Source organism: Neovison vison, chromosome 9, assembly GCF_020171115.1.
Source record: "Neovison vison isolate M4711 chromosome 9, ASM_NN_V1, whole genome shotgun sequence".
NCBI classification, from domain to species: Eukaryota; Metazoa; Chordata; class Mammalia; order Carnivora; family Mustelidae; genus Neogale; species Neogale vison.
The window spans coordinates 9,642,235-9,764,130 of record NC_058099.1 but is presented as its reverse complement, the minus strand read 5'-3'; the positions used below and the strand labels follow the sequence as shown (position 1 = coordinate 9,764,130).

Here is a 121,896-nt window from a genome sequence, read left to right as displayed (position 1 = left end):
TTCAGAGGAACTATGTTATAGAGACCAGAGGTAAAGCAAATGAGCAGACAGGACTGGTGTCTAAACTTCATTTATAGCTAAGAATAGCATTACACTTGGGACACCTGGGTGGCTCAGTGGGTTAAAGCCTCTGCCTTTGGCTCAGGTCATGATCCCAGGGTCCTGGGATTGAGCCCCGCTTGGGGCTCTCTGCTCAGTGGGGAGCCTGCTTCCCCTTTTCTCTGTCTCTGCCTGCCTCTCTGCCTACTTGTGATCTCTGTCAAGTAAATAAATAAAATCTAAAAAAAAAAAAAAAAGGCATTACATTCTACAGAAGACCAACTCTGTGCCGGCAACTGGGCACCGAGCCCTTTGTATTCATTAGCTCATGTATTCTGCTCCATAACCTTGTGACAGAAATCTTAATATCTCCATCTTCCCAGATGGGTGGCACTGAGGCCCAGAGAAAAGTAACTTCCCCAAGAATACTCTCATTGATGAACTTTGTATTCCTTGCACTTTTTTTTTTTTAAAGATTTTATTTATTTATTTGACAGAGAGAAATCACAAGTAGGCGGAGAGGCAGGCAGAGAGAGAGAGAGGGAAGCAGGCTCCCTGCTGAGCAGAGAGCCCGATGCGGGACTCGATCCCAGGACTCTGAGATCATGACCTGAGCCGAAGGCAGCGGCTCAACCCACTGAGCCACCCAGGCGCCCTCCTTGCACTTTTTGCACATGTAACTAGTTACCTGTTTTTCTGTCTCTCTGTTAGTTTGTAAACTCCAGGAGTCCAGAGGCCACATTTGGTTCGGCATAGTGCCTACCTTAGTCACTAACGCTAATTATGGAGTCGGCTGTTTAAGGCACCAAAGGTCGAAGTGGCCTAAGGACCACGCAGGGAGATTTCACACCTAGAAAAGCATCTTTAACTCTCCCTTTCAAAAACCGTTTCCAGCAGCCGCTGTAACTTAAAACATCCTAGCCCTGCTGTCACAGGAATTTGGGTCGTCCAAGTGGATGCCCAGCCCCGCCCCCCTCCCCCCCACGGCAGTTCGCTTGTAAATCGTTTCCAAGTAGCCCTGGCTTATTTACACTGCCGGGGAGGAACGGCCCCAGGGACGGCCAGCCAGTTCAGATCCTGAGACTCGCTCGGCCTGGTCGACACTCGGGGAGGGCGAGGAGGAGCTCTCCTGGTACCGTTCACAAGGGCGCGCCCTGGAGGCCCGGTCCTGGGAGCGGAGAGCTGGAGAGCGGTTGGCCGCTGGGCTCTTCCGGGTCTGGGGGAGGGGCGAAGTTGGAATCCCCGCCCACGTTGAGGGCGGAGCCACAACCGGGACGGTCCTTAGCTGCCGCAGGTAATGCGGTCGGGGTCTGGGATTCTCCGGGCGGTGGGTCTCAAGCTATCCTGGGCGGGGGCGGTCCCATCCTTTAGGGTAGTGGGCCGGGGCCGGGTGGAGAGCCCTGGGGAGGGTGCGATCGGACTCCGGCCCGGCGACAATGACGGAAAGAAACCAGCCTGCGCTCTCTCGATCCAGACTCCTGTCCTCTATCGCAGCCACGCGGGGATGGGACTGGGGGATGGGACTGGCAGGGGTGGCTGTAGGAAGTCCCCGCCCATTCGAAGTTTTCCCCACTGGGTCTTAAGGACCGTGGCCAGGGGCTTAGGCCAAAGGTTGAATTTATTCATTTATCTCCCAGGAATCTCATCCATTTTCTTTCTTCACTCATCCCTCAGTTCTACTCTAAGCCGAGCCCATTGGTAGGTTCTCTGGTTGAATCTGAGAGGCCCAGTTCTGTTGGAATTCAGTGCAGAATCTAAACTAGAGAACTTTAAATAGATAATTACCTTCAGGGTGATCCCTGCAATGATGGTGGCTGGATAACCTTGCAGAGGGAGAAGGAAGTAACTTGAGGATGTAAATGGAAAGCAACAAATCAGGGAAGGTTACACTGAGAAGGGGGGGGGGTACGTTTGAACTGAGCTTTGGAGGTTCATTGGGATTTTCCTAGTTGACAAGATGGGAAGAGACATTTCAGGTAGGGGAGGTAGCACAAGATACAAGATATGGGGGCGCCTGGGTGGCTCAGTGGGTTAAACCTCTGCCTTCTGCTCAGGTCATGATCTCAGGGTCCTGGGATCCAGCCCCGCATTCCACCCCCCCCCAAATCCGGCTGTCTGCTCAGCAGGGAGCCTGCTTCCCCCTCTTTCTTTCTGCCTGCCTCTCTGCCTACTTGTGATCTCTCTCCCTGTCAAATAAATAAATAAAATCTTTTAAAAAATGATACAAGATATGAAAGGACCTGCCATGTTAGAAACAACAAATACAACAAGAATAGCTCACCTATAGCAAGAAGTGTGGAGCTGGGTTCCTGAGAAGAAGGTTGAGTCCAGAAGGCTTTGAAATCCATGCTGAGGCCCGGATTTATCCCAGAGTTCAGTATTTCCCAGGCTTTTAAAATATTTTTTTGGGGGTGTCTGGGTGGTATAGTCCATTAAGCCTCCAACTCTTGGTTTCCAGCTGGGGTAGTGATCTCTGGAGTGATGGGATCCAGCCCCCCACCTTCAGGTTACACACTGAGTTGGCTTGGGACTTCTCCCTCTTCCTCTGCTCCCCTCCCCAAATAAATAATTCTTTAAAATATAAATAAAATAAAATAAAATATTTTATCTTTTGGAGTGCCTCGCTGGCGCAGTTGGAAGAACACATGACTCTTGATCTCCGGATTGTGAGTTTGAGTCCCGTGTATGGTGTTGAGATTATTAAAAGAAATAAACCTTAAAAAAAATAAAACAAAATATTTTATCTTTTGATGAGTGTGAATATTTTATGGGCCCTGAAAAAAAATTTTCTAAGATTTTACTTACTTGACAGAGAGTGAATACACCAGTAGGGGGACCAGCAGAAAGAGGGAGAAGCACACAAGGAGGGGGAACAGTAGGTAAAGGGAGAAGCAGGTTCCCCACTAAGCAGAGAGCCCAATGCAGGGCTCAATCCCATGACCCTGGGATCATGACCTGAGCTGAAGGCAGACACTTAACCAACTGACCCACAAGTGTCCCCCTGAAAATTTTGTATATGCCCCTTCTCCATGAAAATTACAGGTACACAGAAAACTTTAACCAAAAACCTTGTATAATTGTGTTAATAAAGTTGTATTATATTTGCCTCCCAAATATAACTTTATATCAAAGGGTTGGTAATGTTTATTCAAATTAATCAGGCCCTAGGAATTGGCACATCAAAAGGAAAGTTTTTTTGTTTGGTTTTTTTTTTTTTTTAAGATTTTATTTGTTTATTTGACAGAGAGATCACACGTAGGGAAAGAGGCAGGCAGAGAGAGAGGAGGATGCAGGATCCCCGCTGAGCAGAGAGCCCCATGTGGGGCTCGATCCCAGGACCCTCAGATCATGATCTGAGCTGAAGGCAGAGGCTTAACCCACTGAGCCACCCAGGTGCCCAAAAGGAAAGTTTGTTTGTTTGTTTGTTTAAGATTATTTATTTATTTATTTGACAGACAGAAATCACAAGTAGGCAGAGAGGCGGGGGTGGGGTTGGGGGTGGGGAGGCAGGCTCCCTGCTGAGCAGAGAGCCTGATGTGGGGCTTGATCCCAGGATCCTGAAATCATGACCGAGCTGAAGGCAGAGGCTTAAACCACTGAGCAACCCAGGCACCCCGAAAGGAAAGTTTTTAAGGAAGAAACTCACCTGATTTTTTCTGTGTTTCAGGTGGAAGATAATTTAAAATGTCTAAAAAGTGCCTTTCTTTCTTATGCAGAGGATACCATGAAGCTGCTGCCAGTCTTGGAGCCTGGAGACAAGCCCAGGAAAGCAACATGGTCTGTAAGGAAGGATTCAGACAGAGAAAAACAAGAATTTTTGTTTCATTTTAAGTTGTTTACTTTCATATTTGATCATCTATGAAAAAGGGGAGAGAGAAACTGTCTGTAGTTGCTGGTAATTAGACCCAAACTGTCTGGAAAGGTCTTCAGAGGAAAGAGTGGGGCAATAATTATTGCAGAGCAGATGTTGATTTTATTAAAATCCATTTTCTAGGAAGAGTAAGGCACTGACCATCTGGCAGCCTCAGCTCCAACACCGTGTCTTGCCTCAAGCTGTGACTCACTTTTCAGATTTTCAGGGAAGTGGATTTGGATTAAACTGGCCTTACTGTTTCTCTGCTGCTGGTTCAACCAACCCTTTATACAGCTAACACTGGCCCGACAGGGGCAGCTGCCGTGTAGGTGCTGAAGGTACAGAGGCGAATAGTCTCCGCATTGTAGGGGCTGCCCTGAGCAGGTGATGGTGAGGAAATGTGGTCAGCACTGAAGCAGGGCTCACAGAAGGCTGTAGGGGGGAGGCAGTGCTTTGTAGGACCTTGCTTCTGGTTTGGCTTACCAGTGTCCACTCTTACTCCCAAAACAACATACATCTGATCCTGGCATTCCCTGGTTTAAAACCCTTCATGTCTCTCTCTGATCTCTCCCTTTTTTTTTTTTTTTTAAAGAATTTTATTCATTGGGGCGCCTGGGTGGCTCAGTGGGTTAAAGCCTCTGCCTTCAGCTCAGGTCATGATCCTAGGGTCCTAGGATCGAGTCCCGCATCGGGCTCTCTGCTCAGCAGGAAGCCTGCTTCCCTTCCTGTCTCTGCCTGCCTCTCTGCCTACTAGTGGTCTCTGTCTGTCAAATAAATGAATAAAATCTTAAAAAAAAAAAAAAGTTAAAGTTTAAAAAAATAAAAGAATTTTATTCATTCATTAGAGAGAGACAAGAGTGTGAATGCACCAGCAGGGAGGGACAGAAGAAGAAGCAGACTCCCTACTGAGCGGGGAGCCCAAGGCAGGGCTCAACTCCAGGATCCTGAGATCATGACCCAGGTCAAAGGCAGTTGCTTAACCCACTGAGCCACCCAGGCACCCCTTGTGCCTCTTTGATCTTAAGATAAAAACCAGAGTCCTTCAAATGGCCCATTGGACCTTGCATGATCTGTCCCTGCCTGTCTTTCCAATCTCAAGTACCCTAACTCATCTTTGTTCTCTTTCTCTTCTTTAACATGCCTCGCACTGCAAACTCTGATACTGGTCTCTACCTGGGTCACTCTTTCCCTCCATCTTTCATCCCTCTCTTTGTCCAGCTAACTTCTACTCATTTCTCAGTTCAAGTAGTGCTTCTTCAGGAGGCCTTCTCCGACCACCTCCTTCTCCCACCTCTCCTTATACAGATTAAGGCCCTCTTATGACGTGTTGTCATACAATATATCCCTTGTACTCTTTTATAGCACAATTAAAATAAAATGGATATTTGTGAAATTATCCATTTAATGTTTCTCTTCCCAACTAATCCATAAGGGCTCTGAAGACAGAATTTTTTTGTCTTATTCACCAGGCATCTGGGTGGCTGTGTACTCTTGGATAAGTTATTTAATCTTTCAATGTCTTGGACCCTCAGCTGTAAAAGGCAGATGATGATAATTGTACTGTCCTCCACCATGGTTGCCTCAGCCGGTTAAGCCGCTGCCTTCTGCTCAGGTCATGATCCCAGGGTTCTGGGATCGAGTCCCACATCGGGCTCTTAGCTCAGCAGGAAGCCTGTTTCTCTCTCTGCCTCTGCCTGCCCCTTTGCCTGCTTGTTCTCTCTCTCTTTGACAAATAAATAAATAAATAAAATCTTAAAAAAAAAAATAGTACTGTCCTCAAAGGGGTTTTGTGCAGATGAAGGGAAACCAGGGCTGTCAGGAAGTTAGCTGAGGGCATGATACATTGTTGGGAATCATTCAGGTAATAATAGGAGGTGTGAGTCTGGTTATCAGAAGAGAGATCTGGAAAAGAAATGGAGACTTGGAAATCACTGATGAATATATAGGTTGGTGGTAACTGAGACCATCAGTGCCGATGAACTTGATAAGGGTAGCAAATGGAGATTGAGAAGCGAAGAGAATCCGGGGTACTAAGCCTCAGGAGACAGCTGATGGGGAAGGATTCAGAGCACAAAAACAAAAGAGCAGTCAGAAAGATGGGTAGAGAACAAAAAGAAGAGATGAGGAGAACCAGGTAAGGAGAAAGGTACGAGAAGGAGGGAAGAATCAGGACCATCAGATGCCAGAGAGGTCAAATGAGACAGGGCCTGAGAAACAGCTGCAGAATTTTCTTTTCCAACCAGGAAGATTGAAGTATGTTTTTACAGTCATGTTCAGAATAACTTTAGAGAATGAGATGGATGGGTCCCGTATTTTATTTTTTTGAGAGTCCTAGCTCTGGCTTCTGTCAGGTCAAGCTTTATGAACAGTCTGGGAAAGCTCTTAAAATCAGCACGTTCTGGAGGATATTACTTGACAATACATTGAGGGCTTGTGGCTAAAGAGCTAGGGCTGTAGGTTCCTATGTGAATGCCCCAGAAGCTCTGGCCAGCATTCATTGAGACTCTCCCTATACTGGCTACAAGACCTTATCTTACCCTTCCCAGGTAAGAACTATTGCCATCCTCATTTTACAAATGAGGAAACTAAGGAGGGTTTAGAAAGGTTAAACGACTTCCGAAGGGTCACACTTCTCAAAAGCATCTGACCTGGGGCTTGAACCCAGTCTGCCTGAATTCACAAATTATGCTCACGACTCCCATCTCATGCCTGGACACACCACTGAACTTTTCTGGCTGTCAGTTTCCCTGTCTACCCAGTGGGGACAGTTACTAGTCCAGGGCATCCCCATTAGGCTAACGTGAGATGAAGTAGTGACAAAACTGAAAAGCGAAATGTTATGTGCAAATGCAAGGTACTATGATTAATCAGGGAAATACCGCTTTGCTGGATACAACTTAAAGTGTGTGTGTGTGTGTGTGTGTGTGTGTGTGTAAGAGCCCTCATCCTGGGGGAGTATTTCATTGGAGTGGAAAAAACACGCTGCTTCCCAGGTCTCCTGAATACATCCTCCCTTTGGCAGGTACACCTTGACCCCGCCTGGAGAGAGCCCCTGTGCTCGGGTTGGCCACAGCTGTTCTTATTTACCTCCAGTTGGTGACGCCAAGAGTGGGAAGGTCTTCATTGTTGGGGGAGCAGATCCACACAGGAGCTTCTCAGATGTGCACATCTTGGACCTGGGTAAGACCAGCACCTGTGGGGCAGGTGTCCTGTAGCCAAAGAGCAGAGCTTGTGCTACACTGGCCATGACCAGGTCAGGACACCAGTTCCAACTAGAGAGCAGGGTTGTCCTCTAAGGAAATGAACATCCCTGAGAACTCCCTAAGGTCTCAGCAGATCTCTGGAACACATCCACCCAAGCAGTAGCTTCTTTTTTTGGGGGGGGGGGTACACAGTGTCTGTTTAGAGCCCTGAACATGAGCCCTGAACATTCAACCATTCCTTCACCAAACAAATAGTCCTCTGCGAGACATAGATGGATCTACCTCGTCTTCCATCCACATATGCAATTAATCACCAAGTCTCAAGTGTCTCTATCTTCATCCGTGTCTGTCCATCTCCCATACTACTACTGCAGTCCGAGCATTATTATTTCTCCACTAAACATTCCAACAGCCTCTTCTCTAGTCTCCCTGCTTCCAAGTTTACCCCTTTACAGTGCATTTTCTATACCTAGCCAGAGAGTACTGTCTAAAATACAAATCTGACCATGTCCCTCCCATGTTTCAAGCTTTTCCCAGCTCATTTCTTGGCTCTCCCAAACCCGCATTTGCTACACTGAGTATCCTCTAGTTCCTTGGATGTGTCTAAATCTCTGGTCTCCAAGGCTTTGCACATATTGTTTCCTCTGCTTGGAAGGCTCTTCCATTTCCCTATCATGTAGCAACTCTTCATCTTTAAGATCTCAGATTAACTATCACTTCCATCAGGAAGATTTCCCTGCTGCTTCTGGACTAGTGTAGGCATTGCTACTTGTATCTCTCCTCTTAACACTAGTTTCAGTTCCTCATTGCTGGGCCCCCAAATATCTGGGGATCCTCCCCCACATGAAGCAATTCTGCAACACCTAGTGAGTATCCCACAACTCGGTTCAGTTCTGACACGATCCACCTGGACTTAACTTCAGATCCCACAGGTGAAGGGCCCAGTCCTATATGACTCTCTCACCCCTTCCCCACTCCAGATACTAACTGTAAGTTCATGTTGCTGCCTGTGCTTCTGACCTACCAACTTTAAATCAGAGATTCCCATGATCCCCTCCTCAGGCTCCATTAATTTGCTGGAGTGTCTCACAGAACTTGGGAAAATCGTTTGCTTACTGGATCACTGGTTTATTATAAAATGATATAATTCAGCAGCAGCCAGATGGAAGAGATGCGTAGGGCAAGTAACGGGGGAAGGGCACGGAGCTTCCAGATGCTCTACAGGTGCACGGTCTCCCAGCAACTCCTTGTGTTTACCAACCTGGATGCTCTCCAAACCCCTTCTTCCAGGTTTTTCTGGAGGCTTCTTTACACAGGCATGATTGATTCAATTACTGGCCACTGGTGATTGATTCAACCTCTATCCCCTCTACCATTCCTAGAGGTGGGGGTGGGAGGCTGGGGCTGAAAGTTCCAAACTTCTTTTTTTTTTTTAAAGATTTTATTTATTTATTTGTCAGAGAGAGAGGAGCGAGAGTGAGCACGGGCAGACAGAGTGGCAGGCAGAGGCATAGGGAGAAGCAGCCTCCCTGCCAAGCAAGGAGCCTGATGTGGGTGGGACTCAATCCCAGGACGCTGGGATCATGACCTGAGCTGAAGGCAGCTGCTTAACCAACTGAGCCACCCAGGCGTCCCGAAAGTTCCAAACTTCTAATCATATGGTTAGTTCCCTTGACAACCAGCCCCCATCGTTAGCTTTCCAGAAGTCACCTCATAAACGTAAACCCAGGCACTTGTTTTTTGTTTGTTTGTTTGTTTGTTTTTTTAAAGATTTTATTTATTTATTTGATAGACAAAGATCACAAGTAGGCAGAGATTTTTTAAAGATTTTGTTTATTTGACAGACAGAGATCACAAGTAGGCAGAGAGGCAGGCAGAGACAGAGAGAAGGGGAAGCAGGCTCCCCGCTGAGCAGAGAGCCCCAAGCGGGGCTCAATCCCAGGACCCTGGGATCATGACCTGAGCCAAAGGCAGAGGCTTTAACCCACTGAGCCACCCAGGTGCACCAAACCCAGGCACTTATGTAAGACACCTTTTCAATCTTATAGTTTCAAAAATTCCAAGGGTCTTAAGAGCTCTTAAGAGCTCTGGAACTGACAAAGATCACATCTGTATTTCTTTCCTTTTTTTTTTTTTTAAAGATTTTATTTATTTATTTGACAGACAGAAATCACAAGTAGATGGAGAGGCAGGCAGAGAGAGAGAGGGAAGCAGGCTCCCTGCTGAGCAGAGAGCCCGATGTGGGACTCGATCCCAGGACCCTGAGATCATGACCTGAGCCAAAGGCAGCGGCTTAACCCACTGAGCCACCCAGGCGCCCACACATCTGTATTTCTTAATATAAATCACAGTGTGACAGCCCACCTTCTGTATGTCCATAGTATTCTGTGCTTTCCATTCTTCTCCCCCTTCACAGCTCTTATCCCATGTGATTGGTTTTTTGTCTGTCTTCCCCACAAGAGTATAAGTTCCTTGGAAACAAGGAACATAGTTATATTATCCATCATTGTGTCCCAAGCCACTGTCCTGGTGCCTGGCATAGAGTAGGTGCTTTTTTAAAAATTAATTTTTTGTTGTTATTGTTAGTGAGTAAGGGCACAAATGGGAGTGGGGTACAGAGAGAGAGGGACAGGGAGAGATTCTTTAAACAGGCTCCATGCTCTGAGCGCAGAACCCCACTTGGGGCTGGGTCTCCTGTCCCTGAGAGATCATGACCTGAGCCAAAATCAAGAGTCAGATACTTAACTGACTGAGCCACTCAGGCCCCCCAGAGTAGGTACTTTTTAAGTATTTGGGTGGATAGTTGAATGGATGGATGAATGAATGAATGAAGAAGGAATGAATGGTAGCCACTCTGGGCTACACGCAATAGGCAGAAGAAAACCAGTGGCCCACATACAAGTTTGTTAGGTCCATGTCACATGGCTCTTATTATTTTGATCTAAGTTGTTCACCAACCAAATGTGCAAAGGTCTACGTATAAAAATGGAAATGGTTTGGCTTCTGATAATTTTGGGAGATCTGACATCAGTAGCCCTACATGTCTACATGGCAGCAGTAGAGATGCCCCCTCTCAGAGGGGTTCTCATGCCCTAATGTGCCACCTTCCCTCCTACATAGACATCTGAATTACACCGGGCACTAGGAAATCAAAGGCAAGTGAAATCTCTTCCTGCCCTCAAGAAACTCACTGTTTAGATCACATACATTTTTGGTGGGACTTAGTACTAGCTTTGTGACCCTGGCTAAGCTGTCTAAACCATCTGGGCTTCAGTGCCCTGTAAAATGGGGACTCCCCTTGGCAGTTGTGAACTTGTTTTAGCCAGAAATCGTTTAGTTGAAGGTAACAGAAATTCTCGTAAACCGGCAGAAAAATAAGAAAGAATCTAAACATAGGAAATACAGCCCATCCTCAGGAGAGAGCAGAAAAAGGAATTGGAAAGCCATCAAAAACCATCTACTTTCTCCCTCACTCTCTCTGGGGGGATCTACTTTTTTTTTTTTTAAGATTTTATTTATTTATTTGACAGAGAGAGATCACAAGTAGGCAGAAAGGCAGGCAGAGAGAGAGAGAGGGAAGCAGGCTCCCCTCCCTCAGAGCAGAGAGCCCGATGTGGGACTCGATCCCAGGACCCTGAGTTCATGACTGGAGCCGAAGGCAGCGGCTCAACCCACTGAACTACCCAGGCGCCCGAGGGATCTACTTCTTTATGTTGATGTTTCTTTTCTCTTCTCTGGACTTTGACTTTAGCTCTTTCTCCACACATGATAGAAGAAATTCAGAAATCTGTTTGAATTCCTGCTTCTCTGGAGGGAGGTTCTGATTGACCCATTTTGGGTCAAGTGACTACCTTTGAACCAATCAGCTGAAGCCAGAAAGTCACGGTTTTGTAATACAAACAGGTCTTCTGGGATCTCCACCCTGATGGTTGGTAGAATGGGGACAGTTTCCCTAGAGAAGGGTTTCTGGAGTAGGCAGATTACCCCTGAAGTTTCTATTATAGGACTTTTTAGAATTTGACCGTATTCTCCTGCAAGTGACCTGATGATTGTTCACTTACACTTTTGACCATTTCCCCCTCTCTCAAGTCTGCCAATCAATAGAAGCAGTTGGCAGCTCCAATGCTGGGACTGAGTGAAATGTCTTCTAGGAACATACCGGTGGGATTTGGCCGCTGTGGAGGGCCTCTTGCCCCGTTACGAGCATGCTAGCTTCGTTCCCTCTTGTGCACCTCATACCATCTGGGTGTTTGGAGGTGCTGACCGGTCAGGAAATCGCAATTGCCTGCAAGTTCTGAATTCTGGTAAGTAGCCAAAAGTTATTTTTATTTACCTAAATAAAGAAGTCATTCCGATTCCATATCCTGGAGCAAAACTCATTTGGATTGTCCTGAGTAATTCATTTAACTTTGCTTACCTCTTAGAAAATAGGAATTTTCATTTTTTTATTTATTTTCTTAAAGATTTTACTTATTTATTTGAGAGAGAAAGTGAGAGCATCAGCGGGGGTGAGGGCCAGAGAGAGAGGGAGAAACAGACTCCCCGCTGAGCAGGGAGCCTGATGCAGAGCTCAATCCCAGGACCCTGGGACCATGACCTAGCTGAACGCAGACACTTAACTGGCTGAGCCACCCAGGTGGCTGAAAATAGGAATTTTAATATCTAGCAGAATCTGAAAATAACAGAATTACATCCTCCCCACCCCGCCTCGTACCATGTACAACCATCAACTTCTTAAAAGCCAAAACTGGAAGAAACTTCCAAGAACAGCTTTGCCAAGGGGGAAACCAGGTCAAGGGGAAGTGAGTTTCCTACAGTCACCAGGGAGTCAGTGACTGAGCCAGCCTTGAACCTGTCACCTAGATCAGGGGGTCTCAAATGGGGGTGACTATGTCCCCCAGGGAACACTTGGCCAAGTCTGGACACATTTTTGGTGATCAAGCTAGCGGTGTGGGGGGTTGCTACTGGCATCTAGTGGGCAAAGCCAGAGATGCTGCTATCCATCCTGTAATCCACAGGACAGCATCCCGTTATGGCAAGTTATCTAGACTCAAATGCCAATAGTGCCAATGTTAAGAAACCCTGACCTAGATCCTCCTTTTATGTTTCTTTTTTTTTTTTTTTTCCTTTTATGTTTCTTTTAGCCAAATAGTGCAAAGTTCCTGCCCAGCCTCACTGGCAGTTTTATCACAGACAAAACAGTTAAGGTACATCTCTTCTGAGAGAATATTCCTGAACTTCCCAGGGGAAGTGGACTTGTCTTTTTGTTAAAAATTGTAGTTTAGGGGCACCCAGGGTCCTGGGATCAAGCCCCACATGGGGCTCTCTGCCCAGCAGGGAGCCTGCTTCCCCCCCACCCCGCCTCTGCCTACTTGTGATCTCTGTCTGTCAAATAAATAAATAAAATCTTAAAAAAAAAATTGTAGTTTAAAAAAAATTGTAGTTAAAAATTTTGGGTTGTTTTCATAAACATAATTCATTGTAAAATATTTGAAAAAAGTATAAAGTGGACAGAAGACATCCACGATCCTATGACATTCAGGGTACTGATAACCTCTCTGTGTGCTTCCTTTCTTTTATTTCTCTGCATTTTTGTAAGCCTGAGTTCATACTATTTCAATTCTACACTAGTACTGGGTACCTTTTTCCTTTTCATTTCATAGTTACTGTAGAAATAATTTCCTATTAACTTTGTTTTAACATCACTTTTTTTTTTTTTTTTAAAGATTTTATTTATTTATTCGACAGAGAGAGATTACAAGTAGGCAGAGAGGCAGACAGAGAGAGAGGAGGAAGCAGGCTCCCTGCTGAGCAGAGAGCCGGATGCGGGACTCGATCCCAGGACCCTGAGATCACGACCTGAGCCGAAGGCAGCGGCTTAACCCACTGAGCCACCCAGGCGCCCCTAACATCACTTTTAATGACTGCATGATCCTCCATTTTGGGACAACACTATAATTTAGTTTGTTTTCAGATTTTTACCATTGTAAATAACAAGGTGTGAACATCTTTGTTCAGAAGTGATTGACAATTATTTGCTTAGAATTCATGCCCAGGGTGTACCTGGCTGGCTCAGTGGGTTAAAGCCTCTGCCTTCGGCTCAGGTCATGATCCCAGGGTTCTGGGATCGAACCCTGCATCGGGCTCTCTGCTCGGTGAAGAGCCTGCTTCCTCCTCTCTCTCTGCCTGCTTCTCTGCCTACTAGTGATCTCTGTCTGTCAAATAAATAAATAAAATCTTTAAAAAAAAAAAAAAGAATTCATGCCCAGAATAAAAAAGACAAAAGTAAAACACTGTGAACTTAAAGGCTTTTGATCCATGCTACTGACTTGATGTCCAGAGTTTTCCAACTGTTGCTCTCTCCAGCTCTGATTAATAGAGCATTTTCACTCCTGACTGGCATTGAAATTATCTTTTATTTTTAAGATTTTATTTATTTATTTTTCATGGGGCTTGAACTCACAACCTGGGCCTTGAACATGGGGATTAAACTCACATGGGCTTGAACTCACAGCCCTGAGGCTTAAACTCACAACCATGAGCTCAAGATCTGAGCTGAAATCAAGAGTTGGTTGCTTAACCAACTGAGCCATCCAGGTGCCCCAGGATTTTGTTTTTAAGTAATCTCTGTGCCTAGTGTGGGGCTTAAACTCATAATCCTGAGATCAAGAGTTGGACATTCTGCCAATGAGCCAGCCAGGTACCCCTGAATTTATCTTTTTATTTTAAAAAGATTTCATTTATTTATTTGACAGATGGAGATCACAAGTAGGCAGAGAGGCAGGCAGGGGGGTGGGGGAAGCAGGCTCCCTGCCGAGCAGAGAGTCCAATGAGGGGCTCGATTCCAGGACCCTGAGATCATGACCCGAGTTGGAGGCAGAGGCCAGCCCACCGAGCCACCCAGGCGCTCTTGAATTTATCATTTTTAAACACTGCTGATTCAATAGGCAACAGACTTTTATCTAATTATTTAAATATGCGTTTTGCTAACAATGAGCAACCTGGACATTTTTCACACGACAGTCCACTCTTGCCCAGTGCTCTCAATAAGATGCTTGTTTGCAAACAGATGGTCTTCTCTTCCATTGGGATAGTCATAGTTCTTACCTTGTTAAGTTTGGCCAGGATAAATTCACTCGGTATCTGGCACACAATTAATGCTGGGTAATTGTTTTGATTGATGGTTTAGCAGATGGAATCTGGATCCCTGGCCTTTTGATTTTCTTTCTTTTTTTTTTTTTTTAAGAAACTTTTTTTTAAGATGTTATTTATTTATTTGACAGAGAGAGATCACAAGTAGGCAGAGAGGCAGGCAGAGAGAGAGGAAAGGAAGCAGGCTCCCTGCTGAGCAGAGAGCCCAATGCGGGGCTCAATCCCAGGACCCTGGGATCATGACCCGAGCCGAAGGCAGTGGCCTAACCCACTGAGCCACCCAGGTGCCCCTGGCCTTTTGATTTTCAATGATGGCATCCATTTGAATAAAATAAGGAGAATTTAGAAAGCCTCTGTCAGAGGAGTTGATTTTCTACCAGATGCCTTTCCTCTTCTAGAAAGTATAAGTTGACACAAGGCCCCCAAAATATGAAAAATGTGAGTCATTAGCTATTTCGTTACTAAGTCCAGTCTGTTGAAAGGCTTAGGAGTCCTTTGTGGTTATTTGTGCTGGTGTTTTGATGTGGGAGCAACACAATCCCAGGATTTTCTGATCCCAGAGGATGTGTACCTTCTAACTCCCCCTAAGATCCAAAGGCTCTCCAAGATCCATAACTCTCGAGATAATTACATTTTGCTTTGGATAGAGGCTGAGACTTATTTCATCTCCAGGTTTGTGTTTGAGTTCCATACATATTACAGATGCTTCCTGTGGCACTCTGGATGCTGAATGAAGACCTTTCCAGGGGCACCTGGGTGTTTCTGTCAGTTGAGCATCTGTATTTGGCTCAGGTCATGATCTCAGGGTCCTGGGATCGAGCTCCATGTCAGGCTCCCTGCTCAGCGGGGAACCTGCTTCTCCTTCTCTCTCTCTGCCCCATCTCCCCACTGGTTCTCTCTCAAATAAAAATCTTTAAAAAACAACAAAAAGACCCTTACAAAAGGCATAGAATTTCCTAGGCAAGAAATCATTCCTGGGGCGTTGTGGTGGCACGAGCGTGGGACTTTTGACAGATCTGAGTTCAAACCTCTGCTCTGCTGCTCACAAGCGCTCTGACCTGGGGGGAAGGGTTTACATTTTCTGAGCTTCAGTTCCATTGTCTACAAAATGAGGCTGCTTTCCAGCCACCTTCTAGAACTGAGTGGGGATGACAGACAAAATGCTAAGGACAAGGTTTCTGCACAAGGAAGGTGCTCATTTAATGCATCTGTTTCTGTAAAACTCATGCTGCATTCTAAAAAGAGAGAGGCTTCTTTGGACCTCCCCCAGATGGTTTAATTTTATTCTCAAGTCAGAAGAGTGGAAAATACATTGATCTTGGTGGTACTGAATGGAATCTGAATCCTAACTAAGACATTTATTAGCTATGTCACTTTATTTTATTTTATTGTAGATTTTATTTTTTAAGTAAATCTCCACATCTAATGTGCGTCTCATATTCACAACCCCAAGATCAAGAGTTGCACACTCCACTGACTGAGGCAGCCAGGTGCCCCTAGCCATGCCTCTTTAAACAAATGACTTCATCTGTCTCTGCTTCAATTCCCTTATCTGTAAAATGGAGAAACCAATATTTACTTAGTACAGACTATTTAGAAGGAGCTATTATTATTACTACTGACACTGTGATTGCTTTATCTATTTTCTTTTAATGGCCACATAGTCTGGGAAATTTGGCACATTTAGTTCTAGCCACTAGTGGGGAGAGTTTTAGCAGGTGTTGGGCTGCTCTGAATGGGCCCAGGGTAGTCAGTAAAGGAGAAGAGCATTCAGAGAGGATGTTTGAAGGAAGATCTCCACAACCAAATTGACCTCATTCTTAATTTTCAGTCTTGGGGGATTTGACTCTATCTGAGAAAATTCTCCCTCCTTGATTTCCTTGGCACGAGAACCCTGCCTAGACTTCTGCTGTCCACCTTGGGGTTGGGGGTGTGGAAGGTAACTGTGCCTAGCCTCAGAGTCAAGATATGAGGTCCATCAGCCTGGATATTTTAGGTGCCTACCTTTTCTCTCCGGACCAGAAACGAGGACTTGGACCGTGCCCGAGCTGACCAGTCCTCCGCCCTCCCCAAGAACATTCCACACATCCTCTGCGGCCATTGGAAACCAGCTGTATGTCTTTGGGGGCGGAGAGAGAGGCGCTCAGCCCGTGCAGGATGTGAAGCTGCATGTGTTTGACGCAAGTATGGACTGGCGGGCCCCCTAGGGCTGCCACTTACCAGGTCAGAGCCACCCCAGCCTACAGCTTACCTGATGTAGGAGGCCGAGGTTAGAAAATGACACTTTGTCTGACGTCTCACTTCTAGATGTCTTTGACGTGTCCCTTACCTAATATCTTGCTCCCACAGCAACATGTGCATTTAAAAAGGTATAAATGGTCAATTTAAAATATTTAAACAGTGTAATTTATAAAGCAAAAAAAAGTGAAAGTTTCCTTTAGCCTTTTCCTTTCTACTCCCCAAACAGAGGGAAACACTCTTAGCCGTTCCTGATGTCTCCTCCTAGACTTGCCTATGCATTTATAAATCATATATATGTGGGTAAATGGACATTTATGACTCTTCTGCGAATACTGAAATGATACAGAAACCTTGGAACACATACATGGGATCAGGTTATAAATACATTTCTGCGGCTTACGTTTGCAGGGGTGAGGCTCAACCTCCATAAGTGAAAGCATGCGTTTTTGAGGCTGCTGAACCTGGACTCAGGACCAGACCTGACACACACTTCCTATATTACTTCGGACCAGTCAGTCTCTCTAGGTCTTAGTTTACTGATCTGTAAATAGAGATAGCAATAGGGCCTACTAAAAAGAGCTGGGAAGATTAAATGAGATAATGTGATATGGTGCATAACACAGTGGCTGGCGTACCTCAGGAAGCACCTCAGGAAGATGAACTGTGATCATCCCTTCATTTAATCACACACATGGATGTCTTCTAAGTCTATACCAGTTTCCTTGCAGAGCCTATCCTGTGGGTAGGCTCTGCATTCATTTTCCTACTGATTGACTTTTTGCTGACAGTGAGACAGCGAACATATACATTACCTTTTGTGTATGTTACCAACATTTAGTAGATGCTGAGGAGTGGAGTTCCTGGGTGAAAAAGATGTAAACATTTGGAATTATGAGACCTCTTGCCAGATTTTTGCATAAGGAGCATCTATTTACATTTCTTCCTCTTACTAGTAGGCATTGATGAATAACAATTTACAAATAACATGACCAAAATAATGTTCATGTGTGTTTTTCAAGAGAGACGCAGCCTTTTTTGAGAAGATGTAATAAGCAAAATTTCAAACTTCCAAAGTAAAATTGGAATAATGAAGACACATCACAGTATGACTTTTGTCTTTGCAAATCTTTTAAGGAAGTTTTTCAAGTTTTTAACTAATGTCGGGTTTTTTTTCTAAAGATTTTATTTATTTATTTGACAGACAGAGATGACAAGTGGGCAGAGAGGCAGGCAGAGAGAGAGGAGGAAGCAGGCTCCCTGCTGAGCAGAGAGCCTGATGCCGGGCTCGATCCCAGGACCCTGGGACCATGACCTGAGCCAAAGGCAGAGGCTTTAACTCACTGAGCCACCCAGGGGCCCCTAATGTTGGTTTTGAATACACAAAACTCTAAGGATTGAGGAAAAAATGTAAATATATATGTATGCTTTATATGTATTTGTATATATAAAATACTATCACTCCCAAATTATTCACTTCTCAGTGTGTTTACAGTCTTTTTTTTTTTTTTTTTTAAACAGCAGAGATGGGGCACCTGGCTGGCTTAGTCACTAGAGCATGGGACTGGTTGGGCGTAGAGTTTACTTAATAAAAATAAATAAAATTAAAAAATAGCAGAGATAATTCTACATGTAATATTTGTATCCTATATTTTTTATTTAAGTACTTTCCCTGTGATTGGGAGGTTTTTACCATTTTTATTTATTTGTTTCTTTTTAAGATTTTATTTATTTATTTGACAGAGAGAGATCACAAGTAGGCAGAGAGACAGGCAGAGAGAGAGGAGGAAGCAGGCATCCTGGGGCTCGATCCCAGGACCCAGGGATCATGACCTGAGCTGAAGGCAGAGGCTTTAACCCACTAAGCCACCCAGGCCTCCCCTTTTGTTTGTTTTAAGTAGGCTGCACACCCAGGGTCGGCCTTGAACTGATTCTGAGATTAAGAGTCTCGTGCTCTACTGACTGAGCCAGCCACGTGCCTTAGTCTTCAACATTTTTAATAAATACATACTGTTCTGTCATGACTGTGGTAATAACGGTTATTCACCTGTTGAGGCACTGAAGCTATTTTCAGTTCTCCCCTCTTACAAATAATGCTATGATGAATGTGTTTGTGCATAAACCTTTTTCAGGTTATTTCAAACTGTATTCCTTCAAACAGTGGGGCTCCATGCACAACCTTTAGACATGCCACCCATAGCAATTCTAACACAAACTCTCACGCACTGAGTACTTCCTCTGAGCCTATGCCTTATGTACATCATCTCATTTAATCCATACTTTAACCCTGAGAGCTAGGTAGTATGCTTACCCCCATTTTACAACCGTGAAAACTAGAGCTTAGGGAATTCGCTGGTAAAAGGCCACGGAGTTGTTCAATGAAATGAGCTAGTTTTAACTCCATACCTCGTGTTCTGACTCCTACTCTATACTGACACTTTAGCAGGCCCTGCTACATTTGAAAGTAGTCTTTTTTTACCCCCATGCTTCCAGCAAATCAGTCAAAGATATACTGTGAAGGCCTGTCGTGGAAGAAGCAGTCTCATTCTTTTGAACTCTGGAGCAGTTCCAGGCCAAAGCAAAGAATAGTTTCCCAATGCCCAGTAGAAGGGGCAGGCATGTTAGGTAGTGAATTCTCTAGCCCCGGAAGTGTTCAGGCAGAGGCTGTATGGGCTGTGGGAGGAGGGAGGAGGGATTTGGGTTGGCATGTTGGAGTGAATGACCCCAAGGTCACTTTGCTGGGAAGTGAAGCTGCTTCTTCCTAGCTTTTTCATCTGATGTCCGTGAATTTACTTTTCTAGACACTATGACCTGGTCACAGCCAGAAACACTTGGAAAACCTCCATCCCCCCGGCATGGTCATGTGATGGTGGCCGCAGGGACAAAGCTCTTCATCCATGGAGGCTTGGCAGGGGACAGATTCTATGATGATCTCCATTGCATTGATATAAGTAAGTAGAGTAGAGTGCATGGGGGTTTGTCTTCTTAAAATTAAATAAAATATGCTTTGATAGAATATAGCGCTGCCCTTAAGTGTGGGTAACTGGCCAGCTAGCAGAATCTTGGCTAAATTTCTGTCGATTGTGGCCTGAATAATAATAAATAATAAAACCAATGAAAGCAATCCCTTTCTGAGTACTTGCTATGTACCCTGACATTAATTATCTCTTATGCTTCCAACAACCCTGGTCCTTCATTAAAATTCATTATTCTTTGTATTCCCTGACTGGATTCCCTAGCTGGCATTTAACTATTAACCCTGTGCCCATGAGGGGCATGGACAACTTCAAGTGTGCCCATGCTAAATAGTTAAAAACACCAGGAAGAGGGGGCACCTAGGTGGCTCAGTCCATTAAGCATCTGCCTTTGGGTCAGGTCATGCATGATCTCTGGATCCTGGGATCGAGTCCCGTACTGGGCTCCCTGCTCAAGGAGGGAAGCCTGCTTCTCCCTCTGCACTCTCCCTCTCTCTCTCCTTCTTAAATAAATCTTAAACAGACACACACACACACACACACACACACACACACATGAGAAATAGAAGAAAGTTAAGGAGAACATGAGAATTGTCTCTAGGGGTCTGAAGGGCTGATGTGTCCTAGAGATCCTGGACTTATTCTGGGTCATTCTTTCAGACTATGAGCTTCTTTAGGGCAGGGGCTGTGTCTCTTTTTTTTCCCCAGTATATTTCCAGCACTTAACACAGTGTCTGGAAGATTGAGGGTGATGAGTGCATGCCTTGGATGGACAAACAAATGAACATCTTTTGTGTTACTGTAGAATACAAGAATTAGAACAGTGGGCAGAAGGCAGGAAAACTGCTATGCAGTGTTTTGGGCTATCTTTTTTTTTTTTTTTTTTAAAGATTTTATTTATCTATTTGATAGACAGAGATCACAAGTAGGCAGAGAGGCAGGCAGAGAGAGAGGGGGAAACAGGCTCCCTGCTGAGCAGAGAGCCCGATGTGGGGCTCGATCCTAGGACCTTGGGATCATGACCTGAGCTGAAGGCAGAGGCTTTAACCCACTGAGCCACCCAGGCGCCCCTTTTGGGCTATCTTGCCCAATAAAGGATTCTCTAGGTTGGTGACATCCGAGGCTGGGTGAAGCTAGTTGGGATTCTTGTTCTGGTTAGGCTGGGTGATTCTCCCTTCCAACTCTGAGATGCAGGGCCCCCGCCTTGAATTGACAGATGGAAAAATATCTTCACAGAGGTGTTCCTTGCAGCGGTCGACTGAGGCTTTATTTTTAAATTAGTTTTTTAAGACTTTATTTATTCGACAGAGAGAGAGAGAGAACGAGTGGGGGGAGAAGAGGACGGCAGACAGAGGGGGAGATACAGGCTCCCTGCCGAGTAGGGAACCAGACATGGGACTTGATTCCAGGTCCCTGGGATCATGACCTGAGCCAAAGGCGGATACTTAACTGACTGGGCCACCCGGGCACCCCTCAATGGGGGTTTTAATGTGTATTTTATTTTATTTTTAAAGATTTTATTTATTTATTTGACAGGCAGAGGTCACAAGTAGGCAGAGAAACAGGCAGAGAGAGAAGAGGAAGCAGGCTCCCTGCTCAGCAGAGAGCCCGATTCGGGGCCTAATCCCAGGACCCTGGGATCATGACCTGAGCTGAAGACAGAGGCTTTAATGCACTGAGCCACCCAGGTGCCCCTTAATGTGTATTTTAAAAAAGAAAGTCCTACTCCCTTGTGCTGAGGAACTGCTTCCTGGCTATTTCTCTTCCTTTCCTAGCATGGTAATTCTGTAAACCTAAAATGCAATAATATCGTGCCTTGTTTCAATGCCTGTTTGAAAAGATGCAAATATCCTTGCCAAAATAGGTTGGGAGCAGGTGCTTGAGGCAGCACGTTACAGTGTTGAGAACACAGGTTCTAGCATCAGGCCTGAGTAGACACACATTCTAGCTGTGCCTCTTGCTAGCTGTGAGGTCTTGGACAAGTGTCTCCATTTTTTATTCTGTTTTTTCACCAGTAAAAAGAGAGTAGGCAGTTTCAGAGGGCTGTTGTGAGCAAGCAAAATGTTTAAAGTGCCTAGCCAGCATTCCCAAATTTGCTTTCTAAGGAAGTGCTAGTATTTGAAACGTGTACACATGTAGAACTTGACTCCTTCTGGGCTCCAAATTAGTAAGTAGTGACACTCACCAAAGATAATATCCTGTTATTCGGTATGCTCCAAAGACCACTTATGTCAGAATCATCTGAGATACTTGCTAAAACTAGGGAGTACTGAGTTCCTCCTCCCTCCCTGGACACCCAAACAGAATTTGAAGCTCCCTCAAATAATTTCTGCGCCCATTAAACCTTGCTGTATTACCTCTCAGAGTGCTGAGTGGATCGGTTTGCACACTGCGGGAGTCTGACAGGTAAGGTGGAATCCATCGTCTAGGTCATGTTGTACCCACTTGCTTTCTCTTGGCAGGTGACATGCAGTGGCAGAAGCTAAGTCCCACTGGGGTACCTCCCACAGGCTGTGCTGCCCACTCAGCTGTGGCCGTGGGGAAACACCTGTATATCTTTGGAGGGATGACTCCCACAGGAGCGCTGGATACAATGTACCAGTATCACATAGGTGAGCAGGTGTTCACTGTGGGTCTTTAAACAAATGTTTAAGTAAATGTGACCATTCTTTGAAAGTATCAAGGTGCTTTGTTTTTTCCCTCCACATCTAAATCCAAAGGAACAAAGGCCAAACTTCAGGGAATGACATCATTAAAGCAGCAGCCATTAGTTTTTTGTTTTTTGTTTTAAGATTTATTTAGTTTAGAGAGAGAGACAGACAGCATGAAGGGGAGCGACAGAGGGAGAGGGATTATCGCAAGCCCACTCTACACTGAGCGCAGAGTTGGACATGGGGCTCAATCTCTAGGACCTGAGCCAAAACCAGGAGTCTAAGACACCTAACCAACTGCACCATCCAGGAGCCCTAGATTTTTCTTTCTTTCTTTCTTTTTTTTTTTTTTTTAAGATTTTATTTATTTATTTGAGAGAGAGAGCATGAGAGGAGAGAGGTCAGTGGGAGAAGCAGACTCCCTGCCGAGCAGGAAGCCTGATGTGGGACTCGATCCTATGACTCCAGGATCATGACCTGAGCCGAAGGCAGTCACTCAACCAACTGAGCCACCCAGGTGCCCCGCCCTAGATCTTTCTCTTGCTTCCTATTTCTGTTAGGGCTGATATAGCAAATCACTGAGCATTTCTGGAAATTTCTTAACAGAGCTTTTGTATGTTTGTCTTTTCTCTAACATAGAAAAGCAGCATTGGACCTTGCTTAAATTTGATACTTTTCTACCCCCTGGACGACTGGATCATTCCATGTGTGTCATTCCGTGGCCAGTGAGGTGTACTTCTGAGAAAGAAGATTCAAATTCTGTCACTCTAAACTGTGATACTGAGAAAGGGGATTCCACCGACAAAGGAGTGGCCGAAGGTGGTGACTCACATGAGGAAAGTCAGACTGACATACTGCTCTGTTTTGTGTTCGGCGGGATGAACACAGAAGGGGAAATCTATAATGACTGTATTGTGACTGTAGTTGACTAATACATGCCACATTTTTATTAAATGACAGACTTTCAGAGAAGTTAAATGAAACCTTCGCTGTTTTATACCTCCAAAATATTTTTTGCACACTATATCCCTCTTGCTCTCACCTACGCAGTAGGTGAGGAAATGGATAGCCCAAGTGCAAAAACCTCTATTAAAAGGGTTTTACCAGCAATATAGCTTAAGTAAATGTGATTGCTTTGGAGTATTGATCACAAAGGAGCACCCAGCTGGCTTAGTCAGTAGAACATGTGACGCTTGATCTCAGGGTTGTAAATTCATGCCCCGTGTTGTGTGTAGAGATTACATAAAAATAAAATCTTTAAAAAGAAAATTGACCACAAAGATGGTGAAGAATAAGGCTGTATAAATCAGGGAATAGACATTTACAGGTTGAAGTCTATCTTTTAGTATTTAGAGCTGCTCTCCAGAAAGAGGTGCAGCCTGTTGGTATTTGGTACTGAGAGCCACTGGGGTAAGGGACGAAGAATGGTCCTTGTCTTTCCCAACCGCGGCTAACACCACAGCACACAGCACTGCAGATCACTTTTTTTTTTTTTTTAAGATTTATTTATTTATTTGACAGAGATCACAAGTAGGCAGAGAGGCAGGCAGAGAGAGACGGGGGGGGGGGGGGGGGAAGCAGGATCCCCGCTGAGCAGAGACCGCTGTAGGGCCCAATCCCAGGACCCTGAGATCATGACAGGAGCTGAAGGCAGAGGCTTAACCCACTGAGCCACCCAGGCGCCCCCTGCAGATCACTTTTAAGGTTTGTGTGGAATTTGGCCTGAAGACCTTCCATATTACGCTCTAGGCTTGTCCAAATGCTTCCGGGGCACTGTAGCAGGGTCTGGGCCTCAGAATAAAATAATCACGCAAGCCCTCAGGTTTCATTTCTGCCACAGTTAGCCAATTAACCTTTCAGCTGGGTTGCCCACCTATAAAATACTTATCCTTGAGCAGTATTGGATTTCTTATTAGCACCAGAGAGCCTGCCCTTTATTGATCACACAAATTATTCATTTAGATCATTTGTTTCCTCAGGGAGCCAAAGTAATCTTGAACCTCTTTTGATACAAATGACTGCCTTTGATCCACAATTGTAGTAGGGCTTCAAATGGTTTCAGGATCACCATCCTAGATCCCATTCCAAACCACTAATGAGAAATTTTGGAGAGGGAGATTCTGACATAGCAGAGGTTTTAAAATACAGCTTTGTATCCTAAAGTTATGAACTGAGTCCAGGTGTGTAAAGTTAACATCCGTGATCCGTCACTCATACCAAGTCTTAGAATAGCAGCTGCAAAGCATTGGTAATAAAAAGCCACTAGAAAGTTTTAAAGGGGAAATCGGAAATTTCAACTACATTCAAGACAACTCCACCCTTGGGCACTATAAAATGACCCTTGCCTAGGTAAGAATGTTTACCTTTCCTGTCCCTTTTTAAAATTTTTGAAGATTTAGTCAACAGGGAGGGAGAGTGCTTATGTGAACACAAGCAAGGGGGAGGAGCAGAGGGAGGAGCAGAAGCAGACTCTGGTGGAGAGAGAGCCCGATCTGGGGTTTAATCCCAGGACCTCAGGATCATGACCTGAGGTGAAAGCAGAGCCCAACTGACTGAGCCACCCAGGCGCCCCTCTTTTTAAGATCTTATATTGTGGGAGTGGGGGCAGGAGGGGTCGTCTGGGGAAGGGGCAGATGGGCAGGAAGAGCTCAAGCAGTGTGCTGAGCTCGGAGCTGAAAGGGGGCTCAACCTCGTGAGCCTGAGATCATAGCCTGACCCAAAACCAAGAGTCAATTGCTTAGCTCAATGTACCACCCAGGTGTCCCTCCCTACTGCCCTCCCTTTTTTTTAAAGATCTGAGAAAGAGGGAAGGGGGGAAGAGGGGGAAAAGGTGGAGAAGCAGAGGGAGAGGGACAACCCAACCCCACAACACAGAAATCATGACCAGAGCAAAAGTCGAGTCAGACGCTCAACCGAGACACCCAGGTGTCCCCCACCCCTTTCTTAAACTAGGTCAACGTTAGGCAAATTCCCTGAAAGATTTAAGACCCCAACGCCCCTCCACACAAGCGAGAATTTAACCTTGAAGCAACTGACTTAATTAGAAGCTTATCACAAAAATTAGACCAGTGTAAATAACAAACATTTATTGGTGTCACTTATGGTAGAAAAAGTTCCTACACCAGATGCGCATGACCCAATTGTTAAATAGAACATTTCCAAGGTGAACACACGCCCTATCCCAGCTTTTTTACCCACGTTTTAAGATAGCCAATTCTTCCGTTCCCCCCACCCCAAGACATGTGAGCAACTGCTAATGAAAAGCAGTAAACAGCCACTTGGGCTATATCATTTTCAACTCCACTCCAAGGTGAAGATTCCAATTACATTCGAGACTTAAGTTCTCTCAATTTTCTCCTAACGAAAGTTCCTGAGTCCAGTATTTACAATATTTAAGCACTAGCAGAGAAGTGTCTACAACTCATCCTTGTCTGCTGGTTCCTCATCACCAGTTGGGGGAGGGCCTGCACTTCCATAGAGTTTGCTGATAATTGGCTGAACAATTTCTTCTAGTTCCTTCTTTTTAGCTTTGAAATCTTCAATGTCAGCATCTTGGTGACTTTCTAGCCATTCAATCTTTTCCTCTACGGCTTTTTCCATGGTCTCCTTATCTTCAGAGGAGAGTTTACCTCCCAGCTTTTCTTTATCTCCAATCTGATTCTTTAGAGAATAGGCATAGCTTTCCAATTCATTTCTGGTGTCAATGCGCTCCTTGAGCTTTTTGTCTTCCTCGGCAAACTTCTCAGCATCATTAACCATCCTTTCAATTTCTTCAGGTGTCAGGCGATTTTGGTCATTGGTAATTGTAATCTTGTTTTTGTTGCCTGTACCCTTGTCTTCAGCTGTCACTCGAAGAATGCCATTCACATCTATCTCAAAGGTAACTTCAATCTGTGGGACTCCACGGGGAGCAGGAGGAATTCCAGTCAGATCAAAAGTTCCCAGAAGGTGATTGTCTTTTGTAAGGGGTCGTTCACCTAGAAGTTACACCAAAAAAACCACAAAACTTGTTAGTTGTTACTGACAAACATTAGTGGATCTGGATCCTTATATATCAGTCTGGTAGAGCCTACAGTGGCAAGGGCATGCTTATCAAGCTAGAGGTGGGTCAGTATTGATCTATAAAGAGTAGCAAGTGGGACTATTAAGTCACTACTAACTTTTAACTGAATTTCATCTACAGTATTATCAACATTTCTAGAAGCCAGCTCAGAAGTTATTTTTAAAGGCAAAGAGTGCCAGATAGCAAGGTAAGAACTAGATTTTGGGGCTGACTCTACCAAACTCAACACTAGTCATATTAAGGACCCTGTCTGAAAATAGCAAATATTTCTTTCCTTTCTCATTTCAACAGAATATACTAAGAAAACATCCTTCTCAAAAACATAATATGTCATTCACAAATGTAGGGTATTACCTTCATAGACCTTGATTGTAACAGTTGGTTGGTTATCAGAAGCTGTAGAAAAGATCTGAGACTTCTTGGTGGGCACCACGGTGTTCCTTGGAATCAGTTTGGTCATGACGCCTCCCACAGTTTCAATACCAAGTGTAAGGGGACATACATCAAGCAGTACCAGATCACCTGCAAAGGTAAAGTTAACCAAAGTTAAATTCCAATTCAAGAGTCACAAGAGCACTACCAAGCAGTCTCCCCTGGAACTGTGTAACTATCTTCTCCATCTTGCCATTTAGTGTGAGGTTCTAATGCAAAATCATTTTAGAAGCACTGAATTCAATATAGCTGCTAATGATCTTGAAACTGAGCCAGGTCTTATCCTCACTCTACCCTTTACTAGCTGTGAGACCCTGTTGCTCATGTTCTATTACTTTGTAAAGCAAAAGACAGTTATACTCTTCCTATCAAGCTATTGAAGTACCTATCAAGCTACTGAAGTGAAAGTACTGTGGAAGATGCTGTGACAGGGACATACCTGTATCTTGATCACCAGAGAGTACACCAGCCTGGACAGCAGCACCATATGCTACAGCCTCATCTGGGTTGATGCCACGGGATGGCTCCTTGCCATTGAAGAACTCTTTAACCAGTTGTTGAATCTTTGGGATTCGAGTAGAGCCACCAACAAGAACAATTTCATCAATATCAGACTTCTTTAAGTCAGAATCCTCTAGCACCTTCTGGACAGGCTTCATGGTCGAACGGAACAGGTCCTAGAATAGAGAACACAATTACTGTGATGATGCCTATTGTACCTAGATATTGTCTACATACCTAAACACAGTACCCTAAACACAAAGTCTAACTAGATCCCATTAGCAAAGCAAAAAAACAAACGAACAAACAAAAAAACCCACCAAAAACAAAACAAAACCACCCCCAAGAACATACCATATTTAGCTCTTCAAATTTGGCCCGTGTCAGAGTCTCAGAGAAGTCTTCTCCTTCATAGAAAGACTCAATTTCAATTCTTGCTTGATGTTGAGAAGACAGGGCCCGTTTGGCCTTTTCTACCTCCCGCCGGAGTTTCTGCACAGCTCTGTTATCTTTTCTAACATCTTTGCCAGTCTTCTTTTTGTAGAGTTTGATAAAGTGTTCCATGACACGTTGGTCAAAGTCTTCTCCACCCAGATGAGTATCTCCATTAGTAGCTACGACTTCGAAGACACCATTGTCAATGGTGAGAAGAGACACATCGAAAGTTCCACCACCCAGGTCAAACACCAGGATATTCTTCTCCCCTTCCCTCTTATCCAAGCCATAAGCAATAGCAGCTGCTGTACTGTTAAGAGAAAGAGAAAGAAAAAGAAAAAAAAGTTTAGTTAAGTTTACATTCCCCTGATCTGGCAAATATGCCATGCTTTTGAATTAACACTCACGGCTCATTAATGATCCTCATGACATTCAATCCGGCAATAGTCCCAGCATCTTTGGTTGCCTGTCGTTGGGCATCATTGAAATAGGCTGGTACAGTAACAACTGCATGGGTAACCTTAAAGAATAACAAAAGGTAAGTTAGTGTATTTTATCACACAGTTTACCTCTTATGTAAGTTGCACTCAAAACATCACTTTAGAGGCGCCTGGATGGTCCTGCCTTCGGCTCAGGTCATAATCTCAGATCCTGGGATTGGGCCCCACATCAGCATCTCTGCTCACCCGCTCCCCCCCGCCTGCCCCTCTGCCTACTTGTAATCTCTTTCTGTCAAATAAATAAAATCTTAACAAAATAAAACCAAAGAACACCACTTTAGTTTCTAAGACAATTTGTTTGTTAGGTGTGTATAATAATATGTAATTTTATACCCACGGATTTGCGAGCATTACATGGTAATACATGAAAAGTCCTTAATACTTTGTTTGGCCCACAGTAAAACATGCAAGTAATTAAAACTGATATACATAGATGTCATTCAGATTCAAAATTATTAAAACAAGGAAGGCATCTACACAATAAATCAAGAACAGTAAAAATAGAATTACTTAACATCGTTCTAGAAATATTTACCTTCTTTCCCAAGTAAGCCTCTGCAGTTTCCTTCATTTTGGTGAGAACCATGGCAGAAATTTCTTCAGGAGCAAATGTCTTTGTTTGCCCACCTCCAATATCAACTTGAATGTATGGTTTAGTCTTCTTCTCAACCACCTATTTTACAGAACGATTATTACTTGCAGGCACAGAAGCAAGAACATTGAAAACTTAAAAAGAGGGCTGTCTGAGTCCCACTTCCTCCCCCATGGTTTGGTTTACTTTGGTCGCCTGGAACCGCATACTGACTAGAAATAGGTTAAGGAGTATGGGTGCCCCAGGAAGACAAGCCTCCTCAATTTTAATCAGGCTCTTAATCCTAAACGATGGAGACAGAACAGTTAACCTGTGAAATGTCTTTGCCGGCCAAGCTTTCCTCGAGCAAGTTTTGTAACATACCAAGATTACTCAATAAAAGTTGTTACAAACACTATGTCTGTGCCCCTCCTGTTGTCTCCACCATTTTCCAGCAACTTCTAAATCTTAAACTCTCCGACCACAGCCGCCCACCTCCGTTCGGGTGAGGAAAGCCCCATCGCACCTTGAACGGCAGGAACTTGATGTCCTGCTGCACGGACGGGTCGTTCCACGTGCGGCCGATGAGCCGCTTGGCGTCGAAGACCGTGTTCTCAGGGTTGGAGGTGAGCTGGTTCTTGGCCGCGTCGCCGATCAGACGCTCCCCTTCCGGAGTGAAGGCCACATAAGACGGCGTGATGCGGTTGCCCTGATCGTTGGCGATGATCTCCACGCGGCCGTTCTTGAACACCCCGACGCTGGCGGAGAAAAATCACCAAGAACGCCAAGAATCAGCACCGTGATTCTCACAGTGGCCCAGGAGGCCACGCCCCATTCCCCCCTTTCCAGAAACCCCACTCACCAGGAGTAGGTGGTCCCCAGGTCGATGCCCACCACCGTGCCCACGTCCTCCTTCTTGTCCTCCTCCTCGGCCCGCGCCGCGCCGAGCAGCAGCAGCACCGCAGCCACCAGGGACAGCTTCATGTTGCCGGCGCCGTAGGCCAGTCGGTCAGCAGGCTGGCAGGACGTCACAGGCAATCCAGCCACAGGCCACAGCACCCGAGCGCACGGAAGTTACTGATCTGAAGGTACAGGGCCCGGGGTCAGCAGGCAAAGCAGACAAGGCGAAGGGCAGGTCCGGAAAGACAGGCCGCGGGGCTTACCTCTCAGACTCACAAAAATCCCCGCAGTTGATGAGCCTGTGATGTCTCAGCCAGCGTCGAACGCGCCGTCGCCGAGGCCGCTTATATACCCTCCCCCCTAGCCCCGTCGTGGAGGCCACCGATTGGCGAAGGCCCTGCTCGTTGGAGGCCGCTGATTGGTCCAGGCCACCAAGCTGGCCGCCGCCGATTCGAAGCGGCCTCCTCCGCAACAGACGTCACCGCTACGCCCCCCCGGCGGACTCATTGGCTGCTGGCCGCACCCGACAGCCACCAATGGGAGGCAACATCCGCTCCAGGCGCAGGCCCCACTGGTTCAGCAGCTGCCTGTCCCTCATGCGACCTCTCACCCGGAGGCCGTTTCCGTAGGTAACGGCAGAAGTCCCGCCTTCCACGCTGGGCCCTGGGGGGCCGAGGCTAGTGTGCAGTGCGTGATTCCCTCGAGGCGGTGGAATTTGGGTCTTTTGCTTCTCGTTCTCTCCTGTCTGCTTGTCCCTCCTCCGTCCTTCAGCTTGGAGCGGGAAGCAGCTCTTCCTTTTCCCAGCTTCCAACCCGTCCCAGGCAGGCAGGTCTCAGCGTAGATGCTGTGATCACCTTAGAAGAAATTTCTTTGCCCTTTATAGCTGCTACGGTTCTGGGGTGCCCGAGCCTCAGGGCTTTTTGTTGTTCTCCAGCCCGCAGCCCTCGAGCTGGGTCCTGGCCGGAGCACCGCTCGGCCGCAGATCGTGGCTCCTAGCCATTCTGTCGGCCCTGCTCTCCCTAGCCACCTATCTTTATTTATACCAGGCTGCTCCACATTACCCTACCCCACGGTAAGTCACAGTCCTGGCCAAAGTAACTGCCTCCTCGCCCCGAGTCCCCACCCCGGTGTGGCAGCCCTCTCCTGAAGAGCTTACTAATGCCATCGCTCCCACCTTGGGATGTATCATTTTTCTAGCTCTCCTTCTCTGCTCGTCTTTTTTTTTTTTTTTCTTCTTTTTATTTTTTTCCTTTGTGGCCCCGGATTATCATTTGCAAGGTGTTCCCCGTCCTTTATTCTTGATACCTTTCTGACTTCACTCTTCCTGGAAAAGGTCAGAGTGTGCTTGAACCCATTTGATAGAGAAAGACTTTCTGAGATCGCCTTTACTCTTGTATAACAACCTGTAGCAAAAAATAATAGACGCTATTTACTGTAGACTTACTATGTGCCACCCATTGTTTGGTTTCCTATGTTGTTTGGTCCTTACAGTTTAATACTTGCATTTCCCATTTTGCAGATGAGAAAATTGGGACTGAAATATTTAAAAAGTAGCTTAAAGTCATAGAGCTGGTGAGTGATGCACTTAGAATTGATATCCAAGTCAGCTTGGCTTCATAGCCAATGCTCTCAGTTTTGTTCTTTTTTTTTTTTTTTTTTTTAAATTACTTAGTTCATTCAACAGATCTTTTTGGAGGAACTGCTATGGACTGATAACAAAATATTTTGAGATCTTACAAAAATGCATGGGACTTTATCATAGGAACTGATGACTCCAGTATTTTTCCACTAAATGTATTCTTGAGATTCATGGTATTCATCATACCTTGTCCAAATAGGACTGAAACATCTTACACAGGGTTTACTAAGATGTTCAGCTTAGGAGTCAGTACTCAAGAATTTTTCCTTTCTCCTTCACTGCTTCTCAAAGGTTATGCTGGTGACTCAGAATTGACTATTGAAGTTGCATCACCCATCTTAACAACAGGGCTTGTAATACTGCCGTAATACTGACCCTCTGTAGGTTGCATCAGTCCATTATTAAAATAGAAATTACCATCCAGCTACTTTACAGCTTCATATCATTTCAAACAAATTTTGTATATGTAACATCTATTTCCTTTAGAAGCGAAGCTCTCAGTTTCAGCCTTATCATTGATAGATGGAGTAATCTTTTGTAACTCTTTTTCCTAAGATTTAGATAAGTGATATCTGGCTAACTCCCAAAGGGAATGAGTATATTGGTGGTTGTAATATCTTTTTAAAACCAAGTTTATTAGGGATATGTTACTGTATAACCCGAAGTGTGATCTTCTATGGATTGAATAGAAAAATGCATAGGTAAATCGAGTTTCCTGAATGTTAAATGCCAATAATAGTATTGGTGCCAAATTATCAGTACTTAACTAAGCACTAGACACTTTGTTAAACACTTTATGTGCATTATCTCTCAATTTTTATGAAAGCATTTTTTTAAACCCTTATTTTAGAGCTAAGGAATGTGAAGAAGCCCCAAGAGGTGAAGAAACTTGCCCAGGAGATTACACAGCTTAAATAGAGAGCCAGGATTTGAGCCTTGGCAATTTGATTTTTAATTTCTGTGGTTTAGATTATCATCCTAAACTTTGGGTTTATAAGATTTATATCTCATTTAGGGTATAGAGTAGTTACATAGTTAACAAATATTTTGATGAGTGTATCCCATCAAAATCTACAATCTACAAAAATCTACAAATGTAGATTTTTATCCAGTAATTTAAACCAGCTCGTTTGACTTACCGCTGTTATGGGTAAGAAAATAGATTTCTATTTCCCATCTGATCTCAGCTAAACAGAGTTAGGATTGATCAGGATTGGATGTCATTTAGTTCTTAAATCTTCCTTTCTGAAAGGGAATTATAGGCATACAACAGGAAGAAAAAGGAAAAGACTTATGTAATTGACAAATTGAATGTTTAGCCCCTGATAACTGAGAATTTTCCACATCCTCTGTTGGGGAGAATATTCAACTAAAAGATAAGGTACATGACCTGGGGGAACAAACCTACCAGAGCCTCAGTATTTGTATCTGTTGTATGTCAGGGATTTCTGTCCTGTTGGCTTTAGCAGTTTGTTTCAAGGATCAGATAAGATACTGTATATAAAAGTCTGTGGGAAGTTGTAGGGTAATAGGAATGCTATTAATCATGTGACTATACTATGAGAAGAAATTTTAGAAGCTCTTCAAGAAACCCATCTCTTGAGAATGAATTTTCAAGATTTCTTTCAATGGGAAATAATGTGTGGTAATTATGTTGAATTTGACATTTTTGGAAATATTTTTTTAAGTGCTCTAATTACTTTCTTATATGGTTAGATAGATGTCTTTTTTATTAAGAGACTCAGCCCTTAGAACCCTGAACCTCCCTTTTTTTAGAGCATTTACTTCAAGAAAACTCTGATTGTAGGAGTGCCTGGCTGGTTCAGTCAGTAGAGCATGTAGTTCTTGATCTTGGGGTTGTAATGTGAGATCTTGGAGTACCACACTGGGTGTAGAGATTACTTTAAAAAAATAAAATCTAGGGGCACCTGGGTGGCCCAATGGGTTAAGGCCTCTGCCTTCGACTTGGGTAATGATCCCAGGGTCCTGGGATGGAGCCCCACGTCGGGCTCTCTGCTCAGCGGGGAGCCTGTTTCTCCCTCCCCATCTGCCTGCCTCTCTGCCTACTTGTGCTCTCTCTCTCTCTGTCAAATAAATAAATAAAATCTTAAAAAAAAAAAATAAAATCTTAAAAAAAAAAAAGAAAAAAGAGAGACTGGGCCTTAACTTTTATTAAACAAGTGAGGAGTAAAACAAAAGTATCTTCCTGACACCTGAGCCAGGAACAATACTAGGTATAAATCATGTTGCTTTTTTGTGTGTATGTGCGCTTTTGAAAGTGCAATGTGTTATGCAATTAGTTTTCTTTGTTTTGACTTTTTTTTTTTTTTAAAGAATTTTATTTATTTGACAGAGAAAGGGAGCACAAGCAGGGGGAGCTGCAGAGAGAGAGAGAGGGAGAAGCAGGCTCCCCACTGAGCAGAGAGCCGCCCAACGAGGGGCTCTTAGGAACCCAGGATCATGATCTGAGCTGAAGGCAGACGCTTAATCGACTGAGCCATACAGATGACCCTTGACTTTTTAAGAGAGAATTTTCTGGTTAATAGGGAACCCTCCCCACACACAAATGAGAAGCTACAAATAGTGCATCTTCTTTACTCCCCCGCTCCCCTGGTGGAAGACATTTAGGAAGGCATGCTGTGTCAGATAGTGTGATTGAGAGAAAAGCACATGAGGTTTGGAAGCATAAATACTAGTTATAGTTCTATCACCGAACGAGCTATGATTAGGGCAAGTCACTTAATCTCTCCAAGGCTCTGTTCAGTAGTGTGTAAAATGTATACAATTTTGCTTCCTCACAAGGCTGTTATGATAAAGGTATTTTATTGTTTTATTAAAAAATTTTTAATTGTTTTTTTTAAGATTTTTATTTGAGGGAAAGCAGGCCAAGCAGTGGGAGAGGCAGAGGGAGAAGCAGACTCCTCGGTGAGCAGGTAGCCATCCCAGGACCCTGGGACCATGAACTGAGCGGAAGGCAGATGCTTAACAAACTGAGCCACCCAGGCACGCCTGTATTTGATTGACTGAAGCCTTTTCATTTTCCAGAGAAAATATCTTAATTTTTCTTCTGTTTTAAATTTTCTGTTGAAGTAAAATAAGCTACTAAGTATAAAGAGCTACCTCTATAGAACCTGAATGATATTTGAGTGACAGTATGTATCCTAAATCTATAAATTTTTAAAATAGGGGTATCTGCCTGGCTCAGAGGAGTGTGCAACTTCAAGCCCCACGTTAGCTGTAACGATTACTTAAATAAATAAATGCTTAAAAATAAATTAAAATAGGAAATATATGTATGTGGTACAAAATCCAAAGGGTACAATGTATAATATACAATGAAAATAAGTCTGCCGGCCACTCCTCTACTGGTAAAGATAACCACCATCACCACTTTCTTGTGTAGCCTAGAGAGGTTTTATTCATATTCATATGCAGTGTGTGTGTGTGTATTTCTAATTTAAAAATAGTGATGGAGAATGCTACATACATGGTTCTGTTTTCATCCAGTTAAAAGATTGTCACAAATCCACTGCCTTCTTTTTTTTTTTTTTTTAAATGGCAATAGTAGCTACCCTTAATTGGATATTTACTATGTGCTGGATGTTTTACAGATCTTAACTTTTTATTACAAATTGCAATGTGAATACAGAAAAGTACATGAAATGCATATATACAGTTTAATGAATAGTCATTAATAATATTTGTTATTTAATAAGAATCTATAATTTTAAATATATGCTATAACATATATAATAACTGCTATAATTATAAACAAAATAACTTTATAATTTAATCAAGAAAATAAATCCCTAGGTATTCAGTATCCAAATTAAGAGAAAATGTTGTCAGCACCAGAAGTCCTCACTTTTCACCTCAGCTGATCCTAATTCCTCTTCCATAAAAAAGTTAACTTTTCTTTGTTGTTCCAGTCTTTAGAATTTTACCATTTATCATATTAGCTTCTGTCTTAATTACTATAGCTTGATAATCCAGTAGAACATGTCCTTCCACCTTAGGAGTGTCTTGCTTTTCTTGGTACTTGTATTTCCATATAAACTTTAGAATTAGCTTGTCAAGTTGGCAAAACAAACCTATTATATATTGTTAAGTAAGGAAAGTAAGTTATTTAACAGTATGATAATACTATGTCATTATTTTTAAATATGCTTTACAAGGTCTTAAATCTCAATTTCTATATTCTAGAATTTTTTTTTAAAATTGCATGAGTTTAGTATTTAATATTTATTGGAAATGAATAATTTTGTTTTGAAATGATAAATTATGTTACTTCAAGATGATGAAATGTGGCTATTAAAATTATTGATACCTATGATTTTCAGAGTAAATTGTAAGTATGTTACTTTTTTGTCTACATTTTCTTGTTATTTAAAAAAAAAATCCCTGTTTATCTATCAGGAATTTACTGAGCTTGAAAAACCTTTAAGAGCTAAAACTAAAAGTAATACAGAAGAGAACTGCCCTCAGTCCACGCACCAGCCAGCTCCGTTATGGCAACCCGAAGCCCCAGCATTGTGATTAGTGATGATGAACCAGGTTATGACCTAGATTTATTTTGTATACCTAATCATTACGCTCAGGATTTGGAAAAGGTGTTTATTCCTCATGGATTAATTATGGACAGGACGGAACGGCTTGCACGAGATGTGATGAAGGAGATGGGAAGCCATCACATCGTAGCCCTCTGTGTGCTCAAGGGGGGTTATAAATTCTTTGCTGACCTGCTGGATTACATTAAAGCACTGAACAGAAATAGTGAGAGATCCATTCCTATGACTGTAGACTTTATTAGACTGAAAAGCTACTGTAATGACCAGTCAACAAGGGACATAAAAGTAATTGGTGGAGATGATCTTTCAACTTTAACTGGAAAGAATGTCTTGATTGTTGAAGATATAATTGAAACAGGCAAAACAATGCAAACCTTGCTTTCCTTGGTCCAGCAGTATAATCCAACGATGGTCAAGGTTGCAAGTTTGCTGGTGAAAAGGACTCCTCACAGTATTGGATACAGACCAGACTTTGTTGGATTTGAAATTCCAGACAAGTTTGTTGTAGGATATGCCCTTGACTATAATGAATATTTCCGGGATTTGAATCATGTTTGTGTCATTAGTGAAAGTGGAAAAGCAAAATACAAAGCCCAAGATGAGAGTTCTGGAAACATTTAGAGTCCCATTTAAATCAATAGTAAAATGGTTAAATGTTCTAGTTCTGTGGCCAGCTGCTTAGAGGGGCTTCTTGTATGTATCTTCTGAGAATTTTATCTGTTTGGTATGTTTGTTAGAAATGTCTTTTGCTGCATTCCTAAAGTCTTTATTTGCATTATGAACCTCTAGAGTATTAGTTCTGTTTGGATGGATTGTTTAACTTACGAATGAAAAATCTCTTCAACCACACCACTGTTGGATGAAAGTATTGAAATTGTTTTTGTAGGAAACATTTAAAGAGAAGATACATTCATTTTTAATTGGCATTTTAATTTTTATGTATTCAGGAAAAAACCAGAAGTGATTGAATATTGTTGATTATGCCACTGTGTTTAAAGAAGCAGTCAGTTTTTGTATCAATGACAGCATTTAAGAGGTATTGTTTTCTTGGATAAAACCATGTGTCCTTGAATTATTTTAGTGTTTCAGTAGTATTAATTGTATTTTTCTGCTTGTTCAGATTATTTCTGGTGAATCTTTGTCAACAGTTTATTTTAAATACAAATCAATAAATTCCAAAATACCTAAAACAATAAAAGTAATACGAGAGAACATCAAAGGTCAGTGAAAGATAAGTTTAAGATACATTACATTGGGGTGCCTGGGTGGCTCAGTTGCTAAAGGGTCTGCCTTCAGCTCAGTTCATGATCTTGGGGTCCTGGGATCGAGTCCCCTGTTGGGCTCTCCATTTAGTGGTGACTCTGCTTCTCCCTCTGTGACCTCTATTCCTTTCACTGTCTCTCGAATGAATGAATAAAATCTTTTAAAAAAAGATAAAATTACATAAACATATTTCATACGGTATAGTCATAGGTTAAAACGAATACAGGTAGGGCGCCTGGGTGGCTTAGTGGTTTAAAGCCTCTGCCTTCGGCTCAGGTCATGATCTCAGGGTCCTGGGATAGAGGCCCGCATCGGGCTCTCTGCTCAGTAGGGAGCCTGCTTCCCCCTCTCTCTCTGTCTGCCTCTCTGTCTACTTGTGATTTCTGTCAAATAAATAAATAAAATCTTAAAAAAAAAAAACAAACGAATACAGATAGTATACCAAAATTTGATGTTGTGTTAACATGACAGCTCCCATCAGTCTGGACATGCCCGATACTGATAGAAAGATAAGGTATTTTTTTGTTTTGCTTTGTTTTGTTAAGGCTTGAACTCATGACTCTGAGATCAAGAGTCGGGCACTTACCAGCTAAGCCGCCAAGACACCTTGGAAGGATGAGGTTTATAGTAGATTTCACTGTGCGGAAGTACAAGTTGCCTAATTTATGACTCTGTTCTACAGACGTCTTTTTCCTTGTTTTCAGTATTCTCAAGTTTCAGGCTTTTATCTGTTGCCCTCAACTTAGCCAATAATTAAAAATTCTTTAGCCAATGTTACAAAATCATATTGACTGAATTGCCTGGGCCTTGGAAGAATTTCCAGGTGAATGAGGGGCCCTAAATCATAATCTCCATCAACTTCATAGTATATCCACTTCTGAGTGCTGCTACTATTTCCGAGACTGCCAGTGGGGGCCAGTGTAGGACAACCAAGGGCCCAGAATATGGAGTACGGTTATGCCTGTAGTCTTGTCCTTTGCTTGCAACTGGGCTGTTCCGAAGGGCAAAAAGCATTTTATAAAGAAATACTATGTGCCACCTGTGTCGAACAGCTTCCCTGCATGTGTTTCTGGATTTTTTTGTTGTTGTTTTACAGATTGCCAGAACTTAAAAAAAAAAGTTTTCCCTTAAATATTTTTTGAACTATGTTAAAAAAATAACATCATTAGTTCACATTTATCTTTTTGTTATTCAGAATGTACAGAATGTATTCTAAATGTCAAACTCAATAGGGGATGCCAGATCAACTATGGTAGGTGATACTATGGAAATAGTGTGCAAAGTTTCAAAGCTGAGGTAGATTTTTATGTAGTGATATGGAATGAAACTCAATTTATTTTTAAATGAACAGAATGGTATGTACAACGTGATCCTGTTTGTGTTAAACCCCTCCCCCACAGTCTAGACAGATACCTACCACTGACAAGAGTGGCTCCCTCTGGGTGGAATTGGACGGGAATCAAGAGGATTTTCTTGACTTCATTGTGTACATCTTTTAAGGTCAAGAATTTCTGTATTACTTGTTTGAAAATGAATTTTAAAAAACAAATACAGTGTAATGGTTCAGTTAGCTTTTAGCATTGAATTTTTTTTTAAAGAGTTGTACTTATTTTGAAAGGGAGAGCATGAGCGGGGGGAAGGGCAGAGGGAGAAGAAGAGCCCACCGAGCAGGGAGCTCCATTTGGGGCTCCATCCCGGGACACTGAGACCATGACATGAGCCAAAGGCAGATGCTCAACCAACAGAGCCACCGAGGCACCCCAGGAACTTTTTTTTTTTTAATTCTGAGTTTGTCAGTGCGCTCTGATTCTGCAGCAAAGTAGCTTTATGGAGAGTATGGAGTTAGAAATCTGAAAAACAGAGTTCTAATCAAGATCAGTATGAATTTCATAACTACAAATATGTAACTTAATGTCCGTGTATATCAGGGAAGGCTGAGAGGCATAGTGGAAAGAGCTTTAGGCAGGGTTCACTCTTTATTCATCTCATTCATTTTAAAAAAAGGTACAAAAATATGTATTACATCATAGCTGGTATGCCAGGTTCCAGAGGGACAGTGGTAAATAAGATGGGGTTCTGTGCCCTCCGAGGTTACTATTTATTGATTTTGAGCATCTGTTCACCTCTTGAGTTCATTTCTCTATGCGTAAAAGATGTTGAGAATACCACCTGCCATATATTCCACAAGAATTACTGTTGTAGAGGCACCTGGGTGGCTCAGTCGGTTAAATATCTGCCTTCGGCTCAGGTCATGATCCCAGGGTCTTGGGATCAGGCCCCACATCCCGATCCCTGCTCAGCCAGAAATCTGCTGCTTCCTCTCCCTTGGCTCCTCCCCCCGCTCAGGCTCACCATCTCTCTCTCTCTCTCTCTCAAATAAATAAAATCCTTTTTTAAAAAAAGAATTACTGTTGTAGTGATCCATTGTTCTAATGTGGGGGTTGTGTTCCTGGGGTGTGCTGTGGGGGGGGAAATGGAAAACTGCCTAAAAATGGAAAACTGATTTATAGATGGCAGAGTAGGGTTCAGAATGATTGACCATCCCAGTGCTCTTTCTACAACCCTCAGGAGCTTTTTGCAACTTTTAGGGTCCTTTCTTTCTCTCTCCCATGGCAAGTGTGCTCCAAGCCCATCTAGAGTACTCAGTGTTAAGTGAAAGCAAACCTTGAATGTGTTCAGGTTTTGCTCAGGCTGGGTTCTTCCTTAGCAATCCTGACGTGCCATCTTCCTTCTTAAAATCCAGCCATCCAGTAACTCCCAACTATCATCTTCTTACAGTCATGGCCCCTCAACTCGATGAAAACTTTCTCAGGGGGTCTCATACAGCTTTATACCTTAGCTTATTATTATGATCCTTAATCTGTGTGAGTTACCCTCATGGTCCTTTGGGCAATACTTGACAACAGAGCTTGTAAGTAGTCTTTCAACTGAATTCCTGAACCAGTTGAATGAAAATATGATAGTCATAATACCTGACCAGCTAACTGGAGAATGAAGTCATGCTAATAAAATGAGGCAATAAATAGCAAATTTTGACAAATTTTTAAGTGTAATACATCAAGGAGGATGACTAAATGGAAAGCAGTGTGGGAGCTGATTCACATTTGAAATAGTTGGAAAACTGAATATTACTTCTTTTTTTCCTTTTTTTGCCTGGAGAGTCCCAGTGATGGAGGATAAAATCGTTGTTTTCAGTTTTTTGAAAGGCTGTAAAATGGAAAACATTGTATATTGCTCCAGACATCAGAACTTCTAGCACTGGAAGGAGGTAAAAGGGAAGCCGATTTCACCCAAGGCAGAACTTTCTAACTTTTAGAGCTGTCCAACAGTGGAGCGGGCTATCTCACTTGAGATAGCTCCCTGAAATTGGAACTGTGGAAATAGAAGTTGGAAGAGGGGGTGCCCGGGTGGCTCAGACTGTTAAGTGTCTGTGCTTGGGTGGGGTCATGATCTCCCTGGACTGGGATGGAGCTCCAGGTCGGCTCCTGGCTCAGCGGGGAGTCCGTTTCTCTTTCTCCTCTGGCCCCTGCTCCTGCTCCCTCTCTCTCAAATGAATAAATAAAATCTTAAAAAAAAAAAAAAAAAGAGAGAAAGTTGGAAGATCATTGCATGGAATGTACAAGAGCGAATTCCTGCCTGGGCAGAAGTTAGACTAATAACCTATAACGTGTCTTCCAATTCTAAAGTTTCTATGACTGTTCAGCTCCGGTAACTTGATGTTTGAATATAGCTGAGTTATTTTTGTAAAATAAAATTTTATCAGATAAATCAGCCAACTTAAAAAACTGTATGGTCAAATTCACAGTAGGTAAAAGGATAAAACGAGGACTGGGAAATCAGGTTTAAAACTGAAAATCCTGATACCATTGAAGGCCACTTGCAAAACTTTTTTTTTTTTTAAAGATTTTATTTATTTATTTGACAGAGAGATCACAAGTAGGCAGAGAGGCAGGCAGAGAGAGAGAGAGGAGGAAGCAGGCTCCCTGTCGAGCAGAGAGCCCGATGTGGGACTCGATCCCAGGACCCTGAGATCATGACCCGAGCCGAAGGCAGTGGCTTAACCCACTAAGCCACCCAGGCGCCCCCACTTGCAAAACTTTTAACAGAAAGGTGGAGGTGGTGTGTCTGTGCGTTCGCGCGCGTGTGAGTCGAGTCATGTGTCCGGGGCAAGTGACACTTGTAACCTAAGATGTTAATGTTCTAAATTCTTTTACTTCACACGGACTTGCACAGGCGTGTTTTTCACACCCAGCAGCAACCTGTGCAGAAGCGACGTCGCGGGCCAGTTGAGGAACGGTTTTCCGGAAGGCGCTTCGCGGTACCGCAGACGCCCCCGAACGCTCCAGCCGGTGGCCGACCGTGTGGGTAAAACCGAGGGGCCGCTTTGGCCGCCCGCGCGAACCACCAGTCCCAGGGGCCCCCGCGGCGCCGCGCACGCGCCATGGCGTGGCGGCAGCGCCGCCGCAGGACGCAGGGAAGCCAGCTAGCTAGTAGTGGCGGCGGCGGCGGCGGCGGCAGCGGCGGTAGCAGTTCGCGGCGACGGCGACGGTTCCGAGGCCGAGTGGCGGTGCGGCGAAACCTGGGTGCCCTCCTTCGTGTGATCCCCGTGGTGAGTGCGCGTCTCCGGTTAAGTCGCGCGGAGTGCGCGGCTCGCTGCCTGGCGGCCGGTCTGGTCTGGCCTAGGGCCGCAGCCTGCGCCTAATGGCCGGGCCACTCGGTGCAGATGACCCCTGGGCCCTGGGCCCTTCCCTCCCGTGTCGGTGGAAGTAGGGGTAGGGGGACACACGGTTAGGCCCAGGGGACAGATGTGGCGGCGCCCGCGGGCCAGGGCGGCCTGGGGCAGACGGGAGGGAGGGACGCGTGGGGGATGGGATGGGGACGGACCGAAGAACGGCGGGCGGCTTTGGGTGGGAGCCGCAGGCGAGCGACCTGGCAGGTGGAGAACTGAGCACAGGAGGCGAGAGGGAGGTGGACTATCTTCTGAGTGCCGCTGGTGAAGGTGTCAGCCTCGGGGATTCCTGACAAGCTGGACTCCTGGGTCTAGGGGCAGCCCGGCTTCGAAAAACACACACCCAGTATACTTGGCATCTTTCTACTTGCTGTTGGATGTCTTGGAAGTGAGAGACTGGTGGGTGCTTCCATCTCCTTTTCTTCAACTTCACCTTTTATTGACTGTCAAATTTAAATGGGTGCTGGCTGGGCAAACCATAGAAATAAACAGTGTTCTGTGTATAAGTCTGTGGGAAAACAGGCATGGTGATATGTTCAGATGAGAGCTAGGCCAAGGGAGGAATCTTTTTTATTTTAAAATCTGTGACAGGGGCGCCTGGGTGGCTCAGTGGGTTAAAGCCTCTGCCTTCGGCTCAGGTCATGATCCCGGGGTCCTGGGATCGAGCCCCACATCGGGCTCTCTGCTTGGCGTGGAGCCTGCTTCCTCCTCTCTCTCTCTGCCTGCCTCTCTGCCTACTTGTGATATCTGTCTGTCAAATAAATAAATAAAATCTTAAAAAACAAAATTGTGACAGAAGTTAGTTTGAGCACAGCTTTGAACTAGAAAGGATTTTAACCTGGGATTTTACCATTTGGTGGATTTTTATACGGGATTTTTGAAGTAGAATAGGGATAAAATCACATCTATTTTTATTACCTGGGAACTAATTTTTAGTTCTTTCAATTATGAACGTAGGCAGTGGAATTTACAATACCTGTGACTTTGTCACCAATAAAAATTATAAATATTTTTGTATCATGTTTACAGTTTTTGCAGATCTCTCAATATCATTTATGCTTATATTTTTTGAATTTATAGCATTATTAGATACACTGTTAGATCTTGTTATTTAATGTGATGATAAAGCCACACATATATTAACAAGTCATGATTTTTAAATAACTGTTCCATATAATTGGTTTCTTTCATGATTTCATATATTTAGTTATTTAAAAGCAATCTGAGGGGTGCCTGGTTGGCTTAGTCAGTAGAGTGTGCAACTCTTGATCTCGGGGCTGTGAGTTCAGTCCCCACGTTGCGTGTTGAGGTTATAATCAAATCAATAAAATCAAAATCAAAATCTGAAAGTCCATAGGCTTCATCAGACTACCAAAAAGATCCGTGGTACAAAAAAGATGAAGAACTCCTGAGGTAGAAGTAAGTGTTTGGTGATCTATAAATTGGCCTGAAAGATATTTGAATCTTTTTTTTTAAACTTTTTTTTTTTAAGGAAGAAGGCAAAGCAGATAGGATTATAGTATAGATAAAGAGGGAATTTTGTACACAGAAGTAAAAGAAGATTTGGCTGAGTCAGAATAATAATTTTGAAAGATAGACTGTAGATACTTCATTCAGTGTACTGGGGAATCAGCAAAATAGTCTGAGGAAAAAAGGGAAGTGAATACTTTGGCTCTTAGATTTTTGTAGGAAGGCACCGCCTAGTTCTAAGTGGTAGAAGCCTTCTAAGCTCTTGTGTAAGCCTGTGAAAAGAAATTTTAATGTGTGCTGGTTTTCTTCAAATCATATAGGTAGTGTGGCTTTTAAAGAGGGAGATACTCTTTTTTTTTTTTTTTTAAAGATTTTATTCATCTGAGGGGGAGAGAGACAAAATGAGTTTGGGGGGAGGGGCAGAGGAAGAAGCAGACTTCCCTTTGAGCAGGGAGTTGGGCGGAAGTGGGTCTCCATGTGGGGGTTGATCCCAGGACCTGGGTATCATGACCTGAGCCACTCAGGTGCCCCAAAGAGGGGGATATTCTAATTTTTTTTAATCTTTAAGTAAAAATCACATGATCTCTCTTCAGATATATTTCCTATTGCTGTTATTCTTTTCATATATGATAAAAAGTAAACGTGTAGGCGATAGAGTTGGGAGAATTGGTAAATCATTTTCTCAAAATCCCATTTTAAATTCTTACAGTTCAGCTTCATTTTAGCATCAGACTTCTCACTGACAGATCACTGTTGACATTTCTTTAGAATATGTGGGACTTGAAATTTGCAGCTGTTTGTAAAACACCTGTCAATACCTTGTGTGAGATTTTTTTTCCTCTAAAATAATAGCAATAGTGGGAAAACCATTGCAGCAAACTTTTTTTTTTTTTCCTGGAAAAAATAAAGCGGGGTATGGAAGAGTGAAGAAGAGTATTTTATGAAAAGATATTGGTGCTGAAATAGTTTATTCTGAATTGAACACACCATACGACAAAATCAGTGCCTTGGAGAGATATTGCCTGGTACTTTCTGTGTCCTTATGCTGCCTCCCTTATCATTCTTTGTTCCCTGCCCCTTTATTTTTTTTAATAGCATGTATTTATCTGATACCATATTATTTGTAAATTGGTTTTAAAATTTTTGCCTCCTCATTAGAATGTTAGGTCTGTGAGAATAGTGATTTTGTCTTTGCCACAGTGCTGGAATAGTGGCTGGCACATAACAGGTACTCAGTAAATACTTGATGAATGAGTAAATGAGTTAAATTATAAGACCTAGGTTATTTATTTCTAGGAATAAAATATCTATTTTAAAAATCTTACAGATCGGGTGCCTGGGTGGCTCAGTGGGTTAATCCTCTGCCTTTGTCTCAGGTCATGATCCCAGGGTCCTGGGATCAAGCCCCGAATTGGGTTCTCTGCTCGGCAGGGAGCCTGCTTCCCCCTCTATCTCTGCCTGCCTCTCTGCCTACTTGTGATCTCGCTCTCTGTCAAATAAATAAATAAAATCTAAAAAAAAAAAAAAAAAAAAAAAGTCTTACAGATAGTATCATGTATGCCGGTTGAATTTGAACCTTTTCATCTTACATTTTTAAAAGACAAATTATTTCCCAAACATTATGCCCTGCTATCATGGGCATTTGGTTTCTAATGGGAACTGATCATTCTTAGTACATGCTGCCATGTAGGTTTGATTATCCTGAATATCTTACAGTGATGTGATAAAAGGAAGGGTCTGTTGATGAAGTTCTTATTTTGTTAAGGTTCTTTTACTTTGTGATCCTAGGTTGGTATAAATGACACTGAATTTTTGACATGAGATTGATAAAAAAATTTTTTAATGTCTGACAGTATCAAAGTTAGTGAAGATGTCACTGAAAATGGTAATTTAGAAACTGCTGTAGGACAATTTCTATGTAGGACAGATTCTAAACAATGTAGGAATTTAAATGGGTATAGCTGCCTCAAGAGACAGCATTTGCAGTTATTTAGTAAAGTTGAAAATGGGCATACCCTACCTCATAATTTCACAGTTTCTGGAAAGCAATAAGAATGGGTGGAGGTGGTGCAAAGGGGATGATATCGTAAGTTTTCTTTAAATACTAAAAGCAATTATGATGATGTTAACAATTAATTCTAATACAAGTGCTAAGTCATCTTTGCACCTATTCCTATTTTCTGTTGATTTTGCTTTGAATCCATAACTTTTTTTTTTTTTAAGATTTTATTTATTTATTTGACAGAGAACACAAGTAGGAAGGGAGGCAGGCTTCCCGCTGAGCAGAGAACCCTATGCAGAGCTGGATTCCAGGACTCTGGGATCATGACCTGAGCCAAAGGCAGAAGCTTTAACCCACTGAGCCACCCAGGAGCCCCCATAACTTTTTTTAAAAAGTAATTTCTATGCTCACGTGGGGCTTGAGCTCTCGACCCTGAGATCAGGAGTTGCGTGATCTTCTTACTGAGCCAACCAGGCACCCCTGAATCCATAACTTTTAAGTATTGTTTCCCAACTCTTTGAAAAATTATAAGCCTACAGAGGAGTTGTAACAGTAGTATAATAATACCCTTGTACTCCTTACCTAGATTCCATAGTTGTTAACGTTTTGCTATGCTTGCTTTATGCACTAGTAGATACATTTCTTCCTGAACCACTTGCGAGTTAGGTATAGATACCATCAGGACACTTTACCCTCTAAGTACGGGTATGTATTTCCCAAGAACAAACACTTTCTTCCACATAATTGCAATTCAGTTGTCACCCTCAAGAAATTTAACATGGATATAATATTTTTCTTTAATATATAGTACCTATTCAAATTTCCCCAATAGTCCCAATACTGTCCCTAGATCCTTGGTTTTGTGTTTGATCCAAGATGCATTTAAGGGGCTTGCATTGCATTTAGTTGTCTGCTTGAATCTGGACTGGTTTTCCAGTCTTTTGGAGGGGCAGGGTGGAGGATGTTTTTCATGGTAGTAAGTATCCAAATGAGTTGTTTTGTAGGATGCCCCTCAATTTGGATTTGTCTGATTGTCTCTGCATGATCAGATTCAGGATAAACATTTTTGGTTGGAATGCTGTGTAGTTGATTTTAGGTCTCAAGTGTGTAACATCAGAGGCACTAGATGTCAATTTCATTATTGATGTAAGTTTGGTTATTTGAATAAAGTAGTATCTACTAGATTTATATTGTAAAGGGGCATTTTTCCTTTGTAATTAATAAGTAATCAGTAAAGTGATTTTTTTTTATGATTTTTTTTTAGAGAGAGAGAGTGTGCACTTGTGTGAATGGGAGGAGGGGGTGAGGGAGGTATTTCAAGCAGACTCCCCCACTAAGCATGGAGCCCAACATGGGGCTCAATCCCACAACCTCAAGATCAGTACCTAAGCCAAAATCAAAAATTTGACGCTCAACCAACCAAGCCACCCAGGTGCCTTTTATTATTATTTATTTATATATTATTTATTTATTATTATCATGTGCCCCCTTTTATTATTATTTTTTAATGTAAAAAATATTTTTTTCCCTTTTTAAAAAGATTTCATTTATTTGAGAGAGAGAGATAGAGACAGAACATGAGAGCAGGGAGGAGGCAGAGGGAGAGGGAGAAGCAGGCCATCACTGAGCCAAGTGCCTGATGCGAGGCTCAATCCCAGGATCCTGGGATCATGACCTGAGCCGAAGGCAGACACTCAACTGACTGAGCCACCCAGGTGTCCCCACATTATGTTTGTTTTGAACAGTACTGATTTAGGGGCACGTGGATGGCCCAGTTGGTTAAGTGTCCAACTCTTTGTTTTGGCTCAGGTCATGATATCAGGGTTAGGAGACCCAGCTGAGTGATGGGCTCATGCTCAGTATGGAGTCTGCTTGAGTTTCTCTCTCCCTCTGCTCCCCCTGACCCCGTGCTTGCTTCTGCTGTCTCTCTCTCTCTCAAATAAATCAATCTTTGAAGAAAACAGCACTGGTTTAACAAAATAGACCTTCACACCTGCACACAGAGTAATACATGGAATATGTGTTGGGGCTATACTCAGGAGTTTACGCTCAGTATTTATTCATTTCTCACTCTTCAGCCTGTCTTCTATATCGAAATATCAAACATAACAAATATTTTTATATCAAAATATGAAAGTTTCAGGGTCTAATGTGAAATTGTTTACAGAGCACTAATAAATGTTTGAGTGACCACTGTGCACACGGCATTCTGTCCATAAAGTAACTTGTTCTGGGGCACATGGGTGGCTCGGTCGCTTAGGTCTCCAGCTTATGTCATGATCTCACTGTGATGGGATCAAGTCCCATATTGGGCTCTGTGCTCAGTGCGGAGTCCGCTTCAGATTATTTCTCCCTCTCCTTCTCCCTCTCCTCTGCCTCCCTCTACTCCCCCTCTCCTTTCTAAAGTAAATAAAGAAAATGGGGAAAAAGTACGTTGTTCTGCTACACTTCAGCAGCTGAAGGGGCACATATTCTGTGTCTGGCTAATATGCATTCTGCTCCTGCATTGTGCCTTGCACCGTGCTAGATGCTTTACTTTCACTGACTTGCAAAATCCACACAACTACCCTATGAAGTAGGTTCTACTTCAAGAAGAAACTGAAACACATAGAGGTTAAGTAACTTGCCAAAGTCCTACAGTCTGTGGAAGGTAGGATTCCAACCCAGCAGGCTCAAACCAAAACCACCACACATTCCTGGGGCTTGCTCTCACAACCCTGAGACCATAACCCGAGCCAAAACCAAGAGTCTAAGGTTTAACCAACTGTGCCACCCACGCGCCCCTGGAGTGATTATTTTATTTTTTTAAAGATTTTATTTATTTATTTGACAGAGAGATCACAAGTAGGCAGAGAGGCAGGCAGAGAGGGAGAGAGGAGGAAGCAGGCTCCCTGCCGAGCAGAGAGCCCGATGCGGGACTCCATCCCAGGATCCTGAGATGATGACCTGAGCCAAAGGCAGCGGCTTAACCCACTGAGCCACCCAGGCGCCCTGGAGTGATTATTTTAAAACTTTATCTGACTCCAGGAGGTGCCTGGGTGGCTCAGAGTGTTAAGCCTCTGCCTTCAGCTCAGGTCATGGTCCCAGGGTCCTGGGATCGAGCCCCGCATCCGGTTCTCTGCTCAGCAGGAAGCCTGCTTCTCTTTTTCTGCCTGCTGCTCTGCCTACTTGTGATCTCTGTGTGTCAAATAAATAAAAATAAAATCTTAAAAAAAACTTTATCAGACTCCTGAATTGTTTATATAGAGGTACCAGTATAAAGTGTAAAGAAGATTTAGATTGGAGATACTACCACTGAACGGGAGAGTGGAAGATCAGGGAATGCTCTTTGAAGGAGGTGGCATTTGAGGTGGACTAAAAATCATAGATGTAATTGGCTCCAGGGCTGTTGGAGAAGGGCTCCAGGCAAAGGAATAAGCGGAACAAAGAAGAGGAATTTGTAAATTACATAGAATATCCAAGTCTTTTTTACTCTCTCTCTCTTTCTTTCTTTCTTAAATTCTGGCTAGTATGTTAGATCTCTGAAATGGAAAAATGGGAGGAAGGATTGTAAAGGTAGCTTGGAATGAAGAAATACGGAAAAATTGAGGCCACCCAGGCAATAGTATGTGATCATTTGCCTGCAGGTGTATCACTCCCTTCCTAGTGCTCTCTACAGTGAAATTGCTCACAGGGAACCTGAAGTCAATATTCTGAAGAAGAGCCAGAGAGGCAGCATGGGGAAATGAAGAGTGCGGGCTGTGAAACCAAACAAATGTAGTTTTATAATTCTCTGCTGCATGACAGCTGAATGGCTAGGCAGGAAGTTATTTGACTTTTCTAAATCTGATGCCTCGTCTGTAAAATGGGGGGTCATAGGACTGACTAATGACAGGAGCATATGAAAAGCTTCGGGAACATGCCTTTCGTTCAGTGATTGCTAGTTATCTTTTGGTGCTCCAGCTCTCTTGCATTCTGTTTTGCCTTGGTACCACATCCTTGACTTTAAAACAAGCCTTAGGGGCACCTGGGTGGCTCAGTAGGTTCAAGTCTCTGCCTTCGGCTTAGGTCATGATCCCAGGGTCCTGGGGTCGAGCCCCGCATCGTGTTCTGCTCAGCAGGGAGCCTGCTTCCTCCTTTCTGTCTGCCTGCCTCTCTGCCTACTTGTGATCTCTGTCTGTCAAATGAATAAATAAAAATCCTTAAAAACAAAACAAAACAAGCCTTAGTCTTCTGGTGCCTTCTTGGCCACTATTACAATGCTGTCACTTCTCACTTCACCCAGTTGGTTCTGCTGTGAGTTTGTGAGCTGCTTTCCAGTGATGACCCAGAGCGCTTCCCACCTTACAAGGTGATGCTGCCTCATAATGGCATTTGGAAAAATTACCCCTAATTATTGTAGAAAATAGAAGAGGGAAAGTGGATATATTCCTAATAGTTAGACTCTTTCCCTTTATTTAAAAAAATTAAAAAAAATTTTTTTTAGGATTGATTGGGTGGAGTTGGTTACACATTACTTTAGGATTCTTCAAGGTAAAGTATGATTTATTTTTTTCTTTTAATTTTAATTTTTTTGTAAAAGCCTGAAATAAGTGGAATCCCTCCTACTTGCTATGGAAAGACCAGTACTTGAAAGAAATTTTCTCAAATGGTTAATTAACTTTTTTTCCCTTCAACTTCTGTTTTTTCGCTGTAATTCCTTCCCTGGAGTTAATCTTTACATAGGCATGAAGGATTTTAGTTAGGTATTTTTTCACTATGAGCTGCCTAAACTTGTGTTTGCATATAATTATTTGTGGCTTTTGGCTCCTTAAATAATCCTAATTAAGGTATTTTCATTTTTAAAGAAACTAGGACCAAAAATTTCTGTATCATATATATATATATATATATATATATATATTTTTTTTTTTTTTTAAGATTTATTTGTTTATTTGACAGAGATCACAAGTAGGCAGAGAGAGGCAGGCAGAGAGAGAGGAGGAAACGGGCTCCTTCCTGAGCAGAGAGCCCGATGATGCGGGCTCCATCCCAGGGCCCTGGGACCACGACCTGGGCAGAAGGCAGAGGCTTTAACCCACTGAGCCACCCAGGCGCCCCTCATGTATACATTTTAGAAGAGGCTTCAGGTACTGAGATATTTGATTTTTTGTTTTTATTTTTGTTTTTTCTTTTTTTTTTTTAATTTTTAAAAAATATTTTATTTTATTTATTTATCTTTTAAAGATTTTACTTATTTATTCAAGAGACAGAGATCACACGTAGGCAGAGAGAAGGGGGAAGAAGGCTCCCTGCTAAGCAGGGAGGCTGATGCAGGGCCTGAGCCTAAGGCAGAGGCTTTAACCCACTGAGCCACACAAGCGCCCCAAAGATTTTACTTATTTTTATTTGAGAGAGAGTGTGAGAGAGAGCATGAGAGGGGAGAAGGTCAGAGGGAGAAGCAGACTCCCCATGGAGCTGGGAGCCCGATGTGGGACTCGATCCTGGGGCTCCAGGATAGTGACCTGACCTGAAGGCAGTTGCATAACCAACTGAGCCACCCAGACACCCTTTCTTTTTTTTCTTTTTTTTTTTTAAATTTTAACTAGGCTTTACACCCAGTGTGGGGCTCCAACTCAAAACACTGAGATTTAGAATTGCATCGTCTACAGACTGAGCCAGCCAGGCTTCTCTCTTGTTTTTAAATTATAGTTAACTAAAATTTCTTTCTTTATGCTTACTCTATTTTTCTCATTTTTTGGAATATGTTTCAATATATATTGGCACTTTGTAAAAACATTTTCAGTAGGGGAGTTTTTCATTGTTCCTAAGCTGAAACCCAGTTTTTTGTTTTCTTTTTTTAAATTTATTTATTTAAGTAATGAGCCCCACCCAGTGTGGGGCTCAAACTCCTCACCCTGAGATGAGGAATTGCATGTTCTTCCAGCTGAGCTAGCCAGACTCTGAAACCCAATTTTGAACTATTTGTTGATACTTCGAGTTGTCATTTTTAATATGTATAAATGAATAGTTGAGCGTATGTTTAAAAGAAAAGCATAGCTTAATGCTAGTAGTATAATTATGTATATATTTATATATATTTATATACGTATATATTTTATATATATATATATATCAGGCCAAAATTATCTTTGTATACAACTTTTTTGTATGCCATTTTTAAAATGTAAGGCTTTAAGCCCACTGTTGTAACTGTAAAAGCAGGCAAGATGTCTGCTCATTAATCTGTCTGTCCGAGAGGGTGCTTGCATGGTCTTGCTCCGTTGTAATGCCAGTACACCCACACTAGAGACTAGCGGGAAGCATGTCGTCAAACATGCTCATTCTTCCTTTTTTTTCTACTTACTAATTTATGTTTTCAGTTTATTTTCGATGAGTCTTTGAAAGAATTGAAATTGGAAAATTTAAAGGACAAAAGTATTAGTTAAGGGATATTAGCCTTTTTCTCTTTTTACAGAATTAGAGTCAAATTATCTTCCTAAGCTGTCTTAATTTTATCCAAATATGTATATTTTTAAAGTTTTTAGGACTTAGGCTAAACTCATCTTTTTTTTTTTTTTTTAAGGTTTTATTTATTTGAGAGAGAGAGAAGGAGCAAGGGGAGAAGCAGAGGGAGTGAGAGAAAGGGAGACGCAGACTCCCTGCTGTGCAGAGAGCCCAACGCAGGGCTTGATATCGGCCCCTGGGATCATGACCTGAGCGAAGGCAGACACTTTACTGAGCCACACAGGTGCCCCAAATGCATCTATTTTTAACACCCTCCGAACTGTCTCCTTTCATTTTCTAATGCAAAACTTTAACCCCAGCTGTCAATTTTACTTCCATTATTTATAAATCATGACACCCGACAAAAATACATTAGATCTAAAAGTCACAAGGCAGAATTGCAAAATGTTTACAAATACAGATTTCTGTATTGAAAAGCTTAAGAAAGAGTAGGTGAATTCTTTTTGCAGAATTATTTCATCTTTAGTACCTCCTTTAGAACCCAAGGAGTCTTTGAGTCCTCTAAAACCAAGTGTTTTTTTTAAAGATTTATTTATTTATTTATTTGACAGAGAGAGAGATCACAAGTAGGCAGAGAGGCAGGCAGAGAGAGAGAGAGAGAGAGGAGGAAGCAGGCTCCCTGCTGAGCAGAGAGCCCGATGCGGGACTCGATCCCAGGACCCTGAGATCATGACCTGAGCCGAAGGCAGCGGCTTAACCCACTGAGCCACCCAGGTGCCCCCCAAGTGTTTTTTAATATCTAACTATTCAGGGTTGTAATGGGCCAACTTGAATTCTGATTTTCTGTTGCATCATTAATAACTAGCAATTATTGAGTTCTTTCTGTTTTTGTAAGCATTAAGTAAACTAGTTAAAATTACGCCTTTCATAGTTCTATGGAGGCATCCTAACAGTTGATTTCTTTTTGAAAAACTTCCTTCAGCTCAGGTCATGATCCCAGGGTCCTGGGATCGAGGCCCACATCGGGGCGGGGGTGGGGGGACCTTATAGAGTTTCCTTTAAGGTAAAACACAGTCAGTGATAATAATGTTGCTTGAAGTTTGGTAATATTTATAATTTTATCAGATACCATTCTGGTAAATGCAATGAAATGAACATGACAGCCTGCTGTTTATATATCTTCCCTAATTTTTAGGGTGGACTCTTGAAACTCTTGGATCTTGAAACAGGCTTTACCAGTATTACAGCTCAGCAAAAAAAAAATGCAGCTGAAGCTCAAAGTTCTCTTTCTGCTCTTCTGTTTGGTTGTTTTGTATACTCACTGTATTCATGGGGGAAGCTGTGTTTATCCAGGGGACTAAAGCTTCCTCAAAGCTTGTGAGGTGGTGAAATCTTTCTCTCAAAATTTCTCAGAGGGTTCTAAGGATTTTAGGTTTTTTAAGAATCATTTGGTTTATCTTAAGCTCCTGGTTTGTATATGTCTTAGTGAGTTGTCATTAGAGATTGTTAAATAGGAGGAAATTAGATTTGGTGGTATTTAATTTCAGACTATTAAAGTAATGGAGATTTATCTAATTGTGAAAGTTCCTGATACCCATTTCTAGATTGGGTGCATATTTTTGCACAATTTATTGCCTCTGGGAAATCGAAGGACATCATTGCACTTCTGCTTATTGGTATGTAGCTTGTTATTGTTGAACTGTGTCCAGAAGTACTGTCCTTTTTGTTGCACTTGAAAACTTTCACTTTTTTAAAAAAAAGATTTTATTTATTTATTTGACTGATAGACAGCGAGAGAGGGAACGCATGCCGGTGGAGTGGGAGAAGGAGAAGCAGGCTTCCCACTGAGCAGGCAGCCTGATGTGGGGCTGGATCCCAGGAGGATCATGACCGAGCTGAAGGCAGACATTTAATGACTGAGCCACCCAGGCACCCCTCACAGTGTTAATATATAATTGTTTACAGAATTTGGTCCCGAGTGTTTTAAGTAATTGCACTACTTACTGCCAAGTTTTTATTATATTCTCTCTCTCTCTCTTTTTTTTTTTTTTAAAGTTATTTATTTATTTATTTATTTGACACACAGAGATCACAAGTAGGCAGAGAGCAGGCAGAGATAGAGGCGGGGGGCGGGGGAAGCAGGCTCCCTGCTGAGCAGAGAGCCTGATGCGAGAATCAATCCCAGGACCCTGAGATGAAGGCAGAGGCTTAACCCACTGAGCCACCCAGGCGACTGTCTAAAATAAATCTTAAACAAACAAACAAACAAACAAAAACTAAAAACAATGCAGAAAAAGGGCCCTTGGCGCTCTCAGTCAGAAGAGCATGTGGCTTATTATCTTGGGGTTGTGAGTTCGAGCCCCATGTTGGGTATAGAGAGTACTAACAAAAATAAATATAAACTTAAAAAAGAAGTGCAAAAAATGAAAGCTTTTCTTCCCCACATATACATGCACATATTATATGTTTTGGAATTTTTTCTTTTTCTTTTTTTTCCAGAAATTATACTTAACACTTGTGCTTGCATAGTGCTTTACAGATATTAACTTGTTGTTGTTTTGTGGGGGGAGGGAGAGTGGGAAAGAGTATGAACATACCTTACGAATTGGATTCTCTTTTATATACACTTGAAGATGCAAAAACTGAGGCAAGGAGAAGTAATTACCAAAGGTTGCACAGCTAGTGAGTGGCAAAGCTGAGATTTGAGTCCAGGTAGTTTTGCTTGAGTGTTGTGTTTTAGATGCCTCTGGGTCTTACCATGCATAGTGTTCTGCACTGTGCTTTTTTCTTGTAATGGTAGGTAATGGACCTCTGTACTTCTGTCTCCTTAACAATTGTGTAGTATTCTATGGCAGAGGTGTACCATAACTTACTTAGTGTCTTTCGAACCTAATCTTGTTTAATATTGCCAGTTACATTAGTAATGGTTTCAAGTAATACTTTAAAAAGTCAAGGTTTTTGGGGCGCCTGGGTGGCTCAGTGGGTTAAAGCCTCTGCCTTCAGCTCAGGTCATGATCCCAAGGTCCTGGGATCGAGCCCCACATCGGACTCTCTGCTCAGCAGGGAGCCTGCTTCCTCCTCTCTCTGCCTGCCTCTCTGCCTACTTATGTTCTCTGTCTGTCAAATAAATAAATAAAATCTTTAAAAAAAATAAAAAAAAAATTAAAAGTCAAGGTTTTTGAACTGGAACAAGTAAGGATACGTTAGTATTTACTAAGTAATGTATATTTGCTGTCCAGGTATTTTGATATTCTCTCATTGGAGTTACATAATAAAATCCAAGCTTAACCCATAAGCTGTTGGGTATGCATGAATTTCATTATTTTTGCGGTCAGTCTGTCTTCTTTAGTTGTGGAAGATTTGTAGTGTATTGGGGGTAGATTGACATCTGTTTGGGTTTTATTTACTTTGGCAGGATCTTGAATTTTGGTGTCAAAACAAGAAATCTGGCATAGTGTTAACTTGAGATGTAGATACACTCTGGCTTTATAGTACTTGCATTTCAAGGTAGGGTGCATTTCCATTCCTTGTTCTTGTGCCAGGAAGAGTTGGTACTAAGTCCTTTTTTTTCCCTACAATGTTTTACCCTTATTTCAAATATACCAACTGAAGATGTTAACGTATCATTGTTTCCTTTTTTTCCTTAGTGGTAGTTATTTTTTAAGTGTGAGGAAATATCTTTTTTAGTACAGTAATAATTATTTCAGGTATGCCTGTTAGAAAAATAGTAGATATTTTCAGCTTAACTTTAGTTACTGTTCTTTAATCATTTTGGAACTGGTTAGAAGTTGCTTGGCTGATTCCTAACTAGCTCATTGCTCGTTATCATTCAGTCCTTTATTGATTAACTTTATGTAAATGTAGACATTAAATCAGACTGCTAGACACCAGTTTGTCTGCTAAGGAGTGGGGGTACCAAGATGACTATCTCCCTACTTCAGGGAAGGGAATTTTGTTGAGAAAACAACATTTTGTTGCTAACAGTATAAAATGCTGTGATAGAGATGAGGCCAAATGAGAAAGTATGAGAATGGTCAGGAAAGGCTCCTTGGTTTGAGCTAGGCTCCGATCCCTAAGTGAGATTTAACTGGCCAATTACAAGAGTGGGCAAAGGATTCTAAATAGAGGGTATATAGAAATATGATTTGTGGAAACAGTTCAAAATTGTTATTATCATGTACAGTATGAGAACACGGGCCCCTCAAGGGCAGACCTTACCCGTCCTGTTCATGAGTTCCTAGCACATTGTTAGATGATTAACAAACATTTGTTGAATGAATGAGTGAAGGAATTGTAGTAAGCTTACTGTACTTGTCTGTCCATTTTTCGGAAAGAAATGAGTTCATTATTTTTTAATACCTAACGATTTTTAGGTCATATAATTAATAAAACATAAAATAAGTAATAAACTGTTACTGCACTGAAGGAGGTTAAATCTTCTAAGGGGACACGCTTAGACAAATCCTTGTAATTCAAGATGGTTATTTATATTTACAAAACCTATTTGCAAGGGATATCTATCTCATATGGGTTGGTTGGATTCCTGAAAAGTGGTGGGTAGTTAAAATAAATCCTCAAATTTAAAATATTTGATTGATAAAATGTAGGCGGTAACATTGTGGCAGGTAGGTCATTAGTAATTGGCAGTCATGTCCTTTTTTTGCCATATCAGGTTAATATGAATATTATGTAAGCACTGTTGTTCCTATGTAATGAACAACAGAAAAAGTAACTGGCAGTTCTGTCAGGGTGTAGGCATCAGTATCAAAATGTTTCCCATGCTTACTTCTTGAGTAACATCATGATTTTTCCCAAATCTGCATGCTACTTGTACTGTTATTGGTCTTTTTTTTGTGGACACAATTTGAAAATATTTTTCAAGAAGCTTTATGTTGGGCCAGCTGGGTGGTTTAGTCAGTTAAGCCTCTGCCTTTGGCTCAGGTCATGATCCTGGGGTCCTGCATCGGGCTCCCTCCTCAGCGGGGAGTCTGCTTCTCCCTCTCCCTCCGCTGCTCCCCTTGCTTGTTCTTTCTCTTCTGTTCTCTCTCCTGCTCTCTGTCAAATAAATAAATAAAAACCTTAAAAAAACAAACCAAGAAGCTCTATGTAATTACCATAATGAAGGGCTAACACCTCAAAAGCAACTTAAATATAGTAAAAACAAAGCAATGTTATGAAACCTAGCTAGCTACTACTTGCAGAAGTTGCTGGGTTTGGGGCACCTGGGTGGCTCAGTTAAGTGTCCAGCTCTTGGTTTCAGCTCAGGTTATGGTTTCAAGGTCTTGAGATCAAGCCCCTCTTGGGGTTTTGTGCTGAATGTGGAGGCTGCTTAAGATTCTCTCTCTCCCCCTCTGTCCCTCTCCCGGCTTGCACTCTCTGTCTCTCTAAATAAATAAATAAATAAATTTTTTTTAAAAAGCTGCTGGGTTTGAAGCCTGCTATCCTTTAATTAAAAGGAGGGATTGGGGCGCCTGGGTGGCTCAGTGGGTTAAGCCGCTGCCTTCGGCTCAGGTCATGATCTCGGGGTCCTGGGATCGAGTCCCACATTGGTCTCTCTGCTCAGCAGGGAGCCTGTTTCCCCCTCTCTCTCTGCCTCTCTGCCTACTTGTGATCTCTCTCTGTCAAATAAATAAATAAAATCTTAAAAAAAAAAAGAGAGAGAGATTAGCCAAGTGTTAGAGAAGTGTTGAAGACAAATTGGCACCTTGCTTAGATTTTCTCCATGATGTAAATAGAAGGACTAAAAGAGACTTGAAATGGGGTAGCTTTTGGGATGCCCAGGTGCCTCATTCAGTCATGTATCCTACTTTTTATCTCCACTCATGTCTTGATCCAAGGGTCATGAGTTTAGGCCACATGCTGGGCTCCAAAAAAAGAAAAGAAAAAGAAAGTGGAGTAACTTTCCTACTTCGTGGTTCATTGTTATTTAGTGTCATAAAGGAGGAAGGGACTCACTCTGTTGGTGGGAGCAGTTCCCCTAGAGCTTCACAGAGGGAAGAGATTTGGGGGCTGGGCCTTGAAGGATAAATCTGAGTTCATTTGAACATAAGGAAGCTGTGGGCCTTTCGGGCCGGTATACTAGCATCTGCTCCTGTTGGGCGACTTTAGGATGCAGTATGTAGTATGCTTTTGGGGAAGTGAAGAAATGGTGGGAGATGAGCTGGAAAATGGAAAAAGAGGGATTTAAGGAATTAATCTCCAGTAACTTTTTCTAAGCTTTGTTGTATCATATCTTTCATAGAATTTGAGGGAATATAGGTTATTTATTTAGTCTTGAAGTCCAACTAAACCTGACTTTGTCAGACAGTTTGAAACTTCCAAAGAAAGGGGGACTCGTCCAGATGCTGACCCGCATATTAATAGTTTTCCGAAGATTGGGGTGATTACAGGTGGCCTTGACTGTGAATTAAGCACTCAGATGGCATAGTGGTAAAAGCTTGGTGAGCCACATGTACTTGGATTCTGCTCTCAGCTTTGCCCGTTAACAAACTTGACCTGGGCAGATCCTTTAATTTCCTCTCCACACCTGTGAAATGTTGGTAAGAATACCTGCCTGGGCGCCTGGGTAGCTCAGTTGGTTAAGCGACTGCCTTCAGCTCGGGTCATGATCCTGGAGTCCCCGGATCGAGTCCCACATTGGGCTCCCAGCTCCGTGGGGAGTCTGCTTCTCCCTCTGACCTTCTCCTCGCTCATGCTCTCTCTCACAAATAAATAAGTAAAACATTAAAAAAAAAAAGAATACCTGCCTTTCAGGGGTGTTACACAGATGAGAGGAGAATATCTGTGTTCAAGCCCCTGATCGGTGCCGAGTTCATGACTAGCCTGAAATGTGTGGTAGCTCTTCTTTTCTTACCTTTCTTTCTTTCCTTTTTTTTTTTTTTTTAAAGATTTTATTAATTTATTTGTCAGAGAGAGAGCGAGAGCACATGCGGGGGGGGTGGGAGCAGCAAGCAGAGGGGGGAAGCAGGCTCCCTGCTGAGCAAGGAGCCCCTTGCAGCACTCCATCCCAGGACCCTGAGATCATGACCTGAGCCAAAGGCAGACACTTAACCAAATGAGCCACCCAGGCGCCCCAGTTATTGTTCTTTTAATTTCCTAAGCATGGATATATTTTACTACCACCAGTTAAAATTCTCTTCAAGTTCAGCCATTGCTATTTATAATGCCTTTTAAGAGAGTTTGCTATGAAATGGAAACTAATGTAAAAACAGATTTTTCTTAAACATTCTGGCTAGGAAGTGTATTTGCCTTGGTTCACTTGACCAGGAATTAGTACAAAATGTAATGTGCCTGTGGAAATTTTGTTATGAAGTATCCGTGTTTCATTTTTGATCACAGTAAATGGAGGCAGAACATGTTTTTAGTGTGATAGTTTAAACACTAAAATATGTCGGGGCACCTGGCTGACTCTGTTGGAAGAGCATGCAACTCTTGATCTCGGGGTTGTAAGTTCAAGCCACACGCTGGGTGTAAAGGTTACTTAAAAATAAAATCTTAAAAAAAAATGAACACTAAAATGTGTTACCAGCTGTTAACCGATTCTGGAACATCATATGATAGCTGGTAATCCTTTTTCTAGACGGTGGTTGCTGAAGATTGTGATAAATTACCGTGTTCAAACGTTTTCTCAAGTTAGTATACTTTTTTTTTTAACTGAAAAAAAGTTGCTAAATTGAATTCTTGGACTTTGAAGTGTATTGTGTAATTTTTAAAAAATTATACTTTATTTATTTTTAGAACAGGTTAAGATTTACAGAAAAACTGAGAGGATAACACAAGGAGTTCCTGTATATGCCCAGCACCAAGTTGCCCTTACTACTAACATCTTAAATTAACAGGGTATATTTGTTACAAGTAGTGAACCACTGTTGACACATCATTGTTAACTAAAGCTTATGTTAGATTTCCTTGGTTTTCACCTGATGTCCTCTTTCTGTTCTAGGATCCCATATTATATTTAGTTGTCATTACCTCTGTAATTTTTAATCAGATCTTTTTAAATTAGGCACATTAACATATTTGCAAAGCATGCTTTGTTCTCAAATTTTAAAGCCACACTTGCGTGTGGAATTTATGTTGCTAAAAATTCTCTTAGGCTGAAGATTGTTGGCCTTTAGTTTCACTTTTAATAAGCCTTTTACAAGTGTAGTTTCTACAGTCTTAGCAAGTAGTCTAACCTGTTTAGTTAAGACTTCAATGCTTCCCACTTAGTTTCGTGGAGAGGTTCATTTTGGTTAGTTCTCTTATGCGATGGACATGGAGCTGTGTCCCCTTGAAATGATAGACATCACCTTTTAATTGACAAGAAGAACGACGTCTTGCACTGTGTGGTCATTTACACTTCCCAGTCACCTCATATGAACTATACAACTTAGCATATGAGAGGGACAAGGACACTCCAGTTTTGAAGGTGCGGAAACAGAAGCTTAGGTGAAGTGACTAAGCTGCCAGTAGGTAACACTGCCAGTAGGTGTCAAAGCGCAGCCTTAAATGCCTCAGATCTTCTGACCCCAGTTTTGGTGTCCTTTTTGCTATGTTGTTTGATGTAGTCTCTAAAATGAGAAAGTAGCAGGTGGTCTTCTCTCGTATAATATGGACTGTCTCACAAAATTACTCCTGGATTTATTAGATTAATTTATTTACTTGAAGTCTAGCTGTTAAAGTGTAGAACCATTAGATACCTATCATTATCTTGGGATCCCTTTAATTAGAAATCTTCAACAGAGAAAAAACATGAAACATGATTCTCATTCCATAAAACATTTGAAATCATCTTTCCCCTAGTATAGAGTCCTTCTCTTGAGTCATAAGAGTTCATTCAGGCATAGTTGCTAGCATTTGTAATATGTGTATCCTCCTTAGAGCATATGTCCTAGGTCACACATTTCAGGCTGTTCTTCCTCTTTATGCTCTGCATCAGATTAGGTATGCTTCTTATCAGGAATTGGCAAACTTCTTCTGTAAAGGGCCAGATAGTAACTATTTTAGGCTTTGGGGGCCATGTGGACTCTGGAAGTCTCTGGCAACTATTTAGCTCTGCCAATGTAGCATGAAAACAGCCATAGAACATAGAACATAGAACATAGCCATGCCAAATCAAGAGGCATGGCTGTGTTCCAATAAAACTTTATAGAATCAGGCCCCTAGCTGAATTTGGGCCATAAGCTATAGTTACAGTCTGCCAGGCCCAGCTCTATACCATAGACACAGAAACCCATTGTGCTTTACTTCTGCAACTAAAATCTTCCCACTGTTCTCTCACTGATATGTTTTCATAACATGAGTTGAAAAGCTTAACATTTGGTTTAATGTGCATGGTTTATAATGAATTTTATTTTTGTAGAAAATGTGGTAAGTGAAACTGAAGTTACAGATTTTCAGAGTCTAATTTTTGACTACACAAAGAAATGATCTCCCTTGGAAAATGCTTGCAAATTTCAGGAAAAAATTGTTTGTTATTGTTAGATATGTTAGTGCCTAATATTAATGTAAAATCTTTTATTTTACTTATGTTCTTTTTTGCAGAGCAACTTGTGACAATGCAGTTACCAAATATATATGAACACTTCTTTGTGTGCTTGTGGTATTCAGGAATAGGGTTACATCCATCTAAAAGATATTCTCAGCCTTTGAGGGGACCTGTCATTTTTGCTGGAAAGACAGGATACAGACATCAAAAATGAAAACAAAAATAAAAAGTTTCAAATTAGTAGTATGGATAAGCAGTGCTTTAAGAGTTCAGAGTTGGGGGCGCCTGGGTGGCTCAGTGGGTTAAAGCCTCTGCCTTCTGCTCATGTCATGATCCCAGGGTCCTGGGGTATAGCCCCACAGCATCGGGGTCTAGCCCCACAGCATCAGGCTCTCTACTCAGCAGGGAGCCTGCTTCCTCCTCTCTCTCTGCCTGCCTCTCTGCCTACTTGTGATCTCTGTCTGTCAAATAAATAAATAAACAAAATCTTTAAAAAAAAAAAAGAGTTCAGAGTTGGAATTTATCACTGGGGCCGTACTATATGGTTGGGAAGGAAGGTTTTATAGAGCCAGGCTTTGGAAATTAGAATAAGTAAGTAATTAAGATGAGGTCTGATGTAAATAACAATGAATATAATACTAGGGTGCCTGGGTGGCTCATTTGGTTAAACAGCTGCCTTTGGCTCAGGTCGTGATCTTGGGGTGTGGGATCGAGTCCCACATCGGGTTCCTTGCTCAGTGGGAAGCCTGCTTCTCCCTCTCTGTTGCTCCCCCTGCTTGTGCTCTCTCACTCTCTTTTTCTGTCAAATAAATAAATAAATAAATTCTTAAAAAAATACTATGAAGGTGAATTAAAAATAAAAATGAAAAGGCGGATTTAGCTGGAACAAGTGATTTTATATAGGAAAATTGTGAGATAGGAGTAGAAGTGTGGGTTAAGGCAAGATTGGTCCTTGAATATTAGGCTAAGGAGTTTGGAAACTGTCTTCTGTGAAGTAAGGAATAAACGAAGAATTTGAACACCTTTGTTTTTCCTTTAAGCCTTTCATGAACCTTCCAGGTATTATTGTTAAAGTTTTCAGTATTGTGTGGTTATTTTAGTTAACATTTAATGATGGTTTCATGCTGTTCACCTCTTCTTTTCTCATCCACCAAAGACTGTATTCCTGTTCTTCCTATGTTATATCTACTCTGGTTATGAAATCTCTAACTAGAGTATGTTACTGAAATACCTCTTATTCATTCATATATTTATTTACCCAATATGGACTGAATGCTTGTGATTTGACAGGTTTTGTTCTAGTCAGTGCAGATTTGTCAGGGAACAAATTAGGCAAAAATATCTCTTTCTGTGGAGAGGGAATATGAATGTGTGACAGGGTAGGGGCTGACATTTTAGATAACGTGTCCAAGAAAACCTCATTGAAGAAGACCACTTTTTTTTTTAAATTTTATTTTTTTCAGTGTTCCAAGATTCATTGTTTATGCACCACACCCAGTGCTCCATGTCTTCCTTAATACCCACCACCAGGCTCACCCATCCCCCCACCCCTCTTCCCTTCCGGTACCCTCAGTTTGTCTCTCAGAGTCCACAGTCTCTCATGCTTCATCTCCCCTTCCAATTTCCCCCAATTCACTTTTCCTTTCCTTCTTTTAATGTCCTCCATGTTATTCCTTATGCTCCACAAGTGAAATCTTAAGATAATTGACTTTCTCTGCTTGACTTATTTCACTTAGCATAATCTCCTCCAGTTCCATCCATGTTGATACAAAAGTTGGGTATTAATCCCTTCTGATGGAGACCTAATATTCCATTGTATATATGGATTGTAACTTCTTTATCCATTTGTCAGTTGAAGGGCATCTTGGATCTTTCCACAATTTGGCGATTATGGCCATTGTTGCTATGAACATTGGGGTTCATATGGCCCTTCTTTTCACTACATCTGTATCTTTGGGGTAAATAAATACCCAGTAGTGCAATTGCAGGGTCATAGGGTAGCTCTATTTTTAATTTCTTAAGGAATTTCCACACTTTTCCAAAGTGGCTGCACCAACTTGCATTCCCACCAACAGTGTAAGAGGGTTCCCCTTTCTCCATATCCTCTCCAACACTTACTGTTTCCTGTCTTATTAATTCTGGCCATTCTAACTGGTGTGAGGTGGTATCTTAGTGTGATTTTGATTTGAATCTCCCTAAAGGCTAGTGATGATGAACATTTTTTCATGCGTCTGTTAGCCATTTGTATGTCTTCTTTGGAGAAATGTCTGTTCATGTCTTCTCCCCATTTTTTGACGTAATTATTGTTTTTTGAGTGTGAGTTTGAGGAGTTCTCTATAGATCTTGGATATCAGCCATTTGTCTGTAGTGTCATTTGTGAATATTTTCTCCCATTTCGTGGGTTGCCTCTTTGTTTTGTTGACTATTTCCTTTTCTGTGCAGAAGGTTTTTATTTTGATGAAGTCTCAAAAGTTGGTTTTTGCTTTAGTTTCCTTTGCCTTTGGAGATGTGTCTTGAAAGAAATAGTGGCTGATGTCAAAGAGGTTATTACTGCCTATGTTCTTCTCTAGGATTTTGATAGATTCCTGGCTCATGTTGAGGTCTTTTATCCATTTATCTTTGTGAATGGTGTAAGAAAATGGTCAAGTTTCATTCTTCTATACATAGCTGTCCAATTTTCCCAGCACCATTTATTGAAGAGGCTATCTTTTTTCCACTGGATTATTTTTTCCTGCATTGTCGAAGATTAGTTGAGTTGCAGGTCCATATCTGGACTCTCTCTGTTCCACTGGTCTGTGTGTCTGTTTTTGTGCCAGTACCATGCTCTCTTGGTGATCACAGCTTTGTAGTAAAGCTTGAAATCAGGCAATGTGATGCCCCCAGCTTTTTCTTTTTCGATATTTCCTTAGCAATTGGGGTCTTTTCCGATTCCAAATAAATTTTAGGATTATTTGCTCCAGTATTTTGAAAAATGTCGGTAGAATTTTGATCGGGATGGCATTGAAAGTATAGGTGGTCTGGGCAGTATAAACATTTAACAACGTTTATTGTTCCGATCCATGAGCATGGAATGCTTTTCCATCTTTTTATGTTTTTGAAGAAGACCACTCTTGAGTAAAAAGTCCTAAAGGAAGTAAGAGATTTGGGTGGAGACCAAGTGTGAAGGTACAGAGGTGAAAGTATACCTGGCAAGTCTGAGAACGCAGATGGAGCAGTAGGAAAGGGGGGCCAATAGTACAGTGATTATATGCCCTTGTTTGCATCTCTTAATCTTGATGACATATTATTAATAGTGCCCACTTTCACTCCTACCTAGTAGTGTCTTGGTTTGAATGGCAAATTATAAGGTCTTATGGTTATAGAGGTGAGATCAGAGAGGTAAGGAAGGTGGAGGCAGACCATGGAGAACTGAAAAAAGAAGCTTTTGGAGGATTTTTGGCACAAGTGTGATATGATTTGACTTGGGCTAATAGGGTCATTCTGGCTCCTGTGTTGAGAGTAGAATAGGAGCAAGGACTGAAGCAAAATGAGGAGGCTGTTGCAATGATCCCAGCTGAGAGATATGGTACTTTGGACCAGCGTGGTAATTAGCAATAGAAACGATGGTAAGTAGGTATATTCTGGGTGTGTTTTGGAGGTAGAGTCATCAGGAGTTGATAATCGGTGTAAGAAAAAGAAGGAAGTCGAGAACGACGGAAAAGTTTTCTGCCTAAACAGTTGGAAAGATGGAATTACCATTGACTGAGATGGGGAAGCCTGGGATTTAAAGAGGTTTTTCTTGGGGGGAGTGGAGGGAGATGAGTGCAGTTTTGGACATGTTAAGTTTGAGATGCCAGTTAGACAACCCACAGGAGCTGTTGAGTGGGTAGTTGCAAATTTGGATCTGGCATTTAGGAGAAAGGTAAAGTCTGGAGATAACTAATTTGGGAGCTGTCAGCATTTTGATGGTTCTTAAGGCATGAGATGGAATGAGATTGCCTAGTGCTGGGTAAAGATAGAAAAGGAAAGGTCTAAAGACTGGGTTTAAGGGTAGGGTACTCCGGTGTTTTGAAGTCAGGGAGATGAGTGGGAAGTAACAAATGAGACTGAGACTGACTGACAGGAGGAACACTGTGAGGGTGTAATGTCCCAAAGTCAAAGGAAGCGTTTCAAGGAGAGTGGTCAATCATGTTAGATCCTTCTGTTAGGTCAAGAAGAGGAGAAATGATAATGTATCATTGGATTATAGTGTGCTTATTTGTTTATATATATATATATATTTTTTTTTTTTAATAAAGATTTTATTTATTTATTTATTTGACAGACAGAGATCACAAGCAGGCAGAGAGGCAGACAGAGAGAGAGGAGGAAGCAGGCCCCCGCTGAGCAGAGAGCCCGATGCGGGGCTCGATCTCAGAACCCTGGGACCATGACCCGAGCCGAAGGCAGAGGCTTTAACTCACTGAGCCACCCAGGCGCCCCTGTATATATATTTTTAAAAAATTATTTGAGAGAGAGCAGGGGAGAGGAACAGAGGGAGAGGGAGAGAGAAACTCAAGCAGAGCAGACTCTACACTAAGCATGTAGCCTGATGTGGGGCTCGATCTCACAACCCGGAGATCCCAACCTGGGCCCAAACCAAGATTTGGGCTCAAGAGGGGATCAGAGGAGAGAAGCTGGAGACAGTGATTATAGACACCTCATTCAAACAATTTTCTTGTAAAGAGAGGGACAAAAAATGGAGGTGGAAGTTGAAGGGAAGACATGACATAGAGAGTTTTCTTTCTTTCTTTTTTTTTTTTTTTTTTTTAAAAGATGAAAAATAATAGCATGTTTATTTATTGGTGAGAATGATCCATAGAAAAAAGAAATGTGGATGGGAGGGGGATAGGGTAGTTGGGATCTTTACAGTAATGTTCTTAAGTATATGTGAAGGGAAGAAATCCGCATCAAGTGAGGATTGGCTTTAACCTAGAGAAGGGCGGTTCATTCAAAGTAAAGAAAAAAGTAGAGCACAAGTGTGTGTGTGTGTGTCCGTGTACACACACACACATTTATATACTTGTAGTTATTTACAGTTTACTTGCTCCTGGCTTCGTAGTTGACTAAGCTTTGCAATGACAGAGGCTGTCTCTGTTTTGTTCTGTCCTGTGCTGTTAGTGCTTGGGTACAGGGAAGACATTCAGAAAATATTTGTTGACTTGAATTAAATTGGAGAAGATAGGGACACCTGGGTGGCTCAGTGGGTTAAGCCTCTGCCTTTGACTTGGGTCATGGTCCCAGGGTCCTGAGATCGAGTCCCGCATCGGGCTCTCTGCTCAGCAGGGAGCCTGCTTCCTCCCTCTCTCTCTGCCTGCTTCTCTACCTACTTGTGATCTCTGTCTGTCAAATAAATAAATAAATCCTTAAATAAATAAATAAATAGATAGATAGATAGGAGAAGATAGCTTTTAACAGTCTTTCCAATTCTAAGATTCTGTTTTGATGTTAAGATCATAGAGGACGGGCGTCTGGGTGGCTCAGTTGGTTAAGCATCCAACTTTTGATTTGGGCTCAGGTCTTGATCTCAGTGTTGTGAGATCAAGCCCCCCTGCCAGGTTCCGCGCTTAGTGCGGAGTTTGCTTTTCTCTCTTCCTCTGTCCCTCCCCCTGCTAGTGCTCTCTCTCAAAATAAGCAAATAAGTAAATGGGACGCCTGGGTGGCGCAGTTGGTTGGACGACTGCCTTCGGCTCAGGGCGTGATCCTGGAGTCCCGGGATCGAGTCCCACATCAGGCTCCCAGCTCCATGGGGAGTCTGCTTCGCTCTCTGACCTTCTCCCCTCTCATGCTCTCTCTCACTGTCTCTCTCTCTCAAATAACTAAATAAAATCTTAAAATAAATAAATAAATAAATAAGTAAAGTCTTTAAAAAAATAACAGAGGAAATAAAGAATTTAAGCTCAGCTAAGAGGTAAGGTTTGGAGACCCCTATATTTTAAATGATATTTGAGCATAAACTCAGGTGAAATAGATGTAACTAGAAGCCAGATGAAGTTCTGTAAAACCAGTAGATAAAAGGAACTTTAAGGAGTCAGTTATTAACAGAACTGGAAGTTAAGGTAGATGTGACTGACAAAATGTTTAGATTAGTCAATTGAGAGCAAGGGCTGCTTTGGAACCAGAACTGAGTCATTGTGAATTTTGATGTAGCTGCTTGCTAGGTATGTCAACACTTTTCTCAACTGTTAAATGAAGTTAATGAGCACAGTCATCATAGGGTTATAAGGATTCAGTGAGGAACAAAATAGCAGTGCCTGGCATGATGAAGTTCTAAATAAATGTTAGCTTGGTGTGAGTATTGTTAGTATTAGTTCAGTATTGATATTGTCATTGTTACTTTTCAGGAAACTAACTTATTTGCAAATGTTTGTACTTTGCTGTTGTGTTCAGTATGGTGAAATTTCCCCACTTTTAGTTATTATGCCTACATTTTATTTAAGCAGTTTCCCAGTAGCTATAATGATTGTGTTATAATGGTGCCTCAGAAAGGCAGAACAACTTCATAGACTTTGCCTTTTACATTCTCAAACCCTCTTCTCCAACTGTTGTTTTTAAGGAGTGCCTGTTATTTGTGTGTGGGAGTATTATTATTATTTTTTAAGTCTTTATTTATTTATTTGACAGAGAGAGAGATCCTAAATAGGCAGAAAGGCAGGCAGAGAGAGAGGGAGAAGCAGGCTCCCTGCTGAGCAGAGAGCCCAGTGTGGGGCTCCGTCCCAGGACCCTGAGATCTTGACCTGAGCCGAAGGCAGAGGCTTAACCCACTGAGCCACCCAGGCGCCCTGTGTGGGGGTATTATTTTATCAAAATGTATGAGCCAGTAGACTTGGGGCTACCTGAATTGAGTTCATTTAACATGTTTGAGCTCTTACCTGCCATTAGCTATGATAGGACACAAAGGTGAATTCTTTCCTTCAGTGTTTACAGTCTAGATAGAGATACAATATCATTATACTTTGGCATGTGCTACATGTATAAAATGGTACTTAGAACATGAATTTAATTTAGGTAAACTGTGGATGAAAATATAGGTCAGAGTTAATTTATATTTTTAATCTCTTGGATTTTACCCAGTGGTTTACTGACACTTTTTTTTTAGGGGAGGGGGAGAGAAAGAGGGAGAGCAAGAATTTTAAACAGGTTCCACACCCAGCGTGGAGCTGGACACAGGGCTGAATCTCACAATCCTGAGATCGTGACATAAGGTGAAATCAAGAGTCGGATATTGGGGGCACCTGGGTGCTCAGTCAGTTGGGCATCTGCCGTCTTCGGCTCAGGTCATGATTGGGATTGAGCCCTGCATCCTGACTCCCTGCTCAGCAGGGAACCTGCTTCTCTCTCTCCTTCTGCCTCTCCCCTGCTTGTGCTCTCTTTCTCTCTCTGTCAAGAAAATAAATAAATAAAATCTTTAAAAAAAGAGAGAGCGAGAGAGGCACTTAACTGACTGAACCACCCAGCCATTCCTGTATAATCATGTTTTAAAGTATTATTTTGTAGGGTAAGTTTTTACCTGTTTTTTTGGCAGCACTCAAGACAAACTAATTATAGAAAGAAAAGCATTAAAGCATATAATTCTTGAACTTGATGAAAGGAAAAAAATGCTTAATAAGTTTTGTCTAGATTTATTCAAAATATTTTTGAAGATGTTTGGGACTATTAAAGGGTTTAGAAGGTGAATTCTTGTTTAGACTAGGTGGAGCATTACTTTCATGTGTTAATTTTTTAAGCGAACCTATATTTGAAGGTTTTAATTTCTAAATTGTATAAATTGGTTGATATTTTGCTGTGTCTTTGGAAACATTTTATATGTCCTATCTTGAACAATATTTCGGTTATAATTAGACTGTGAGCTCCTTGAGATTAGGGAACCTGGCTAGGCTCCAGCCAAGCCCAGTAATATGTTTGTTGAATTAAGTTGTAGTAAAGAAGCAAGAAGGGCACAGTTTGAGAATTTCCAAAACAAATTTTTTTTTTTTTAAAGATTTTATTTATTTATTTGACAGGCAGAGATCACAGGCAGGTAGAGAGGCAGGCAGAGAGAGAGGAAGGGACGCCTGCTTCCCGCTGAGCAGAGAGCCCAATGTGGGGCTCGAATCCAGGACCCTGGGATCATGACCCAAGCTGAAGGCAGAGGCTTTAACCCACTGAGCCACTCAGGCGCCCCTTCCAAAATATTTTAATCTATTTTTTCATTATGAAGAGTTTCTGACATAACTGAAATTATTGAAGGGTAGTATGATGGTTATTATCTACCCTCCACCCAGATTCAACAGTTGCTTACATTTTGCTGCATTTTAAAAGTCTCATTTTTTGGCTGAACCATGTATAAGTAAGTTGCAGATCCTAACACTTCTTCTACATACTTGAGCATAAAAATATGATATTCTTGTGGGTAACCACAGGATTTTTGAGTCATTCTTGTAGAGATCAGGGTAATAATAATGGTGTACTAGCTCTGTCATCTCTCACTTGTACGGTCCTTGGCAAATTACTTCATATCCCTGAGCCTCAGTTTCCTTAGCTGCAGAGCACTTATCTCAGAGGAATATTATGAAGATGAAGTGTGTAAAGGTACCATTTTCAGTATTTTCCCATACAGTACTCAACTGTGGTGAATTAATATCACACCCACCCTTATTCCCAGAGTTGGAAACTTTTACCTTTTTTTCCCCCCTCATTTGTTGTTCAAAAATCTTATATTTCTATCTTGTAACATTTCTCAAACCTGTCCTGTTCTTTCGATTGCCACCACATTTCTTGCCTGTCAATAATTTTAGTCTCTCTTCTGGCCCCATACTCACCTGCTCATCCTTTCCTTAACGCTGCCAGAGTTTATGCTCCCAAATAAAAATTTAATCTCATTTCCTGTTTAAAACTTTTCCCATCACCTACAGTGTAAGGTCCAAGTTTCTTAACTCTGTCTTCTATATACTGTCGGTCTCTGCAGCCTTATCTCTCATTATGCACATTCCCTCCCTTCCCCCACCTCACCGAACACCCAGACACCATCCCCCAAACTGTAGCAAGCCATGGGTAGCTGTCTAAATTGTACTCTTTGTTACATACCTCTGTGCCTTTGCTTGGTTGACTCCCCATATCTAGAATTCTACCCCACCCACCATCTTCTTTATCTCGGGCAAATACTCATTTTCTCAATCCCCTCCCCAGCTTGCCTTTTAAGACTAGGTGCCATACAGGTTCCTTCTCTTCCCCCTCCATCTACATTGTACAGTCTTCTAGCATAATACCCGTAACATTTTTGGACAGCCATTTGCTTGCATGTCTGCTTCATTCTGCTAGGTTAGAAAGTCCTTAAGGATACACAGGTTTTATCCCTTTTTTTATTCCTAGTACCTAATATGTTGCTTGTACCAGGGATAAAATAAAGATAGATATGGAGTCTGTATTTTATGGGTGAAAAAAATCTGAGGTTCAGAGAATATTCTTTATGTGCCCAAAGTAACAGAACGAATTAATGAAACATTCAGATCTTTAAGAGCCCATTTCATTATTGTTGCCATTAATTGTAATACTTAATAGTTCTTCGTCTGTGTACTTAGAGGCCCCTAGAGGATGTTAGAGTTCCCACATGGAAGTCTGTAAAGTCATATATGAATTTTCGGTAAATTGAATTAATACGATTATATACTGTATGTCACTGATTTTTCTTAATGTACCCACATGGTTTTGTTATTATCTTAACAGATCATTTTAGTGGACATACTTACATCTTTAAAAAAAAAATTTTTTTTTATTTACTTGAGAGAGAGATGGGGAGGAGCAGAGGGAGAGGGGTGAGCAGACCCCCACACTGAGCACACAGCCTGTCACGGGACTTGATCCCATGACCTGAGCTGAAATCAATTGGATGCTCAGTTGGCTGAGCCACCCAGGCGCCCATGCTTTTATCTTTTGAGAGGAGAGAAGTATGAGGGCCTTCGTGATACTGGTGATTTGGAATAAAGGCTTGACATAGTTTTCTAGGAAATTGATAAGGTATAAAAAAGTTGTTTTTTTAAAAGATGTATTTATTTTAGAGGGAAAGAGAGAGCACAGTTGAAAGGAGGGAGAGGGAGTTGCAAGCAGACTCTGAGCTGAGTACTGTGTCTGACTTGGGGCTCTGTCGCATGATCCTGATATCATGATTTGAGCCAAAACCAAGAGCTGGGTGCTCAACTGACAGCACCACCCAAGTGCCCCAAGAAAGTGGTTTTGAAAGCAGTAAGATTCAGGTTAGGTGGTAAAATCTATGTTCTTAGTCTTCAGTAGTTCATTAAAATAAGAAAGTTTAAAAATATCTAAAAACAGGAGTGCCTGGGTGGCCCAGTCAGTTAAGCATTTGCCTTCAGCTCAGATCATGTTGGACCTCTTAAAAAAAAAAAAAAAGTGTGGTCTGGCAGGCATTCTAGGTTCACAGGTATAGCTTAAATAACAATGCTTTAAAATATGTGTGCTATTTCTATCAGTTTGTTTAACTACTAGGTAAACAAGATTTGTGTGATTTCATTCATTCCTTTGGCAAATATTTTTTCCATTCTTGCTATGGATCAGGTGCTCTGCTCAGCGCTGAAATTACAGCTATGAGTAAATAAAACAGAGAAGCCATACTCCTCCCTGGTGGCCCTTACCTTTTAGTGTGGGAGCCATACTTTAACCATAGTGAACAGCAAGGAGGTATCTGTAATATAATGCTAGACAGAGGCAAGTACTTTTTAAAAAGGCCAGAAAAGGGAATAGGAAGTGATAGTTTCTATTTTAGGAGTTACCTGAGAAGGCCTTTTTAAGTAGCCATTTGAACAGAGAGACCTGAGTTAAGTAAGGGTACTTGCCATGCAAAGATACCTGGAGGAACAGCCTTCCAGACAGAGGGATCATCAAATGCAAGAAGCTTTGAGGAAGGGGCATGCTTGGCCTCTTAAGCAAGGAAGCCAGTGTGTCTGGAGCTATGTGAGCAAGGGTAGAATGGTAGGAGATGAGGTTGGAGAAGTAGCCAGGGGCAGATCATGTAGGACCTTTAGATTTCATTCTAAATGTAATATAAACCTTTGAATGGTTTCTAGTAAGGAAATAAGGGGATCTAACTTAAGTTTAAAGGATACTCTACGCTATGTAGAGAACAGACTCAAGTAGTACAAGAAAGGAAGCAGGGCGATCGGTTATGAAGTGGTTATAGACCTTTGGATGAGAGAGGATGATGAACGTGGTGAGAAGTAGATTGGAGATGTATTTTGAAGATCAAGTCAACAGGTTAAGTTGACTGATGGCAGTGTAAAAGGGAGCAGTCAAAGAAACTCTAGTGCTAATAAATAGATACTAGACTTGAAGGAAGTACACACATTTTTACTGTGGCTGTCTCTGAGCAGTGGCCTTATTACTAGGAGCTTTTTTTCCCCCCCTTAACTGTATTTACCAGTTTTTCTATCCTGAACCTGTAATGCTTCTGCAAAAAATATCTAGATTATTTTAAAATTAGAGTTAATCATAGTACTAAATGTACCCTAATTCTTAATGTATTCTCTTATCCCTTTTGATTTTGGAAAAACAGTCTAAGTTTTTAAACCTTTTTACTCTTAGTGATCAGCCTTTGTACCTTCTCCACATTTGAAGATGGTGAAGCTGGATATTCACACCTTGGCCCATCACCTTAAGCAGGAACGCTTATATGTGAACTCTGAGAAACAGCTCATTCAGAGGCTCAATGCAGATGTCCTTAAGACAGCTGAAAAGTTGTATCGTACAGCATGGATTGCTAAGCAACAGAGAATTAATTTGGATCGGCTTATCATAACCAGGTAAAAAAAAACAGGTTTTGAGATGTTTAATTTTTTCTGTGCTAACTATAAATAAATGAATCTATTTCCAACAAAGTGCATGCTTTCAGATAGTTTGAATCAACATTAAGGTGAGTCTTTGCCTATTTTGTCTGTTAATTAAGGCTTTTTTAGAGAATGATAACTTAAGCATTAATATTTTGTACCACACCACTTAATTTTGTATCTTTGTATGATAACCTTTTATTTTGCTGAGAGTAAATTATCTTGTGTTTTTTTCTAAGTAGGCTCCACACCCAATGTGGGGCTTGAACTCATGACCCTGAGATCAAGAGTCACATGCTCTACCCACGAACCAGCCAGGCGCCCCTCTACTTTTCTATTATTATTATTATATTAAGATTAAAAAATTTTTTTGAGTAATCTCTACACCCAACATGGGGCTCAAACAACCCTGAGATCAAGGGTCATATGCTGCACCAGTACAGCCCGTCAGGCACCCCTTTTCTCCTGGTATTATTTAATATACAGTTGGCCCTTAAACACTGATTTGACCCTGTGGGTCCACTTATACAGGGATTTTTTCGATAGAATACTATAAATGTATTTTTCTCTTATGATTTTCTTAACAATATTTTCTTTTGTCTAGCTTACTTTATTGTAAGAATACTGTTTATAATATATATATGAAATATGTGTTAATCGAGTATATTATCTGTAAGGCTTCTGGTCAACAGAAGTCTGTTAGCAGTTAAATGTTTGGGGAGTCAAAAGTTATGCAAGGATTTTCCACTGCACAGGCAGGTCAGTGCACCTAATCCCCACATTGTTCAAGGGTCAACTGTGTGTATTTCCATGTTTTGATTCTGTATATCTTCCTGTATATCTACCTCTCGCTTTTAGAAACCTCTTTTTCACTGTGTTCATATCTTACTCTGTTGCTTCAGGAACCAGTTTTTAGCTCTAAGAAGAGTGGTGGTGAGGTATAAATTTGAGAAAACGAGGCAGATGCAGAAAAGTATGATTCCATTTATGTGAAGCTGAAAAAAAGCAGGGCTGATCTTTCATAACAGAAATCAGAATAATGGTTATTTTTTTATATTTTCCATTGAACCTGATGAACTAGGAGGAATTTGTCCTCCTTTGTACTTTTCGGTTTTCTCCTTTCTTCGCATGTTCAGATGTTGGTCGGCTGAAAGATTTGAGCAGTTCGGAATGATCTCATTACTAGGACTATAATCAGTCTACATTTCCACGTTTCAGTGGTACCATAGTATTGTTATTGATTTTTATTGTTTTGCTTTTTTGCTCATTTTTTAGTGCTGAAGCTTCCCCTGCTGAATGTTGCCAACATGCCAAGATTTTGGAAGATACACAGTTTGTTGATGGATACAAGCAATTGGGATTTCAGGAGACTGCTTATGGAGAATTCTTGAGTCGATTAAGGGAAAATCCTCGTCTTATTGCCTCCTCTTTGGTTGCTGGGGAGAAACTGAATCAGGAGAACACACAAAGTGTTATATACACAGTTTTTACCTCCCTTTATGGCAACTGCATCATGCAAGAAGATGAAAGCTACCTCCTTCAGGTTTTGAGATACTTGATTGAATTTGAACTTAAAGAAAGTGACAACCCCAGGCGACTTTTGAGGAGAGGAACCTGTGCCTTCAGCATCTTATTTAAACTTTTTTCTGAAGGACTGTTTTCCGCCAAACTTTTCCTCACAGCCACTTTACATGAGCCAATCATGCAGCTGCTTGTTGAAGATGAAGACCACCTGGAGACAGATCCCAACAAGCTGATCGATAGGTTCTCCCCATTACAACAGGAAAAGCTCTTTGGAGAGAAAGGCTCAGAGAGGTTCAGGCAAAAGGTTCAAGAGATGGTGGATTCCAATGAGGCCAAACTGGTGGCTCTGGTGAACAAGTTTATTGGTTATCTCAAACAGAACACGTACTGCTTTCCACATAGTTTGAGGTGGATTGTGTCACAGATGTACAAAACCCTCTCCTGTGTAGACAGACTGGAAGTTGGGGAGGTCAGGGCAATGTGTACTGATCTCCTCTTGGCCTGCTTCATTTGTCCCGCAGTTGTCAATCCAGAACAGTATGGAATAATTTCTGATGCTCCTATTAATGAGGTAGCAAGATTTAATCTGATGCAGGTACGCTTTTTAATGTGGCATTCAGTTGAAAGTCAGTTGAGTGAGTAGTGGGGTGTGAACAAAATACGATGGCAATATGTTTACATTCTTACTATTCTGTTTCCTTAAACTGGCTTAAATATTTCTTTCTTTCTTTTTTTTTTTTTAAGATTTTTATTTATTTATTTGACAGTGACACAGCATGAGAGGGAACACAGGGGGCAGTGGGAGAGGGAGAAGCAGGCTTCCCGCCGAGCAGGAATCCTGATGTGGGGCTCTGTCCCAGGACCCTGGGATCATGACCTGAGCAGAAGGCAGATACTTAACGACTGAGTCCACCCAGACGCCCCTAAATATTTGCTTCTTAAGAAATAAAAGCAGTTGCGAGGCACCTAGGTGGTTCAGTCAGTTGAGTGTCCCACTCTTGGTTTCAGCTCAGGTCATGATCTCAGGGTTGTAGGATGGAGCCCTGCTTTTGTCTCCACGGTCTAATTCCACTCTCAGTGGGGCATCTGCTTGAGAGTCTCTTCCTTTGCCCTCCCCCCACCCCCTTATGTGCACACACACACACACACACACACTCACTCACTCTCTCTTTCTCTCTCTGAAATAAATTTTAAAAAAGAAAGAAAAGCAGTTAAATTGGGATTAAAAATACCATTGTCATAAAATATTAGTTTTGGGGGCACCTGGGTGTCTCAGTCTGGTAAGCCTCTGCCTTTGGCTCAGGTCATGATCCCTCAGGGTTCTGGGATCAAGCCCCGCATTGGACTTTCTGCCTGCAGGGAGCCTGCTTCTCCCTGTCCCTCTGCCTGCTACTCTACCTGCTTATGCTTGTGCTCGCTCTCTCTCTCTCTCTGTCAAACAAATACAGTCCTAAAAAATATATTTTGTTAGTTTTTCCTGTGTAAAGATTTATTTATTTATTTTAAAGAGAAAGGGAGAGTGAGGGAAGGGGCAGGAGAAGGAGAGAAATCCTCGAGCAGACTCCCCACTGAGCTTGGATCCCAATATGGGGCCTGATCCCAGGACTCTGAGATCATTACCTGAGCCAAAACCAAGAGTTGGACTCCTAACCGACTGAGCCATCCAAGTGCCCCTTGTGTTAGTTTTTACTCTTTTCTTTTCTTTTTTTTATTTGAGAAAGAGAGTGTGAGAGCACAAGTTGGGGGAGGAACAGAAGAAGAGACTTCCTGCGGAGCAGGGAGCCTGCTGTGTGGCTTGATCCTGGGACTCTGAGGGCAGACACTTAACCAACTTAACTACCCAGGCACCCCTAGTTGATTAGATTTTCTAGAACAGGGCCACCATCTCTTTACCATGATTTCAAAACCAGGGTGATTGAAAATATTTATGCTTTATCTTTTATACATTGTTTGGTAGCAAAACATGACCTAAACTAACATGAGACTGTTTATCACTGCTAGTTATTTCTTTTAGGGCTAATGAATACTCAGGTTTTGCTGCAGAAATGTGAATACATTTGATTACAGGATGCTTCCCTTAATACTTGCCTATGTTACGGGGCACCTGGGTGGCTCAGTGGGTTAAGCCGCTGCCTTCGGCTCAGGTCATGATCTCAGGGTCCTGGGATCGAGTCCCCGCATCGGGCTCTCTGCTCACAGGGAGCCTGCTTCCCTCTCTCTCTCTGCCTGCCTCTCCATCTACTTGTGATTTCTCTCTGTCAAATAAATAAATAAAATCTTTAAAAAAAAAAAAAATACTTGCCTATGTTACATCTGTGCACTAATCAACCTTTCTAAAATCTTTAAATTTTGAAATTGAAATTCTTCTGGTCCTCAGAGTTCCAGGAAGAGGAGTTTTGGATTTATGTTAGCAGTTTTTTCTCCTTTACCATGAGAACTACTGAAATCTTGTTATTTATTTATTTATTCATTTATTTATTTTTGAGGGGGGGAAGGGGCGGAGGGAGGGGGCGAGAAAGAGAATCCTAAGCATGCTCCATGCCCAGTATAGAGCCTGACATAGGGCTGGATCTCACAACCCTGAGATATGAACTAAGCCGAAATCAAGAGTCAGATGCTTAACTGACTAAGCCACTCATGCACCTCCATGTTATTATTTCTTTTTTCTTTTTTGAAGATTTTATTTATTTTTATTTGAGAGAGAGCATGAGAGGGGAGAAGGCCAGAGGGAAAAACAGACTCCCCACAGAGTTTGAAGCCCAATGCGAGACTCGATCCTGGGACTCTGGAATTACGACCTGAGCCAAAGGCAGTCCCCCAACCAGCTGAGCCACCCAGGTGCCCCATGTTATTATTTCTTAAGGGAATCTTTTAATTGTATCCTGTCCCCCAGAAATACTATGAAGAAAAAACTGAGTTTATTTAGAATATATCTTTGGATGATTTTTTTTTTTTAATGACAAGCTTTTTTTCCCCATGGTCATTTCTGTTATGTTATGTTTAGCAATTAACTATATAAAAATCCCTGAAGTAAAACTAAAATATTTTTATCATCTATGAAACACTAAATTTATTCTTAATATAGTGTAGTTCTAGGTTTTTATTTTTATCACTCCAGTAGAGATTGAATCACTTATTGTAAAAATGAATAAAAAAGAGAATTATACCAGATATTAAGATGATACTGTATGGTATTAGCTTCCCCCAAAGTGTCTTTAAAGAGAGTAGATTAGGGTTGCCTGGGTGGCTCAGTCGATAAGCATCCAACTCTTAATTTTGGCTCAGGTCATTATCTTAGGTTTATCAGGTGGAGCCCCATGTTGGGGATGCTGAGTGGGGAGTCTGCATGAGATTCTCTCTCCCTCTGTCCCGTCTGCCTCCTCTGCAATAAATAAATAAATCATAAGGAAAAAAGTAAGAGTAAATTAACAGTTCTCTTTTACCAGTAAGGAACCTGCTGTGTGAATTAACATTTACTTTCCAAGCAGCTCTGTTCAGTAGGATTTTTTAAATCTAGAAAAAAGGGACGCCTGGGTGGCTCAGTTGGTTGGACGACTGCCTTCGGCTCAGGTCGTGATCCTGGAGTCCCGGGATCGAGTCCCACATCAGGCTCCCAGCTCCATGGGGAGTCTGCTTCGCTCTCTGACCTTCTCCTCGCTCATGCTCTCTCTCACTCTCTCTCTCTCTCTCAAGTAAATAAATAAAATCTTTTAAAAAAAAAATAAATCTAGAAAAAAAATTCTACCTTAAGTATTTTGTGAACTCTAAAGGGAAATGATGTACTTAATATTAACTTCATTTAGATAATTTGAATCAAGTTTTGCAAGTGAATTTTAAAATATCTAAATGTATGAAAAGTATAATATCAGAAACAAAGGTGTTTTATTTTTATTTTATATCGTCAATGTAATGTTAAAGTAAAATTTTCTATTGTCTATGACTCTTCATCTAAATATAGTAAAAGCTGATAGAGAAGATACACATTTAATTTGGGACCCTACTTTGCATGCCTGGTCAGATGGTATAACTATTATTATGAAACAGCTTTTTAGACTAGAATGAAAGCACTTTCATAGAGAACGATTTGTAAGTATCTATAGCCCACATCTCCCGACCACTGCTTTGGGTTGCAGGTTGGCCGCCTTTTGCAGCAGTTGGCAATGACCGGCTCTGAAGAGGGAGATCCCCGGACAAAGAGCAGCCTTGGAAAATTTGACAAAGTAAGAATACTATCTCATGAGAAATACCGTTTATAGAAAATATTCCCAAAGTATTAGTTAACTTAACTGTTGTCTTTATTAAGTCTTGTCCTTTATTTTATGAGAATAAACTAAATATTCTTTTCAGTTACGCTTAGTATAGCTATAGAGAATACAGTGTTGGATTAGTAGCATTTAAAGGAAGATGTCAGTAAAGATTACTAATTCTTACTTGTTAAACTGTTGAGGAGATGTCACTGTAATGAGAGCCAAAGAGCTATTAAGATTTTTTTTTTTTAAAGATTTTATTTTATTTATTTGAGAGAGAGAGACAGTGAGAGAGAGAATGAGCGAGGAGAAGGTCAGAGAGCGAAGCAGACTCCCCATGGAGCTGGGAGCCTGATGTGGGACTCGATCCCGGGACTCCGGGACTCCAGGATCACGCCCTGAGCCGGAGGCAGTCGTTCAACCAACTGCGCCACCCAGGTGTCCCGATTAAGATTATTTTATTTTAAAAATTTGATAAGGAGCCTGGCTTGCTCAGTTGGTAGAACACGCAATTCTTGATCTCAGGGTTAGAGTTCCAGCCCCACGTAGGATGCAGAGATTACTTTAAATATTTTATTTATTCATTTATTTATTTTAGAGAGAGGGAGCATGCACATGCAGGCTGAGGGAGGAGCAGAGAGAGAGGGAGGGGGAAAGAATTTCAAGCAGACTCCATGCTAAGTGCAGAGCCCCACATGGTGCTCAATTCTGTGACCTCAAGATCCTTACCAGAGCAGAAATGAGGAGTCTGATGAGCTGCCCATGTTTGCCGGGTGTAGAGATTACTTTAAAAAAAAAAAGTCTTAAATAAATAAGGTTGCTCATTTGGTTGAGTGTCTGACTCTTGGATTCTGTTTGGATCATGGTCTTAGGGTCCTGAGATTGGCCCAGGTCAGGCTCTGCGCTCAGCTGGGAGTCTGCTTTAGATTCTCTCTTTGTTTCTCTCCTTCTGTCCCTCCCCACTGAGTGCGTGTGTGTGCTCGTGCATACACTCGCTCTCTCTAAAATGGATGAATAAATCTTTAAATAAATAGATAGTTTAGTTTAAAAAAAGCACTAAAGCAAATCAGTAATAATTATATAATTTCAAGTGTATTTCATAAATATGTTTTATGGCATTATTCAGTTAAATTAGATTTTAATCATATTTGAGTAGTTTGTATATTCAGCCTTATTTAAAATTCAGAGGTTATATAGTGAAATTCCACTTCACCTCTGATCTCTAACCTTTATTTCCTCCCCAGAAGGTTCTTTATGTTCTCAGTTTTTCATGTTTTCTTCAAGAGGTTTATATGTATACAAGCAAATTCTTACATATGTTTTCCCAGTCACCCCAGCCCCCTCTTTTCACAAATGGTAGGGTAGTGTGGACTGTTCTGTGTCATGTTTGTTTCATGTACCAGAATTTCATGGAGACAATTCTGTGTCAATTCAAAAAGAATTTAATTTTTTCATCGTTCGTTGGGTTTAATATAATTTTCAAGAAGAAAAACTTTTTGTGTGCTTGTCTACCTTAATTAGAAACTTTGTTCCCTTATTTAAAAGAGGAAATATTTCATTGTGATCTTTTCCTGTTTAACAGAGCTGTGTTGCTGCCTTTCTTGATGTTGTGATTGGGGGCCGTGCAGTGGAGACCCCTCCAATGTCCTCCGTTAATCTTCTGGAAGGATTGAGCAGAACTGTGGTTTATATAACGTATAGTCAGCTTATTACTCTGGTAATGGCCTTATTCTTTAATAGGATTTTCTCAAAAGTCATTTATCTAAGCATGGGCAGAGTCATAGATGAGTACATTGTGTGAGACATAGATACTGTGTTTGAAAAATGGATCTCACTAGCTAATGTCCTTTTACCTTTGCCAGGTGAATTTTATGAAGAGTGTGATGTCTGGAGATCAACTGAGAGAAGATAGGATGGCTCTTGACAATTTATTGGCAAACCTGCCCCAGGCAAAGCCGGGAAAAAGCAGCAGTTTGGAAATGACCCCGTATAATACTCCTCAGCTGTCTCCAGCAACCACTCCGGCAAATAAAAAGAATCGATTGCCTATAGGTAAAGAGCATTTCTCATATTCGGGCTTTCCCTTAAATTTAGTGTTTTTAATTGGCCTTTATTACTGCTCAGTGTTTTGGAATATGGTTTTAAATAATTTGGGAAAGCCTTTCTCTTTGTGTTTGCTGATACCAATATAATTTTTAAAAATTGTACAAGTTAGTTAAGGTTTATAAGTAGGTTTTAGCTTTATCTAGATGTACTTTTCACAATTAATTGAGATCATGCCACCTACAGTATACTTTGTTCATACGTTAGTAACTTTTTTAGGAAAAATTGGAAGTGTCATTTGAAATATATAGCCCTGTCATTTCTTCGAAGTTCTAAATAATACAAGAAAATAATAACTTAGAGGTTTCTGTTGGTAAATATGAAAATACAGTTATAATTTTTCCATTGTTATTATTGTTAATAATTTTTGTCAAGGAGCTAAGGTATCTTTGTTATTTTATAAAGCAAAGATTTCATTTTATTTTGTCAAAGCTTATTTAAGAATTGGGTTTAATTATGTTTTACTCACTTAGTAAACATCTGTTACCTACACACACACACACACACACACACACACACTGAACATTACCATGTACTCTGTACCAGACTCTGGATGAGCATTTTATAGATGTTGTTTCATTTAATTCATGCAAAAAGAGTAGGTATAATCACTATCCTGCATGGGGGATACATGTTAGACTCCGGGGATACAAAGACCATTAGGATATGCTGTTGCTCTGGTAACTGCTGGTTGTCTAACTGGGGAGAGTAAGAGGAGTCCAGTTGCCGTCATTATACTGTGTTTGATGGAGATAAGTGTGCATGGAGGGTTATGGGGCACCCATGTTGGCCGGGCGGTGATGGTGTCGGGAGAAGATCTTGGAGCCAGTGAAGCTTCTACTTTTTCTTTTTTTTTTTTTTTCTTTTTATTTTTTTAAAGATTTTATTTTATTTATTTGAGAGAGAGAGACAGTGAGAGAATGAGCGAGGAGAAGGTCAGAGAGCGAAGCAGACTCCCCATGGAGCTGGGAGCCTGATGTGGGACTCGATCCCGGGACTCCAGGATCACGCCCTGAGCCGGAGGCAGTGGTCCAACCAACTGCGCCACCCAGGCGTCCCCAGCTTCTACTTTTTCTTGAAGGATGAGTGGGAGTTAGACAAAATAGACCAGAGAGGGAGAGAAAGAGTGTTTAAGCCAAGGGAACCGTGTTTTAGTGCCAATTTTTTAATGAAAATGAGGAGCTCAGCACCAGTTAGTGAACATGAATAGTTACTTTATTTTACACATTTTGAAGAACGGGATTTCATTTTTAAGCTTCTATGAGCTGATTTGTTAAGAACTGACACTTTCTTAAAATTAATCCATCTTATATTTAACATAATACGGAATAATATCATCAACAAAAATATGGCAACATGTTCTTCAAATCTTTGGCTTTCGTCATCCCAAAATACCAGTTTTCAGAATTAAAAATAGAAAAGGATGAAGTTTGACACTCAGTGATTTTTAAAAAATATTTTAAAATTTATTTTAGAGAAAGAGGGAGTGGGAGCACACGAGCAAGGCAGGAGGCAGAGGGAGAGAGAGGTAAGCAGAGTCCCCACTGAGTGTGGGCCTGATATGGGGCTCGATTTTACAACCCTGAGATCATCACCTGAACCGAAATCAAGAGTTGGGCATTTAACCTACTAGCCACCCAGGTGCCCAACACACAGTTATTTTTTTTTTTTTAAGATTTTATTTATTTATTTGACAGATAGATATCACAGGTAGGCAGAGAGAGAGAGGAGGAAGCAGGCTCCCCGCTAAGCAGAGAGCCCGATGCGGGGCTTAATCCCAGGACCCTGAGACCATGACCTGAACCGAAGGCAGAGGCTTTAACCCACTGAGCCACCCAGGCGCCCCCACAGTTATTTTTAATGTTAGAGCTTGTTTGTACTTTTCTCTTTTTTAAAGATTATTTATTTATTTATTTGAGAGAGAGAGAGCATGGGAGGGACAGGTCAGAGGGAGAAACAGACCCCCCACCGAGCAGGAAGCTTGATTTGGGTTTTGATCCTGTGACTCCCATGATCATGGCCTGAGCCAAAGGTAGTTTCTTAACTAACTGAGCCACCCAGGCACCCACTGTTCGCACTTTTTTAACATGAAGAATTAAATGATTCTTAGTAAATCAGGGATTTTTTTTCCCCCTCCATTATTCACTCCTGTTTGTTAGTTCTTTCATTTCTTGTCATCTAGAAGTATCATTAAGTATGGGTATAATGAAAAGAAATTTTAGTTGTTTGCACGGTTAGTTCGTATAGTCCTATGACCTGGTCATTGAATTTATTTCATATTTTTAAAAAATGTGTCCATTATTTCAGAGGGTTGATTTTCTTTCTGTTTAATGCTTTCGCAACCCAGGACAACAGTTAGCAGCCATCACTGCCTGGGATTCCTCAGCCACCAATCTTACTGCTCATATTACTCTAGTAACCCCATTTGGTGGGTAATAGGCTGTTCTTCCTCTTCTTATGTAACTTTCATTTAAAAAATAGTATATGAAAATGTGCTCCATATGCATGTTGCTTTTGCTTTATGTAAATTGCTACATGGATTTTGGTTACTTGCATTTTTATAAATTACAAGGTTTGTTGCTTAAGATTCATGTAGTTATTCATGAAGTGGAATTTAAGTTTCCAGTTCAGGAGAAGACAGTGCGTGAGGGTTAGCAAATAAAGGTGGGAGTGAGCCTGTGTTCAACTTTGGGAAATTGAAGTGTGCTCTGGATTTTGAAAGTAAGAGCAATTGATGAACAGATCTACAGCATTGTGTAGGGGACTCTTCATATTCCCTCTCATTTTTTAAAGATTTATTTATTAGAGAGAGAGAATGCATGCACACATGGGGGGAGGAACAGAGAGGAAAGAATCTCAAGCAGACTCTCCGATGAGCGCGGAACTTGACATGAGGCTTAATCCCACAGTCCTGAGATCATGACCCGAGCCAAAACCAAGAAACCAAGAGTCAGAAGCTCAACCAGCTGAGCCCCCGGGCACCCCAAGATAATCTTTATATTTGTCTTCAAGTAGGTCAGCTTTCACTCAAAGTGAAGTTGAAAGACATTTGTTATTTTTAGTGTTTTTTGCTTTATTTCTGTACTTTTGATTATTTTTTACCAAAGTAGAATTTGTATTTGGGATTCCAGTTATACTGAATTTTATTGCCCTCTGAAAGAAATTTGAAATTTACCACAGAAGACTTAAACTCATTGAGAAATTGTCAAACTATCTAAATCTTTCAGTATCCAAAAGTTCTTGTAAGGTGTGTGGGATGGTTATTTTAGAAAAAAAGTTATCACTTGCTTTTACTTAAAGCTAAAACTTGTTTAAAACAAACAAACAAACAAACTTGTTTACTTACAGAAGAGCGCTCCCCCAAGTAATTAGATTTTTCATTAATTTAGAATGTTTCCATAAAGCAGAAGGGAAACTTAATATTCAAACATAGGGAAGTCTTTTTTTTTCCTGCATTTTTGGAAAGAGATTAGTACATTTCAGGAAAATCAGCGTGTTTTAAAAAACTGATTATGATTTTGTCAGTGGTTGTCCAATTAGCACATATTACTTTATATGGCTATCAGATTGCTATGGGAAATTTTCTGACGTTTATGAGTTCAGTGGCAGTTAAATCATAGGAGAAATAGTTGATGGTATCTTGATAAGAAATAAGGTAGTGCCCTTCTTGTCATCCCAAGTCTTAAGCTGAGAGATGTGTTTGCTGTTCCTGCAGGTGCGCTTGTCTGTGTGTCACTCACTGTCAGGTGCACATAGACTGTTGTTTCAGTTTTGAAGGAGAATCGATGTCATTCATTAGTAGAGTAACTGGGAAGATGTAGGGTTTTTTAAAAAATTCATATTCTCCACTCTTTTTTTGTGCATGCGCAAAAGTCCTAGAAGATACATTTTTGTATTTACTGTACCATTTTCTTCATCTTGTCTTGTTCTCTAAATTATATTTGAAAAATTTTTTATTAGCAACTCGAAGTAGAAGCCGCACCAATGTGCTAATGGACTTACATATGGACCATGAAGGATCATCTCAAGAAACCATCCAGGAAGTACAGCCAGAAGAGGTGTTGGTCATTTCCTTAGGGACAGGTCCCCAGCTCACTCCAGGGATGATGTCAGAAAATGAGGTATGAATGTATTGTTGTATTTAACTTAGAGCCATCAATATTAAGGAATTAGGTTCTTTTTTTTTTTTTCTAATTCATGGTCTCTTGCTTCTATGAGTGCATTAAATGCCAGACTCCCTGTGAACAGTTCTGGGGGCCTTTCACATTAATGCATTGATAGCACAATCATTGGTGATTAGGGCTACACTGAAAGGAATTTTCCTCATAGTCTTGAAGAGACAGGAAGCGAGGAAATTGTAGTATGGAAATTGAAAAGACTTTTCCAGCTTTGCGCAGTGGCAGTATCGTAGCCAATGAGGTTTATCCGAGGCGCGATTATTGCTAATTGAAAAGACTTTTCCATTGACCTGTAGGAAATTTTTTTTTGTTTCTTTTCTTTCTGATGATATACTAGTGGTATTCCTGCTTTAAAGAGCCAGACATTCTTTAGAAATGCTCTGTTTTTTGGTCGGTTAGAAAGAAATGGTAGACAGAATTGAAAAGAAAATATTTTGAAGAAACGGACTTGGGGTGTGGGCATCACTTTTAAGATATTCGTATACAGAAGAGCTTGGAACAGAGGCAAAAAGAATGAAGAAATCAAAAAGAAGCATCATTTTATACTCAACAGGGACTGCTTATTAGTCAAGAAAGCCTATTCATGACCTGGGATAAAGGGACTAGTTACAGTGGTCAGTGAAGTGATGATAGGGGTTGGTACAGCTGTGTTTGGAACTGTGGCATGACCCTTAGGAAAGAGTTCTGGCCAAGTCCAGAACTCTGTCCATAGACACACACACACACACACACACACACACACACAAATGAACTGGCAAAAACTGTCAGAATCAACTTTTTAGGAACTCTAGAATGTAATAAACTTAAAACATATGGGGAATGTTAGATGAGGAAAAGCAACTGCTGAATTTCAGTTAGGGAGCTGTGGCGTTTTACCTTCCCTGCTTAACCTTCCCCGGGTTCCCAGCTCTGGCAGTCCTGAAGGCAGCAGCCTGCATTCCTGTGCAGGGTAATCTCTTCCTTGTGGTATGAGCCTTTTGTTTGCTGTTAATCTTACCGTTCTCTAGGCCTTTAGATAGATTTTTTCCTGAAGATTCTTTGTACATTGCTCACTATGAGTTTAAAGATCCAAGTTATCTTAAAAATACAAAATGTAAAATTTTATGTCTGCATTTATTTCAAGCAGATAGGAAAATAATTCTATTTTTATTTATTTGTTTGAGTGGGAGGGTAGAGGAAGGTGCAAAGGGAGGGAAAGAGAATCTTTTTTTAAAAGATTTTATTTAGGGGCGCCTGGGTGGCTCAGTGGGTTAAGCCACTGCCTTCGGCTCAGGTCCTGATCCCAGAGTCCTGGGATTGATCCCCGCATCGGACTCTCTGCTCAACGGGGAGCCTGCTTCCTCCCTTCTCTCTGCCTGCCTCTCTGCCTGCTTGTGATCTCTGTCTGTCAAATAAATAAATAAAATATTTTTTAAAAAATAAATAAAAGATTTTATTTATTTGAGAGACAGAAAGCACAAGCAGGGGGAGGGGAGAAGGGGCAGAGGCAGAGGGAGAAGCAGACTCCCGCTGAACATGGGGATGACATGGGGCTCGATTTTAGCACCCTGAGATCATGACCTGAGCCAAGGTAGATGCTTAACCGACAGAGCCACCCAGATGCCCCAGGAGCAAGAGAATCTTTTTTTTTTTTTTAAAGATTTTATTTATTTATCAGAGAGAGAGAGGGAGAGAGAGCGAGCACAGGCAGACGGAATGGCAGGCAGAGGCAGAGGGGGAAGCAGGCTCCCTGCTGAGCAAGGAGCCCGATGTGGGACTCGATCCCAGGACCCTGGGACCATGACCTGAGCCAGAGGCAGCTGCTTAACCAACTGAGCCACCCAGGCATCCCGAGCAAGAGAATCTTAAGCACTTGTCTCTATACCCAGCATAGAGCCGTACGTGGGGCTCCATCGCAGAGCTCAGAGCCCTGAGATCATGACCTGAGCCAAAATCAAGAGTCAGACACTTAATCCACTAAGCACCCAGGCACCCCCAAATTACTGTTTTTAAATGACTTTTTAAAAATCATCACATGAGGGGCGCCTGGGTGGCTCAGTGGGTTAAGCCGCTGCCTTCAGCTCAGGTCGTCATCTCAGGGTGCTGGAATCAAGTCCCGCATCGGGCTCTCTGCTCAGCAGGGAGCCTGCTTCCCTCTCTCTCTCTCTCTCTCTGCCTGCCTCTCTGCCTACTTGTGATCTCTCTGTCAAGTAAATAAATAAAATCTTTTAAAAAAAGCGCATCACATGAATAAAGGTATAGAGCCATTGAAAAACCCTTTAATTTACTCATTTAATGCAGGGCCAAAACAGCACCTACAGGGTTTTGGGTTTCTTCTTAAGTGAGGAGACTGTTCTTCATATTCTGCCAACAACCTAGGATCCCAGTGGCTGTGATTTCGAGTTCCAGTGTGCTTAAAACATGCTGTTTGACTTTCAGCAAAGCATGGAGTTTTTCATTAGGTTGGAGATACATGTTTACAGCTGAGTTATGAGGCTTGTGTAGAGTGACAATAATTCTGTTATTTGGAAGTCTTCTAACAAGTAGGAACCTTCTAAAAAGGCCATGCACTCTAAGCTAGAGATGGCTGTGAAGGTACACTTAAGCTCCTGGTATGGACTTTGTGGCTGTGTATATGGTGATTGAGGCAAGGTTCAAAGTGGATTGATTGAATTCTGATGCCTACAAGATACTTTGCCTACAAGATACAGGAACAAATCAGCTTATCAACTTTTAAAAAAATGTACTGCAATTTTAATGTCATTTTGCCACAGAAAGAATGCTTTCTGTGCATCTTTTTAGATTTAATCCTCAACAGCTCCATGGTATGCATACTGTTACCATGACTCTTTTTTATAGATAAAGAAGCTTAAATCACTTACCCAAGACTACATAGTTGGCACATGGCAGAGCTGGAAGGACCGGCCTGCTGATTCCAAAGCCTTTTGATTCTTATGAATACCTGATTGCCAGAGATTTCAGTCTCTGATACCGGGTGATGGAAGGGCATAGGTTCACTTTTTTTTTAAATTGATCTGCTTGATCAGTTAACTACAGTTAAAAACTTGATCAGAATCTTGTGAATGGGTTTTTTGTTAAAAATGAAAATTTAAGATTAAGAAGAACTTAAATATGCATTTACTTTTTCTGTTTTCATATCAGTAACCTCTCAGTTCTGATAAACCAATGGCTTTTTATTTTTCAGGTCCTAAACATGCAACTTTCGGATGGAGGACAAGGAGATGTCCCTGTCGATGAAAACAAACTCCACGGTAAACCTGATAAAACCTTGCGCTTTTCCCTCTGCAGTGATAATCTGGAAGGAATATCTGAAGGTGAAGGGTTACTTCATTCAAAGAGTTAATGTGATTCACGTAATACTTTGTTTTCTGATCTTTAAAGGAGCCTTATAAATTATAATTATACCATCTGTTCCTCTCCCTGAGGAGAGTAATGATGTTTTCCTCTAATGATCTTGAAGAGTTGGCTATAAGGATTGTTTCTGGAATAAACTAAGATTGCAAGAAAAACATTTAAAAAGAAAAAAATTGCAAGAGACCTTTGATCATATAAAATGGGGAAGATAAAGGTCTTTATTGAGACTTGAATAATGCCAAGTTTCTCTAGTATTAATTAAGGTATCCCAAAGCTTATGAAGCTCCTTTAGAGGGATAGAGTGCATGTCTAAATGGGAGAAATGGACTCACTAGTATTTTAGGATGTTGTGTATACCTTAAATGTTCTGTATTTCTTTTATCACATACACATCTTTATGAAGCAGGAAGATACAGTGGAAACGGGAATAACATTAGAAAATTAAAACTGTAGATTGTGTAGTGAGATTTTGTCATTTCATGTATGAGGACAAACTTTTTTTAATGAAGAAAGTTGAGTTTACTATCATATTAAGCAAAATATAATTTTTCCTTTTTCTCTGATTTTTTAGAACAGAAGTAATGTACATTCATTCTAGAAAATGCAGAAATGAAATTGAATCATTGTAATTTCACTGTTCTACTTTTTGGGGGCTTGAACTTTTGACCCTGGGATCACGACCTGGGCTGAGATCAAGAGTTGGATGCTTAACTGACTGAGTCGCCCAGGCGCGGTACCATTCTATTAATAGCAGCATTTTGGTTTATTTATAGCAAGAGTAGGTTTATGTTGTTTTGTAACCTTTTTTGTTTAACAGTCTAGCGGTGACACTTCCCTTTCTTAAATAACTTAGGTTCTTAATGGTTTTTTTCTTTAACTTAAAGTGGGCATAATTTATTTAAACATTCTTGTATGATTAAACATATAGATTGTTTTTACTTTCCAAGAATTATAAAAAGCCCTTTGACAAGCAATGTTAGGTGAATTTTTGAGTTGTTTCCTAGGATAAATTCCTAAAAGCACAACTGCTGGCTTAAAGGGCATGTGTATTTTTAAGGTACAGATGCAGTATTAAAAGCACTCTGACACCTGGGTGGCTTAGTTGGTTAAACATCCCACTCTTGATTTTTTTTTTTTTTTTAAGATTTTATTTATTTATTTGACAGAGAGAGATCACAAGCAGGCTGAGAGGCAGGCAGAGAGAGAGGAGGAGGTAGGCTCCCTGCTGAGCAGAGAGCCCGATGCGGGCCTCGATCCCAGGACCCTGAGATCATGACCTGAGCCGAAGGCAGCGGCTTAACCCACTGAGCCACCCAGGCGCCCCCCACTCTTGATTTTGACTCAGGTCATGATCTCAGGGTCATTAGATTGTGCCCCATGTTAGCCTCCATGCTGGGCGTGGAGCCTTCTTGAGATTCTCTTTCCCTTTATCTCTGCCCCTCCGCCACAATAAATAAAAAATATTAAAAAGCACCTTAGTAAAAATGAATACATGAATAAAAGCACCTTGGGGCACCTTGGTGGCTCAGTTGGTTAAGCATCTGGCTCTCGATCTCAGCTGAGGTTATGACCACGGGGTTGTGGTATCGAGCCCCACATCTGGCTCCGTGCTCAGCGGGAGTCTGTTTGAGATTTTTCTCTCCCTCTGCTTCTCCCTGTGCCCCATGCTCGCATACTTTTTCTCTCTAAAATAAATGTATACATAGAAATAAATAAATGCACCTTAATCAGTTTTCAGTCTGTTACCAAGGCATGAAAAGTTGCATGGTGGCTTGTGACTTTTAAAAAACGTACTCACAGTATAAACATTTCTCTAGGTCCATCAAATCGCTCTAATTCAGTGTCCTCTCTAGACCTGGAAGGAGAGTCTGTATCAGAACTTGGAGCAGGACCTTCTGGGAGTAATGGAGTTGAAGCTCTCCAGCTATTAGAGCATGAACAAGGTAAAGTGAAGTTGAACACATTTGTTCAAGTAGCAAAGAATTTGCCCGGCTGCAGGATAAACTACATGTTTCCATGCAGGTTGGCTGTGTTCAGTAAAAGAATAAATGTAGGTTGCTTATATAACGACCAGAAAACTTGCATTTATTCAAAATTTTTTCAGTTAAAAATGTTTAGTTGGGGGGGCGCCTGGGTGGCTTAGTGGGTTAATAAGCCTCTGCCTTCGGCTCAGGTGATGATCCCATGGTCCTGGGATCGAGCCCCGCATCAGGCTGTCTGCTCAGCAGGAAGCCTGCTTCTCCCTCTTTTTCTGCCTGCCTCTTCTTCTTTTTCTGCCTGCCTCTCTGCCTACTTGTGATCTCTCTGTCAAATAAATAAATAAAATCTTAAAAAAAAATACTTAGTTGGTAAATGAATTATTTTAGGCTTAAGTTACATAGAATAATTAAAATGAATTGCTTGAATTCTATAATATTTGGCATTTCAATTCTGTAATACTGAAATTTTAAGGGACACAAAGATAAATATTTGGGCTTAAAGGCACTTGGAATAGGGAGAGGATGGTATACAAATGTCTGAAAGCGTTATAAAAGGGCGCTGGCGATTCTGAGTGGGAGATACAGGTGGTTAGAAGTGTAGGAAAAAACTTAGTGGAAGAAAATGCTAGCCTTAAAGCCCGGCTCGCATTGCATTGGCAGAAACTAAAGATGGGGCATTCTAGGTGAAGGAATAGAGGTCAGGGAAGTGGGAAACCATAGTACTTAACTCAGGAACTGCCAAGTAGGGGAATGACGTGGGGTCAGGACTGAAAAGTAGACGGATCCCTGTTGTGCTTTAGGAAGATGAATTTGAAAAAGTTCTTTGGATTTGTTGATTTAAAGATCACTGGTGGACTTAAAGGGAGTGTTGATGACAGATTGCAGATCAGCTGGGTCAGAGGCGCTATTCTGAGACCTAAGTGCGCATCAAAATAACCTGGGAAACTGAAAGCCATTTCCCATGTCTCATTTCTAGGAATCCTTGTGCAGTTCATTTTCAGAAAGGAAAAGAACATTGCCAGTTGGGATATGTGTGGCTTGAATAAAAGTAGTAGTATATTTTACTGGACTAGTTTGTCATATCAGTTAGGATTAAATTTTCTGCAAATAAGAAAGAAACCTAAAATAATAGCTTAAGACAGAAGTTGAAAGAATATCACTTAACAAGCCCTCTAGGTGATTCTGATGTAGGTGGTTGGTGTCTCCATTTTGTGAACATGAGGTTAATAAATTGAGACAGATTACAGACTATTTTACTCATTAGTCCAGGGAAGAGAGAAAACTCTAGTATTAGGGGAATGTATTCAAGGCAAATGAAAAAAATATTTTTCTATCAGTTCATTATTGCTGGAGTAATTGCTATGTAACAATCCACCTCAAAACTTAGTGACTTAAAACAACAAACATTTATTTGTGCTCTCAGGTCTGTGGGTCAGCTGGGTGGTTCTAATTTTGACTAGACTGACTCATGTATTTGCAGTCACCGGCGCTTGGGAAGGGAGCTCTGCAGGTCTTAGTTGGGGGACAGTTGTTCAGTGAGGAGGTGGCTGCTCTAGGATGACCTTTGCTTTGTTCCCTGTGGTCCCTCATCCACCAGTGGGCTAGCTTAAGCTTGTTCTCCTGGCAGAACCAAGGGTGAAAAAAAGGGCAGAAGTTTATAAGGGTCTTTTGAGGTCTAGCCTTGGAACTGGCACACTTCTTTACTCTTTTGGCCAAAGCAAGTAACAAAGCCTGTGCAAATACGGAGAGGAAAATATATCCCAGTTTTTTATCAGAATCACACTGCCCCAGTTAATCTATCAGAAATGGGGGTCCATATGCTGAGCTTTGTTCAGAGAGGGTAATAGTACATCCGTAGGGAGATGATTCAGTGCCTTGGTATTGCATGCTCAGTGTTCATGAGAAAATATGTATCTTTAAAGTTGATTAAAAAAAAATAGCTGTGCTGCCATTTTTAAAGTGCGTAATTTTGTTTTTGATAGCTACAACACAAGATAATCTTGATGATAAGCTGAGGAAGTTTGAAATACGTGACATGATGGGACTGACAGATGACAGAGATATATCAGAAACAGTGAGTGAGACCTGGAGTACAGATGTCTTGGGAAGTGATTTTGACCCTAACATTGATGAAGATCGCTTACAAGAAATTGCAGGTAACTGCTGTTTAATTTCTCTGCAAGATTGCTGTTTAGTTATTCATACCCACCTACCGTTCATGGGCAGGGACTTCAGCCTCCAACAGACAGACTGGGAAGCTGAGATAACTGGATGTAACAAGGCACTTGTGTCTTTCTTTCTTTACCTAAATATAGGTAGTGTTTTTCCCTATCTGCATATAACTCCCCCTTCCCTGCCAAAAAAGAAAAAACAGTCTTCTGAATTAGCTTCTTGTTTTCAGGGCATAGTATACATTCTTATGATATTCTGTTTGAGACTAAACACCTTACCTGAAGATGAATTCTTATAGATTATAGCCATAAAGTCTTTCAGAATAATATAGTACTGAGATTCTCTAAAAATTGAATTTAGTAGGGCACCTGGCTGGCTCAGTCAGTAGAACATGTGGCTCTTGATCTCAGGGTTGTGAGTTGAAGGCCTGTGTTGGTCATAGAGCTTACTTTAAAAAAAAAAAAAAGAAAAAGAAAAAAAGAAAAAAATTTTCTTTTGGAAGGATTAATTCAGTTCCAAAAGAGGGACTATAGTTTTTTCTTTTTTTTTTTTTTTAATGTCAAGTGTATTGAGGTTCAATTTACATACTTTAAAACTCACCATCTGGGCGCCTGGGTGGCTCAGTGGGTTAAGCCGCTGCCTTCGGCTCAGGTCATGATCTCAGGGTCCTGGGATCGAGTCCCGCATTGGGCTCTCTGCTCAGCAGGGAGCCTGCTTCCTCCTCTCTCTCTCTGCCTGCCTCTCTGCCTACTTGTGATCTCTCTCTGTCAAATAAATAAATAAAAATCTTATAAAAAAAAAATAAAAAATAAAACTCACCATCTTTAGGATACTGCTGTTCTGTGAGTTCTGAAGGATTTCATACAGTCCTATAAGCAGCATGTTCATTTTCACTTTAAATCATGGAACATTTCAGTCAAATCCAAGAGAGAAGATTGAACTCTTTGTACCCGTCATTCAGCTTCAACTAGCACACGTAGACGTGTGGCAGGTTTTGTCCCATCTCTTTTCCCATTACCCTTTTACCCTATCCCCCTGTTATGTTTAGGCAAGTTCCAGACGTTATTTTATTTGTAATTATTTTATGATACATCTTTAAACGGTAACTTTCACCAGTAATCTTTTGCCAAAAGTTTCCTATGCACTACAGTAGAAATGTTCTTTTGTTAGGCGTAGCCCGATGTCGCGGAGCATCCTGAACTTGAGTATTTCTAACACGGGTGTATAATCATGTTTAATCCTTTCTATTTGTCTTTATAAGTAGTGTAAACAGATTTCTTCATTGGTTTTGCATTACTTTGTTTCAGGGGCCAAAGTAGTATATTTCCTGGCAGAAAGTTCTTTGAGCAATGAGCTGTATTTGCAGTTGAATCCGTGCTACAGAGACGTGTATTTTCCTGCAAATATTTTTTTTTTCCCTGCAAATATATTTTATTGCTCTAAATATGTGGCTAATGTGCTGGAAGAAAACATATTTGGCCAGTATAACTTTCTGTGGTTAACTATCTCCATTTGAGTGTTTTTAATCCCTGTGAAGACTATATAGTTTAGGTATTTAGGGACACATGTAAAAATGTACTACAAAGCCCAGATGAAAGCTGGTTGAAATGACTTGACCCTAATGATGGATGTTTTCTCTATGGAGAGTCCAAGGTGAACAGGAGGAAACTGAGAAAAAGGAGCTTAAGCTGTGCCATTGTGACCAAAGTGGGAAATTTGTTTTTAGTGGTGCTATTGATTGAAATTACACTTACTTTGGCTTCCTTCTGGTGGATAGAGTAGAGATGACCTTAGTTTAGTGTTTGGCCCTTCTCCATTATCACTGCTCTTTCCATCAGGATCTTCGTTAACCCTTTGCTCCCCACTGGTTATACAGGTGCAGCAGCAGAGAACATGTTAGGCAGTTTACTGTGCCTGCCAGGTTCAGGGTCAGTGCTTCTTGACCCCTGCACTGGTTCTACCATATCAGAGACAACAAGCGAAGCTTGGAGTGTAGAGGTATTGCCAAGTGATTCAGGTTAGTATGCCATCGTTGTTTGCTTTTTGATTTGCACAGAAGTTTTAAATATAAGGTATCTTAATTTCTGTACTATGTACATTTTTGTCAAGTGTGACACAACCATCTTACTAAGAATTTCAGGTGGACAGTTAGGGCATTTTCTGTCCATCAAGGAAAAAATGCAGTGTTGGATGGCATAGGCTAAGATGGCAGGTGCTTTTTGACTGTGTGTTCAGTTATTTTTAAGTATTTGGTAGCAACTCACCAGAGTTCTGTGGAGACCCTCAGTTCAGTATCTCCCACTAACTCATCACAAAATAGGAATAGCAGTACAACTTGAACCCTGAGCGGTTGGATGCTTGGTAAGCATGCCTAGATTCATCCCAGGGAGAACTTCACCCTTTAAAAGATAGCTAATATATTTTTGAAATGTACTGAAATTGAGACTCTCAAGTCTTGAGAATTATTTTGTACAGGATTATTATAAATGTATATAAAGTGTTTTGTACTTTCTCTATTCTTAAAAATTACATTTCTCCTTTATTTTGTATTCCGATTATGAAGATAAAACTTTGCTTTCAATGAAATGTCAACTACCAGAATGCAAATTTAAGTAACTGTGTGTCTGAATAACATTCTATCTGATTTACTTGGCTCAAGAATAATTAAGTGATTCTTATATGTTTTATAGTATTAATGGACTCAGATATGCTGCCCTTTACATAAGGAGACAGTAGGATTAGCTTACTGTCTACTGAGTGCCCGTAGAAGTTACTTTTTAGAAAATGTTTGGTTTAATGTTAAGCTATTTTGTATTTTCTTACTGAGTTTACTTCTTAACCAATAGCAGATTTTATGAGATTAGTGATCTACGGCAGAGTCTTCACCTTTGCACAACAACTGGCCTATACTGAAATGAAAATCACAACCTCAGCTTCTTTAACACTCGATCTAACCAACTTTGCTAACTGGCCCAGACTTAGAAATCTGTTTACAATGATTTCATTCACATTCTGGTAGCTTCCCTCATGTGGGTCACAAGCTGAAACTGTGGCATGCTAATAGAATCACTAATGTGGCACCTCATGTCTTCTGTTTAGAGGCCCCGGATCTAAAGCAGGAGGAGCGTCTACAAGAGCTGGAGAGCTGCTCTGGACTAGGTAGCACATCTGATGATACGGATGTCAGGGAGGTCAGTTCCCGCCCCAGCACACCAGGCCTCAGTGTTGTGTCGGGTATGTCTGTCTTGTTTTAAGGAATAAGGATTGCAAGGTGTGTTCCCACCTCTCCATTTATAAAATTGATAACAAAGAGATACGTTTTATTTAAGAGTTGAGGAATATTCCAGGAAACAAAATTATTTCCATGGAACCTTAAATCTCTGAGAACTTAACATGTGGCTTTATAGAGCCTGTTGAAGTAATTGGCAAACAGTCTGTGTGTGTTCCCTAATTCTGTTCTTGGTGGCCTCTGCTGCTGTATTTAGATACCACATGATACTTGTGATTGTGTTGTACAAATCAAGGTAAGCATATGTAGGCAGTTGTACAATAAAGGATCTGATACCAAACATCTTGCACGTTTAGCACTGGGACATAAAAATTTTGAGAATATTTACATTTCTCCAAACTTCATATACTTTTCGTGTGGTTATTTTGTTCTTCTTGCTGTTTATTTTTTACTTTATTTATTTATTTAAAGGCATAAGTGCAACCTCTGAGGATATTCCCAATAAGATTGAAGATCTGAGATCCGAGTGCAGCTCTGATTTTGGGGGTAAAGATTCTGTCACTAGTCCAGACATGGATGAAGTAACTCATGGTAAGAAGGGGAAAGGAGAATGACTTAGAAATGATCACATTCAAACTGGCAGTCTTGTAATTTTGCTGGTGATAATATCAGTTGGTAGAGCACTTTGGGGTGTAATTTGGCAGTGCGTATGTAAGGCCTTGAAAATTCATAAACCAGGGGTGCATGGTGGCTCAGTTGGTTAAGCATCCAACTCTTGGTCTCAGCTCAGGTCTTGATCTAGGGTCATGAGTTCAGACCCTAAAAGAAAGGAAATTCACAAACTAAATTTGGTTCAGTTAGCCTACTTTAGGAATCAGTCATCAGGGAACAGTTCTGTGTATGCAGAAGGTCTTAAGTTCTTTGTAGCATTTACATTGATGTTCTTTATAGCTTCCCTATTGGCAGAAAATGAGAAACAACCTAAGGATTGAAAAATAGAATTGCTGAGTGAATTTTGGTGTACCCACTTATAATTTATGTGGCTGTTTTGTTTTTTTGTGTGTGGCTATTTTTTAAAAAATCCTTTAAAGCATATGAAATAACTTGAAACTCTAGAAATACTAGAACATAGTATCTCTTGGGAAATCTATCCTGAAGAATTTCATATGTAATATAATAAAACACTAAAAAACCTATCAGGTGGCTTAGTCGCTAAGGGTCTGCCTTCGGCTCAGGTCACGATCCCAGGGTCCTGGGATGGAGCCCCACATTGGGCTCCCTGCTCAGCGGGAAGCCTGCTTCTCCCCGTTTCCCACTCCTCCTGCTTGTGTTCCTTATCTTGCTGTGTCTATCAAGTGAATAAATAAAATCTTTTTAAAAAATTAAAAAATAGATTAAAGACCTATCATATAGAGAAAGCACAGGAAAGAAATACCAGAATGCTGGCAGTGGTTTTATGTGCTGAGTTTTAGATACTTTTTCTTTCTCATAAAAAATGGGTTTTGTTTTGTTTTTTAAAGATTTTATGTTTATTTGACAGAAAGAGATCACAAGTAGACAGGCAGGCAGAGAGTGAGAGAGGAAGCAGGCTCCCCAAGGAGCAGAGAGCCCGATGTGGGGCTCGATCCCAGGACCCTGAGATCATGACCTGAGCCGAAGGCAGCAGCTTAACCCACCGAGCCACCCAGGCGCCCAACTATGTAGAAACTCTTAACTGAGTGATGAGTTCTGATTTGGTCTTACAGTTTGCCTATTTATTTTAGGCGCCCACCAGCTGACCTCTCCCCCTTCCCAGTCCGAGTCTGTACTTGCCATGTTTGATCCGCTGTCTTCACATGAAGGTAAGCTAGTCAAATGAGCTTTTTGACTCCTAACCCTTTGTTGAGGCCTTTGTTGAATCAGTTGTATCTCAATTGCAAACTTCTTTTCCCCTGTGTTCTAGGAGCTTCTGCTGTGGTAAGGCCAAAGGTTCATTACGCCAGGCCGTCGCATCCACCACCAGATCCCCCAATCCTGGAAGGAGCTGTGGGAGGAAATGAGGCCAGGTTGCCGAACTTTGGTTCCCATATGTTAACTCCAGCTGAAATGGAGGCATTCAAGCAAAGGCATTCTTACCCAGAGAGATTAGTTCGCAGCAGGAGCTCTGATATAGTATCATCTGTCCGGAGACCCATGAGTGACCCCAGCTGGAACCGTCGTCCAGGGAATGAAGAGCGAGAACTCCCTCCGGCCGCAGCCATTGGTGCTACTTCTTTGGTGGCTGCACCTCACTCATCATCTTCGTCCCCGAGTAAGGACTCCTCAAGAGGAGAGGTACGGGACACAGCCCATCTAGAAGAGTTTTGCTGGTTGTGGTCAGCTTTAATGTTCTATCTGCCAGGTTCTCTTGATATGTTCGATTAACACGGTATATATAAATCTCAGAGTAAGGATGAACAGCAGTCATGATTTAAAAGATGATCTGTCAGTCTAGTTTGTCCCCAGTGGTAACCCATGGGAAACCTATACTATTTTGGTTTTGTAATGCATTTTGCATTTTTATGACCCTTTGAACTTTTCTCCAAGCGATTTTGTATCTAATTTCATTTAAACCTCACAGTTTCCAAGATGAGAAATTAAATGATTTGTCTGAGGTCACTTGATAGGCTAGTAAAGGAACTATAGTCTCACTTCTTTGATGTGTGATTTTTTTTTAAGATTTTATTTATATACTTGACAGAGATCACAAGTAGGCAGAGAGGCAGACATGCAGAGAGAGGGGGAAGCAGGCTCCCCACCAAGCAGAGAGCCCGACGTGGGGCTCAATCCCAGGACCCTGAGATCATGACCTGAGCCGAACGCAGAGGCCCAGCCCACTGAGCCACCCAGACACCCCTGATTTTTTTTTTTTTTTTAAGATTTTATTTATTTATTCGACAAGAGATAGCACAAGTAGGCAGAACGGCAGGCAGAGGGAGAGGGAGGAGGAGGCTCTTCGCGGAGCAGGGAGCCCGATGTGGGACTTCCCAGGACCTGGGGTCATGACCTGCGCCGAAGGCAGATGCTTAACCAACTGAGCCACCCAGGCGCCCCAGACATGTGATTTTAATAACTCACTCTAATTGGAGATCAAAACATGAACTGTGAAATTGTCTGCATCTGGGTTTGAGTCCTAGCTCTGCGACAGGCCGGCTATAAAACTTTGGGGCAGATAGGGAGATAGCTTTTTTTAGCCCCTAATTTCACGTCTATAAAAGGACTTAATAGTATTATTTATCTCCTAAGGCTATTGTGAGGTTTAAATGAAATAACATGTATCCTCAGCATTCGGTATTTGGCACACAGTCCATACTCAGTTTTGTTATTACTACTACTGTCTCATCTCTGCTACCCCTCCAGACTTCATGTGATTGAGCTTACTCCTTTCAGAAGTGTTTATTGAGCGCCTACTCTGTGCTAGGCTCTGTGTTAAGGTTTTGGTTTACTTGCAATTTGGTTTAATGTGATAGTACTACCCTCAAGCAGATCAGAGTCTGGTGCCTAAAAGGTATATTTCCAGGTTTCAGAAGTTTCCTGTACAGCAATAAGAACAGTTTTTCTTTTAAGACAAGCAAGAGTGGTTTTTGATTTTCACAGACAAACTGAAATCCTTTCCCTAGTAATTTATCCTGCTGTCCAACTCCAAATAAAGCATCAAACTTTTTCTACAGACTGAAGAACGCAAAGATAGCGATGATGAGAAATCAGACAGGAACAGACCTTGGTGGAGAAAACGTTTTGTTTCTGCCATGCCTAAAGGTAATTTTATAAAATATTAGAGTCATATTAGCAACGAGAAGCAAAGCCCCCAAATCTCTTCCAGAGAGCCAGCATGTCACCTCATCTGTGAGGTTTGCTGGGCCTAAGTTTGTAGCCGTTTTGAGAGCATAGAAAATGGTTTCACTCAGGTGAATGCTAAAGGCAGACCTTTAGAAATGATAGTTCTTGTTCTTTGCAGGAAGTGGTAGTGGCTTCATAAATGGAAATCAGGCAGGTCATGGTTGTTTAAATATCATATGCCATTAAGAGTAAACATGGGACTTTTGACTAATTGCTAATGATTATTGCAGGAAAAAGGGATGCTATTGGTAATTAAACATTGAAAATTCATCCTTTACATTCCTGGAGTAAACAACTTTTTGTGTTCATTGAGAATGTTTTTATTTTGAATATTAGTGAGTGTTTATTTTGGAAGGCAGTTGTATAAAATTGTTTGCTTTTTTTGGGGGGGGGGGGTCGGTGAATAGCCTGGCATTGTAGCAGTAGATACTGAGATTTGAGTTGGCAAAAGCATCTCTTCTGCAAGGAGAGATCATCTAGGAGTGAGGCTGGGGACGACTCCCGCAGGCCTCTTCTCCGCACCGTGGCGCTCGGGAGCTGAGGGGCGCGGCTTTCAGCCGCACTCAAGCCCCCTTGATGAGAGATTGAGGCTCGGAGCTTTGAATGTGGTGTTTTCCAGCAAACGTGAAGAGGCAGTGGTTTTGACTGAGTCCCAACAGATTCGAATTAAATCATTCTTCCTATGGCCGGTGACCCCAGAGCAGATCCTGAGAGCTTCTTTAAGAGCCTTCAGTGCTGTTTTAAGAATGGTTATCCGTTGACACTCAGGATTTCTTAGCTTTTAAACTTTTCACCTTCCTTTCACTTAGAAATGTTGGCACACCAGTTAATTCTCCAAAATGACTGCTGTCTTCCGAGTAGTGCAGTATGTTATGTGTCACGCTACTGACTTTATTTAATTTCCAGCTCCTATACCATTTAGAAAGAAAGAAAAACAAGAAAAAGACAAAGATGATGTGGGGCCTGACAGATTCTCAACACTCACAGGTTTGTAGACCGTGGACTTCCTGGCTCCTTCATTCCCAGAGCACATATTTCATAGCACTGTTTCTTGGGCGCCGTAAGCGCTGCCTTTTTAGAAGAGTGTGTCTGTGTGTGTGCAGTGGGGAGTGTGTTCTTCCTAGCTCTGTGGCTTCCCGGTGGTGGCCGCAGGGAACCTCCGTGTGCTCTTCCTGCAGACTGCCACCGCCATCCTCATCCTCATTATCATAACTTCTGTTTCTGATGAGGCCCCCGCTGCTGAGCCTCTAGGCGTACCCTACAACTCCAAGTGTCAGTGGGACCACGCCACGCGGGGCCTCTTAGGGAAGAGTCGTGATGGTTTTAGTGCGATGCATGCCCCATCCCCATCTTTGGATCATTGGTCAGATAGCTTTCCCTCACATTGGTCATAGAATTCTAAATTTATTCCCTTCTGTAGTTCTTGATTATTCAGGATCACAGTGAAATTCCGTTCTACCTAATCATTTCCTTTTTTTGTGATAAAGTGTTCAAACAGTATCATAAATTTATATACTTCACTAATTTTTTATGGCTTGAATCATTTTAACATTGCTATCTGACCCAAAGAAGACACAGCTAGGGATTGGGTTCTTAACCTTACTCAGCATTTGTGTTTTTGCAGCTTCTGTTTGGCACATTGTGAATGAGTAGCCTTATAGGAATGAGTTTGAGAAGTAGTGTTAGTAACCCCACCTCGAGTTGGATAGCTTTGTACTGTTTCCGATGGCTGGAGAGCATCTAGACTGGAAATTAATTTCTCACCTCTTTTTTTCTTATCTTGATTTTCAACTATGTTATCCTACTACATTAAAAGGAAGATTTTTATTAAAAAATGGTATAGGTTTCCAAAGAACATCCTCCTCAAATAGCTCAGTGTAGTACAGGTAGAATCCCATTTTAATGCATGTTATTCTGGTATCTGGTTGCATGTATTTGGATATATTGCCATGGTCTCTAGCATACATCCCTGCTTTGTCTGGTGCCGTGACTCTCCTGGAATGAAGGGTTTTGAAGAGCAGGAGCTGTGTCCAGGCCAGCGTTCCCTGCTGAGAGCGGTCAAGCCTATCTTACTCAGTCAGCAAATACTTGTTGAACATCTGACTCATGCCAGGCACTGTGCTAAGTGTTGTGGTTATTCAGTCAAATCACGTGACCCCTCTTCTTCAGGAGCCTACGGTCTGATTGAAAAGAGTTGGAAACATATACCACATTCCTAGTGTTTATGAGTTCACCAGTGTTTATGGAGTGAAATACTGTTAAGGAAATCTTGTGTTTTTTAAATGTTAAATTAATAACTGGGGAAGTTATAAATTAATTTTTTGCTTGCGTCTTTGGGCAAACGTTTTTCTTGGTTCTTGGTGCCTAATCTAGGAGCTAAGGAGAGTAAGTTTTTTTCATAAGGTATTTATCTCATTTTCTTTGTGTTTAATTCAGGCAATTTAGCTTCCCTACTAGTGCAGAAATTTCTGCCTAGTCCTAATTAATGACTTGTTGGCGATTATCATTAAATCAACTTTTAAGTGATATGAAAGGAAATTTCTTAACAGTCTGTCCATAATGCAGTCACCCTATCCTTTTTTTCATGTTCTTTCCCAATCTTTCCATATCAGTACATGGCTTTTTCATGATTGAATCAGAGTATTGTGTAATTTTATATTCTTCTTTTACTAAATGTTAGTTCATAAACCCTCTCCAGTTTCTAGTAGACATGGTTGGTTTTAATATTCTGTATTGGCTCACAAATAACCTGTCATATGATTTGATAACATTGTGAATGTTTTCTTGCTTTTGGATACTTGAATTGTATCCAGTTTTTTTATGATGAAAATATTGCTCACAGCTTCATATATATAGCATATTTTGTTTTCATTACTTTTCTGGGATAAAATTATTAATGGCTTAGAAATAAAGGTTGTAAGCAATGTTATGGCATTCCCTATGGTTAGCCAAATTTTATTGTTCCTTTTTCAGAACGCTCAGCAGCACTCAAAACCAATAGCAAAAAAGTACTTCCCCTCCAAAGAAAGATTTTCTAATGATAGAAAAGTTTTATTGGTTTGCATTTTAAAGATCGGATTTTATTAGGATTCTCTTCTCATGCATTCTAATACCATTACGGCAGAAAGATTAAATTAGTTTGGAAATCCTCTCTCTCTACAGTTTACTGCAGTTTTACAGAGACATGGATACTAAATTTTTTTTCCCCATGGAAACAGAAGAGACCATGAGCACACTGCTGAACCTCTCTGTACCTGCTTTCATCGTCCATAAATGGAGGTGGTTACAATACCTCCCTGTAGGGTCGTTGTGATGATTAATTGAGATTGTTCATATAAGGTGCTTAGCACAGTTCCTGGCACGTGGTAAGTGCTCAATAAGTGCTCAGTAAATGTTAGCTGCCATTATTATTAGCTGCTATTAACACACACACACACACACACATACACACACACACAGTCTAGTGGGGTTTTTTTTATGTGTTCTTAGACTTTCTGAAAAATGGGATTCTACCAGAATGTGGACACTTGTGGTTACCTTCTTGGTCTACATCTCCCTCAGGAGTTTGTGTTTCCCTATAGAACTTGATTTTGTCCCATAGATCTGTAGCAGCCCTTTGCCTTGATGACTCTTAACATCTTAGACTCCAGGAACATATTTTGAGGCACCGATTTTGCTGACAGGATAATGACAGGTCCCGACAGTAAACAGTGCTACATCTGTGATGGTGGTAAACTTTTTCTCCGTGTACCCTGGGTACAATTCCAGCACTTTCCAGCAGTGGCTAGATTCTCTCGGAGTGCCTCTCACACCGCCGCAGGCACAAAAGTGCGCTCTGCTAGCAGGTGCACTGCCACCGTGAGATTCAGTAAGACAGAGTACTGATACCCGGAGCTGTAAGTGTGGTGTAGAGAGAGGGTCATGCGGGAAGAATGGAGGAAGGCATTTTTAAAAAAAATAATTATTATTTAAAAGGGTTTAATTCTAAATTCGGTACTTCCCCCCTCCTTTAGCATGGAGATGTCTGCATACATGAATCTGCATATAAAGATGCATTGTTGGAAGTTCTGTTAGCATGAACTGATAATAACAGTAACTTGAGCGGAAGCGCTTTAGAAACCCATCACCCATGTAGTCTGCACTGAGCTTCCTGACACTGTCACGCAGAATTTTGGCAATGATGAGAAGGTGGAGCTAATCCTCCCAGTTCCGTGCTTGGCAAGCCCTGAGACCGCGAAGCGGGATGAGCAGGCAGCTGCATGGTGCCTCTTAACACCGAGATATGTGCTCTTTTTTAAGTCTTACCTCCTAATCCGCCTTTGGGATTATGCTACTGGTGTCGTACTAACATCAGAATTGCTACAAACCAGGGGGAGCTGATTCTCTCACTCTCCTTTCCCTGCAGATGATCCCAGCCCTAGACTCAGTGCGCAAGCTCAGGTCGCTGAGGATATTCTGGACAAATACAGGAATGCCATTAAGCGAACCAGCCCCAGTGAAGGAGCAATGGCGAGCTATGAAAGTACAGGTGATCATCATGATAAAGATTTGAATACAGTTGACCCCGAAGTGGGGGGTGTGGGGGTGAGTGGGTAGGGGCACCAACCTCCCACATAGTTAGAAATTTCGATGTGACTTTTGACTCCCCCAAAACTTAACAACTGATGGCCTGTTGTTGACTGGCAGCCTTAACAACATGAACAGTCAGTTAAAACGTATTTTGCATGTTATATGTTATTATATACTGTGTTCTTACAATGAAGTAAGCTGGAGAAAGGACAATGTTGTTGAAGTCATAAGAGAAAAAGACATTGACTGTACTGCATGTTTTTATTGGAAAAAAAAAATTCCACGTAGGAATGCCTGGTTTGTTCAATCAGAGGAGCAAATGATTCTTGACCTTGGGATTGTGAGTTCAAGCCCCACGTTGAGTGTAGAAAATACTTAAAAAAAAAAAAAAGAAAGAAAGAAAACAGTGTATAAGTGGACTCACACATTTCAAACCTGTGTTTCCTGGTCAAGTGTTCTACCTTTGGTATCACAGTGAGAAGTGTTCGGAATAAGTAGCTTTTTAATGACTACTTTGAATAGCTGTCAGAAAAATACAGTATAATCCCTAAAATAAAGAGGAAAGAGAAATATATAAAAGCATAAATTGTATACTGCTCGTGTTTCTTTTAAAAAAAATTTTTTTTTTAAATTTATTTGACAGAGAGAGAGAGAGAGAGAGAGAGATAGATCACAAGCAGGCAGGGGGGTGGTGAAGCAGGCTCCCTACTGAGCAGAGAGCTCGATGCAGGCCTTGATCCCAGGACCCTGGGATCCTGACCTGAGCTGAAGGCAGAGGCTTAACCCACTGAGCCACTCAGGTGCCCTGCACGTGTTTCTGCTTGTATGTGCGCAGGACTGTCCCTGGGAGAATCTGGCTGGTAATGTGAGTTGGCTTCAGGGAGAATTCAAAGGGAGCATAAAGGGCAGCCAGAGTAGAGGTGAATTTCCCATACATCTTATTTTGAAAAGTTTCAAAGGACAGAGAGTTGACTAGTACAGTGAAGATCCGTATTCCCTCTACCTGGGACTTTATCAGTTGTTAACATTTGGCTGCATTTTCTCTGTATATTTTTTCCTGGAAGCATTTGAAATGGTCTCCTAATAAAGATAGTTGTCCCACGTAAGCACAGTATCTTTATTATAGTAATGAATTTTTATTCCTTTTGATTTTATACACGAGTGTATTCTCTAAATTGGTTAATTAAAAACATAGAAACAGCTGCGGGAACCACAGGTCTGTTGTGGCTGCATTTGTGAGTCGGTCCCAGCTCATCGTTTGGGTGGTGGGAACAGCCCTAGTAAAGAGCCCCGGGGAGCTGAGGGCCGCCAGGTAGCCGAGGGCTGTACAGCAGGCCACTTTCTCCTCGGGCAGGCTTCCAGGTCTGTAACACGAGGTGCTTACGTAAGATGATTTGTGAGGCCCCTCTTCGTTCTGTGGTGTGGCAGTTCTGATTAAAGCATTATCGGTTAAGTCACAGACTTTCATCGCCTTAGGTTAAGGTTGGGAGAGAAAGTAAAAGTCGTCCTCTTTGTGACACCTGCCCCCGTGACCTGCTGTCAGCTGGTTTCAGCGAGCTTGCTCGCTGGCTTTTTTTGAAGAACTCTGGCTGTCAAGCACAGTGCTAATTGATGGTCGAGTAGCCCTGAGCGCCTCGTGTGAGACTCTTCCAGGTTAACCCGCTTCTGTCCTCTCTTGGGGGGTGGGTTTGCGCAGAGGTCGTGGGCGACGGGGAGAGCGCCCACGACTCTCCCCGAGAGGAGACGCTGCAGAACATCTCCGCCGACGATCTCCCGGACTCCGCGAGCCAGGCGGCCCACCCCCAGGATTCTGCTTTCTCCTACAGGTATTTCTTTGACAGGATTTTGAATTTGAGGCTCTGGGCTTTTCATCACCGCTGCAGTCACTTCAGGTTAGATGATTCATTAGGCCACCGGTGACTGTAGAGAGCAGAGAGATAAGGACGGAATGCTGTGTCCGGAGGAGACTGCTGCACTCTGGATGCTGTGTAGCAAAGGCTTGAATTCAGCGCTGAAAAAACAACCTCCTCATGTGCCCTCAGGGGTCACGTCAGTGATTTAAATGCCCACACCAAGAAACGCTGGGCGAGACTGAACGGGTGGCAGGGTCAGCTGCCGTTTCAAATGGTAGAGCGGTAGGAAGGGCTTCTTGTCCGGCTTGTCTGCGGCAGGATCAGCCTTTCTCAAGAGATGTGACAGAGGGCCTTCTTGGTGTGGGTGGTGAGATGGCTCTGGGGACTTCTGTGGCCCCTGCAGACCCTGGCATAAGGCCCCCTTTGCATTCTCCTCATAGTGCCCTCATAGAGACGCAGTGTGTGTTACAGGGTCCAGAGGATTTGCTGTTTGACTGATTGTGGTGACTTGACAGAATGAGCCTTGAGCCTTGCCAGGGCATTTTTATAGCCTTGCTCCTTGGGTCACCAGAAAGCCTCTTCCTTTAAGTGAGGAGTCAGTAAATAAAAAAGTATCTGTTATTTATGACTTCTTGAAACACTTGAGTCCTGAGATAGCATATTAATTTATATGGTGAGTGTTCATAAAGTGTGACCGTTCTCTGCATAAAGAAATTAACATACTTTAGGGGCACCTGGGTGGCTCATTCGGTTGGGTGGCTGTTTTCGGCTTGGGTCGTGATCCTGCCTTCCTGGGATCGAGCCCCGCTTGTGCTCTCTCTTTCAAATAAACAAAATCTTTAAAAGAAGAAGAAGAAGAAACTAATGTACTTTTGACTCATTCTTCAGAGACGCAAAAAAGAAACTGAGACTTGCTCTTTGCTCTGCGGATTCTGTTGCTTTCCCAGTGCTCACCCATTCAACAAGGAACGGTTTACCGGACCATACAGACCCAGAGGGTAGGTTTTTCCTATATTTACGGTTGAACCATGTGAGACTGCCTGTATTCAACCTATGTAAGCTGTGTAGCAGTTCCATGTGGTTCCATTAGTATATTTGTATTAGCATCAGGTAAGGGCACTTTGATTCCTGATGCTTCATTAAAGTGAGGGGCAGGGCTGCTTAATTCTGCTGATCCCTGGTAGAGCGGAACGGACATCCCAGAGGCTAAGGGCTGGCGTGCAATGGAAGTTGTCGGCAATAACAATTCTCTCTCTCATTTTTTGTTTAGACAATGAAATTGTATGCTTCTTAAAAGTTCAGATAGCTGAAGCAATTAATTTACAAGATAAGAACTTAATGGCGCAACTTCAAGAAACAATGCGTTGCGTGTGCCGCTTTGATAACAGAACTTGCAGAAAACTGCTGGCCTCTATCGCTGAGGACTACAGGTAACTACCCCAGCCTCCTGTACCTGTGACCCGGTGGCAAGGATCTTCTTCCCTGTCTTTATTTCACAAGTGAATCTAGGCTTATGGCAGCATCCTGGGCTGTATTTACCTGGGTGTAGATTTCCGAGGAACACATTTGGTTATTCATCTGAAGATGTAGTTGTGAATGAGCAGCTCTCACAAAGAAGTGCACTTTCCTTCAGCTTTGCACAGAAGCAGTGTTTGCAGAGGTGAGGCCAGGAGAACTAGGATATCCTGCTCCTTTTCTTGGGGGTGACCAGAAAAACTACTTACCTGGAGCAGGAAAGCAAGTGTAACCTAAAAATTGCTTCCTCCTGTCTGCTGCTCGCCCTTTGCCAACACTTCAGGAGAAGAACGTCAGTGAGATTCCTAGGAGACGATGAGGCCCCCAGGTTGAGGGGATGGGTGCTCTAGTGATCGCTACAATTAGAGTATCAGCAAATTATCGATGATACGTTTAATGATCTAGTGGCATATTAACCTGTATTTTGTGTTTTAGTCTTCTGTAGCATCAGTTTCCTGGGAAGTGTGAGGTCCTGCCAGCAGGGAGACCATGGGCCATATGAAATAGATCAAGGATGCCAGGGCACTTAGTAACATGTCGTGAGTTAGGCAGTTAAGCGTTTAACCCCATAGGTGTTCTTCTTCACCGACATGCAGAATGGTTCCGTTCCTTGAGCTGGCAGCGCCATTAGCCCTCAAGACAGCTGTCGGCAGCCTGACGTGGCTGATTCATAAAACCAAAGTCTGTGAGGTCATATTCTTTCTTTAAGAAAAATTAGGACTCTTTGTCTCTAAGAAAGTGTGCACTGTATGTATGTGATGTCCTGCAAAGCCCCTTTCCTTTTAGGAAAAGGGCGCCCTATATTGCTTATCTCACTCGCTGTCGGCAAGGACTGCAGACCACACAGGCCCACCTGGAAAGGCTACTTCAGCGGGTGTTGCGGGACAAAGAGGTGGCCAATCGTTACTTCACCACTGTCTGTGTGAGGTTGCTGCTTGAGAGCAAAGAAAAGAAGATCAGGGAATTCATTCACGGTAACCGGAGACCTTTAGATTAAGCATCTTTTCAGCCATGTGTTAGTGGGGAAATTCGGAAATTTTTGTATTGCTGGTTTGAGTAGTTGCATGTCTAAGAGTAGTCCCTTAAGTTCGCAGATGTTTTATGGATTCTTAATCATCTTGATGTGGAATCAGTAAATTTCATTTTTACCATGGATCGAATACCTGTAGTTTATACGAAATTGGGAAAATTGGTTAAGGTTTTGGATCCACAAAATTCTTCTCGTATTTAAAAATAGAGCGTACCATTAAAGTTATTTAGATTTTTTAAAATTAATTAATTTATTTATTTTTAAAGATTTTATTTACTTATTTGTCAGAGAGAGAGGGAGAGAGAGTGAGCACAGGCAGACAGAGAGGCAGGCAGAGGCGGAGGGAGAAGCAGGCTCCCTGCTGAGCAAGGAGCCCGATGTGGGACTCGATCCCAGGACGCTGGGATCATGACCTGAGCCGAAGGCAGCTGCTTAACCAACTGAGCCACCCAGGCGTCCCAGATTTTTATTTTTTAACATTTATACTTAAAATATCGTTATAATGAACGTCTGGTGTCGTATTAGCTTTAGGCATATCGCATAGTGATGCAGCAGTTCTGTACGTTAGTCCAAGTATGTCATTTTCATAACAAGCCCCTTGCTCTTCTACGTTTGCATTGCATATTTCTTAACCTTTCTCACAATTTTAATGATTTGGCCACATATTCTTCTAAAATAAACCGTTTCCAGATACTTTTGGCTTTAAGAGAATAGTATCTGCATAGCTAGTTATTAAAATGATTTCTGTAATTTCCTTTTTAAAATTATCCAGATAGTGTATTTAAAAATTATTATTTTGCATTGGAGACTTTCAGCAGCTCACAGCAGCTGATGATAAAACTGCTCAGGTAGAAGATTTTCTGCAGTTCCTCTATGGCGCGATGGCTCAGGACGTCATATGGCAGAACGCGAGCGAGGAGCAGCTTCAGGACGCCCAGCTGGCCATCGAGCGCAGTGTGATGAATCGGATTTTCAAGCTTGCTTTCTACCCTAACCAGGACGGTGACATACTGCGTGACCAGTGAGCACTCCCATGTTTACTGCATCCCCGTTGATCACACAGGGGTACATCAGCCAGTCCCTTGTTTGACACAAGCTGTGCTGAGACTTAGTATGTGACAGTGAAGGCAGCACGTGTTACCATTTTTCACCTGTCTGATCCCAAGAGCAGCAGGAAGGATAACGCTCTGTTCAGGGCAGTGGGGATGAGACCTGCAGGCGTGTCGGTTGCTGGGGCCTGTTGGGACGGTGGGAACTGTCCGCTGCTCTTCCCCACCAGCGGTGCTCGCCTCCTTCCTCTTCCCTCGGGTCTTGACTGCAGCACCTCCTCCCTCACCTTTCCCTGGCAGGGCTCTCCTCAGCCTGTGTCCCTGTCGTTAGCACTTGCCACAGTTGTGCTTGGACATTTGGTAGCGTCCGTCGGGCCTCCTCAGCATGGCACCACTGACATTTGGGGCCAGATAATCCTTTATGTGGGAGGCGGCCTTGTGCCTTGCGGGGTGCTTAGCAGTGTCCCCGGTCTGTGCACACCAGGTGCCAGTAGTACCCTCCAGCTGTGAGAACCAGGATGTCTCCAGACACCGCCAGATGTCCCCCCGGGGGCAGAACCACCGCCTGCTCGATCACCGCTGTGTGCGGTTGTGTGGCGAGTGCCCTCCTCCGCTGCGGCATCCTCGGCCGGTGAGAGCAGGAGTGTCCCGCTCACATTCACTGCGCTCTCCCCTCGTCCAGCACAGCGTTTGACTTCTGTATGCTCGATACCTATTTATTAGGAATGAAAAGCTCTACCTTTGAGTATCAAAAAATATCTGGAAATGTATGGTTCTCAGTAAAGCTGATTTAAAAAAAAATAATCCTAAAACAAAGTCCTGAGAAGAAATACCTGGAGTGGTAACAGGAATTATATTTTGGATAATGAGACTGGGGATGATTTCGTATTTTCCATTTTCCCTTTTTTGCATTTTCTGGAGCACTGCTGTACCCTCTTTCTGCCCCCAGCAAAGTGTCTCCTGTGCCCCTCCCGCCCTGCTCCCCCCCCACACCCCGCAGTAACACTGGCTTACTGTGCCAGGGGCTCTCCAGGGGTCCACGTGATAAGACCTTGGGGTGACTCATGAGTGGTTTATAGATGGTTTCTTTCATGGAAATGCTAAGATCTTGCGTGTCTGTTCTGTGAATGCGTTAGGATTGTTCCAGTCCGCCTCTCCCACTGGTTCATGCTCTCAGAGGTACAGCCAAGCTTCTGTATTTAATTCACCAACTGGGACCTGTTTTCTCTCCAGAGACCAGTTTTGGGCTTCCAGAATGGAATGAAGAGTTAGGGACATTCACACTGTATTTACTGCAAAGAGGAGCTTTGAAGCCAATTACTTGTATGTCCTCCTCCACAGCACTTCTGCAGGTTTTACGGAGTGGACAGTTAACACAGTGTTTTGGAAAGAACAGTAGAAACCAAGAAAACTGGGTTTAGCCCCTGCTCCTAACCCCTGTGTGACCTTGGGCAAACCCTTCACCATCTTAAGCCCAATTATTTTCATCTATGAAATGAGAGAGAGTTTGAGTGTTCTCAAGAGCCCCTTCTCTCTCTCATCTTCTGTGATCTTCGGTTTTTGGCTTTTGATCCCTCTGCTTCCTCGTGCTTTGTACTGATTAGTGTGTCCAGGTGGCTTCTGGGCTGGGCCTCCTCTCCTTTGTCCCCTGGAATGCTGTCCTTGGCTGGGAAGGAAGGACTTCCCTCTTCTTGTCCCCCCACAGCTCACACTTAGCATTTCTAAGCAGAGCCTAAGTGTGAATCTTTTTTTTGACAAGACGGAATACTTACAGCTAAGAGATACTCTCAGCTGTAATTGTAATCTATTATCTCGAAGCAAGTCTAAATGTTTTAAATGTTTTGAAAAAAAATCAGTTATGACTCTGTGTGCCTTATTATGTAAAATATATATTTACATCTGTGTTTTGGGGGTTTGCAGGGTTCTTCATGAACATATTCAGAGACTGTCTAAAGTAGTGACTGCAAATCACAGAGCTCTTCAGATACCAGAGGTAATGTAGGTGTATACGGCCTGGGCGGTGCTGTGCTGCTGTCCCCTCTTTCTGAGTTGGTAGTTGGTCCATACCCTGGTATATGGTAGTTGGTAGTTGGTCCATATACCCTGTGCGTGGAAACAGTGTAGTAAATTACAAAACACAGTTTGCATTAGATGTAATTCTAACTATAAAGTTCTCAAAGGTCTAGGATTAAAATTGTCTGGTATGGAACGGCATGTCAGTGGGGAGATAAGGCAGAGGCCGCGCGGAGGGCCCTGAAGCCACTTGGCTTCCCGCCACAGTGCTCCCCACGGATGTGTTTTGTTTGTTTGTTTGTTGTAGAGAGAGAGCATGGTGGAGGGGTCTGAAGGAGAGAGAGAATCTTTTTTTTTTCTTTTTTTCTTTTTTTTTTTTTTTTAAAGATTTTATTATTTGACAGACAAAGATCACAAGTAGGCAGAGAGGCAGGCAGAGAGAGAGGAGGAAGCAGGCTCCCCGCTGAGCAGAGAGCCTGATGCAGGGCTCGATCCCAGGACCCTGGAATGATGACCTGAGCCGAAGGCAGAGGCTTAACACACTAAACCACCCAGGTGCCCCGCGAGAGAGAATCTTAAACGGGCTCCGGACTCAGGTCTTGATCTCACAATCCTGACATCGTGTCACAACCCTGACCTGAGTCAGACACTTAAAACCAACTGAGCCCCTCAGGCGCCCCGTCCATGGATGATTTTGTAGTCCTATTTCTGCAGAGAAGTCCCATTTGAATAAGGGATCTGGTGACACTCCACAGAGTGTGACAACTATCACTCCAGGGGAAGAAGTTAAATCTGAATGTGATGTCAAAATTACCTTGTAGTGTCATCCAATTTTTACAAAATAATAGGGAAATTTCAGGTATTTGAGCTTTCTGGTTGTTTTATTAAAATCTCCACTAATGAAATATTAATTAGCATGAGTTTTTAAATTATTTTTTGATTTTTTTGAGTCTGTTATTTTTAGAGCTATTGCAACAAATATACAAATTTTAAAAATTTTTTCTTTCAGAAGTAGCTTGTTTGGGCTTTTAGAATCAGCTACTATGTGTAGAGAATTTCCATTCTACTTAGGAATTATTTGAAATTTTTTGAATTCTGGATTTGGTGTTATTGTATGTCCTTTCTTCCATTAATGGATATCTGGGTTACTTTATTTAAAAATGCAAAGCAGATTATTTAAAAGTTTAGAAGTTAAGCTTTAATCTCAGTGGGAGAGGAAGGAACAGCAGTCTGGCATTACTGAAGAAAGGAAAAGGCACCAAGCTTGTCCTTCTGCTTCCTGGCACCCAGGTTGCTATGGTGGCTTCCTGTGGTTGCTGTTGGATTCACGACCTGCCTGTCTGTCTCTGGTCTCACTTAGGTTTATCTTCGGGAAGCCCCTTGGCCATCTGCACAGTCGGAAATCAGGACAATAAGTGCTTACAAGACCCCCCGGGACAAAGTGCAGTGTATCCTGCGAATGTGCTCCACCATCATGAACCTCCTGAGTCTGGCCAACGAGGACTCCGTCCCCGGAGCAGATGACTTCGTGCCTGTTTTGGTATTTGTGTTGATAAAGGTGGGCCCCTTGCTGTTATTAATGAGAAGAGTTTATTTGGCATTTCTGAGCAGGCTGGTGCAGGGCTCCCCACACTCCAGGGACCTCGGCTCTTCCAGTCCCAAGCTCCGTGTTACCCAGAAAGAAAGAGTCTGATGTGAGGTTTTGTTCTGTCCAGAAGTTACGGTTTTCAGAAGAAAGAATAGGAGGACCAGATTGCTAGATGATCGTTTCCAGCTGTTAGGTGCCTGAGGTTCTTGGTTGGGGCTTGGTTGTAATTACTGAGCGAATGAAGGAAGGAAGAATGAGGGCTCTTATTTTATAATTGTGCCATATTATTTTAAAACATACTGACATCTCTCTCTTTTTTTAAAGATTTATTTATTTGCGGTGTCGGGGGGCATGAGTGGGGAGCAGCTGAGGGCGAGGATCTCAAGCAGACTCTGCAGCGAGCATAGAGCCTGACTGGGGCTTGATCTCACAGCCCTGAGATCATGACCTGACCCAAAATTAAGAGTTGGACACTCAGCTGATGGAGCCGCCCAGGCTTCCCCTATTTGTGGTATTTCTGCAATCCAAGCTCTTAGCTCAGGCAGCAACCCCTGGGGGCCGTGTGCGGTCACTTCGTAACTCCAGCTGCTGACCTCACGCTTCTCTCCTCCACATGGGGCGCATTAGTTCTGGGCAGGGCCCCTTGGAGTGTGTTCTGAGGCACAGGCCTTACCTTCTCCCAGCCACTTAAAACACCCATGTCCGTTCTTTTCACAGGAAGACAGTGAAAAAGTGAGAGATGTTCTGTGTTACCTCTGGCAACAGAGGGTATATTATCTTTTGAGTTTTTTTCTTTCTTGGCTGATTCTATCCAGACTTAGAAGTCACTTGTCATATAGCATTTTTTTCCTTATCTAACATTTTGGAATCCTGGGATGTTGAGTAAGTCTGCTGGGATTAGTTCAGCCTCCTTCGGGAACAGTAAGCTTCAGTGACTTACAAGGTTGGAAAGCTCTAGATAGCCCAGCTGGCATTTGAACCTGAGTTACCTTTCTAGTATTTCAGTGTTGCTCTTAGTGGCTAGGTGTTTCATCACTTCCAAAGAAGAATTTGGGGATTATTTTCAAAAAGGACTGGCATCTCTTTCACAGAAAAACATTTGAAGATGTTCACTTAGATGATTTTTGCAGAGCTATACATCTTGAGTATTTGACTCTCTCATTTTTCACTTCTCTAGGCAAATCCGCCCTGCTTGCTATCCACTGTCCAGTATATCAGTAGCTTTTACGCCAGCTGTCTGTCTGGAGAGGAATCCTATTGGTGGATGCAGTTCACAGCAGCAGTGGAATTCATTAAAACTATTGATGACCGAAAGTGACCAAGACCAAGGCCCACCAAGGCCTCAGACTGTTAGGCGGGCAAATAGATCTCTTAGAAAATGTACCAGCTGCTTTGAAGGCTGAAGATTGTTTTTGTATAATATTGTACAGCATTCAGACATTTTAAAACAGATCTTTACTAAACAGATTAATGAGCTAACAAGCAGGTTCTCTTTTCTTTGGGCTCTTTTCCCTTCTGTTGCATATTTGGTTATTTTCTTGTCCCAAGTAGAGAATTAGTACTGCAAAAAGGGACCACATTTTTCAGGTATTTTGAAATATTAAAAACCAGAACAAAATCTAGAAAATTCCTAGATCTCCATTCATGGATACCCATTCTTTCCTTTTATTTAAAAAAATAAAAAGAACAGTACACCTCTTCTTAGATGCTGTCTAATCTTGCATCTAATGGAAGGAAGATACCAGTTGCACTGAGAATTATAATGGTGGTGACATTAGTGGCATTATCTATAAATACACTCACCAAGATGAAAAGCTAAGAAGGAAATGTAAATATAATATATATTTATATTTGATGTAATATGGACATCTTCAGATTCTAATAAACAAGGAGTATTGCTGATAGTAGGCTGTGATGTACCCTCTTGTGAAATGGTTTCCTGGACAAAGTTTAAGCTGAGCTTAAAAGCAGAAAACAAATACACAGAAATATTTATTAAAGTGGAAAACAGTTTCTTGAACTTTCTAGATGTGGAGTTTGATGCACAAGACTGCCTTTGATGAGGGTATACTCGCTTAGACATTCCTCACCACGGACGTCTTTGAGCCCACAGGAGGAAGGAGGTAGACCCTTTAATCGCCACGCATTGCGTACGAAGGAACAGTAGACACCTAATAGGTTACTGTGGTACTTCTTATCTGAAATACTAGATACGGTGTAGAAACCCCAAACTGAACTCCTTTCAAACCTTTAATTGTAATATATTTTTGATGATGATTCACATTGAATGACAGACCAGGAATTCAGTGAATGTCATTTTTTTAAAAACTGATTTGTATTGTCTGCTCTAGTGATACAGGTTTTACTAGTGATAAACTATTTTAACCAACCATATTATTCTTATGGAAAAAAGTCTATTTTGGCAGGTTTCTGTGCCTTTTATTTCCCTCTTCTGAACAAAAGTCTATGTTTCTGTATTTTGGTTTGATTGTATATTGATAATCAGGAATGGGTTTTGGTGTCTGAGAAATTGGCCATGGAGGCACACCAAAGCTTCAAGCACAAGTCCTGTACATAAGTCACGACTGACTGGTTTCACTTTGTACATTTCCTAAACATGGGGAGCTGCTTTTGTAACACACCTGGTCCCATACTTTGAGTCCCTTGTTGCGGGCAGCCTTTCGAGGCATTTTTAAGGGAACTGTGACAGACAGCCTTGAGCAGATGAATACAGAGGCTGTCTACTTCTCTCCAAGACCTCTGTGTTTAATTGTGCCTAAAGAAGCCAGATTTTCTTTATGCCTCCACCTCTTCTCATTCATTTATTTAAAAATACCAAAATAACAAGTTGCATAGGAGTGGGGGATGTGGTTTCTGCCCTCTAGGGAGAGATCAGAATTCAACTAGTACTACAGAATGCCCTTTGGAATGTTAGGCCAAGCACTCTGTGTGGACTGTCAAACTTGCCTAGGCATTAGATTGTCAAATCCTATCATAACTACTTTATGAAGCAAACAGTCTGACACAATTTCTAAGACCTCGGGGGAGTCCATGTACTTCAGCATTTGATTCAATAAATGTTAAGTTGATAGAAGACTTGGAATAGTTGAAATGCATTACTGTGGGATTTCCTAGAGATTTTTTTTTTTCTCCACATGGTTGCTACACCTCTGCTGTGTGATCACTGTGGAAATAAATGTGAAGCTATGGGTGTGGCAGAGGGCTCTTTTCTGGGGAGGAGAAGGCGGTGAGTTGGGTGTCGGGTTGCGCTGGAGGCAAGAGGTAAGAGCCAAGCGGTGCCGGAACCAGTGGCGAGGGTAGAAGCCCAGAGACCTGGCGCCAGACGATACCTCAGACGGGCAGGGGTTTGGGTCTCGCCTCAGGTGCTGGCCGGGCAGCGCAGCCCCGCTGTTTAAGGGACAGTGACGTTTCCCTCTGGAAACCCCATGGGGAGCACGGACAAACCAGCATTCCCCGCTGCCGGTGTGATGGGGCATGACTAACCCCAGTGTTGTCTCTGAGTAGAGGAATTGGTAATGGCCTGGCCGTGGTAGGGCCTGAGACAGGCAGTGATTTGATTTCGCTCCTTCAGGAATGAAGAACAGTAGCTCTTTGGTTCTTACGACACTTCCTCCCAGGACCTGTATGAAGGATTTGTGCAAAAGTATACAGTCACCCACAGGAAACATTCAGTAGCCACTGATTATTACATGGAATTTGCAGCAATAATGAATGTTAAATGGAGAGAGAGTGGCTCAGTTCACTGAAATCTTACACAGTTTGTGTGTTAATATTCTGTTTTTGGAAAACAGTAATAGGAATACAGATTGTCTTTCCTTGTGAAATTATTTTCTTTTTAAACCTGGTAAATGTTTCGTTTTCTCTCTCCACTTTAGTTCACATCTCAGCCGCAGTAATTGCTTTCTTCTGATTTTTCCTTTAAAAACCTGCTGATGGAAGCTTTTTTATACAGACTTTAAATCGCTATAGTAAGAGAATTAGGCTTTGTGAGGGGTTGAAAATAGACATATTGCATGGTTTTTCTTTTCCTGTTGTGACCTGGAAGCCTTTGCAGACTTTTAGTCTGTGTCTTGCCGAGGTGCGTGAGCAAGAGAACAGACACCACCCAGGATGGTAGCGAGGTTGTGCCGAGAGCCTGTAGCCGACTGCGCATGCCTGTCCAGCACCACTGTTGAGTCGCGGCCGTCGGGATTCTAATTTGGGCCAAGTCAAGGTCAACTCCATTTTTTAAATGGGGGAGGCTTTAAAGATTCCTTTCTCTGATGTGATTGGGTATGGAAAGGGGAAGTCGGACCACACTTGTTCAATATTACTCGTGGATTGCATAGAAATGATAGAAATGTCGTGGGGTTAGCTTCCTTCATGTGTGTCTTAGACTTTCTCTTCCTGTCTCTCCGTATCCCCTTTATTTCTTTAAGGAAAAGTCTGTATTTGCTGTCTTTAGTTCTTTTAAGTCTAGTGGATTTATTCTGTACATAATTGCCATGATTTGGGGGTGGGGATCAGAAACAATCTTATTGACACTCACAGAATTTTTAGTAGATGAACAGTGATGACATATTTGAGATATTTTGAATGCCAAAATGCTTGAGAACTTTGCCAGATTAATACTTAATATGTTTTAGAATGTAGGTTACTGAAGAAGTAGGATGAGCAGGAATAGCTCTATTACTCCTGAGAACACTCGGAGAAAGGAAAACAGTTTGCTTCAGTGTCATGGTTGGTGTGGAGTCACCGTGGAGCTGGTGTGTCCCACAGGCCTATGCTCAGCAAAGGTTAAGCTCAAGAGGGAGGAAGTCCTCTCTGCTGGGTTAACAGCAGACAGCGTGGGCAGTGGCCGTGCACCTTAAGAATTCACCCTGCCGAGCGGATACTCTGTCTTACTTAACGGATTCTTGTGCTTCGCCTGTATTAAAAAGCGTCGGACTGCCTCTCCTTGAAACTGATAAAACCTTCTATAAGCCTCAGTTAATGAGCTTGCACAATCTTGTATATGTATAGGAAATTCCTGTCTTCCAATGTGACGACTAATGTATGGTACCATTCTGTAAAGCTGATTAAAAAGGGAGAGCAGTAGAATTCCCTGGATTTTATGTTTCCATTAACTGTTTTGTATGCAGAAGTAGTTTCGAAAGTTTCTTTGACTTCAGATGTTACTAATTTCTCCATGATGATTCACACTTGTCTTTTTCATTTGAACCTCTAAGGATATTTGTTAAGTGTGGTCCAGGAGGGAATGCGCGTGAACTCACGGTTTCTAAACGCGATGGTGAACATTTCCTGTTTTCACACAGTTCGTATCTGACCGTCGTGTTTGGTAGCTACTCGTCAGCCTTAGTTCTGCGAGCAGAAGTCCCCATTCCGGTATTCACTGAAGCCTTTATTCACCTTTGCAGCTGAGGGGCGGTGCTGTTAGACCAGGAGCCCTCGTCACAGGCTGACTCTGCAGGCTTCCTTCACTGTCAGAAAGGTGCTTGCCCTGTATTGATCACACCTTGTTTAGAAGGAAACATTAAAAAATTTCAATGGGGGCTCCATTTGCATCCAGTCTGCTCAGTATTAAAATTAATGCTATCACTTGCCTAAAACTGAAAATTGAATTCAGCTTTTCTTGCCAACTTGGCATTACCTGTGTGCTTGGACTTCTGTTATTGTACCCACTCAACCCCTCTCTCCGAGTAAGTGGCTCCATATGCTTTCCCGAAGGATGCTGAGCTGTGACACTGTTGAGCTAGGCTTTCCTGTAGGGCCGCCTGTAAGACATGTCACGATCCTGAGAAGCGAGATCATTTCTCAGAAGCACCTCTTGGCTATGAATGTGTCCTCTGCTTAGAGATGTAAAGATTCATTGAAGAGCTTTTGTTTCAGTCATTCCATTCCAGAAGAATCGTTTTCCATCTTCTTGGGGGTACCAAAATGCAGTACGTAGACTTAAAAAAAAAAAATTTTTTTTTGACCAAAGAGACCAGAAAATCTCTGGCCGTGGGGATCCTAAAAACATCTTCCTCATTTGGGAATAGCTCTCAGTTCCGAGTCATTGAATCTGTTGTAGATGCTGAACATGAAAACCACAGTAGACTTATTTCTGTTAACTAGGAATTCAGCATATTGCTGGCCAAAAACATTAAATTTTATGTTCCTGTGAAAAGAGTATCTGATGTGATTTTTTTGAAGAAATTTCTATGCTCGACGTGGGTCTTGAACTCATGACCCTGGGATCAAGAGTTGCGTGCTCCACTGACTGAGCCAGCCAGATGCCCCTTCTCATGTGATTTTTAAAAAATAGGATATTTTCACCTCAGCTTTCCTTACTCCTCTTAATTTGTAGGTTTGACAAAAGCTTTGTAAGCAAGGCTGTTCTGTTGACTCATATATGTAGCTGCTGATATTTCTTTGTCAATCCTGGGGAATTTAGTCAGGGAATCTGTCCTGACTCTCTCTGACCAAATGAATGACTATCTCTGGGAGTGGGACCCAGAATTATGCCCTATGGAGTTCTGTAAACCATTGTTGTCCAAACTTCCCTCTTGAGAATCACCTGGGACTCTTGTTTGTAAATCCAAGTTTATTAAAGATGGAACCAGGAATCTTTACATTTTGAGTGATCACGTGGCTCTCACTGTCTGAGCTAGAGAGTCAGGAAAAGACTCAACGTAAAAAAAGAAACCTAGAAGCCACCTTTCAAAGACCTATATTACAGGTACTCGATCAGCTTTTAAGACGTGAGTCTGAGACCGCTGGCAGCTTGGTTCTCGGAATATCTGGGAATCGTGTGCATTCACCGGGGCAGGTGGGTCAGGACCCCGTCATGACAGGTGGAAGAGACACACCCAACCAGTCACAGTAGTTTCTCCAGCAACAGAGGAGATGGGGCGTTGAGGCAATCCTGAAGCGTACCAAGGAGGTGATGTCAGTCAAAAGACGACGTGGCACAGATATCATTCCAGGCAGGTCTCAGAGATGGGCCTATTGGTATATGAAGGACGGTCTGGAATTTATGTGGAAGGGAAAGTAGGCTATGGGGAGCTCACGGATATAGACGACGGAAGGTGACCAGCAACCACAGTCCTAGCTGATTTCTGAGTGAGCAAACGAGGGCATGGAATGGATCATTCTTACTTGACCATTGTGTGGTAGTCTCATTTCCAAATCATGTATAGTCTATAATTTTTAAGGGCAAGAATTAAAAGTATTTTCTATAAAAACAAGAGTAAGTCCTCCAGGTGACATTCTTAGGGAAGTTCGGAGAGCCAGCATTTCACAAGGCATGAACCAGGGGCCCCTCTGCACCACACACCTGGGGATGTCCATAACCTTGGGATCTCACCTCATAACCCCTGAAGCAGAATTTCTGGGGTGGGCGAGGGGGGCTCCAGGAATCAGCATTCATAGCAAGTCCTCCATGTGGCTGATGCTCGGAAAAATTTGGGATCCACGGCAAAAAGTGTTCAGTTCTTAAAAGGTTTGGCTTCATGTCCTGCGAGGGTAACAGCTGTGGGGAAGGCAGGCTCTTGTAATCGAGAGCAGCTTTTGCCAGAGGATAGCTCTTTTTATTTGCTGAAGCCCCAGTGTTTTCTTTACTCACAACCCATGTGGTTATGTAAAAACCCTCTTCCCCAGACCTCAAATGGCTAAACATACCCAGAGGATCCTAATGTTCAACTCTCGTTACAAAAAAAATACTTGTCTAATCTTCACCCCTGCCCTCACTTTCAACAGTCTCTTCTGTTTCTTTGTGTTTTGTTTCTGTTCGTAACTGGTGTCGCCATGTGAAATGACAGCATCGGTTCCAGCAGCCCCTGCCTTCTGACTGGACCTTTGCTCCCTAAGAGCAGCCTGGGCCTTGCCCTGCTGGGGCTGAGAGAACCTTCACTTCTCTCCTCCCCCATTTCGGGGCCCCGTGGTCACTTTGTGGCTTCCAAGTCCTGGATTTGTTTTCCTCCCTCCTGCCCACCTCACTTCCCGATCACCAACAACCCCGTGTCCCTCTTTTGTGGCGATGCTAGTGACGGAAGACGCTGGAGGAGCGAGTGGGGAGTGAGTCCGTGGACGGGGGATGGGGGCAAGTGTGTAGGAACAGGACAGATGCAGAGAGGGAAGGTGATAATGACCTCCTTCAGCGTCTCCTCCACCACAAAGCTGGACCACACCCACCAGCCCAAAGAGGGTTTTCTCCCTCCCGGGAAGACTCCTGGCACCTTCTGAAAAGCTATGGTGCTGAGTGGCGTTTGGTCGTACATCATGGCATGTGGACCAGTACCTGGTCCGGGAGCCTGAAGACGGTTCCGATCTTAGCTTTGCCTCTGACCAGACCCAAGGGAGGTGACCTCTTCCTGCGTTGAGCTCTATTACTCAATAACTCCTCCAGTCTCTGGTTTGGTCACGTGTATATGATGATTATATATAGATAAAATCTTGAAATTAAAAAAAAAAAATCTTGAAATAGTTCTGTGCTGTCATCTCACTGAGGGATGGAGTTAAAGTGCACAGACCGCAGAGGTCACGGAAAGGGGGCAGCCCAGGCTGGGCCCCTAAACATTCCAGACACGCACAGCCAGCCTCTGAGCCCAGAAACCACGCGAAAGGAACCCAGTTTTAACTGAAAGGCTCCATTGTGAACCCACATCTGTCGTGCCGTGGTCATGAATACTAACGACCGCGGAACGGTTTCTGCAGCTTCCCTTTGAACCCTCCCGGATCT

At 42.0% G+C, this 121,896-nt stretch overlaps 4 protein-coding genes and 1 pseudogene across 9 annotated transcripts; 4 read left to right on the top strand and 1 right to left on the bottom strand.

The window, feature by feature from the left end:
- The first annotated feature begins 1,303 nt into the window (after positions 1 to 1,303).
- RABEPK (Rab9 effector protein with kelch motifs) lies at positions 1,304 to 23,223 on the top strand. Its single transcript, XM_044264915.1, has 8 exons — positions 1,304 to 1,333; positions 3,756 to 3,816; positions 6,915 to 7,072; positions 11,247 to 11,399; positions 16,270 to 16,431; positions 19,287 to 19,436; positions 21,923 to 22,072; positions 22,751 to 23,223. Exons 2-8 carry the CDS (start codon positions 3,764 to 3,766, stop codon positions 23,041 to 23,043), a joined length of 1,119 nt encoding a protein of 372 aa, XP_044120850.1. The 5' UTR covers positions 1,304 to 1,333; positions 3,756 to 3,763; the 3' UTR covers positions 23,044 to 23,223.
- Positions 23,224 to 25,182: 1,959 nt separating this feature from the next.
- HSPA5 (heat shock protein family A (Hsp70) member 5) lies at positions 25,183 to 29,863 on the bottom strand. The gene is made up of 9 exons (XM_044264914.1): positions 29,777 to 29,863; positions 29,476 to 29,695; positions 29,140 to 29,371; positions 28,578 to 28,715; positions 27,950 to 28,062; positions 27,462 to 27,852; positions 27,046 to 27,283; positions 26,529 to 26,696; positions 25,183 to 26,088 (listed from the first exon to the last, which is right to left on the bottom strand). The coding sequence occupies exons 2-9, from the start codon at positions 29,595 to 29,597 to the stop codon at positions 25,526 to 25,528; spliced, it is 1,965 nt and encodes a 654-aa protein (XP_044120849.1). The 5' UTR covers positions 29,598 to 29,695; positions 29,777 to 29,863; the 3' UTR covers positions 25,183 to 25,525.
- A 257-nt stretch (positions 29,864 to 30,120) lies between these two features.
- On the top strand, positions 30,121 to 37,077 carry LOC122917247 (hypoxanthine-guanine phosphoribosyltransferase-like). Of its 2 annotated transcripts, XM_044264913.1 has the most exons (3): positions 30,121 to 30,585; positions 31,033 to 31,085; positions 35,569 to 37,077. In XM_044264913.1, exon 3 carries the CDS (start codon positions 35,661 to 35,663, stop codon positions 36,339 to 36,341), a length of 681 nt encoding a protein of 226 aa, XP_044120848.1. In that variant the 5' UTR covers positions 30,121 to 30,585; positions 31,033 to 31,085; positions 35,569 to 35,660; the 3' UTR covers positions 36,342 to 37,077. The 2 variants fall into 2 exon arrangements, with proteins under 2 accessions (XP_044120848.1, XP_044120847.1); XM_044264912.1 differs by lacking the exon at positions 31,033 to 31,085.
- Positions 37,078 to 41,500: 4,423 nt separating this feature from the next.
- Positions 41,501 to 116,270, top strand: GAPVD1 (GTPase activating protein and VPS9 domains 1). Of its 5 annotated transcripts, none has more exons than XM_044264907.1 (26): positions 41,501 to 41,592; positions 72,672 to 72,889; positions 74,189 to 75,032; positions 78,571 to 78,657; positions 80,267 to 80,401; positions 80,547 to 80,736; positions 84,748 to 84,908; positions 88,150 to 88,216; positions 90,137 to 90,262; positions 92,281 to 92,454; positions 94,347 to 94,487; positions 95,570 to 95,704; positions 96,171 to 96,290; positions 97,463 to 97,540; positions 97,642 to 98,012; positions 99,389 to 99,476; positions 100,464 to 100,544; positions 103,963 to 104,085; positions 105,823 to 105,952; positions 106,868 to 106,977; positions 107,250 to 107,409; positions 108,281 to 108,468; positions 109,332 to 109,545; positions 111,494 to 111,566; positions 112,947 to 113,144; positions 114,352 to 116,270. In XM_044264907.1, the coding sequence occupies exons 2-26, from the start codon at positions 72,705 to 72,707 to the stop codon at positions 114,490 to 114,492; spliced, it is 4,320 nt and encodes a 1,439-aa protein (XP_044120842.1). In that variant the 5' UTR covers positions 41,501 to 41,592; positions 72,672 to 72,704; the 3' UTR covers positions 114,493 to 116,270. The 5 variants fall into 5 exon arrangements, with proteins under 5 accessions (XP_044120842.1, XP_044120841.1, XP_044120845.1 ...); XM_044264906.1 differs by having other exon boundaries at positions 88,150 to 88,279; XM_044264910.1 differs by lacking the exon at positions 100,464 to 100,544.
- LOC122917814 lies at positions 85,173 to 85,296 on the top strand (annotated as a pseudogene).
- Positions 116,271 to 121,896: the final 5,626 nt, after the last annotated feature.

What these genes read in the sequence shown, in the direction of transcription:
- RABEPK (XM_044264915.1), top strand. Translation starts at nt 3,764, where the DNA reads ATGAAGCTGCTGCCAGTCTTGGAGCCTGGAGACAAGCCCAGGAAAGCA. An exon ending in AAGCCCAGGAAAGCAACATG is followed by an intron (nt 3,817 to 6,914) that starts GTCTGTAAGGAA and finishes TCCCTTTGGCAG; the next exon opens with GTACACCTTGACCCCGCCTG. An exon ending in TCTCCATTGCATTGATATAA is followed by an intron (nt 19,437 to 21,922) that starts GTAAGTAGAGTA and finishes TTCTCTTGGCAG; the next exon opens with GTGACATGCAGTGGCAGAAG.
- HSPA5 (XM_044264914.1), bottom strand. Translation starts at nt 29,597, where the DNA reads ATGAAGCTGTCCCTGGTGGCTGCGGTGCTGCTGCTGCTCGGCGCGGCG. An exon ending in CTGGGGACCACCTACTCCTG is followed by an intron (nt 29,372 to 29,475) that starts GTGAGTGGGGTT and finishes TTTCTCCGCCAG; the next exon opens with CGTCGGGGTGTTCAAGAACG. An exon ending in CTCTGGTGATCAAGATACAG is followed by an intron (nt 26,697 to 27,045) that starts GTATGTCCCTGT and finishes TTACCTTTGCAG; the next exon opens with GTGATCTGGTACTGCTTGAT.
- LOC122917247 (XM_044264912.1), top strand. Translation starts at nt 35,661, where the DNA reads ATGGCAACCCGAAGCCCCAGCATTGTGATTAGTGATGATGAACCAGGT.
- GAPVD1 (XM_044264906.1), top strand. Translation starts at nt 72,705, where the DNA reads ATGGTGAAGCTGGATATTCACACCTTGGCCCATCACCTTAAGCAGGAA. An exon ending in CATGGATGAAGTAACTCATG is followed by an intron (nt 96,291 to 97,462) that starts GTAAGAAGGGGA and finishes TATTTATTTTAG; the next exon opens with GCGCCCACCAGCTGACCTCT. An exon ending in TCCGCTGTCTTCACATGAAG is followed by an intron (nt 97,541 to 97,641) that starts GTAAGCTAGTCA and finishes CCTGTGTTCTAG; the next exon opens with GAGCTTCTGCTGTGGTAAGG.